The sequence below is a fragment of the Rhinoraja longicauda genome, chromosome 9, assembly GCF_053455715.1.
Source record: "Rhinoraja longicauda isolate Sanriku21f chromosome 9, sRhiLon1.1, whole genome shotgun sequence".
Lineage (NCBI taxonomy): Eukaryota > Metazoa > Chordata > Chondrichthyes > Rajiformes > Arhynchobatidae > Rhinoraja > Rhinoraja longicauda.
Genome location: NC_135961.1, coordinates 18,503,229 through 18,647,407, shown reverse-complemented (window position 1 = coordinate 18,647,407; position 144,179 = coordinate 18,503,229). Strand labels below are relative to the sequence as shown.

Sequence of the window (144,179 nt, the reverse complement as noted above, 5' to 3'; positions counted from 1 at the left end):
TCCCTCCCCAGGTACTTTCCCCTGCAACCGTTGGACATGGAACACCTGTCACTATACATCCCCCCTCGACTCCATCCATGGACCCCAACAGTCTTTACACGTGAGGCAGAGGTTTACGTACCTCCCCCAACCTTAACTACTGTATCCGCTGTTCCAGGTGTGGACTCCTGTAGATCGGCGAGACCAAGCGCAGGCTCGGCGATCGTTTCGCTGAACACGTCCGCTTAGTCCGCCTAAACCTACCTGATCCCCCAGTTGCTCAACACTTTAACTCCTCCAGCCATTCCCAATCTGTCCTTTCTGCCCTGGACCTCCTCCATTGTCAGAGTGAGGCCCAGCGTAAATTGGAGATACAGCACCTCATATTTCCCTTGGGTAGCTTATACACCAGCGGCATGAACATTGACTTCTCTAACTTCAAATAGACCTTGCTTTCCCTCTCTCTCCATCCCCTCCCCTCCCCTTCCCAGTTCTCCCACCAGTCCTACTGTCTCCGACTACTTTTTATCTCTGTCCCACCCATCCCCCTGACATCAGTCTGAAGAAGGGTCTCGACCCGAAACGTCACCCATTCCTTCTCTCCAGAGATGCTGCCTGTCCCGTTGAGTTACTCCAGCCTTTGTGTCTATCTTTGAATTAAACCAGCATCTGCAGTTCTTTCCTGCACGAGTTACTGCAGCACTTGTGTTTCACTCAAGATTCCAGTATCTGTTGTTTTTTATGTCTCCGCTGAGTCTGTATACTTTATTAGAGTTTCTTTTTCCAGAATACATTACCAAAGTGTGTGAGGGATAAATTGAGAAATCTCCACATAAAATGGATAGAAGAATTATTATTTACAATTAACCCATGTCCATGCGATAAAACACATTAACCTTGTGCTGACTATTCACGAGAATGATTGCTGTCAACAGCCCACACTACATTTAATATTCATTGTCTGTGCACATCAGATGGGAATCTACAATCATTCTTGCCTTGTAGTAAGTGAAGATAATCTCTACAGTTTACAGTTAGCCTGCTGCTTTCGAGGGGAGGTGCACCATGTGCCGGCAAATGCAAACAAAAATATACTAACCTGCACAATAGTGAGGAAATGCACAATGCTCCGAGATATTTGGGGTGCTGCACTGGGGGTTATGTTGTAGTAGGTGGTAAGAAGTGGAAGATGCCTTGTATCTGGGGAGATGGGGGTGTAGAATGCACACGTGAAAGACAGTGACAACTGTTGAGCATAGTTTAATCATCATACACATTGTCTGAATCAGCAAATTCATCACCAATTGCAATATCATTTGTAAAGTCATACCGATGGCTGGAAAAAAAATGAACATTCACCTAATCTGTGAAAAGTTTATGATCCCATTAAGTGCTGCAGGTTGGAGTCATGCCTGCTTTCTACAATTTACCCAACCCTTTGAAGTTTTAGTTTCGTTTTAGTTTTAGAGATACAGTGTGGAAGCAGGCCCTTCGGCCCAACGAGTCTGCACTGACCAACGATCACCTGTACACTAGTTCTAACCTACATACTAGGGTCAATTTATAGAGGCCAATTAACAGCCTGCAACCTGCAGGTTGGAATGGGAAAGGAAACTGGAGCACCAAGCAGGCCTCGGCTCGCCTATGCTGCAGGCCGATGATGGAGAACCGGCCTTCCGTGGACCGAGGATTGCTCGGCACAGATCGAAGATGGTGGACCTACTAGTAGGACCTACTAGTATCCAAACTCGGGCCCAAGCCACAGGCATCGACGAGAACCACACTGCCAAGAGCGAGGAGGGACGTGGAACATCGAGGTCAGAATCCCTGGGAGCAGAGGTGGACGGCCAATCAACATCTTAATTGGTGAATTGAAAACTTTCAAGTTAATATTGCGAGTCAGAGACGCTTTCTTGACTACAGTTTAATAACTGCGAAAAAATTAATACTTAATACTTTAATACTTAAATTTTGGAAAAAAACAGTACCCAGTATGTGGATTACGGAAATGACCGAGACCTTGCATTTGGAAAAAAAAAGGTTTGCCTTAATTGACAAACCAGATCTATTTTTTTAAATATGGTCTCCATTTATTGAATTTTTAAAAAAGTAAATGGGTTTGTCACAAAACTAAAATTTAAAACTAAAGTTAAAACTTGAGTTCAGGGTTGGATGTACAACTATACTCATTAACTCCCGGATCTATCCCCATAATCTTTATATTTGTAATTTCCTATTTTCTTTGCTTCCTCTCTATTAGTTTATAGTCTTTTTTTTCAGTCTCTTTTCATCTTTATTTTTTCTTTAAAAATTTAAAAATTGAAGCTATGTAAGAATTCTATAACCAGTTTGTCATTTATTATTATTTGTACATATGCCTTAAAAAAAAATTTTTTTTAATAAAAAATAAAAAAAATATTGTGAATCTATCAACTTGATGTAGACCACAATAAGATGCTAACTCTGAATGTATTGACTTTCGACAAGTTATGCCTAAGTTTGTTCAATGAACCTTTGTAACTTTGTCGGCACCAGAAGCATAGCGTCTCTTTGTATACTGCCAAGGTGAGGTCTTCTGCATGATTTTACCAGATTGTTTGCAAAAACAAAGAATTTCACTGTACATGTGATGATGAAGTATCATTGAATCATTGAATTGTTGATGCTATAGAGAAAATTGATACTAAAGGAACACATAAAAGATTTTAACACCAGAATTGTGAGCTATGAATTATTTTTCAGTTTTTGTACATTTTCCCCTCCCAATCATTTAAGACGCTTAAATAACAGCCCATGAAATAATTTCCACTTCCTTGATTATTTGTTACATTGAGTGGATGAGTTTAGAATAAGTGTCTTGTTACATTTATTGCAATGATTTCATCTGGGAAATACTAGCTGTCCCTTTACCTTATGACTGTCAGCTTAATTGACCTCTTGAACGTCAAGCTGCTGAATACTGCTGCTCAATGTTTTGGTTGGAATATTCATAAATCACAAGAACAAGAATGATTCTGCAGGTTCAAAATGTTATCCTAATAATGGGTTTGATGAGGTGTAATAACTACCATAGCACTTCCTTTTTTTAAATATTCCACGCGATGGATTGTTTCATGTATTATGGAAGGCAACATAACCTTCGAGTGCTCTTGTTACAATAAGCTGTACTTGAAGAGCCTGTTTTCAAAAGGCTACCCCAATACTGCTTGTTGTGAATCCCTCTGCCATTCTGATAAGTCTAAATGTTAATAGATGTTAATTACTTTTATGTGTAGGAAAGAACTGCAGATGTTGGTTTAAATCGAAGGTAGACACAAAAACCTAGAGTAACTCAATGGGACAGGCAGCATCTCTGGTGAGAAGGAATGGGTGACGTTTTGGGTCGAGACCCTTCTTAACATAGAAACATAGAAAATCGGTGCAGGAGGAGGCCATTCGGACCTTCGAGCCAGCACCGCCATTCATTGTGATCATGGCTGATCATCCACAATCAGTAACCTGTGCCCAACTTCTCCCCATATCCCTTGATTCCACTAGCCCCCAGAGCTCTATCTAACTCTCTCTTAAATTCATCCAGTGATTTGGCCTCCACTGCCCTCTGTGGCAGAGAATTCCACAAATTCACAACTCTCTGAGTGAAAAAGTTTCTTCTCACCTCAGTTTTAAATGGCCTCCTATTTATCCTATTTACTGTGGCCCCTGGTTCTGGATTCCCCCAACATTGGGAACATGTTTCCTGCATCTAGCTTGTCCAGTCCTTTTATAATTTTATATGTCTCTATAAGATCCCCTCTCATCCTTCTAAACTCCAGTGAATACAAGCCTAGTCTTTTCAATCTTTCCTCATATGACAGTCCTGCCGTCCCAGGGATCAATCTCGTGAACCTACGCTGCACTGCCTCAATTACAAGGATGTCCTTCCTCAAATTAGGAGACCAAAAATCTACACAATACTCCAGATGTGGTCTTACCAGGGCCCTATACAACTGCAGAAGAACCTCTTTACTCCTATACTGAAATCCTCTCGTTATGAAGGCCAACATACCCATTAGCTTTCTTCACTGCCTGCTGTACCTGCACGCCAACTTTCAGTGACTGTACAAGGACACCCAGGTCTCGCTGCACTTCCCTCTTAACTAACATGACACTATTGAGATAATAATTTGCCTCCTTGTTTTTGCCGCCAAAGTGGATAACCTCACATTTATCTACATTATACTGCATCTGCCACGCATCTGCTCACTCATTCAACCTGTCCAGGTCACCCTGCAACCTCCTAACATCCTCTTCGCAGTTCACACCGCAGTTCACAATTCTTCAGACTCCTCATTACTTTTATCTTCAATGCTCTGTGTTCATCTATCCCACCAACTTTCTTTGTGATCATGGCTGATCATTCTCAATCAGTACCCCGTTCCTGCCTTCTCCCCATACCCCCTGACTCCGCTATCCTTAAGAGTTCTATCTAGCTCTCTCTTGAATGCATTCAGAGAATTGGCCTCCACTGCCTTCTGAGGCAGAGAATTCCACAGATTCACAACTCTCTGACTAAAAAAGTTTTTCCTCATCTCAGTTCTAAATGGCCTACTTCTATTCTTAAACTGTGGCCCCTTGTTCTGGACTCCCCCAACTTTGGGAACATGTTTCCTGCCTCTAACGTGTCCAACCCCTTAATAATCTTATACGTTTCGATAAGATCTCCTCTCATCCTTCTAAATTCCAGTGTAAACAAGCCTAGTCGCTCCAGTCTTTCAACATATGATAGTCCCGCCATTCCGGGAATTAACCTAGTAAACCTACGTTGCACGCCCTCAATAGCAAAAGTTTACGAGCTTTTGCTGTAGATCATGCTGACGTGTTCAAATGCAGCTGTCAAGAGAAGTGTTATTGCACGGGATGCATCCAAAAACAGAAGGACATAAACAAACTGTCCAACAAAGTTGAAATGTTGGAATGCAAGGTTGAAGAATTGAAACTAAAACTGAAGAATGCTGCAGCTAAAAAGCGTTTTTGTAGGAATATCAAGACCGCCAAAAATGTGAGAAGATTGACAGAGTTTTCTTCGAAGGAAGACTTAGACAACCTATGCGAGTATGTGAAGCATAAAGCAATGAAAATGCGATATTCAGAAGGGAAGAAAAAAGTCGTCAGTACTAATGTACCAAGAATATTTAAATTATTTTCCAACGCAGAAAATCATCCAGTGTCATATCATCGTAATTTGGGTCAGCCATAACCAATATATGATTCAAAGAAGACGAAAACTCAGACTGAAAATGTACTCACAGTTTATACAGCGAGTTCGCTTTTTTAAATCCCGAATGACCTTTGACAAATCCCATGATTCCTTGCATTTATCGATATAGCGAACTCGCTTATTGCCATTTCTGCATCTAAACATACATTGACCTCTTTATGTTGAACTTCATCTGCTGTCATAGTCATAGAATCATACAGCATACAAGTAGGCCCTTCAGCCCCAGTCGTCCACGCCCACCATAATGTCTCATCTAAACTTGTCCTATTTGCCCACATTTGGCTTATTGCCCTCTCTATCCTTCACTCTACCATGACTGTCAGCACAGGGGATCAACACTTGTTTAATGAGGAAGGAAAAGGAACATGCTGGGAGCAGTACAATGAGCCGACTTGGTAAAGTTACAACACATATGTTGGGCGACAAAAATAGCATGAAGGCAACCCACACATTAGAGAGGGACTGTGCTCTAAGAAAACGGAGATGATTTTCTAAACTTTCCCCTGAGATTCTAACCATTACACAAAACAACCTACAGCCAACTTGGTTAACTCCAGATGACATTAAGAAACTGCCGAGATTACTGGATATGTCAAAGGGTATGGAAACAGCCGACATCCCAGTTATAATATCGAAAAACTTCAGAGTTAGCTGTAACTCTAGCTCAATAATAGACAATAGACAATAGGTGCAGGGGGCCATTCGGCCTTTCGAGCCAGCACCGCCATTCACCGTGATCATGGCTGATCATCCACAATCAGTACCCCGTTCCTGCCTTCTCCCATATCCCTTGAATCCACTATCATTAAGAGCTCTATCTAACTCTCTCTTGAAAGCATCCAGGGAATTAGCCTCCACTGCCTTCTGAGGCAGAAAGTTCCACACCTTCACCACCCTCTGACTGAAAAAGTTCTTCCTCATCTCCTTTCTAAATGGCCTACCCCTTATTCTTAGACTGTTGCCCCTGGTTCGGGACAAGGAACAACATGATAATAAAGAAAAATGGCATGGCTGCATCTACAGCGTACTGTTGATCATCAAGCACTATTTATTAACCATTAACTTGCTCACCAGTGTCCACTTTGGCTTTTACCAGGTCCACTCCAGTTCCCGGGCTCATCACAGTTTTGGTCTTGACACAATTCCAGATGTGAGGTAAAAGTGACTGGCCTTAAAATGGCAAGGCAAAATCTGGTGAAAAGGAGCTCTAGTAAGATTGAAATCATTTGGCAACCATGTTAGACCTGGCACCAAGGAAAATGGTTGTGATTGTTGGAGGCCAATCTCCCAAGCCTAAGACGTTGCTGCAGGAGTTCTTCAGGGCAGTGGTGTAGACCCAACTACCTTCAGTGTGGTAGACCCAACAACCTTCAGTGTTGTGGACCCAACAATCTTCAGTGTTGTAGACCCAACCATCTTCAGTGTTGTAAACCCAACAATCTTCAGTGTTGTAGGCCCAACAATCTTCAGTGTGGTAGACCCAACAATCTTCAGTGTTGTAGGCCCAACAATCTTCAGTGTGGTAGACCCAACAATCTTCAGTGTTGTAGGCCCAACAATCTTCAGTGTTGTGGACCCAGACATCTTCAGTGTTGTAGGCCCAACAATCTTCAGCGTGGTAGACCCAACAATCTTCAGTGTTGTAGGCCCAACAATCTTCAGTGTGGTAGACCCAACAATCTTCAGTGTTGTAGGCCCAACAATCTTCAGTGTTGTAGACCCAGACATCTTCAGCTGCTTCATAAATCCCACAATTTTCAATTCCATCTGTGACACTTCAGAAAAAGAAGAAATTGATGCAGTTCCTGCATGCAAGCAGCAAGGTCTGAACAAAATTCAGGTATACATCAAGAGTGAAGAGTTTTTGGCTGTTATACGTAGCCAAACGTATAATGAAATTCTTAATTGCAGCATAATAACAGGCCAGTAAGCACAATACATACAGATAACCAAAGACAGTGCATAAAAGTTCATAATTGAGATTAGTGTTGGGTAGTGTGTAGGAGTGACTCAGCGGGTCAGACAGCATCAGATAGCATCTCTGGAGAAAAGGGTGATCACTAGTCGGTGCAGACTCAGTGGTCTGAAGGGCCTGTTTCCCTAAAGTCTGAAGTGGCAGAGGGTGCTGACATCGGTTCTTTCATCCAGTGAATTTGGGGATTTGACGGACACTGTATTAATGGTATTTGTCCAGTGTCATGAGATACCCGCGGTTGGAAAGTAGTCCAGGTCTCAGAAGGGTGTAAGTTGGCAGAATGCAATCGCTCTGGAAGACTATGAATCTTCTACCAGGTCCTGAGGTGTGGATCTTTAAGTACCCTGATACGTTTTACTCAGTATCATTCTCTAAAGCACGCATTGAGTGGGAGACCAAAACAACACGCGTCTGGACACAAGATCGCCATTTTAGCTCTCTGTGTATTTTAGCAGCTACGCAGGCACAGCTTTACCATATTGTTGCATGTATACATCGCATAGCAGTTTTACCATATTGTTGCATGTATACATCACATACCCTTTTCCTTCATATTGATTTGGTAAAAGCAGGTCATGTGTGAGGTACATTGATGTGGATCACTCATCTCCACACGCACTTAGTCCACCAGTCAGGAGTGTGATGGAATATTCTACTTTTGTCTAATACTTAAATTTGACAAAATCACAGACAAAGCAAGGTGCACCATAACTGCAGAATGCACAGCATATTAAATGCACTGCAATTACTGACTGCAGTTATTTAAGGTTACTCTGACAAAACTTTCCAAACCCACAACTTTTATCACCAAAGGGGATGAGGACATCAGTCACAAAATGATCACATAACAATTTTTACAAGTGCTTAAAATTCGGTTGAAGGATTTTAATTAATTTAAACTACAGTTATGTTTTTCATTATTTTTGAATATCACATTTAAAAAAAACAAAAGCATTGTCTGAAAATTTAAGACCTCAACTGTTTTGAGTTCAACATTTGGCTAATTCCACACCCACTCTATCTGGGTGTGAAATAAGCCAAATGTCTATTTTCACTTTGTGCTCAGTGCTGGTTTCAACTGCATGACGTGATGCTCCTTACGATGCCAAAGGCATTGCAGTAGAAAATTCCCCCAATCTTTTATACGGATTCACACTAGGAGAATTGCAGAAAGTAAGATCTTATTTTAACCAAGATCAGCAATGAGTTCTGCTGGTTCATTACTAACCGCAAGGCCTACCCTGATCCAGTGGGCATCAAACAGCAACCTAGGTTTAGTTTGCAAGCACATTGAAAAATGCTAATGAAGCCACGTAATGAAGATGGAAAAAAGAAGTCATAAAACATAAGCCTTATAATTACTGTCTGTACTATCGTCATATAAATACTTAATCTGCACAGATCAAATTCCTCTCATCGCTATTTCAATAATGCCATAACCTATTTAATTCCTGATGAGTCCAACAGTGATTTTCATGCTTTTACTTTATAAGATTTCCAATATGGATACCAACGCATGGATGCCATCATGTTAAAACATTTCACATGCTGGCCGTGATTTGTTGTTTGCATACTGTTCATTAATTTGTTCTTTGTACCTTTTCATAACTCTAGTTTTTCTCTCCCATGACTCTCAGTCTGAAGGAGGGGTTTCGACCTGAAACACCACCTATTTCTTTTCTCCAGAGATGCTACCTGACCCACTGAGTTACTCCAGCATTTTGTGTCTACCTTCACATCAAAATAAACTAATTTCATCAGAATCCTTCTCAGTTTAATGGTGGCAGCCAATTTCTTAAATGGCCCTTTCATCTGAACGTTAAACTTTCACTGCCCTATGTCGTGAAGAGGAAAAAAATAGTCAAGGCAAATGTGGGTCCCTTGAAGACAGAAGCAGGGGAATTTATTATGGGGAGCAAAGAAATGGCAGACGAGTTAAACCGTTACTTTGGATCTGTCTTCACTGAGGAAGATACACACAATCTCCCAAATGTTCTAGGGGCCGGAGAACCTAGGGTGATGGAGGAACTGAAGGAAATCCACATTAGGCAGGAAATGGTTTTGGGTAGACTGATGGGACTGAAGGCCGATAAATCCCCAGGGCCTGATGGTCTGCATCCCAGGGTACTTAAGGAGGTGGAAGCATTGGGGATCATTTTTCAATGTTCTATAGATTCAGGATCAGTTCCTGTGGATTGGAGGATAGCAAATGTTATCCCACTTTTTAAGAAAGGAGGGAGAGAGAAAACGGGTAAATTGTAAATTGTAAAAAACCTTTATTGTCACTACACAAAGTACAGCGAAATTAAAGCAGTCCAGATGATGCAATCACACACAGCAGACAGTACAAAGGATAAACCTTTATCCATAACAAGCTAAACCTAATCTACTGAATTAAACAAACTGACCTCTAATACAATATAGACAAAACAATTACAATACGGTCGAGGCAGTGTACAGTGCAATCAAGACAGCAAGTTATTGCACAGCAATGAGAGCTAACATATTGCAAGTGCCGTTTAAAAAAAATAAAATAAAAAAAATAAATAATAATAAATAATGTAATTAAATATAAGGTGCGGTCGGTTGTAACATGTAATAAGTTTAGCAAATGTTAACAATATAAGTGCAGTAGAATGCAAACTTGTATTAAATTGAGGCTTATGTTTTCTGACAAGTAACTGACAGTGTTCCGATCAGTTCGGTTCCTTCCCTTCAGTTTTATGTGAGTGTCTGGCAGTGTTCAGCTCACGTATGACACTGGGGTAGAAACTGTTCTTGAGTCTATTAGTCCGTGATGTAATGGACCTGAACCGTCTACCAGAGGGCAGCAGTTGGAGCAGCTGATGACCAGGGTGGGAAGGATCCCTCAGGATGTTGGCAGCTCTGCTGAGGCAGCAGAGGGAGTAAAGTTCCTCTAGAGAGGGCAGTGGGCAACCAATGATTTTCTTTGCAGAGTTGATGACCCTCTGAAGGGCTTTCTTGTTTGCCTCTGAGCTGCTGGTGTACCACATAGAAATACAGTACGTCAGCACACTCTCGATGGTGCAACGGTAGAAAGTCACTAGCAGCTGCTCTTGCAGGTTGTTCTTCCTGAGGATCCTCAGAAAGTAGAGCCGCTGCTGTGCCTTTTTGACTGCCGCTATGGTGTTTGTGGTCCAGGAGAGATCCTCAGCAATATGTGTGCCCAGGAACTTGAAGGCAGGGACCCTTTCCACACAAACCCCGCTGATATGCAGTGGTGTGTAGCCCATATTGTGTCTTCGGAAGTCTATTATGAGTTCTTTTGTCTTGGAAGGATTCAGAGCCAGATTGTTTTCCGCACACCATCCTATCAGTTTTTGGACTTCATCTCTGTAGGCTGTCTCGTCATCTCCTGAGACGAGTCCAACCACAGTCGTGTCATCCGCAAACTTGATGATGGCGTTGGTAGGATGAGTGGGGGTGCAGTCATGGGTGTAAAGGGCATAGAGAAGAGGGCTCAACACGCATCCTTGTGGGCAGCCGGTGCTGATTGTGAGAGTGGAGGATGTGTGAGGGCCTAATCTGACCATCTGGGGCCGATTGGTCAGGAAGTCCTTAATCCAGTTACAGATAGATTGGGAGAGTCCTAAATCAGTTAGTTTAGAAACCAGTCTGTCCGTGATGACCGTGTTAAATGCTGAACTATAATCTATGAAGAGCATCCTCACGTAACTGCCCTGCCGCTCAAGATGGGTCAGTGCGGTGTGTAGGGCAGTAGTAATGGCGTCCTCTGTAGACCTGTTTGATCTGTAAGCGAATTGGTGTGGGTCGATAGTGGCTGAGAGGCTGGCTTTGATGTGCTGCTGGACCAGCTTCTCAAAGCACTTCATAATGACTGGGGTTAGTGCAACAGGACGGTAGTCGTTGAGATCACGGATGACTGGTTTCTTTGGCAGTGGGATTATTGTTGCGGATTTCAGGCAGGATGGGATGATGGCTTTGGACAGGGACAGGTTGAAGATCTTCGTGAAGACCACTGAGAGCTGGTCTGCACATTCTTTCAACACCCTTCCTGTCACTCCATCCGGGCCTGCAGCCTTCCTTGTGTTGACAGCCCTGAGCACACGCCTCACCTCATGCTCCTGTACCGTGAGCGTGTGGCTGTTGAAGGCAGGTGTAGATGGTGTAACTAACTTTGCCGCTCTCACCTCAAAGCGGGCAAAGAAGCCATTAAGTTCCTCTGCCATCGAGGCGTTTGCATCACCGATCTTGTAGTTGCTGGTTTTGTAATTTGTGAGGTGCTGGATTCCCTGCCAAAGTCGTCGTGGGTCCTTGTGGGTGAAGTGGTCCTCAATCTCCTTTTTGTGTTTTCCTTTTGCTCTTTTGATGGCTCTCTTAAGGTTGGCTCTAGCCACGCTGTAGAGGGCTTTGTCCTTGGACCTAAAGGCAGCATTACGATCCTTTAAGATAGTTCTGACCTCCTTTGTCATCCAGGGTTTCTGGTTTGAGTGCACCCGGATGCATTTGTCGACAGTGACAATGTCAACACAGTTCTTAATGTAACAGAGTACTGTTGATGTGTACTTCTCCAAATCCTGGTCCTCAAAAATGTCCCAATTAGTCCTTTCAAAGCAATCCTGAAGCTGCGAGGATGCTCCTTCAGGCCATATTTTAACCATTTTGATGGCAGGGGGGGCTTTCCTTCTTAAGGGGGTGTATGCTGGGGTTAGAAGTATGGATAGGTGGTCTGATTGTCCCAAGTGAGGTAGCGATGTTGTCCTGTAGCCACTCTTGATGTTTGAATAGGCTTTGTCCAAAGTATTTTTCCCCCTGGTTGCACATTTAATGTGTTGATGAAATTTCGGGAGAACTGCTTTTAAGTCTGCGTGGTTGAAATCACCGGCTATAATATGGACAGCCTCGGGATAAGTCTTCTGTTGAGAGTTTATGGCGTTTAGTAGGTAGCCTTGAGCTGTGCTAGCATTAGCGTCCGGTGGAATGTAAACAGCTGTAACAGTTATAGCGGTAAACTCCCGAGGAAGGTAAAAGGGCCTGCATTTGACCGTTAGGTATTCCAGATCAGGAGAACAATGGCTGTCTACGATGTTGGTATTAGTACACCAGTCGTTGTGTACGTAGATGCAATCCCCACCGCCCTTGGTCTTACCGGAGTCTTTGTTTCTGTCCCAACGGAACGCTGTGCGGTCTGCTAGCTCCATGGCAGAATCGGGTGTGAGCGCGTTTAACCATGTCTCTGTTATTAGTAGGATACAGCAGTCTTTTATGAGGTTGTTCGTGGAAATCTGTAGATGTAATTCGTCCATTTTGTTGATGATGGATCTGGCGTTAGTAAGAAATACGCTGGGAAGAGATGGTTTATGCGGTTGTTTCTTTAGTCTAGCAAGTAGACCCGACCGGCATCCCCGCTTTTGTTTCCTGTATCTCCTCCTCCTCCTCCTCCTTCGACGTTCGCCAAGGTCGAAAACAATCCACGGAGAGCCCGGTGTTCTGGCAATCTCCTCCGGTATGTTGTGTGATTGCAGAAATTCGCTTGTAATTCCTTGGTTGCTTCGTTGTCCTTTATTTAAAATATTTAAAATATTAAAAATATCTGGTCGACTATAGCTGTAGCTGTAATTACAGCTGTAACTGTTATTCGCCCAACAGAACTCAACATTAACAAGTAGACAAAACAAACAAAACAAATAGCACCGAGCTGGAGAGCTTAAAGCCGCTGCATCTGAGCGCGCCGCCATCTGTAATTATAGACCAGTTAGTCTGACATCAGTGGTGGGGAAGATGCTGGAGTCAATTATAAAAGACGAAATTGCTGAGCATTTGGATAGCAGTAACAGGATCATTCCGAGTCAGCATGGATTTACGAAGGGGAAATCTTGCTTGACAAATCTGCTGGAATTTTTTGAGGATGTAACTAGGAAAATTGACAGGGGAGAGTCAGTGGATGTGGTGTACCTCGACTTTCAGAAAGCCTTCGACAAGGTCCCACATAGGAGATTAGTGGGCAAAATTAGAGCACATGGTATTGGGGGTAGGGTACTGACATGGATAGAAAATTGGTTGACAGACAGAAAGCAAAGAGTGGGGATAAATGGGTCCCTTTCGGAATGGCAGGCAGTGACCATTGGGGTACCGCAAGGTTCAGTGCTGGGACCCCAGCTATTTACGATATACATTAATGACTTAGATGAAGGGATTAAAAGTACCATTAGCAAATTTGCAGATGATACTAAGCTGGGGGGTAGTGTGAATTGTGAGGAAGATGCAATAAGGCTGCAGGGTGACTTGGACAGATTGTGTGAGTGGGCGGATACATGGCAGATGCAGTTTAGTGTAGATAAGTGTGAGGTTATTCACTTTGGAAGCAAGAATAGAAAGGCAGATTATTATCTGAATGGTGTCAAGTTAGGAAGAGGGGATGTTCAACGAGATCTGGGTGTCCTAGTGCATCAGTCACTGAAAGGAAGCATGCAGGTACAGCAGGCAGTGAAGAAAGCCAATGGAATGTTGGCCTTCATAACAAGAGGAGTTGAGTATAGGAGCAAAGAGGTCCTTCTACAGTTGTACCGGGCCCTGGTGAGACCGCACCTGGAGTACTGTGTGCAGTTTTGGTCTCCAAATTTGAGGAAGGATATTCTTGCTATTGAGGGCGTGCAGCGTAGGTTCACTAGGTTAATTCCCGGAACGGCGGGACTGTCGTATGTTGAAAGGCTGGAGCAATTAGGCTTGTATACACTGGAATTTAGAAGGATGAGGGGGGATCTTATTGAAACATAAGATAATTAGGGGATTGGACACATTAGAGGCAGGAAACATGTTCCCAATGTTGGGGGAGTCCAGAACAAGGGGCCACAGTTTAAGAATAGGGGGTAGGCCATTTAGAACGGAGATGAGGAAGAACTTTTTCAGTCAGAGAGTGGTGAAGGTGTGGAATTCTCTGCTTCAGAAGGCAGTGGAGGCCAGTTCGTTGGATGCTTTCAAGAGAGAGCTGGATAGAGCTCTTAAGGATAGCGGAGTGAGGGGGTATGGGGAGAAGGCAGGAACGGGGTACTGATTGAGAGTGATCAGCCATGATCGCATTGAATGGCGGTGCTGGCTCGAAGGGCTGAATGGCCTACTCCTGCACCTATTGTCTATTGTCTATTGTCTGCTTGAACAATGGACTGAACAGGGGCGGTAATGGCAAATCTCTGTTTGACTTAAAACAGACAAATCTATCTTTCAGACACAAGGAACTGCAGATGCCAGTTTACAAAATAAGACACAGATTGTGGTGGAGTAGCTCAATGGGTCAGGCAGCATTTCCGGGTAGCCCCTGAGATGCTGCCTGATCAGCTGAGCTACTCTAGCATTCTGTGTCTTCAAATGTATCTTTCATACTTGCATTCCCTCAATCATTCAGAAGGTAGACAAACAAATGCTTGAAGTGAGACATGGCACAGATTGTCACCCAGCTTTATTCACAATATTTACCAAGCAAAGAAATTATAGGATGTCCCTGTTTTGGTCAGAACAAGTGGCTTTCAAATAACAAACACACAATGCTTCCCTCTCCAAAATGGTTCATCGCAACTAAATTGAACATAATAATTAAAGATAGACACAAAAAGTTGGAGTAACTCAGCAGCTTGGACAGCATCTCTGGAGAAAAGGATTAGGTTATGGCGAGTCTGGAAACTTGTTCTTTGTTGAAGAAGTTTATTGCGACAGCAATATTCGATTACAAAGTTTTCTTAACAAGATTACAGACAACCATTGAAACTAACTGTTCTCTTCGAAGACGTCTCCCAACTGACTCTTTTTGGGCGCCAAAAGCGCACATGACCACGCTGTCCAATCAGCGGTGTCGCTCTCTGGACCAATCCCTACGGTTGCACCCAGACGTGACCTTGCTGGCCAATCTGAGGGATCGACAACTAGGACCACTTTCTATGGTCGCTACATGACCCCCCCCAGAACCCGAGGTACGGAACCTAGCAGGGAGCCGGATTTCGCGACCAGAACGAGTAAGGAGAGGGGCAGCCTGAACCACAGGAGCAGGGGATTCCGGACCTGGTGGAACTACCGGAGCGGGGGGTCCTGGACTGAGCGGAACTGCAGGAGGCCGACCTCGCCGAGGCGGTTGGCCGACCTGGACCGGGCGGTCCGGATCCAAGTGCGCAGGTTTAAGCCTGGACACCGAGACGAGCTCACTCCTGCCGCCCACGTCTAAGGTGAAGGTAACCGTCCCCTTACGCAAAACCCGGAACGGCCCTTCATAGACCCTCTGCAACGGGGAACGATGGACATCCTTACGCAGAAATACAAACTCGCAGTCCGGCAGGGCAGGCGGTTCGTGTACCATGGGACACCAATGACGTGAAGTCGGAACCGGGGCCAGGGAACCCACACGTGCCCGGAGAGATGCTAAGACTGACTGAACTGGAGGCAGCTGGCCGGAGGAGTCCGGAAGCAAATCCCCGGGTACTCTAAGGGGCGAGCCATATACAAGCTCCACGGACGAAGCTCCGAGATCCTGCTTAGGAGCGGTCCGGATGCCCAGAAGGACCCAGGGAAGTTGGTCTACCCAGTCCGGGCCTTCCAGCCTCGCACTGAGGGCCGCTTTGAGTTGTCGGTGGAACCTCTCCACAAGCCCATTAGCCTGGGGGTGGTACGCTGTGGTGTGTTGCAACCGGGAGCCGTACAGCTCTGCTAGCGTGGTCCAGAGGGTCGAAGTGAACTGTGGCCCCCTGTCGGTGGTAATAACAGCCGGAACCCCGAAACATGCCACCCAATGGAGGGCCAAGGTCCTGGCACAAGAGGCAGCGGAGGTATCTGACAATGGGAAAGCCTCCGGCCACCGGGTGAACCGATCCACCACCGTGAGCAGATGGGTGTAGCCCCGGGAGGAAGGTAAGGGTCCTACTAAATCCACGTGAATATGGAAAAAACGGACCGCTGGGACCTCAAACTCCTGTACCGGGGGCTGGACATGGCGTTGGACTTTAGCGGTCTGGCAGGGAACGCAGGAACGGGCCCAAACAGCTACCTGTTTACGCAGGCCATGCCACACAAACCGAGCGGCTACTAAGGCAGAGGTGGAGCGGATGGACGGGTGCGCCAGCTGCTGCCTTACAGAACCAGAGAATCGGCTTTGATCCTGACTATGGGTGCTATCTGTATGGAGTTTGTACGTTATCCCTGTGACTGCATGGGTTTTCTCTGGATGCCTTGGTTTCCTTCCACATTAAAAAGACGTGCAGGTTTGTAGATTAATTGCCTTCATCAAAGTGTCCCTAGTACCTATGGGTGAGTGCTGGTCGGTGCACTCAGTGGGACGAATGGCCAGTTTCCACGCTGTATCCCTAAACTAAACTAAACTAGACAAAAAAAATCTTACATGAGCTCTCTGTTGGTGAGAATGCCCGTGTGTTTTTGGAGGCTGTGAATACTGAAATAGGCTAAACCATACTGGATCAGTCTGAAGAAGGGTCTCAACCTGAAACATCACCCATTCCTTCAATCCAGATTTGCTGCCTGTTCCACTAAGTTACTTCAGCATTTTGTGTCTATCTTCGGTGTAAACCAGCATCTGCAGTTCCTTCCTACACTGAATCATACAGGATCTAGACTACCACTTGAACTTACCTTGAACTTGGCCTTTGGTCTCATCACATCTATATTAACTCTAGGAGAGGTCCTGCATTCTCTCTGGATCTGGAAGCATTCAATGATCTGTAGAAAGGCCTCAACAAGTGTAGGTTTCAGCAGTGAGTAGACCTGAGATCTCTCTCATGGAAAATATGTCATCAGTAGCAGAACATTGTCTGTGTCAAAACCATAAAGGAATTCAGGTTTTTAAATGTCTTTGACACAGCCAATTAAACATAGAAACATAGAAACATAGAAAATAGGTGCAGGAGTAAGCCATTCGGCCCTTCGAGCCTGCACTGCCATTCAATATGATCATGGCTGATCATCCAGCTCAGTAACCTGTACCTGCCTTCTCTCCATACCCCCTGATCCCTTTAGCAAAAAGGGCCACATCTAACTCCCTCTTAAATATAGCCAATGAACTGGCCTCAACTACCTTCTGTGGCAGAGAATTCCACAGACTCACCACTCTCTGTGTGAAGAAATGTTTTCTCATCTTGGTCCTAAAAGACTTCCCCCTTATCCTTAAGCTGTGACCCCTGGTTCTGGACTCCCCCAACATCGGGAACAATCTTCCCGCATCTAGCCTCTCCAACTCCTTAAGAATTTTATATGTTTCTATAAGATCCCCCCTCAGTCTTCTAAATTCCAGCGAGCACAAGCCTAGTCTATCCAGTCTTTCTTCATATGAAAGTCCCGCCATCCCAGGGATCAATCTAGTGAACCTTCTCTGTACTCCCTCTAAGGCAAGAATGTCTTTCCTCAGATTAGGAGACCAAAACTGCACACAATACTCCAGGCACGGTCTCACCAAGGCCCTGTACAACTGCAGTAGAACCTCCCTGCTCCTAAACTCAAATCCTCTTGCTTTGAATGCCAACATACCATTCGCTTTCTTCACTGCCTGCTGCACCTGCACGCTTGCTTTCAATGACTGGTGCACCATGACACCCAGGTCACGTTGCATCTCCCCTTCTCCTAATCGTTCACCATTCAGGTAATACTCTGCTTTCCTGTTCTTGCCGCCAAAGTGGATAACCTCACATTTATCCACATTATATTGCATCTGCCATGCATTTGCCCACTCCTAATCTATCCAAGTCACTCTGCAGCCTCCTAGCATCCTCCTCGCAGCTAACACTGCCACCCAGCTTCGTGTCATCCGCAAACTTAGAGATGTTGCATTCAATACCCTCGTCCAAATCATTAATATACACTGTAAATAACTGGGGTCCCAGCACTGAGCCTTGCGGTACCCCACTAGTCACTGCCTGCCATTCCGAAAAGGACCCGTTTATTTCTACTCTTTGCTTCCTGTCCGCCAACCAATTTTCTATCCACCTCAACACTGAACCCTCAATACCGTGTGCTTTAAGTTTGTACACCAATCTCCTATGTGGGACCTTGTCGAAGGCCTTCTGAAAGTCCAGATATAACACATCGACTGGTTCTCCCTTATCCACTCTACTAGTTACATCCTCGAAAAATTCTATAAGATTCGTCAGACATGATTTGCCTTTTGTAAATCCATGCTGACTTTGTCCGATGATTTCACTACTTTCCAAATGTGATGCTATCACATCTTTAATAACTGACTCTAGCATTTTCCCCACTACCGATGTTAGGCTAACTGGTCTATAATTCCCCGTTTTCTCTCTCCCTCCCTTTTTAAAAAGTGGGGTTACATTAGCTACCCTCCAGTCCTCAGGAACTACTCCAGAATCTAGGGAGTTTTGAAAAATTATCACTAATGCATCCACTATTTCTGAGGCTACTTCCTTAAGCACTCTGGGATGCTTAAAGATTATTAAAACTGACTTAAATAATTTAAAATAATATTTAAACATTTTTAAAAAGGAATATGGTTTATTAACACTGTGCATAAAATCATAACTTATTGAACCGCTAAACTAAAGTAAGAAATTTTTCAAAAATCACTTACTTTTCCAAATCCGAAGCTTCATTTAAAAGAAAGAGTTCTGAGATCCTGTGCCGGCAATAGATACAAGAAGCAAGTCCATCCCTCCATGCTTTACAATAAAATTATTAATTAATTACTTACACAGTCATTGCATCTGACATTAGAATTCAAACAAAATGGTTCCAACATAATTTAATGGTTTAAAAATCTGCACTTTTTTATGCAATCATGAAGACGAAGAGTGATCCTCTCATTCCCACCGTCAACACTATCATCTCATGGAGCTTATCCTGGAAGATAATATTGATGTGGAGGCAATGAGACTCGAGGGCCAGACTCTCTTATCATACGTGCTGCTTGTTGTGTGCGGAAAGGTGAGGGCTGTACATTGGTGCAACTGGTAGAGCTGTGTCTCACACCCCCAGTGATCCGGGTTCAATCCCCTCCACTAGTGCTTTCTGTGTGGAATTTGCTTGCTCACCCTGGGTTTGAGTATTTATCCTCTGACTAGTTTGGCTTCTTCCAACATCTCAAAGACATGTTGGTTGGCAGGTTGGTTAATTACCCACTGCGAATTAGAGGGGATTAGAGGGTTATGGTCTGAGTGCAGGTAGATGAGACTAGGTCAGGGAGAGTGGTCGGCGTGGACTGGTAGGGCCGAACGGGCCTGTTTCCGTGCTGTAGTTGTTATATGGTTATATGGTTATATGAATTGCCCCAGTGTGCAGGTGAGTGGAGAATCTAGGTACGAGTGTGGGTAAAATAAACAATTATGTGACTAATATAGGATGATGGTTGATAAATAATGGTGAAAGGTGGTTGATAGCTGACATGGCTTTGATAGGCCAAAGGGCCTCTTTCCATGCTTTATGACTCAATGACTCTAATGGAAATAAAGTCAAGCCTATAATTAAAACCCTGTAATATTCAGCCTTTGTGTTATAATAATATCATTGCCCCTAGTATTAGTGTGATCAACAGCCTAGTAAAAGAGTTGTTTACATTGCACAGGTACATAGTATATTTCATGGACTGACTTTCAAGGTGAGAAAGCCAACAGCGATGGAATAATTCTGGTAAGAGTGAGACCAATGAGCAGAATTAGAGAGGCACTTTAGTAGATTACAGAAAGGCAACAAGTAAATAGGATGTTTTGTGAATTAGCATGAAGTTGCTAAGTCAACAGTGAAAAATAATCATTCCTTATGGTACTCAATCTGCTTCTCACTCGAGTTATTCACCTGACATCATGTATCATAGGAGATGTTTAATCATTTTCTCTATTTCTTTTGTTATCAGAGAGTTCTCCTCTGGTTATGCATATCTCTGATGTACATCGCTCTGACCCCCCCCCCCCCCCCCCCCCTCCCTTTGGAATATATCTTGCCTGAGACATCTGTAGGAGCCATTTATGCTTAATTCAGTTATTGTCATTGTGTTATGGCTATGTTTTAATATTTCTAGTTTATGTCTTTTTTGCCTGCTTGTGGGTGTGACTTAATGCGTAATTGGGAGTGTCTGGATTGGAGGAGGCTAGTGTGTCGACAGAGGTTGTGGGTCAGTTTAGACTGGGAGGATGGTGAGCATACAGTTCTTTACCACGCGCTCGTACCATGCGCTCACACCGGTTATATTTGTAAGAACCATACGGTAATAGCTGCAAGAATTTCTAGATATTGTTTGAAGAAGAAACAGTTGAGAAAGTACGGAAACTGATGAATTATTCTATGATTTGTGCTACTTTAATAAAACCAATTAATGAAGAAAAGGAGTTTGGAAGATTCGTTTTGTCATATCAGGGTGCGACGTGTGCGTAAGCTATAACTACATTTCATCCCCGAGAAGTAATGGCTATCGAAGTGGGATTTCGAGATGGTATAGAAACTGCCATTACAACATCTATTCTCTTAAGGTCGCCATTACAGGCAGCAGAGTTTACCTTCAGTTGCTGGGGAAAGAATAAACAAGGGTAATATTAATACACTCAGTGAAGATTAAAGTCGGAGAGCCAACATGGATTTGTTAAAGGCAAATCTTATTTGGTGCACCTGATTATTTTGTTTTGGTGAGGAGACCAAGAAGATTGATAGAAGAGATGCAATTGTTATTGGTTGGATTATGGATGTTTCAGGAGGTGTTTGATGAAGTCTCAAAGAAGGTTATTTAAAAAATCTAAAGTTATTGGAATTAAAGGATCAGCACCACGGACTGAAAATTAGTTTAAAGACAGGAAGAAATGTTGTTCGAAATAGTTGGTTTTTTTATACTTCTCAAACCATAATGTCTCTTGGAGGTCAGTCCAGGGAATACTGCTTCAGTAATGTAGAAACAAAGAACTGCAGATGCTGGTTGATACAGAAAAGGACACAGTGCTGGAGTAACTCCACAAGCCAGGTCACATCTCTGGAGAGCATAGATAGGTGACGTTTCAGGTCAAGACTCTTCTTCAGACTGTCTGAAGTAGGGTGTCGACCTGAAATGTCGCCTATCTTTGTCACCAGAGATGCTGCCTAACCTGCTGAGTTACTCCACCACTTTGTGTATTCCTCTTTTTTGTATGGTTGAATTCTGAGGATAAAATTTCAAAATTTGAGGTTGACAAAGACCATGTGCTGCACTTGGAAAAGATAGCGATTAAACTGCAAAAGGTCATGTCGATGCTGGATGAATGGATAAACAAGTGGCAGATGAACTATGCAGTGATACATTTTGGATGAAAAAATCAGGAGAAAAATAAAGACTAAATGGCAGACCTAGTGTGCAGGAACAGGGTACATTAAAGGAGTATTAATGAGACAAATGTGTGGGATTTCTAAAACGATGAATAGGTTTCCAAAACAAATGATGTTGTATGAAATACTAGTTTGACCACCATGGAGTACTCTGTGTCTAATTCTGATCACTTCACTTTAGAACAGTTGTTGAGGTTCTTGAGACTGTGCAGAAAAATAATGCTGGATTTCTTCCAGGAATGAGGAATTTCAGAGACAAGATTTTATGGGAGAAGCTGGGCGAAGTTAAGGGATGTGTGCAAGATTGCAATGTCTGTCCTGTTGTACTTTTATAATAGGATGCTTGCATTTCTTCTATCCCTTCTGCTGGCTGCTTTATCCAATTGACATTTTATGCATCATCCACCTTGCAGCTGTTGGCAGTGTTGATTTGGTTCAGCGGTTCATCACTTACTGACTGGCCAAGATCCTGAGATTTGCAAACGTGTGTATTTACTTGCCTTTCTCTGAGTTACTAGTGTCCTTTTACAGTATCTCTGCCTTTCCATTGGATAATGAAAAGCACGGTGACGATATATGGGTGAATCCAAACATCCTTATCTGCAAATTCATCTGCAGCAAAATTGTGGGCCAGAGTCTCCTACTATCTAGTGTGGAGTAACTCTTATGGCAAACTGAGTCTTTATCTTGTGAATGGCAGCTCAAGGTGGTGTTAAATTGAGGGAGTCTATTTCAAGGAAGTTGGAATACAACTTCTCTGTCATTAGTTATTTTTAAGCCTCAACCTGGAAGCTATCTATTTCTATCTTCACACAAGTCCTAGTCACTTTTATTGGCTTAAATCTCTATCTTTTCTGCATTTGTTCTTGGTCAAAACAATGATTCGCAAGTTCTCCTCATCGAGCTGCACTTTTCTAATAGATTTTGATGTCATTTTATTTGTTTGTTTGTGTGTTCTCCCCGTGAGTTTGTACGTTCTCCCCTTGTCCTGTGTGGGTTTTCTCTGGGTGCTCCGGTTTCCTCCCACACTCCAAAGTCATACAGGTTTGTAGGTTAATTGGCTTCGGTAAAAAAATCTCCCTAGTGTGTGGGATAGTGTTAGTGTACGGGGATTGCTGGTCGGCGTGGACTCGGTGGGCCAAAGGGCCTGTTTCCGCGCTGTATCGCTAAACTAAACTAAACACATCCAGTGCAACCAGATCAGACTTTCATACTTCGAATAATGATTGGGAGTGAAGGAAACAAAAGAAAACAGCTTAACCAGTCATTGCCTGTTGGTTCAAAGTGATTTTTTTAATCCTAAAGAGCAGAGAATGAACACATTTTGAGATTAAATCTGAACAGCCATTGATCATTCAGGTATACTACACCAAAGCAAAGTCATACATAATGAAAATAGTTCAATTACCAGAAACTTAAAAGCTTGAGGTTGAAAGACAGTCAACTATTAACAATGCATCTTTAAAAAGTTGAAAATGAAAGTATCCCTATTTTTTCATTATCAATATACCAAAACAATATAACACACCATGTGCGTCTACAATTTATAATAATGTTAATGCTGATTAAACATTAAATGTTGGATCATTTTGACTCAAAAACGAAATGGAATCCTCCCTTGATGAAAGAATGAACTATAATTCTCAGAAAATTAATTTAATATTTTATTTCATGCTTATATTTAATCAATTTTTCAAATGAAAGGCTAGTGTTTAAATATACTAGCTCAACGGTTTATAATTACAATACAAATCACTTAAGATAAATATTGATTGTGTTACATACATTTAAGTTCACTGTAAAATGAATTACATAATTAACCTTTAGATCGTAAAATCAAACCTAGTCTGCAAAAAATATGCTGCACCACAATATATTTGTTCATTGATGACATTGGGCTTTATCAATTTCACACCAATTAATGTAATCCATTGGGATTAATTTTACAGATTAGATCAGGCTGTTGGTTGAAAGACCATCAAATGATAGCCCATTTAAGCAGAATAGTCCAATTTGTTGGATACAATTTACCAAAAATACATTGAAATTTAAATAAATTCCAATAAAGTCATACATAATGAAAATAGTTCAATTACCAGAAACTTGGCAGGCAAAGTTGATACTGATGAGGTCCTGAATGTCTGCATGTCCCCTCCCTTGAATTAATGACGTGTTATACTTATTTGCAGAGAGAAGGTATACAATTGCCCAATTAAGAGCAAAACAGAATAAGAAGTGTCAATGGAGGATTCCTAAGATCTCCATGATCTCTCATTTACAATTTTAGCTCCCCACATTGATTGCATCTATGAAAACCTTTTCTTTTAAATGTGTTACATAAATGTGTTTATTCTTCTTGTTCCTGTGGTTGGGATACATTTGTGAGCACAATGGTCACAACTGTACTTCCAAGTTTATCACCTCTGAGCCATTGGTTTCAACCATCAAAAGAAATATTTTTTCAAACTCCTTTTACCTTTCATGAGTAAAGTTGTTGCTGAAAACTAGACAACAGCACAAATACCATGTTAAATATTATTTCTGTCTCTGCCATTTGCAGAAATCTGAGTGAATAGTAGGCTAAAAAACATGTTTTTTTATTTCCCTGAATCCCAATCTCCATAAATATTGAGCTCGAGATTTGTCCTGTATGTGCATTATAGAAACTGCCTGTCGTGCTTCATTTTATGAAATTCAATTATATGACTTCAATGTGATTTATCTAGGAAACAGATCATTATCATCTTTAGTGTTTAGCAGGTGAGGATGAGCTTCGATCCTAACATAAAGAAAAATATTTCAGTTATTTTGGAACACAATGTCCCAATGTTTTCCCACCTGAAGAAATGAGAAAATAGTTTAACATTAAATGAAAGTAAGGTAAAAGATATGCACAACTATCCAGACTATTGGTACTCTATGTTCAGTACTTGAAGAACTTTATTTTAAACGTTTATGTATTAAGCAATTCACTTTTAAATGATATATCCTGCAAACTGATATATTTCGGGCGGTTTTAGGTTTTAGGTTTATTGTTGTCAAGTGTACCAAAGTGCAATGAAAAGCTTTGTTTTGTATGCTATCCAATCGGATCAGGTAATACTATAGATAAATACAATCAAACTCAAGTAAAATAGATAGGGCAAAGAGGAAGATAGAGTGCAAAATATAGTTCCCAGCATTGAAGGACATCAGTTTAATAGAGAAAGTCCGATGGCTACAATATAGAGGTGAATCAGCCTACCTTATGGAAGGACCATTCATAAGCCTCATAACAAAGGGGAAGAAGCGGTTCCCGAGTCTGGTGGTGTGCGCTTTGAAACTTCTGTACTTTCTGCCATTAGGAGCAGACAGAAGAACGAATGAATGGGTCTTTGATTATGTTGGCTGCTTTGTGAGGCAGCATGAAGTGGAGTCTGGTCTGTGGGATGGTCTGGGCTACATTTACAGCTTTCTACAATTTCTCGTGGTCTTGGGCAGAGCTGTTCCCCAACCAAGCTGTGCAGCAACCCTACAGTATCTCTTCCATGGTTCTATCGAACTTCATTACTCATTCTTTGGTTGTGAATGTGACTTTTAATTGCATTTACTTTTGTTACCTTCTATGCATTATTCCTCATGCAAGGGGCTGAGAACCATATGGATGTAAACTTATCTTCAGTGCCTCCCATATGCCTACATTGAAAACTAGATACAGATCTCCAAAATTCATGATCCTTAAAAATCGGTAGAAGGTCAAAGAAATTGGAATTTCATTGCACCGTGGTTCAAGGTTGGATATTAAGGGTTCTAACAAGTTTCACAATAAGGTGTTGAATGTGATTACTAGGAAATTATTATTAAATTTGAGGGATAAAGAGAAAATGGAACTGGAACATTTTACAGAACAAAGAAAACCTGTGGGTTATTGTAGCCTGAAAATGAGGCATATCATAATTCTAAGTGGCATGGGTTCACCTACCACTCTGGGACTTGAGCACAAAAGTCTAGATTGCCGTTCTTGTGCAGTACCAGGGGCTGCTACACAGTCTGGGTCACTATCTTTCAGATGGAATGTTAAATTAAGTCCACACCTATTTTCTTTGATGGATGCAAGTGAAGCAATAAAACTACATGTAAAAAGCAATAAAATTATCTCTTCGTTCCGGACCATTACTATCATTCAACACCAATCAACAGCACTAAAACAGAATGTCTGGAGATTGTTCAACTGCTGTTTGTGCACTAGATGTTAACTGTATTTCAAACAGTGATTGCACACCAATAGGTATTTTTCACTAGTTGTTAACTGTTTCAGGACATCTTAGTTAGTCTGACATCAGTGGTGGGGAAGATGCTGGAGTCAATTATAAAAGACAAAATTGCGGGGCATTTGGATAGCAATAACAGGATCGTTCCGAGTCAGCATGGATTTACGAAGGGGAAATCGTGCTTGACTAATCTTCTGGAATTTTTTGAGGATGTAACTAGGAAAATTGATAGGGGAGAGCCAGTGGATGTGGTGTACCTCGACTTTCAGAAAGCCTTCGACAAGGTCCCACATAGGAGATTAGTGGGCAAAATTAGAGCACATGGTATTGGGGGTAGGGTACTGACAGAAAATTGGTTGGCAGACAGAAAGCAAAGAGTGGGGATAAATGGGTCCCTTTCAGAATGGCAGGCAGTGACTAGTGGGGTACGGCAAGGATCAGTGCTGGGACCGAAGCTATTTACAATATGCATTAGAGACTTGGATGAAGGGATTAAAAGTACCATTAGCAAATTTGCAGATGATACAAAACTGGGTGGTAGTGTGAACTGTGAGGAAGATGCTATGAGGTTGCAGGGTGACTTGGACAGGTTGTGTGAGTGGGCGGATGCATGGCAGATGCAGTTTAATGTGGATAAGTGTGAGGTTATCCACTTTGGTGGTAAGAATAGGAAGGCAGATTATTATCTGAATGGTGTCAAGTTAGGAAAAGGGGACGTACAACGAGATCTGGGTGTCCTAGTGCATCAGTCACTGAAAGGAAGCATGCAGGTACAGCAGGCAGTGAAGAAAACCAATGGAATGTTGGCCTTCATAACAAGAGGAGTTGAGTATAGGAGCAAAGAGGTCCTTCTGCAGTTGTACAGGGCCCTAGTGAGACCGCACCTGGAGTACTGTGTGCAGTTTTGGTCTCCAAATTTGAGGAAGGATATTCTTGCTATTGAGGGCGTGCAGCGTAGGTTTACTAGGTTAATTCCCGGAATGGCTGGACTGTCATATGTTGAAAGACTGGAGCGACTAGGCTTGTATGCACTGGAATTTAGAAGGATGAGAGGGGATCTTATCGAAACATATAAGATTATTAAGGGGTTGGACACGTTAGAGGCAGGAAACATGTTCCCAATGTTGGGGGAGTCCAGAACCAGGGGACACAGTTTAAGAATAAGGGGTAGGCCATTTAGAACGGAGACAAGGAAAAACTTTTTCAGTCAGAGAGTTGTAAATCTGTGGAATTCTCTGCCTCAGAAGGCAGTGGAGGCCAATTCTCTGAATGCATTCAAGAGAGAGCTAGATAGAGCTCTTAAGGATAGCGGAGTCAGGGGGTATGGGGAGAAGGCAGGAATGGGGTACTGATTGAGAATGATCAGCCATGATCACATTGAATGGTTGTGCTGGCTCGAAGGGCCGAATGGCCTACTTCTGCACCTATTGTCTATTGTCTATCTTGAAATTTTCTATTAAAATGCAATTTATTTCCTTAGTTGTATCTAAGGTTTCTATTCTGGGCACTTCTGAAAACAATTAGATTCCGAGCCAATCATGAGTTATTATGCTCTCATGTGAAATGATTTTCAGCTTTGCACAAACTCTAAACTTACGCAGTAAAAATCAATAATGCAGAGCCAAATGAACTCATAAATAGAGCAGCATAAAAATCCCTCTTTCAAGCAACCTCAATAATTTCAATTGTGTGGGTCGACCTTGACCATGACTCCAAATTCAATTTGGATTTACGTTATAACTTCAATGGCTGTTTAAATTGAACAAAAAAACTTCACATTAACACAAATGGTTAACACAAATGGACTAAGAGTGTGTGTAAATAGACATTTGCATTCTCTGTAACAGAAGCATTTGATCAATGAATGTAAACATAGAAACATAGAAAATAGGTACAGGTGGAGGCCATTCGGACCTTCGAGCCAGCACCGTCATTCATTGTGATCATGTGCTGATCATCCACAATCAATAACCCGTGCCTGCCTTCTCCCCATATCCCTTGATTCCACTAGCCCCTAGAGCTCTATCTAACTCTCTTAAATCCATCCAGTGATTTGGTTCTCTGTGCCAGAGAATTCAACAAATTCACAACTCTCTGGGTGAAAAAGTTCCTTCTCACCTCAGTTTTAAATGTCCTCCTCTTTATTCTAAGACTGTGGCCCCTGGTTCTGGACTCGCCCAACATTGGTAACATTTTTCCTGTATCTAGCTACCCCAGTCCTATTATAATTTTATATGTCTCTATAAGATGTGTCTAACTGTAATTTTCTTTTTAGGTAAAAAGTGAACATTGTTATTCAAACATTCAGAAGACTGGTAGTGTGTGTAACAATCGATTGATGTTGGATTTGTGGATTCTGGCTCAATTGAAATTCAGAGATTTCCTGTGATTCACTATGATTCTTAATTTTAACGTTCATCAAGAATAGCAAGGGACATGGATTGATGATGAGTAGAAATTATCTGATCAGGCATGATCTAATGGAATCTCCAAAATCCAGACACATTTTTTCTTGTTTCCTCAACAAAACTTGACCAACTGTATATTTCTGAGAAAATAAATCGATTAAATTCTATCAGAAGGTAAACAGCAGATATGGACGCTCCAACATTAATAGGAAGCATCACAATGTGAGAAAATAGTGTAGTCTATTTCCCTGCTCCTCTTTTCAGTATGACAGATCTTTCAGTTCAGCTGAGCATTCTTATACTAATCCCATATCTGTTCATTCTAATATTCAAAAATCTATTGATCTCTCTATTTCTCTTGAATATATTAACAATTCAACCTACCCACCCTGCATCTACCCTATCGAGCGCCATGTGAATTTCAATGCAATCACCCCCCTCTCATCTAAACTGCAGAAGATACAGGCTCAGTTTACTTAATGTCCCCTTAAATGACAAGGCCCCCACCCCCAAAATCCATTTGCACTCATTTTATCAAATGTATATCCTTCCTGAAAACAAATCTGTATAAAATATTTCAGGATAGACACAAAATGCTGGAGTAACTCAGCGGAACTAAAGACTGAAGAAGGGTCTCTACCCAAAACATCACCCATTCCTTCTATCCAGAGATGCTGCCTGTCCCGCTGAGGCGGCATTTTGCCTCTTTCTTCAGTGTAAACCAGGATCTGCAGTTCCTTCCAACATAAAATATTTCAGGTGTAATCTCTTTGGGGGTTTATACAATCTCAGTATCTTTGATCTTGTATCACTCTCCCTTGTATTAAAGGTCAACATGCAAGCTGCTTTTTTAATTGCTTGATGCACATTGACTAATGGCACCCCAGTCATTCTGAATACCAAAACCGTACACTTTCTTGATTGAGGTTGTAGGGAGAGGAGGAGAAGGGGGGTGGCAATACTCTTTTCTGAGACAGATATTGAAATTGAAAGATGTTTGCGAAATTGTACAGTCAACTCGCAATCTGTAGGACAGACTTTCTACTTGTTGGGGAAGATTGTTTATGCCACAGCCAAGGAGCAGTAAGGAAGGAAACATAATCAGTCAGCAGGACTTGGGAGATGAAATATTTTGATCTTTGGAGAAGAATAGAGGTAATGGTTTATTTGAAGAGACCATGGTTGAGGGTTGGGGCAATTGGGCAATTAAGGATTGGAGTAGAGGTGAGATATTATAGTAGAAGAGGAGATGAGAGAAAGCACGGGACAGAGATAATGGAGAATGATGGATAGTTGAGAATGAGGTGGAATTTGTGGCATGGAAAAAATATATTGACACGAGGTTTGGTGGTTGTTTGCAATTCAGATTAATAGCTTCCAGTGTGCAAACTGGTTATCTGCCCTCTTGTGAATATATTGGCTCCCCATCCATGACCTACATGATTGGTTGTCCAACTTGTCTTGACAACAGGAAGCCATTTGGTTGTCTGCCCCAAGACCATCTTACATTATCATCAAAGGTAGACACAAAATGCTGGAGTAACTCAGAGACCAAGGCAGCATCTCTGGAGAGAAGGAATGGGTGATGTTTCGGGTCGAGACCGTTCTTCAGACCAAAGTTCTTTCCTTTACATTACAATCAGTTTGCTTCGGACTGTGGGTGGATTGGAAATGTTACTTTTCATCCAATTTGTGCTTATCCAGTCCTGGAGATTAGAAGGAACATGTTCTCCTTTCAACTTTTTCTCCACTATGAAGCTATTCACCTTTCTAACAAAATATTAACTTTGTGTTGGAGTTGAACTTCCTCATGGAAGACAATTCATGACAAGATAATATATATAACACCGGATGAATTTTCTCTCCAATGAACTATGTGAGCATTATTAAAAAATGCAACTTGCTCCCAAACAATATAAATTTTGTCAAGTGAATTAAAATATATATATAGAACAGTGAATAGTCTTAATGTAAGTTTTTTCTATATCTATTGTTTTATGGAATGCATTTCAGGAACATTTTTATCATCCATAACCAACAATTCTTATAGTACAAGATCTGTGAAAATAATACCTTGATATGTAAGACAACTAAGAAATTATGTGAGAAAAAACTATCTGGTGAGATATAATAGCATACCATAGATGTTATTAAATATTAAATTCATTCTTTATAGTAAATTCAATTAAGCCTTAAGCATAATTATATTTTAAATGTTAAAATATTGTGAAATAATACATTTTCTAATTTAACTTTTCTTAGCAAAACCAATAATCCATTATAAAATGAATTCTGAAAATGCTGAACTTCACCCTGGATTTTTTAGTAAACATCAATACTTTGCTGAAAGTTCCCTTGTAAATATGCAATGTGCAAATCTTAAAGGGTATCCATATGATTTACTCTATCACTCTGTGAAACTCTTGTAACTGCAGTCTGCCTAAACGTAGGTTACGGATGTTGTTTTGATGTTCTTGAAGCTCAGGTTCAACCCAGAATCTTCAGATGTTTCCTCTACAATCTATTGTGAATAGAGAACAACAATAAACCAGATAAACTGTACAGACATTGAAAGCACATAAATGCCAAGGTCTGCATCTGCCAAAAGTTAAGGCACTGATTAGAATATCCGTTGGTATAAAGCAATTTACAGATCAAAATTGAAGTTGGATCAAATATACATTGAAGTGAATGAACTCCAAACTACATTCTTTCACAGCACCGTTAACTTTCAACCTAATGATTTTAATAAAGGCTTTATCTGATGATGATTTCTCTGAAGGAAATTGTCTTTTGAGCTTCACAAAAATTGTTTTTATTTGGTTTTGAATACTGTTGATTTGTTAATTAATGTTTGATGTCTTCAATAACTGAGATATGTTCATTAGAAAACTGTGAACTCAACCCATTAAGATAAAGACCACCATTTTTGGACAAAGTAGGCAATGTATCCTTTCCATCAGTTAGATTGACAGACAATGTTCTCTTGCTTGGAGTTAATTCTTGCATTTGTTGTCCCCCCAGCTCCGAGGACAGTTTTCTTTTGGTGGATGCAGCTCTTTGAAACTTGTCATAAATGTCCACACTCAATCTTCTGCGTGTCTCCTTTAAATCTGCAGTGACAGTGGCTGTCCATTCAGCAGCATGAGCTCTCATCTCTCCAACCTAGAATCAAAGTAAACATATATTGCCTTAACAAAGTTTCTTTTCTACTCACAAAGAGTCTATAAATTCAATTTTGCGCAAATTCAAAATGGGGCCTGCACCTATTTGACTCAATGTTGTTAGTTGAAGGAATTGAGTGCTTATGGGGTGGTAAACATTCTCCTCCCACACTGCACTTAATTACAAGCTCTTTCAAGAATCCTTTGCAATAGTTGAAACATTCCTGCAAATACTTAGATGGAGAAGGTCCAATTAATCTAACCAAGGCTGGAAATTATGGCATATCTTGTGGGACATTGTTGCACCAACAGTGAGATATGTACAGACCAGAAATTCTGCTAAACATTCATGGGGAAAGATCGTCATTGGAGTCATAGTCACACAGTGTGGAAACAGGTCCATCACAACTTGCCCACAATGACCAACATGTCCCATCTGCACTAGTCCCACTGGCCTGCATTTGGCCCACATCACTCTAAACCTATCCTATCCATGCACCTGTCCAAATGTTTCCTAAACGTTGCAATACTACCTGCCTCAACTACCTCCTCCTGCAGCTTGTTCCATATACCCACCACCCTCTGTGTGAAAATTCAATAGAGTAATTCCATTACAGAATAGCCTTAAATAATCCACTTACACAAGCTTACATCACCTACTTCTACAGCCTTACATTACCTATTCCTACAGCCTTAGCAGCACCACTGGGGTGCAGCGGTAGAGTTCCTGCCTTACAGCACCAGAGACCCAAATTTAATTCTGACTGCAGATGCTGCCTGTTAGGAGTGATCTCTAAAGTCTCCCAAGGACAGGTGAAGGAAAAATACTGTTCAAATCTCTGGAGAACATGATAAGGCAGGAACAACACTATATAAACAGGCTCTCCTGACTAGTTGCTCTCTTCCACTCCTCCATTATATTTCCACCCTTTTGGCTGGGGTCACGTCTGCAGACCAACAGGTTCATGATCAAGAAAGCAAGAAATCTCCAGAGACATTGAAGCTCCTAGGGTGACTCAAGTGAGCTCCGCAGAGGAGGGCTTGCTCCGAGTATTCAGACATGATTATCAGTGTGTGACCTGCACTGTACATTAGTAGATAGACACAAGATGCTGGAATAAATCAGCGGGTCAGGCAGTATCTCTGGAGAAAAGGAATAGGTGATGTTTCGGGTCGAGACCCTTCTTCAGACTGAGACTTGGGGAGAGGGAAAATAGAGATATAAAAAGGTGCAAAGAACAGACGAATGAAAAGTATGAACATGACATATTAAAACCAGCAAAGATGATCAATTGTTGGCTGTAAAAGGTGATACCGAGTAGATATAAAAGTGAAACTAAGCAGGAAGACAGGGAAACTAGTGGGACAACAAGGTTGTGGCAGGGAAGGAGAGAGAGGGAATGCAAGGGTATCTTGAAGTTAAACAAATCACATTGATGCCACTGGATTGTAAACTGCCCATGCGAAATATGAGGTGCTCATGAGTGCCATACAGAGACTGTCACCACTTTACTGTGCTTACACAGAACCACAAAGATTGAATCCCAGCCACATTTCATTCTCAATTATACACCACAGTTCAATCCCAGAACACTATTTTAAAAATCTGCAATTCCATTATAGTTATACCTGAAAGTGGAGATCAAAACAAATATTTCCATAAAAGAATTACTGAAGTATGAAGAACTTTGAGCACAGTTATTAAGGCTGAGAAATAAAATGTCTGAAAAAATCCAAATTAATATGATAAAACTATTATGAAATGGGAAATTGAAGGTTTTACTCCAGGCATAAGGGGTGGGAGTGAATGGGGACAAGGGGCTTGATTCTGCAAAGTGATTTTAATGATTTGACATGCAAATGCACTGAAGAACTGACCGAGGAATTCAGTTTAATTACAAAAATATCTTAACAGACTGATGCAAAATGTTAAAGAGCATCTAATGAAGATTTATGCTGCAATCTAATTTATTCATTGTATGCCATTTCACAATATATGAGCAAAATTTTTGTCATCAATATTTTGAACCATACGTTATAATTCCATTGTTTTGTTTCTGCCCAGAAACTCCGATAATTAATTCAAATTTATCACTATGCAATACAAGATGAATACTAATATTTTGCATAACATTTAAATAATTGGCGCTCCACTGACACTGAAGAGAAGTAGATTAACTGTCTTGTTCTTATTCCTCCTTAGCAACTGATAGGCAAATCAACAATATCCTATAACTTGATGTAATATGGACACACAGAAATAGTTTGTGAAAGAATAAGAAGTGGACAACCTATCATGATAAAATGAAAGGCGAAGATGACAAAATGCCCTAGGCAATTATTGCACCACTTAGCAGAGAGAGATGCCAGATTGATTGAAGACCACTTTTAAATGTCATGTTATGTTTTGTATGACAAACACCAAAAATAGTAACAGAAATACACTGTACTTGAGGAATAAATGCAATTAAAATTAAAATGACTGCTCTTGTCAGAAATCATGTGGGAATTTGTGGAAATGCTGATGTTACTTTAAAGTCAAGTGACATTTAAAGTCAAGATGCCATTTATAAACATGAAAAAATTAAAGAATAGGCATTAGGTCAAGTGTGAAATCCATTAGCTCATTTAAGATCCTGGCTTCGATTTCCCTGGTGCACTGGTTAATGAGACGATCAGGGTTCTGAAATGGCCATTGGCCAAGAAATTAAGGATAGCATTTGATCTCCACCAACTTTCAGGAGGAAATATATAGGAGAAACCAGGAATGCCATGAAATTCACTGTTAAGCTACAGATGGGGATCCTAAAGAAATGTTCCTTAATACTGTACAGTCAGAGTGGAGGGGTGCAGCAATTGGGGGGGGGGGGGGGGGAAGTGAAAATGGTAATTGATGATGGAGTGGCGAGAAAAGGATGTTGGGCAGGCTATGCTGAGGATGAAACGATTCTTGAGGCACCGCTGAAGCACACTTGCTCCTCCCAGGCCCTGTGGTATTCTGAAGTAAGTATTTACCCCATGGAACCTCTCTGTGTGTCTTGAGATTCCAGACATGAAGGAAACCCTCCCACAAATTGGAGACACAAGAATCTGCAGATGCTGGAATCTTGAGCAAAACAAAAATTGCTGGAAGAACTCAGCGAGTCAGATAACATTTGTGGGGGGAATGGACAGGTGACATTTCAGATTGGGACCCTTCTTCAGACTTGGCGTCTGTGTTTTCTTTCAAACAAATGCCAGTTTTCTAGATGCACTGACAGAGGTGAATTTAAGCAGTCAGTATCTCCACAGTGGGATACATGGAGATTTCCAATACTAACTCCATAAAAAATGAACTTCAAGGTATGTTCTGCATGTTTCACTTTTCAACACCTTCTTTTTTCCCTATTCTCTTCACAGCTTGTTGGGAAATAATATCAAAGTTAATGATTCCTCTAAAACATAATGAAGAAAGTCATATGGCATTCTATAAAGCAAAGGTTCATGTCAACCAATACCAAAAGTAACAAAACAGGGTAGGGGGGGGGGGTGGACAGGAAAGAGAGGGGTTATGGGGTATTACTTAATATTGGAGAATTCAATAATCATACCGTTGGATTGTAAGTTACCCAAGCGGAATATGAGGTGGAATCAAGGAACTGCTGATGCTCATTTACAAAAACAGACAGAGTGCTGGAGTAACTCAGAGGGTCAGGCAGCATCTCTGATGAATATGGATAGGTGACGCTTTGGGCCAGGATAGTTCTTTAGACTGATTGTGGTGAGGGGAGAAAGAAAGCTGGAAGAGAGGAGGGGCAGGACAAAGTGATAGGTGGATACAGGTGAGGGTGGGGTTCAGATCCAATGTCCCACTCATCTGGATCCACCTATCACTTGCCAGACATCCAGCTTCCTAACCCCCCCCATCACCACCACCACAATTAGTCTGAGGAAGGGTCCCAATCCAAAAAGTCACCTATTGGAATATGAGCTGCTGTTCCTCCAGTTTGCATGTGGCCTCACTCTGGCAATGGAGGAGGCCAAGGACAGAATGGTCAGTATGGGAATGGGAAGAGGTGTTAAAATGGTTAGCAACTGAGAGATCCAATAGGTCTTGGCAGAACAGAGCACATAGGTTTGGTGAAATGGTTGTCTAGTCTACACTTGGTCTCACCGATATAAAGGAGGCCGAACAAGTAGCACCAAATGCACCAGGTGAGGTTTCAACGGTGCATTTGAATCTCTGTTATTGCTTTTTTATTAAAGGAAAAGAATATATATCTTAGTGCCACAGCCATCCTTTGAAAGTTTACTTCCTAGTCTGAATTGTACTTTTCAAACCCCACATTAACATAAGCAGCTATTTTACTGCAATACTACTCTGTTGTAACAGCTCAATTTCAGAGGAAATATGACACTGACCCACTTTGGACAGAATTAGAGGCCTTGAGGAGCACTATTGAAAGAGCACAATTATCCCTTTAATTATTGACAATGTCTGGCTCTCTTTCACGGTTGCCATATGTGAATCATGCCTTGTGCAATTAAACTATGATTTTCATCCATAATTAGGCGGGCGTGGACCCGTTGGGTGCAAACCTCTCCTGCGGGCCCGGCAGCCCCCGTTGGGTGCAAACCTCTCCTGCAGGCCCGGCAGCCCTCCATCCAAACGTCCACTGTGGGCTCGGCAACCCTCCCCCAACTGACGACCCGTAGACCCGTTGCCGGCCGGGGAGTGTCCCCCGGGGCCGGGGGCAGGCGAGGGGGAGAGGAAAGGGGAGAGGGAGCCAGTCACCCTGGCCCCGGGCGGCCATCGCGGTGTCCAGAGCGACCCGTGGACCCGTTGGGTGCAAACCTCCCCTGCAGCGGCAGCTCGACGGTGACGGCCGTTGCTTTGATCAGGAAGGAGACCCGGCGGACAACCAGTGCGCTTTGAGCGAACGCGCGGATCCGGCGGCCATCTTGCATAAGTATCAACGGACCCCAACTGCGCAGGCGCGGACCCGTTGGGTTCCCATTGTGACGTCGAACATGGAGGTATTACTGCGCAGGCATGGCTGACAGGCACGGCAAGTGGAAAAGGGATTTATTAAAGTTTATAAAGTGATTTTTAAAGTTTAAAAAGTGATTTATAAAGTTTAAAAAGTGAAAAACTTAAAAACTATAACAACCATTTGAACCGCAGGCCAATGGTGAGTAAGGTGGGCCTAAAATTGATGCACTATTGTGTACAATTTTGGCTGTATTTCGGGAACAAATATATCCACAAACCCACAAATATACAAGATGTGGGTTTTAGTAATATACAGATACAACATAGCATTTTTTTTTTAAATCATTATTTGGAGGCATCTTAATGCTGTATGTAGAAACTTAGAAACAGGAAATAGGTGCAGAAGTAGGCCATTCGGCCCTTCGAGCCAGCACTGCCATTGAATATGATCATGGCTGATCATCCAGAATCAGCACCCTGTTCCTGCTTTATCCCCATATCCCTTGATGCCGTTAGCCCTAACAGCTATATCTACCTCTCTCTTGAATACATCCAGTGAATTTGCCTCCACTGTCTTCTGTGGGAGAGAATTACACAGATTCACAACTCTCTGGCTGAAAAAGATTTTTCTCATTTCAGTCCCAAATGGCCAACCCTTTATTCTGAAACTGTGACCCCTGGTTCTGGACTCCTCCAACATCAGGAACAATTTTCCTGCAACCTATGTCACCTATCCATATTCTCCAGAGATACTGCCTGACCCACTGAGTTACTGTAGTACTTTGTGCCTACATTTGTGCTGCATTGATTATGATTGTATGAATCTGTTTAGAAACAAATGACTATCGTACTAACCGACCTATGCTAAAAATTGAAGTTTACGACTGAACATTCAAAAAGTCGACTGGGCTTATATTCACTGGAATTTAGAAGGGTGAGAGGAGATCTCACTGAAACATATAAAATTCTTAAAAGGATTGGACAGACTAGATGCAGGAAAAATGTTCCCGATGTTGGGGGAGTCCAGAACCAGGGGTCACAGTTTAAGAATAAAGGGTAGGCCATTTAGGACTGAGATGAGAAAAAACATTTTCACCCAGAGAGTTGTGAATCTGTGGAATTCTTTTTAGATGATCTGCCATGAAGTTGCTCAATACATCTCACAATGTAAAAGGTGCCAAATCAATGAATCTTCAGATGCACACTTACCTCAGAAATGTACTCTGGCATTTATAAAAATAAAGCTTTAAAAAGTCTAGACTTTACATCTCAAGGGCATTAAACAATAAAATTAAACTTTAATTCAGCAATTAAGCCATGAACAAGTTCTTCCTCTGTAATTCTTTCATTTTTTCCGAATCGTGACATAACACTTATTTCACAAGCTAAGGATAGCAGTCTAAATTTTGTTTATAATTTATTCATTAAATTCACTAAGCTAATCTTAAACATTAAGCAAGAATTTCCATTCTGCAGTTATATTATTACAAAAATAATATGTTACATTTCCCTCAATCTAGGGAACATTAAGACATTTTGATTCCAGCAACCAATAGAAAAGCAAGTCAATAAAAACTCTCATCTTAATAGCCAAATAATAGTAATATATATGTTAAATATTTAATTCCTTCTTTTCACCACTCAGAAAGTAAAAGACTTTCCTTCTACATCTGACAGATATATTAGTAGGTTAATTGACTACTGTAATGTGAGAGTCATGAGTCACGAGAATCAAAAGGGGTACGGATGGGCATCTAAAAGACAATAAGTTGCAGGCGCAAGAAAACAAAAGACAGGGAATAGAACAGGTGGCATTATTCTGTTAGGAGCTTGCATGCATCTGTTGGAGCGAATGGTCACCGATGTTGGACAAGCTGCTCAATGTCCCGTAACCTCAAATTCCAACTAAGCACTGCACAGGGTTCAGTGTAATAGAAACACAAAGTGAAATTATCCAACAAAGTTCTGATGAGCAGCTGCTTAAGTCAATAATAAGCAAATCAAAGGACTGTTCCGAGAATAGTGAGAATCAATTCATAGGTGTTCGAAACACTTGCAGCATGGGGTTTTCATGAGATACAATTAAAAGATCAAGGCTGTATTTCTAATGAAACATTGAATTGCAAACACGCTACAAGGTGGGAATAACCTCTATGAACCAAATAATCTACAATGTTATCTCTGCTCCACATGAGCATGCGTCGATTCTAATTATTTCTTCTCACCAATACTGTTATACTTTATTTCCTTTGCACTGTGCCCCAAACTGCTTCAAATACTGCACACAGCAGAAAATTCCACATGATAACAATTTTTCTGTGTGCATTAAAAGAAGCACTTCCATATTGTTTGAATTTCTTAGTGTTCAGCTTTTGTGTATCTGGACTCAGCCACAGAAGAAACAAAACCGATGACACACAACCCTATACAGTTCCCTCTTTCTAACATGCTCGTGCTATAAATGGATTAGTTTAATAAGAAGAACTTAAAATTAATAAGATGTCTTTTGCAATTTCCATCTGAATGAAGTGAACACGATTTAGGTAACTCCCACCACATATTTCAACAAAGGAAAGATAGAAATATTTGTATGTTTTGTTATTGCTGCTGCAGGGGATTTTTAAAAACTTAAAAGTCATAAGTGACAAGATAATTGAATGGATTTGTATAAAATAATATTGCTTTCAAATCAGCATTATGTGATTCTATTGAAATTGAAGTTTTTACTTCTGCCTTAATAATGATATGGCATTAGAAGTATAGGGTAGAGCATTTCAAATAACCCACCTCTTCCTGTGTCTTTTTTGATATGACATGAAGCCAATCTCCAATCATACTTAGCACTGCGGCAAAGTAGGCAAGTCCTACCAGGATCCAGAACCACACGGCAGGTTTGTACCAGTCGAGGTATTCTTTATCTGGACTCTCTCCTAAACATTATTAAAAGAATCAACGTCATTCAAGTTCAAATAGAACTGTAGCCTACAAATGTTATTCAGAATGCAACAAAACAACAGAAAAGAGAACATTGGCTCAAAAATACTTTTGCAAATGAGAGTCTAACTATAGGGGTCCTTTTATGCAGGCTGGGTGAGTGATAGCTGCAATAACACTTCAATTGTTGGTCTGAGGATAATTGCAGCATTGTATTGACCTCAAAGGTTTATAGTAATGGTTGTTAAGAGCACTGAGACGTATATATTTAACCAGCGCAAATTCAATGCCTAGTCCAAGACCTAACATGATGCTAATTGGCACTAAATTAATTGGCTTTCTCAGAGAGGCCTTTAAAAATATCACATTGCTAATATTTATTCTGCTTTTCACGGTACCCCAATTGATTATGGATTGGGGATGGAAAGAGTTTTCAACTTCACAAGATTAAAAGAAAATATAATACCATGTTATGTAAAACTGTAAATAAAGGGAATATTCACAGGATTTTTATTAAGGATTTTAACAATATCTGAAAGAAGTAATTGTGCAACTTGAGAGCCAAGGGGTGTGATGGGATTTATTTTGTGTAGTTGGGGGCAAGCAACAGCACTGAGGATGCATGTTAATTAAAGATGTATGCTGAGAATTGGCAGCGAGTTCACCTACATTTATTGAGGGAAGCAACTGAAAATGTAAACGCCAGACCAACACTATCTTTCTAATCAGGCAGATGACTGAATATCTAATTATAAAAATAGATGGTGCAGGTCCTGAAGAGAACAGAGGAGTATAAAATACCTCAGCTCAGATAGCCCAAGAATAGAGAAAAAGGGTAAGTGGCTGAGGATAGCACAGAGGAAGAACTGAACAAGACCACACCTTGGTTTGGATGGGTGTGCACATCTATCTTTAATATTATGGGCAAACACGCGGATGCACTTATAGACGCTATCCGGAGGGCCGCTGCAGCAGAGGGCGGAGCCTCATGGGACGTAGAGCCTCGCGGGTCGGAGCCTCGGGACATGGAGTCTCATGGGTCGACGAAGTCCGTGGCCAACTGCCCCTGGGTCTACTGAACCCCTGGTTGGAGCCTGATCCGGCACCACAGAGGCGTCTGGAGAGGACCCAGCAGCGGTAGTGGAGAGGTCGGTGGGGCAATGACGGCGCCGACCGAGGAACAAGGACAGACCACGTGGGAGTGAGGATGCCACTGCCGAGGGAAGGAACAAAGGAGGACCCGGCGTGGGGAGACCACCATGAAGGAGGGGGAGGAGGGGAAGAACAAAGGGGGACCCAGTTACTTTGTAACTTTGTATGCGCCCTTTATGGGCGACTATTTGCATACCTTGGCTATGCAAGTAAAGAATTTCACTGTGACTTCTCACATGTGACAATAAAGTATTCATTCATTCATTCATTCATGTTATATATTTTATTTACAGAACATATGGAGAGTCTAGTAAGATGATATTGAGAGAACCTTAAAATAGTGATAAGATAAATTTAAAAGCAATTAAGAAAGATTAAAAAGCTATGTTACATGATGATTGAATGGGTATGTATAAAATACTCATGGCTGTTTTTAAATCTAGATTTAAAACCAACACAGATGATAATAATAATAATAATACATTTTATTTATATAGCGCTTTTCATATACTCAAAGACGCTTTACAGAGATTTTGAGAACATAGGGAAATTAATAAATAGATAAATAAGTAAATAAATAAATGAACAGAGAAAGGAGACAGTAGGTGAGGTGACCTTCAGTGGTTGAAGGCAGTACTGAACAGGTGAGACTTCAGCGATGTTTTGAATGTGGTGAGTGTGGGGGAGTCTCTAACGGTTTGGGGTAGTGAGTTCCATAGGGTGGGAGCAGCGATGGAGAAAGCCCTGTCCCCCCAGGATCTGAGTTTAGTCCGGATGTGGGGGGATAGGAGATTGGCAGCGGCAGAGCGGAGGGTGCAGGTGGGAGTGTGCCTGTGGAGGAGGTCGGTCAGGTAGGATGGGGCCAGGTTATGGAGGGCTTTGTAGGTTATGAGGAGGATTTTGTACTGGATTCTCTGGGGGATGGGGAGCCAGTGGAGTTTATAAAGGACGGGGGTGATATGGTCACGGATCGAGGTGTGTGTGAGTAGACGGGCAGCGGAGTTTTGAATCTATTGAAGTTTATTGATGATTTTTGAGGGTGCACCATAGAGGAGGCTGTTGCAGTAGTCCAGACGGGAGGTGATGAAGGCGTGGATGAGGGTTTCTGCAGCTGTGGAGGAGAGGGATGGACGGAGACGGGCAATGTTTTTGAGGTGGAAGAAGGCTGCCTTTGTGATGTGTTTGATGTGTTTGTCGAAGGAGAGGGTTTGATCAAGGATGATTCCAAGATTCCGGATGTGAGGTGAGGTGGATACTGGGAGACCATCAATGTTGAGGATGAAGTTTTGGGTGGATTTGGTGAGCATTTTTGGACCAATGATGATGATTTCAGATTTGTTGCAATTGAGTTTGAGGAAGTTTGATTGAAGCCAAGATTTTATTTCAGTAATGCAGTTTGTCAGTGTAGAGTGTGTGGTGGAGGAGATTGACTTGGTGGAGATGAGGAGCTGGATATCATCGGCGAAGCAGTGGAAGTTGAGACCATGACGGCGGATTAATTGACCAAGGGGGAACAGGTAGAGGATGAAGAGGAGGGGGCCAAGGACTGAGCCTTGGGGGACACCTTGGGGGAGGGGAGCGGTGGGGGATTTACAGTTGTTAATGGAGATGAACTGGTGTCTGTCAGAGAGGTAAGATTTAAACCAGGATAGGGCTGTGCCGGTGATGTTAAGGGAGGTTTCAAGTCGGGTGAGGAGAATGGAGTGATTTATGGTGTCAAAGGCGGCGCTGAGGTCAAGTAGGATGAGGATGTTGAGGTTGCCAGCGTCGGAGGAGAGGAGAATGTCGTTTGTGATTTTGAGGAGCGCAGTTTCAGTACAGTGGTTTGAGCGGAATCCAGATTGGAAAGTTTCATACAGGTTATTGGTAGAGAGGTGGTATTTTAGTTGGGAAGCTACAGCACGTTCCAAAACTTTGGACAGAAAGGGTAGGTTGGAGATTGGTCTGAAGTTGTTTGGGGTGTCAGGGTTGAGACCAGGTTTTTTCAGAATGGGGGTGACAGCAGCGATTTTGAGGGATGGCGGGACGATGCCAGTGGACAGGGAGGAGTTTATTGTTGCAGTGATAAGTGGAGAGAGAGCAGGAAGGCAGGCCTTGACAAAGCTGGAGGGGATGGGGTCCAGAGAGCAGGTGGCAGTTTTTATTCCTGTGAAGAGGTCAGAGAGGTCGGTGGTGGAGATTGGGGAGAACTGAGGCAGGGGTTGACAGGATAAGGGGGAGCAGGTGGTTTGAGGGGGAGCAGGTGCGTTGGTGGTTAAGGTGCTGTAGATGTTGTCTATTTTGCTTTGGAAGAATGAAAGGAAAGTGGTGCATTTGTCAACTGTGAATGATTGGGAGATGGTGTCCAGGGGGCTGAGGTGTTTGTTTATTGTAGAGAAGAGTGTTTTGGGGTTTCCGGAGCCAGAGTGAATTATTTGAGAGTAGTAGGTGGAGTGGGCATGGGAGAGGGCATCTTTATAGTGCTGTATGTGGTCTTTGTAGGCTTGGGATGATGGAAGTGAAAGCAAATTAGAAGAATTGTCAAGCTAGTATTGGTATTGATGTTGGTGTGTTATTGTCAGGTGTACTGAGATACAGTGCAAAAAGCAACCTGGAGTATTTTATACATATCAATTCAATCATCATGTAACATAGCTTTTTAATCTATCTTAATTGCTTTTAAATTTATTTTATCGCTATTTAATGGTTCTCTCGCCTAAATGGACAATTACAATTTTTTACAAAATATCAGTGTGGAGATATAATACCAATACTGTTGTAAAAGGGCACTGTTTTCTTTGTAGGAGAATGCAATGACTTATTTTATAGCTACCTACACATCTGCCTTCCAACTCACAGACCATGGCGCTATAAACATCTCTGTACGGATACAAACTATGTGACCTACCTAGACTTTGTTGATGTTTACCTTCATCACTATCATTTGGATAGTAGTAACAGGATTGTTCTGAGTCAGCATGGATTTACGAAGGGGAAATCATGCTTGACTAATCTTCTGGAATTCTTTGAGGATATAACCAGGAAAATTGACAGGGGAGAGCCGGTGGATGTGGTGTACCTTGACTTTCAGAAAGCCTTTGACAAGGTTCCACATAGGAGATTAGTGGGCAAAATTAGAGCACATGGTATTGGAGGTAAGGTACTGACATGGATAGAAAATTGGTTGACAGACAGAAAGCAAAGAGTGGGGATAAATGGGTCCCTTTCAGAATGGCAGGCAGTAACTAGTGGGGTACCGCAAGGCTCGGTGCTGGGACCACAGCTATTTACAATATACATTAATGACTTGGATGAAGGGATTAAAAGTACCATTAGCAAATTTGCAGATGATACAAAGCTGGGTGGTATTGTGAACTGTGAGGAAGATGCTATGAGGTTGCAGGGTGACTTGGACAGGTTGTGTGAGTGGGCGGATGCATGGCAGATGCAGTTTAATGTGCATAAGTGTGCACCTATTGTCTATTGTCTATCACCGTAGGATGAGGGCAGATCAGTGTTCACCCATTAAAAAATGGAATGAATAACTGCAATTGGCTGATATCCCTCTAAACGCTTCCTCTGCCTGTACCTGCCCAAATTTCTTTTAAATGTTATTATTGTACCTGTCTCAACTACTACTTCTGGAGGCTCATTCCAAATATCCACTACCCTCCGTGCGAAAAAGTTGCCCTTCTGTTGGAGTCATCGAGTCATACAGCGTGGAAACAGGCCCTTCAGCCCAACTTGCCCACACCGACTAATTTGACATCACTTCCATTCAAATCCTAATTTTTAAAAGTATTTTATACACGTGCATTCAATCGCCTTGTCAGGTTGGCTTTTAATCTTTTTTACTTTCCCTTTAAGAGTTCACCACGTAATTTCCATCCTAAATTGCCGCCCTTCATTCTTTCACTTGGTCCTCAATTCCTCAGGCAGATGAACTATCTTCCCTGCATCTAGCTCACCAATTCCTTTAAGAATCCTGTACAGTTTGATGAGATAACTGGTTTAGCTGGTGGTTGAAACTTTCTAAAACTATGAATGTTTCTGAATAATTATCACAAAAACTTTGAAAACTTATTCAACAATAATAAAGCAGAAATATTTTGTTAAATTGTTACACATTTCAAAAATGTCACCTATTCCTTTTCTCCAGAGATGCTGTCTGACCCGCTGAGTTACTCCAGCTTTTTGTGTCTATCTTCGGTTTAAACAAGCATCTGCAGTTCCTTCCTACACATACATTATCGATTACTTCATTGCTAAACAGCCATTGCTCTTCAATTAAATGCATAGAGTTGGGACTCCTTATACTATGTTAGAACTGGCCCAGTGCTTTTAGTAGGTTCATTGGGGGGCTGGCACTTTGCACCTTAAAGGAATCCAGTGGAGCAGCAGAGTTACAGAAGTAATGGCAAGTTGTTGACAGAATGGCTAGACCTGCAGTAACACCATGCGTTATTCTAGATTTGCTAGCATAGATTTAGTTTAGTTAATTATTATTGTCATGTGTGACAATAAGGTACAATGAAAAGCTTCTGTTGTTGCGTACTATCCAGTCAGTGAAAATACAATACTTGATTACAATCAAGTGTCCACAGTGTACAGATACAGGATAAACGTAATAATGTTTAATGTGTAGCGACCATAGGGATTGGTCCTGAGAGTCGAACCCTCGGATTGGCCAGCAAGGTCACATGGTGGTGCGACCATAAGGATTGGTCCTGAGAGTCGAACCCGCTGATTGGCCAGCTAGGTCAGGTGGTGGTTTTGGGGCTAAAAACCAGGCAGTGGGAAGAGAACTTCGATGTGAACAGTTTGAGTTAATGGTTGTCTGTAATCTCGTTTGTTATCCTTTGTAATTGAATATTGCTGCCGCAATAAACTTCTTTAACAAAGTACAAGCCTCCAGACTCGCCATAAATGCAAGATTATGTCCAGTGAAGTCGGAGTAAAGATAGTCTGAGGGTCTCCAATGAGGTAGATGGCAGGTCAGGACTGCTTTCTAATTGGTAATAGGATGGTACAATTGCCTGATAACAGCTGGGATGAAACTGTGGAGCAACAAGTAGTATGAAGATAACTGCCGATGCTGGTACAAATCGAAGGTTTTTATTCACAAAATGCTGGAGTAACTCAGCAGGTCAGGCAGCATCTCAGGAGAGAAGGAATGGGTGACGTTTTGGGTCGAGACCCTTCTTCAGACTGATGTCAGGGGGGCGGGACAAAGGAAGGATATAGGTGGAGACAGGAAGATAGAGGGAGATCTGGGAAGGAGGAGGGGACGGGAGGGACAGAGGAACTATCTAAAGTTGGAGAAGTCGATGTTCATACCACTGGGCTGCAAACTGCCCAGGCGAAATATGAGGTGCTGCTCCTCCAATTTCCCTGTCCCTGAATCTGGAGGTGCGTGTTTTCACACCTCCTTACCTCTGCAGGGAAATGCAGGGATTGGCAGCGAATCCATAGAGTGACAATTCTCCAAAAAAATCCAGGCCAAAACATACTTCTAAATTGCTTAAAATGCAGACAACCAGGAGTAATTATTAGAAGTAAAATGTTATTGGCTGTACAAAGAATAGAATACGAAATTTGAATTTGATTTTACTGACGGGGGACTGCCGTGAGGACGAGAGGGGAAGAACAATGGAAGACCCTGAGTGGAGGAAACACTGTGGGGGAGGGGGATAACAAAGGAGGAGCCTTTGTAACTTTGTCAGTGCTGTAGGTGGCAGCTATTTGTAAACATTGGGTATGCAAGCAAAGAATTGCTACAAAATAAGTAATTGCATCTAAATCCTTCTTTACCTTTAGTGTCATGCTCAATTATTACAAATAATTGAACTGTGCCTCATCACATGTGACAATAAAGAATCCTATTCCATTCCATTTCTTCCCATGGCACAGTCTTAAAGCATTGGAGATCAATGAAAATAACTACAGCTTAATGTTAAATTCATCCTGTGCTGGAAATGCATCCCCATGTATTCAGAGGGGACAGCCACTGATTGAAATCCTACCAAATTATTAGAAAGAGATAATGACTAAGATTTGGTAGTCTTTGGCCGTGAGATATATTGCCAGGGTAACACTGAGGCAAGCTGCATACATCCATCTGACAATCTCTGTCGCTTTGACTTTCCCTTATTGGGTGATATTGATTCTCGACCAGAGTCAGTTCTGGGAAATCCCTGGTGTCTGGAACCAGTGATGTCAGTAGCTTGCTGAGCAGCCAACCACATTGAAGGACCCTTACAACAAACAAGAGAGGGAAAAAAAACCTCAATTTAAAAAAAAATGTTTGCACTTTGACGATTAGAGCACATGTGTAGTTTTAACATCGAAAACAAACAAAAATTAAAATAAAACCTTAGATTTTGAGACATTTACCCAATGGAAGTAAACATACATATATAGCTTTGGGTGGATATAGTTCTAGAGGTAATAGAGAGGTAGAGAGTAGAGGTAGAGAGTTATGAACAGTAATTAAGGCTGGGTAAGCCATTAAAGGCTTACCCATAGTGTGCCGATTTTAAGGGTATTTTACATTTTAAAAATAGTTGATAAATAGGTATCTGTAATTCTATCCACGTATTGATTGCTGGGGAAGGCTTCAAAATCATATATACACTGGCAGTGGGGAGGGGGGCACAATTTCTGGATTTCCTTCTTTGATTGCAGGCACATATTCCAAAACATTTTTGACATTTTCATGGCACGTTGAATGACAAGTAGAGGATTGCAGTTTTCCAATAAAATGGATACAATTCCTGAAGATTTATAGGTGCTTAGAAAAGGGCTACCTGATTCTAACATTTATTTTTAAATAGATGGCAAAGTAATAATTGAGCTTGCCATGGCAAAGGTGAAAAGATGTAAACTTTCCTTGTTTTCTTAAGGGGATTAATTCTGGAATCATGGCATTTACATGCTTTAAAAATATCACATCGTGTTTTGGGACAGGTGACATTTGCCAGACCGTTAGATTCCCTTTGGCACTTAGTTACTTGAAATAATTCTTACCTGCTACATAATCACCAAATCCAATTGTTGTCAAAGTGATCACTGCAAAATAGATGGACTCCATAGCTGTCCAACCTTCTATGTGTTTAAATATCATAGCAGGGATAACCACAAACAATACACATCCAAACAGTATGAACAGGCAAGTGGAGATTACACGGATTTTTGTTTGACTGATCTTCCATTTCTGCAAAATAAAAATAAATAAAATTGAAAATATTTAATTGCGTCCAGCCCTCTTGATCATTCCTTTAAATTGTTATCTCGACTGGAATAACAGATAGTATTCCTAAAAATCAAAATGGCATCATAAATGAGTATACATACGCATGAATGCGATGGCCAAAGGATCTGTTTCTGTGATGTACAACTCTGTGTATATATGCGTATATAACTCTATACGTGCTGGATAACACGCAACAGAAATTTTTTCACTGTGACAATAAATAAACTAAATAAATAACTAAATGTCTCTACATCCACTAGTTTTGATGTCAAGTGTAGGAAAGAACTGCAGATGCTGGTTTAAATTGAAGATAGACACAAAATGCTGGAGTAACTCAGTGGGATAGGCACCATCTCTGGACAGAAGGAATGGGTGACGTTTTGGGTCGAGACCCTTCTTCAGACTGATCTCATATGTCATATTTGATGTTATATTTGCCTCAGACATACATCAGTAAGAGAATGAATGCAAGATTCTCCATTGTATCACTTAAACAATGACAAGTAAATGACACACAGGGATAAAGCAAATTCACTTTTGCATAGGTGGAAAGTTAGCTTTTGCAGTTCCACTGTGCTGCTCTTAAGCATAAGGATCTGCTGGATGTTCAGTTATCTTCAGCTTGGATTTAATGCATTTGTAAACAGAATATCAACATTTCACAGACATTATAATTCCAGGGTTTACTGACTGCTGTGCAATGCTGAGGACTGTATCTGCACTCTGTATCTCCCCCTTTTCCTGATCCATTGCACTTGAATTTGTCATTATTGTGTTCATGTATAGTAATATCTGATCTGTACCTCGGTACATATGGCAATAATAAAACTAAACTTAAACTTAAGCATGCTAAAAAGAAATAATTCCATCAATACGATGCTGAAGTTTCTTATTGGAGTTTGTACAATTCCCAAGGGCACTTAGAGGTGATCATCCGATTGAGGATGGCACGCCTGTGCAATCCACTTACCATGAGGAAATGTAACAAAAAGTTAACATTGAAAATGGTGTGAGAATGAACAGTGTGAAGGGGAAAAAAAAGGCAAGTCTTAGTTAGATTGCAACCATACTATATCAGGTTTAGTTTAATTTAGTTTAGTTTAGTTTAATTTAGTTTAGTTTAGTTTAGAGATACAGCGCGGAAACAAGCCCTTCGGCCCACCAAGTCCGTGCTGACAAGCGATCCCTGCACATTAGTACTATCGTATACATACTAAGGACAATTTACGCTTATACCAAGTATACAAACCCAAGCCAATTAACCTACAAACCCGCACGTCTTTGGAGTGTGGGAGGAAACCGAAGATCTCGGAGAAAACCCACAAGTCACGGGGAGAGTGTACAAACTACGTACAGACAGCACCCGTAGTCGGGATTGAACCCAGGTCACTGGCACTGCAAACGCTGTAAGGCAACTCTAAGGCCTCCTGGTAGATTTGTTAACGACTGACAGCCACAGAATGGTTACAGCCTGTGATGGTGTTATTTTGCCTATTGACCGCTTGCTGCCTCAAAATCCAGACAGTCCCACTCCTTTGTGCAATCCCTATAGCCACGTTTTTATTTTCCATTTAAAATTTCATTCAGTTCCTTTTTTTGAACAATAACTTTGAATCTACCCCCACTAGTCTCAGCAGTGCATTACCTGACAGATCAGAGGTTTTGTCCTCATGTCTCTTCTGGTTCTGTTTGAATTTCCTATAGTCTAACTCTTCTTGTTCTTTGTTTATTATTGAGTTTTCACAGAGATATAGACAGAACAGTACAACAACATCAACATAAATAAAATAAGAAAAATAATAAATAAATAAATATATAATAAAACAAGGAGGTACACTTACCAAATAAAAAATAAAAAAGTGACAATGATTTGTTGTCCGGAAATTTTTCAATATTCATACAAACATGTTATCTAGTTCTATATAATATAATCTTCTAATATCTAGTTAAGCATTCATTTAGTTGGTGTCGTGTCTCAAATAAATGATACATTTTTTCCAGTTCTTTTCAAATGTATTCTCTTTGACTCTTATTAAAGATTATTAAGGGGTTGGACACGTTAGAGGCAGGAAACATGTTCCCAATGTTGGGGGAGTCCAGAACAAGGGGCCACAGTTTAAGAATAAGGGGAAGGCCATTTAGAACTGAGATGAGGAAAAAAAAATTCAGTCAGAGAGTTGTGAATCTGTGGAATTCTCTGCCTCAGAAGGCAGTGGAAGCCAATTCTCTGAATGCATTCAAGAGAGAGCTGGATAGAGCTCTTAAGGATAGTGGAGTCAGGGGGTATGGGGAGAAGGCAGCAACGGGGTATTGATTGAGAATGATCAGCCATGATCACATTGAATGGCGGTGCTGGCTCGAAGGGCCGAATGGCCTCCTCCTGCACCTATTGTCTATTGTCTATTGGTATGTCAACTTTTCCATAGCAAGGATGTCTTGAACAATTTCCGGCCACTCTTCCTGTTTTGGACTGTTTTCATTAAGCCAATGTCATTAACACATCCACTTTCCAACTCCTGTGTTTCAACCACAACAACCAGTCTATCCACTAAAATTGTGGTTTAATAGTAGAAAATAGTAGAACTATTCTAGTAATTCTCCTCTGCCTCGTCTCTAAAGTCTTCACATCTTTGTTTCAGGTGATGTGTAGAACTGAAGACGACAGTCTAGTGCAGGGATCTCCAAACTATGGCCCGTGGGCCACATCTGGCCCGCCACGAGATTTTATCCGGGCGACCCAGCCGGGGTTGATCAGGCCCCGACTTGCTTCCCACCAGCAACCGCCCACAGATCAGCCCTCTTAATCCAAAGCCATCTCGTGGCTTTCTCTGCGGTTTCCCTTGCGGATTGAATGGCCCTCTTCTTTGCCAGCCCCGTAATGCCCAATTGGTTGAGGACTTTGCAGAGTGAGCGTCCTGCAAAGCCTCTACCCCCCACCTCTATGGGTTCATAGCGTGTCTTCCAGCCTCCGTCCCGGCACATCTCCACCAGTCCCTAGCACTTTGTGCGTTTCCTCTCATTTGCTTCTTCAATACCTAGGGACTATTCTTATACCTATTCTTCAATTCTTCAGGACCCTAGAGAAGACAGGGGTACAGAGGAACCTTGGAGTACAGGTACACAAGTCCTTGAAGGCAGCAGGACAGGTGGACAGGGTGGTCAAAAAGGCATATGGGTTACTGGCCTTCATTAGCCGGGGCATCGAATATAAAAGTTGGGGATAATGATGGAATTGTACAGAACACTGGTGAGGCCACAGCTGGAGTATTGTGTACAGTTCTGGTCACCACATTATAGAAAGGATGTGATAGCTTTGGAGAGGGTGCAGAGGAGATTCACCAGGATGCTGCCAGGGATGAAGGGCCTCGGCTATGAGGAGAAACTGAGCAAACTGGGGTTGTTTTCCCTGGAGCAGAGAAGGCTGAGAGGGGACATGATCGAGGTGTACAAGATCATGAGGGGCATAGATAAGGTAGATGGCGGGGAACTTCTTCCACTGGTGGAAGGTTCAACAACGAGGGGACATAGATACAGGGTAAGGGGAGGGAGGTTTTGGGGGGATGTGAGAAAGTACTTTTTCACCCAGAGGGTGGTTGGAGTCTGGAACTCACTGCCTGGGGTGGTGGTGGAGGCGGGAACACTCACAACGTTTAAGAGGCATTTGGATGGGCACTTGAAATGCTACAACATTCAGGGCTACGGTCCAAATGCGGGAAAATGGGATTAAAATTAGACTGTGTTTGGTAACGGGCGGCGCGGACACGATGGGCCGAAGGGCCTCTTTCTGTGCTGTAGGACTCTATGACTATGATTCTATTAAGCTCTTCCCAGGGCACTGTCTGGTACCAAATATCAAATACTTGGTACCTGAAATAAATCCAGTGAAATTTGTCTGTGTTACCTATAATGCAAGTCGATCCTTTCTTAAACACAGAGATCAAACTGTATTCCAAGTCAGGAGTCAATAATCAGGAGACTCAAGTGTCTAATTGTCAAAAATAAAAACAGTAACATTCTTAGTTGCAGCAGCATAACAGGTCTGTCAATGCAATACACGTAGAAAAACTCTCATCGGGCGCTATTTCACCAGTACAGTACAGTTGCTTCAAAATACCCCTTCTTTTATACCTACAGCCCTTGTAATAAAGCTTGACATTCCATCAGCTTTTGTAATTAATTGCTGTAAAAGTAATGTTCACTTATCCCAATCAAGTACATGGAAGAATAATTGATAAGGGAGAGCAATTACAGAAAGCAAAGGTTAAATAAACATTTTGCCGCACAGAACAAAGAAAGTTGTGGGTTTAGAAAACTGCTACAGTTTAAAAAGACTTGATATCTGTAACAGGCACGCATGCATATTCAATGGGAAAAGATTATGCATGGATGTGAAAAAACTAACCGAGCCGGGACTTGGGAAAATATAAAAGGTCACTCCACGTTAAAATGGCAGTCAATGAAAAGGTTACAAGGGGATGACGGCTAAGTGATCGACGTAAACATAGTAAAAGAGCACAAAGATATTTATCAAATGCATCATGGATGATGAAGACATGAACAAATAATACATCACACTGACTCAGCAAAGCAGCCAACATAAGCAAAGACATCCCACCCCAGTCATTCCTTCTCTCCCTGCTCCCATCCAGCAGAAGGTGCAGAAGTTTGAAAGTGTGCACCACCAGATTCAAGGACAGCTTCTTCCCCTCCATTGTCAGGCTTCTGAATGGTCCTTCCATAAGCTTAGGCTCTGTCCAATTCACCTCTACCCCATGTGAAAAATGGACTTTGATTATGGAATGATCCACTGCAATGCTAAAAACTGCACTCTGTATCATTGTCTCCACTCTATCTATTGTACTTGATTTTGAGTTGATTATATTTCTGTATAGCATATCTGATCTGTTTGGACAGTGTGCTAAACAAAGACTTTCACTGAACCTTGGTACATGTGACAAACAATAAATCTGAATAAAGCTAAACCTAAGTATAAAGATGTATTACATTAAGGGGAATCAATAGCACAGATGGGCATTTCTGTCATTTGGGACACCGTGAAGGGAGTGAGAGTTAATGACTAAAGGTCAAAGCTCCAGAGCTGAAGGTAGGAAACAATTCCACATGGAAACAATTACATTAATTTTCAACTCTCTTCCACAAGTGACAAATGGTACAATCTGATAATTATAAATCTGGTAGTTATTCAACCAATTGTTTCAACAGATAAGAGTACATTGATTTATGTTACAGATTACCCGTGATCTCAGTGGAACAGACACAAGAAGCTAAATAGTTTATTCCTGTTCTTATAGAAATTAGGACCACCTATATTGTGATTCTTCGACTAATATTAAATTTTCTTCCATTGTTCCATTGCAGAAGACATTAATCAACCATGTGTTTACATGCTCAAAATCAGGTGGAAGAAAACAGGAAAAAGGTTTATTTATTGCAGTCACAAGTTTTTTCATACCAAGAGTGCTGGGTGTATGGAACAATGCTGCCAGAGGAGGTAGTTGAGGCTGGGACTATCCCAATGTTTAAGAAACAGTTAGACAGGTACATGAAAAGGACATGTTTGGAGGGATGTGGACCAAGCACAGGCAGGTGGGACTAGTGTAACTGGTGTAACTAGTGCAGTTGGCAGGTGTGGGCAAATTGGGCTGAAGGGCCTGTTTCCACACTGTTTCACTCTATGACTCTAAGTCATTTTTTACATGGAAATAAAAAAATTAAAGTTGACGTTCTGATTGAACAAGATATATTTTAATAATATTTTATTTTGTAAAACAAATCTTGTTTCAGGCTGAAATTAAATACAAACTATAATTGCAAACCATTTACTTCAATAATTTAAAATGTCCGAAGTGTTCCAACCTGAAACATCACTTATCCATGCTCTCCAGGGATCTGCCTGACCCGCTGAGTTATTCCAGCACTTTGTGTCATTAGTCAATAATTTAACCTAACCAGCTCTTGGAACGAGAGGAAAATAGTCACACGAGCTTTGAGTTCAGGAAGCCACTTTGTGTATGTGAAATATTATACTAACTAACAATCTACGTGGTTTGTTTACATCTCGTGGAAAATATTCCTGAATAACACAACTGTATCAACAGGACATCAAGCATACTTTAGAAATGATTTGGAAATCTTTAGAGTTCATCAATTCAGTGTGTGCCCAATGTGGAGCCCAAATATTAAGTTACATGTTTGCATTCAGGCATGGAGTTTAAATACACTCATAGCTTACCAAACTTAAAATTAAGTGGAGTGTGCACGCTGATGCGCAAAAGTGGAAAGGGAATTATTTATTAAATTGTGGATGGCATAGTGACTCTAGCAGGAATCACAGAATTCCCAATCAGGGGATGTATATTTAAACAGGAAATGTATTGTTAAACAGAAAGTGTAAGAAAATAACTGCAGATGCTGGTACAAATCGAAGGTATTTATTCACAAAATGCTGGAGTAACTCAGCAGGTCAGGCAACATCTCAGGAGATATCAAAATGTGGTCGTAGAGCAGGAGGGCAGGAGAAATCACAGAGAGGGAGAAGCGAGAGAGCATGATGCTGAACTCTCGTCGAAGAGAGGAGGAGTATCAAAATGTGGTCGTAGAGCAGGAGGGCAGGAGAAATTATCAAAATGTGGGCGTAGATGCTCCTGAGATCTCCTGAGATGCTGCCTGGCCTGTTTTTAAACAGAAAGATAACTAGAAAGCATTGAAAATTATAATGGTACAGGGAAGAAATATGTTACTATATAAAATCAGATGCAGGAGAATTAAGAATTAATACCTAGAAATTAAACTGCTATGAAAAATATGGAGTGCAAGACCAAAGCAGAAAGGAACTGTGCTCATTTGTCTCAATTTCACTTCAACCCTAAACATCACCCTGTTCTCCAAAGATGTTGCCTGAACTGCTGAGTTACTCCAGCACTTTGTCTTCTTAAGTTTGTTAATGAACATCTGGACTTTCTTGTTTCTTCACTTTTAGCTGAATTTTGTGTATGCAACTCATGCAATAATTTAATATTTAAACAGTTCCAATTGTTACATGAGCGCATAAGAACAGGGAACAATTTTGTGACGAAGTGCACCAGCCTGACGACACTAGCACTGGTTGAAGTTCTGCCTCGAGCTTTTGGTGAAGCATTTATTATTGACTGTAACCTCTGCTGTAGATCAATAAAAGATCGGGGGCATTTGTTACCAAGATCATCGGCAGCCAGCTATTTACCTGACAGTGTTCTGGAGATCTTAAAATATCCAGGAAGCTCTCCAGTCTGGAGAAGGAATGTTACTGGAAAGAGATTCTTAGGTGATAACTTCAAGGACCCAGTCCCTATGCTGGAAGAACTTTAAAATCTCAGGGATATGCAACACAACTGATGCACCAGCAACTGCACAACCATACATTGTGCTCAATGCATCCTCGATGAGTGACTTGATAACATTTTCTATCAATCATCACTTCTGCCTGATGGTTCACCACATCCTCACATGCTTTTCACCATTTCAATATTCACATCCTCATCTATAGCAGACACAAATGATGTGGACAGAGGGACCAAGTGTACTGCAGCCAACTCTGCTGATAATGCCAAGGTGGGTGATTTAACACGTTGTAGGGACATACAATGGTTCTTATTTTCTTATGTACATTATAGAACATAGAACATAGAACAGTACAGCGCATGAAAGAGCCCTTCAGCCCACAATGTTGTGTAAGCCTAGTTAAACTGATTTCATCTGGCTGTACATGATCCATATCCCTCCATTCCCTGCATTTCCATATGCCTATCTAAAAGCCTCTCAAATGCCACAATAGTATCTGCCTCCACCACCGCTCCTGGCCATCCGTTCCAGGCCTCCACCTCTCTCTGTGTAAAAACTTCCCATTAAACATTTCCACCCTGGGGAAATGGTTCTGACTGTCTATCCTATTTATGCCTCTCACAATGTTATATACTTCTATCAAGTCTCCCTTCAACCGCTGACATTCCAGAGAAATGACACTCTCTTCTCTTTTCTTTGGCAGTGGAAGGAGGCATTTCTCCAGTTTTGTTTTGCATTTATGTTTCAGATTTCCAGCCACTGCATTTTTTTTTCAATTTACTGGCTTTGAGATTTCTCTTCATTCAAGATCATGGCTGGAAGGTGGATGCTGCTAGGAGGTCAAAAATATCTCCATCCTCTCCTGAAGATGGTGTGGACAAGTATCTTGGACCTGCTCTAAAGCGTCCGATGAATAAATTTGCTCAGTGTGGCTAATTGGCCAGAACTGGATTAGAAGGCTATTGAGGGCGTGCAGCGTAGGTTTACTAGGTTAATTCCCGGAATGGCGGGACTATCAAATGTTGAAAGACTGGAGCGACTAGGCTTGTATACACTGGAATTTAGAAGGATGAGAGGAGATCTTATCGAAACGTATAAGATTATTAAGGGGTTGGACACGTTAGAGGCAGGAAACATGTTCCCAATGTTGGGGGAGTCCAGAACAAGGGGCCACAGTTTAAGAATAAGGGGTAGGCCATTTAGAATTGAGATGAGGAAAAACTTTTTCAGTCAGAGAGTTGTGAATCTGTGGAATTCTCTGCCTCAGAAGGCAGTGGAGGCCAATTCTCTGAATGCATTCAAGAGAGAGCTGGATAGAGCTCTTAAGGATAGCGGAGTCAGGGGGTATGGGGAGAAGGCAGGAACGGGGTACTGATTTAGAATGATCAGCCATGATCACATTGAATGACGGTGCTGGCTCGAAGGGCCGAATGGCCTCCTCCTGCACCTATTGTCTATTGTCTATTGAAATCACAATGGATTGGCAATATGTTACGTAATCGGGATGACCGGTAATTTGGAGGCCATCCTGTGGCTATGAATACCTCCAGAGCCTTGTCCCTCTAGCTCAAAGGGTCTCAATATGAGGAAGCCTCTGAGTTGCTGATATCATTTTAGCCGGTGCATTAAGGACATACTGTGTTGACGGCAGGCAATCTTAATGCTGAAGTTTGGAGAGGACAATTAAGGATGGATGTGACTTTGATCAAAGTCACCTCAAGCCTTTTCAGAGTTTTGGAACTTGACACAACCAGAAAATTGGAGAACTTTTACTGCGACACTTGTTTATGTTGAACTGGAAAATGCTTCATGAAGTAAAGAGCTCCCTCCTTCCCTGCAGAGGACACAGTAACTGACATATTCTTGCACACCAGCAATCAGGTATCGGATGCAAGTCAGTTTCTGATTAATAATCACCCCCAGGATGCTGGTGAAGGGAACTTGGGCAGTAATAATACTCACGAGTGTCAAAAGGTATTTGTTAAATTTCTTCTTGTTGGAACTAATCACAGCTGGGCAGTTGGAATGAGATGGAGTAAGTTGTTATCACGCCACACATGTTCAACTGCTGACAGGAACTGAATGCCTGATGGCTCAGACCATGTCTTGGACTGAAATCTTATTCCATGGTGTGTACCTCTCATCTGAACTGCAGGAGAATTATCCTCAAATAAGCTGCTTTTTAAGAATAATTGAATTTTGTGAACCTTGTTGACAAGGTTGTGAATTTTGTAGACCAATTATGTTGGTAGATGACTGCTGGCAATGATCACACACATATTGAATATTCAGGGAGTGTGATAACATTTACTTTTGATAAAAGCTCAGAGTTCACACCAGAAGCACCTATCTATGCTGCCTGCTGTTGTCCACTCATGGAGAAAAAAAATGGATTTCCCTCTACTTGAATATACTCTGTTATACTGTAAGTGTTACAGTGTGCAGCAAATTATAATATGTAGCTAACCCCCCCCCCCCCCCCCCTTTGTTTTGAATTATACAGAAAATAATGGATATCAGAATTATTCTAACCTTTCAGCCCACAGGCTGTTGCACACTGTTTTAGATGCCCATATGCAACATGTGTTTCAGCACAGTTAACAAATGAGTGCTCCATAAGAATCAACATTGCTGTTGTCCAAATTGCACACTTCAGTCTTGGATCCTCACCCAATTCAATCTTTCAGGTAGTTGAAGACCTCCTATAATATTGCAATTATGGATTGCAAATGAAATTCCTCACAAATTGAGGCATGGTGGGCAAATGTATGTGTTCTGGGCCTTTGTGTTCCAGGACTATCTTTCAATTAAAGTCTGAAAAAGGGGTCCGACCCGAAACGTTACCCTTCCCTTTTCTCCAGAGATGCTGCCTGACCTGCTGAGTTACTCCCGCACTTTGTATCTATTTTCAGCATAAACCAGCATCTGCAGTTCCTTCCTATATATCTTTCCATTAAGCCATCTTTACTTCACAAAAACATGTTTAAAATTAGTTATATAATTATATTCTATGTCTTTCAATAAGTTAAAGTATTTGTTGGAAGGTTGATTTGTCTTAATGAACTTATTCAAATAGTAAAGATGTTTTAAAATTATCATCTAATGTATCGTATTTTCAAACATAAAAATGAAAATTGTACTTATCCTTGGCTGAATTAAGTTTAAAGAAATAAAATGTAAATATTGTTCTTTCCATATAGATAAGAAATCTTATCTTTAACACTGCATTTTGAATGTTCTTGCATACAGACCTATCAAGCTGTATCCTCCCACATTATTTTGGTTGATACAAATGGAAGAATTGGTGGAAAATATTTCATGTGGAAGATTAAATCTTTGAGAAGAGGTTAGGGTAGAAATAAATCTCATGTGGTGTAGATTTCTTATCCATAGCACTCGGCTGCTCATTGCTGTATGTTTCCCATATGTTTTATCTATACCTTTGCTATTGCGAAAGATATGCAAACATTTCACTTGAAATATCTGCCTATCAGTTGCACTATTTGCCACGGAATTCTCACAATGGTTTCCAGTTTTGTCTCATGGACACAAACCTCAAAATATATTCAAAATAAAGTTTTAATCAAACTGTAATCGTTACTTTTATATATTACACTAAAACATGACTAATGTCTAATGTTAAGTACACATTTTATATTGAATGTCTTCCAATAATTTAATATCTCTACTGGAAGGTCTTAACCATTTTCAGAAGACCGGGCCTGCACGATATTTTTGCTTTGAGTGAAGGTGCTTTGAGCCACATTGCAATGGTGCATAGTTGGCACATTCAGTGGAGCCAGCAGCATTATTCATTCAGTTACCCTGAGAGGTAATTCCTCTTCTGCTTCAAGTGCTCCTGCTTGGAGCTGTTTAATTTTATTTTTAGAAAAGCTGCCTGTCAAATTTTAATAAAATCATATGTTTTAAAAGAGCCGCGAGTTTGAGGAGAAATGGCAGCGGGTTGGTTTAGATTCTGTCACTTTCTTCGGTGTTCAACAATGCTAGAGCATTAGAGAAGGAGAACAGGAAGATGGAAAGTATAAAATTCTAGAAACCAAGGGGGCAAGGAAAAGCCACTGTGAGAAACTGAGATTATTGGGTGAATAATCTCAGGGGCAGCACATTGGTGCAGCAGCAGAGTTGCTGCCTTAAACCTCTAGAGACCAGGGTTTGATCCTGCCTGCAGGTGTTGTCTGCACATTCTCCCTCTGACCTGCATGGGTTTTCTCCAGGTGTTCCGGTTTCCTCCCACACTCCAAAGATCTAAAGGCTTGAAGGCTAATTGGCTTGGTAAAACTGTAAATTGTCCCGAGTGTGTGTACGACAGCGTTCGTGTGTGGGTGTTCGTCGGTCGATGCTGCCTCAGTGGGCCGAAGGGCCTGTTTCCATTCTGTATCTCTAAATTATCTGAGGGTTCATGACTGGCCAGAAGTGTAACTATACCAGCCACATGATACATTCCTACAAGAGCAGATCAGAAGCTTGTTCTCTATAAAAAAGTGACTCATCTCCTGAAAACTCAAAACAGTTCCACCATTCACTCTGGCTTCGATAGAACATTTTTCATGTGCCTGGATGAGTACTGTTCTCACCATATTCAACTGCTAATAACATTCATGATCAAGCAGCCTATTTGATTGGGATCCGTCCTCTATCATAAATATTCATTTCTTCCACCAGTGAACTGCATTAGTGCAGAATGGATCATCTATAACATAATTTGCAATGGTTTGCCAACCCTGCTTTGACCACACCTTGTAAACCCACATTCTCCACCACTGGAAGAATGAGGCAACATCTGCGTGGAAACACCTTTACATATAAGTTCCACTCCAGGTTTTCCACCTTCCTGAATTGGAAAGACAATGCTAGTCCTTCATCACTGGATCTAAATCCTGAAACTCCCTGCTAACAATACTTCCAAAGCATGGCAGAAAACTGTAGATAAGTCCCTTGACTGTGGATATTGAGTATCCAGCAAAATTTAGAAAGGTTCATTCCTTCTTGCAACATGTGGCAGTTTTGTGGACCCAGCCCATCACAACAGAGACTCTAATGGCTCTGATTGACTGCTGATTGGCCTTCATGGCATCATAGAACTATACACTTCAGATAATATCACTGAGTCCATTGTATCCATGCCAGCTGAAAAATGGCAAATGCAGACTGACTCCCATTCCCAGCACCTAATCTGTAACTGTATAGGTTAAAGTCACTTTGAAAATCAACATCACACAATCTCTCACTTTTTAGCAAATATTACACTATTACAAATATGTGTACCAAAGTTGGTATCCCTGCATGTTTTCCACGTTCTATTCCATTTGCTATGTCCAAGTCCATTCACCCCAATTATCCATAATCCCTTGAACCTCTTCTTGCATTTTCTTCTGAAATCATAATCCCATCTAGTTTGGTCTCTTCAGTAACCTTGGTCTCCCCAGAAAATCTGTTGATATTAATAGTGAAAAGCTGGGCCAAGGCAGCGACTCCTGCCATACCCACTGGTCACAGCCTGTTTATTCCAAAATGAATGCGTAACAGGTTGTGATTCTTCTGAATAATTTCCATGTCATACTCTTTCTCTACAACTCCACTGGCATTTTTTGGTTCCTTCTACCTGCTATCTGTTAAACTTTTTTTTTTTTTAATTCCAGTTACCTACTTGCTATTCACTCCACAATTTTAATAGATTTATCTCTCTTCATTCCCAGTGAAACTATCAGATTTTTCATGTTCAATTTATTTGTGGATTAATTTGAGAACAAACATAAACATATATGGAAACAAACATTATGGAATCAAATGAAAATATCAAAACTGAAAAGTTTAGAATTGAGAAGACTTTTAAAAAAATTAAGTTATTATATTACAGTACAAAAGCTTGAAATGTCTCTGTGAATTAATTTGTTTTCATTGAAAGATTACTTAATTCTTTTCAACAGTACATGTAAAATAAAATATGCACTCGATTATCATGACACCCGCAAAATTGGACACTGAAAGACTTAGTAGCGTTTCTAAAATTTTGAAGATTTATATTACTTACAAGAAATATGTCTTCTACTTTCGTGATTCCTTTTCCAAATATTGTTCCCAATTGATCACCAACACCAGCAAGCAAAAACCCAAACAGAGGAATTCCTAATAAGGCATAAATAATGCAGAATATTTTGCCACCTACAGTATTTGGAGAAATCTTTCCAAAACCTAGGAGAAAATAGAATCAAACTGTTTTAGGCACATGGTGATTTTTAAAATAAATACAATAAATCTAGCAGAAGAACGGGCTCCAGTACAAACATTTATTAAATGGATCTCTCGGTATGAAGATCATGCAATATATTTTAAAGTAATTCATTTTATATTTCAATGCATTGTGACTGATTGAGGTAAATTCTATGGCAGAAGTTCACCTGCCCTTCATCCAACCTCATGTATTGTATCTGCTGCTCCAGATATCAACTTCTCTACATCGGCGAGACCAAGCACAGGCTCGGCGATCGTTTCGCTCAATACCTTCGCTCAGTCTGCCTTAACCAACCTGATATCCCGGTGGCTCAGCACTTCAACTCCCCCTCCTATTCCCAATCTGACATTTCTGGCCTGGGCCTCCTCCATTGTCATAGTGAGGCCCAGCGCAAATTGGAGGAACAGCATCTCATATTTCGCCTGGGCAGTTTACACCCCAGTGGTATGAACATTAACTTCTCTAACTTCAGATAGTTCCTCTGTCCCTCTCTTTCCCCTCCCTCTTCTCCCACTAATCTTCCTGTCTCCTACTACATCCTATCTTTGTCCCGCCCCCTCCCCTGACATCAGTCTGAAGGTTCTTGACCCAAGACGTCACCCATTCTTTCTCTCTGAGATGCTGCCTGACCCGCTGAGTTACTCCAGCATTTTGTGTCTACCTTCGAGGTAAATGGTGTGATTATATTTTATTTATCGGTCATCTATTTTAAATCCTCTACGTATAAAATTGCTGGTTCAACATCTTCCTGTTGCTAGATTGCTTTATCATTGCACTTCTTCTCTCCTGGCATCAAATTAATATACTTGCTCAAAAGCTTCCAATAGCTCTCCAAAGGTTAACTATTCTTTATGTGCGTGCTAAACAGAATTTGTACAGGCAATTTAAATATTATTTCAAGGACATTCAACAGTGGTCACAGTATAATTTGCCCTCACTAAAATTAAGTCATTTTGTATTACATAGAAAAAATAGGTGCAGGAGTAGGCCATTCGGCCCTTTGAGTCAGCACCGCCATTCAATATGATCATGGCTGATCATCCAAAATCAGTCCCCCTTTCTGGCTTTTTCCCCATATCACTCGATTCCCTTAGCCCTAAGAGCTAAATCTAACTCACTCTTGAAAACATCCAGTGAATTGGCCTCCACTGTCTTCTGTGTCAGAGAATTCCACAGATTCACAACTCTCTGGGTGAAAAAGTTTTTCCTCATCTCAGACCTCAATGGCCTACCGCTTATTCTTAAACTGTGACCCCTGGTTCTGGACCCCCCCCAAAATCAGGAACATTTTTCCCTGTCCAATCCTCTAAGAATTTTATATATTTCTATAAGATCCACTCTCATCGAAATTCCAGTGAATACAAGTCCAGTCAACCCATTCTTTCATCATATGTCAGTCCCACCATCCTGGGAATTAACCTGGTGAACCTACACTGCACTCCCTCAAGAGCCATAATGTCCTTCCTCAAATTAGGAGACCAAAATTACACACAATACTACAGGCGCGGTCTCACCAGGGCCCTGTACAACTGCAGTAGGACCTCCGTTGTCCTAAACTCAAATCCTCTTGCAATGAAGGCCTACATGTTATTAGCTTTCTTCATTGCCTGCTGTACCTGCATCCTTACTTTCAGTGACTGATGTACAAGTACACCCAGGTTTCGTTGCACCTCTGGCACCATTCAGATAATAATCTGCCTTCCTGATCTTGCCACCAAAATGTATAACCTCACAGTGCTATGCTTCTGCCCAGTCACCCAACCTGTTCAAGTCACCCTGCGGCCTCATAGCATCCTCCTCACAGCTCACACTGCTACCCAGCTTTGTGACATCTGCAAATTAGAGATGTTACATTTAATTCCCTCGTCTAAATCGTTAATATATATTGTAAACAACTGGGATCCTAGCACTGAGCCTTGCGGCACCTCACTAGTCACTGCCTGCTATTCTGAAAAGGACCCGTTAATTCCTACTCTTTGCTTCCTGTCTGCCAACCAGTTCTCTATCCAGTCAATACCCTCCCCCCAATATCATGTGCTCTCATTTTGCACAATCTCCTGTGTGAGACCGTGTCAAAGGCTTTTTGAAAGTCCAGATACACCACATCCACTGGCTCTCCCTTGTCCGTTCTACTTGTTACATCCTCAAAAAATTCCATTTGATGGAGGATTAAATCTTCTTAACTTTGCACAGAAGACACAAAGTTTGTAGCTACTTACTGTGAAGTCACATTTCTTTGATATCTTGTGAACTCTACACTATCTCTTCCCATTTCTCTTACTTGCATGCATTTTTATCAAGTTTTCATCTCGTTTACAGGTTTGTTCTGGTTAGGCACAGCCACTCAAGAAAGCTTAGTGACTGAATATAAATGAGACTCCTATATGAAAATATATTAGGTCTCCTTCCTCAATTAGCAGACATGGCCATTTCATCTTCCATCAATCTGCTACACACAATTGTTGAAAATCACCCATTCCTTTACAATTCTTCATTAAATTAAACAATGTCACAGATGATAATTAATATGCCATTTAACTAACTTCTGCAATCACTATCTAAAATTCAAAATGAATATTAATTTCCACAGGGTTTATTCATACACCTGTTCAAGTTTTGCATAATTATCTATTAGCAATATTTACTGATATTAGAACCATTCTACATCAAAATATTTGATTCTGTTTGTTGCCATTTTTACATCCTGATAAGGGAATGAATACTATGTTTGGCACTACTGTGCTTGACAAGAAAACCAAGTGTCATTTAAAAAGTGGTCTGTAACAATGAAGGGTTCCTCAGATAAAAAAAAAATTAAAAGCCCAGGAAGCACAAAGACACCACTTTCCCTGTGGAAGACTCCAGTGATTACATCCATAGATCCAGCAACATCTTACAGAGATAGTTACTCTTTTCATGAATAGAATAGGCTTGACGAGTAAGAAGGTCTATTGCTGTTTTTCTGTCCCAGTCTAAATCATTCTAATAAAGCCATGGTGAATAAATCATTCTAATAAAGCCTAACTTTAAACCACTTATGGGAATAAATATGATTTGGCGAATTAAACTAAAATTAGATAAAGAACATTTACCTTCAATGCTGAAATAATGAGATTTTCAATAAATTCACAAGCACAAAAGTGGTTTTCAATGGGAATAGTTTATTCGAAAATAAACATGAGATGACAAAAAGTTTGGGCAAGGAAATTTAAAAGAACTTTTATATATAAATAAACTTAATTATTAACAGACAAGTGTCAACCTTACCCGAATTCATTGTAAGGATAATTCAATTACATTGGTGTTTGACGGATTGAAAAGCTATAACTCTTAATTATTGCACTCAGAAGGTTAGTAAACTTTTTACTTTACTGAAATATGAAAAAAATTGCATGTACGAATTTCATGAGAGGAATCTCTATCTTAGATTTAGTAAAATATTTTTCAGATACAAAGGATAATAATGATAGGCAGATAAAGTATTTGTACTGGTCAAGTTTCCTTGGGGATATAAAACCACAAACAGTAACGCAAGGGAAACATTGGATATGGCATAAAATGTGTGACCAAAGCAATATTAGTTGGGGAGAGGGGATCTATGGGTGGGCTGCAAAATGCTAAAGTGCAAAATGTGTAACGCGTTCTGCACATTAAATCCCTCATCCCAGCCTTGTGCATACTCCCGTCTGTGCATTAGACCCAAAGACATGCAAACCTTACCATCATACTATGAGCTGTTAACGTGGCAAATAAAATTGGGGTATCATTTTTCGGGAAAACTTGGTGAATAAAATTTTGGAGAAATGGGAATTTTTTAGATGTAATTTGGGATTGAAAGAAGATGCGAGGAAAGTGGAGAAGGTGAGGAATTAAAATCAGGGTGATGAAAGGTGGGCAGGAAGAAGAGAGGAGTGGTGAGAGCAGTGGAGAGGAAAAGAGATGGGAGGTGTGGTGGAACATAGAGAGGGAGGTGATGAGTAGAGCAGTGGTGAAGAGGAGGAGTGGATGAGAGGAGCGGTGAGGATGGTACAGAAGGAATGAGAGAAGGTGCAGGAAGGAGAATGGAAGGCAGTGTGGAGATTGGAGAGGAAAGAGGAGAAGGTGAGAGCAGAGGACTCAAATGAATTCTGGTCATTGTTTGTGTACTTATTTCTACGGGGATAGTATATTGCTAAAGATGAGGGAGGGTCCATTATCTTTAGGCCACGTGGGTTTTGAGATGAGCCATTCGGTTCTATCAAAGAAAACCGACAGGCTGATGAGCAGAAATGCTATTAGGTCATAAGGTCATAAGGTCATTAACCCCATTCTCCTGCCTTCTCCCCATAACCTCTGACACCTGTACTAATCAAAAATCTAACTCTGCCTTAAAAATATCCATTATTCGGGGTGTAAGCATAGCCCGACAAGCAGCAAAATGACCAGAGATGGCTCTAGAAGTAAAAGAGGCAGGAGGACTGAGGTAATACGGCAGGGGATAAGGTGGTGCATGGAGCGGAAGTTTGGCCATTCATAAATAAAGTTTTAAAATCAGAGCACAAGATATCAAGAACAGAGGCAAAGCAATCAGCAACAGTCCGTTGTAAACAAGACTAATAGGGCTAGATTCAGAAGTGCCTGCTTTTGAGTAGAATGTGGAATCGCTTCAGCAGAACTAATAGCTCAATGTGTGGCAGCAACGGAGATGTGCCTGTGTCAGTGGGCAGATGCACACGAGGACCAAGAGGCCCAGGTTACAGAGTCAAAGTAGCAAAGTCCCAAAGATGTGTGCGATTAGTAGGCTGGCCAAATGATGTAGTCAACACTAATCAGCTATGTCTACTGATAAAATCAGGAAAGAGCGAGGCTCATAAAATATTTTTATGGGTTAGATTTTCAGCAGAGTCAAGAAAAAAGTTTTTTTTAAATCCTAGCATTACTCATCACAGATGTGTGCTTCATTTAGCATTCTGGAACATCCTAATCTGTTGTGCAAGTCAAGATTTGCCCAAGTTCAAATAACAGCAGCAACTCCTACGTGGAGTACAACTTCTTATCATGTTTTCCACCTCCACAGGCCTAGATCAATCATTCTAGATCAATCATTCCTTTGGGCAGAAATGCCTCTTCCCCCATCGCTTGCTTGTTCATACTAAAACACTGCTCAGAACCCACATCTTCCAATTAGTTTTAGTCCACTCTTGGAAAGTTACCCTGGCAGCCTTCCCTACAGACCTGCTGCCTCTGTCTGCTGACTACAGTGCATTCAGAAAGTATTCAGACCCCTTCACGTTTTCCACATTTTGCTACATTACAGCCTTATTTTAAAATGGATTAAATTCATTTTTTATATCACCAATCTACACACAATACCCCATAATAAAAAAAGCAAAAACAGGTGTTTAGAAATTTTTGCAAAGTAATTAAAAATAAATTATTGAAATATCACATTTAAATAAGTATTCAGACCCTTTACTCAGTACTTTGTTGAGGCACCTTTGGCAGCGATTACAGCCTCAAGTCTTCTTGGGTATGACGCTACAAGCTTGGCATATCTGTATTAGGGTAATTTCTCCCACTCTTCTCTGCAGATCCTTTCAAGCTCTGTCAAGTTGCATGGGGAGCGTCGATGCACAGCATTCAGGCCAAAGAGTTCAATCTTGGTTTCATCAGACCCGAGAATCTTGTTTCTCATGGTCTGAGAGTTCTTTAGGTGCCTTTTGGCAAACTCCAAGCGGGCTGTCATGCGCCTTTTACTGAGGAGTGGCTTCCGTCTGGCCACTCTACCATCAAGGCCTGATTGGTGGAGTGCTGCAGATATAGTTGTCCTTCTGGAAGGTTCTCCCATCTTCAAAGAGAAACTCTGGAGCTCTGTCAGAGTGACCATCGGGTTCTTGGTCACCTCCTGACCAAGGCCCTTCTCCCCCGGTTTGGGCGGCCAGCTCTATGAAGAGTCCTGGTGGTTCCAAATTTCTTCCATTGAAGAATGACAAAGACCACTGTGCTCTTCAGGACCTGCAATGCTGCAGAAATTGTTTTATACCCTTCCCCAGATCTGTGTATCGATGCAATCCTGTCTCGGCGGTCTACGGACAATTCCTTCATCTTTGTGGCTTGGTTTTTGCTCTGACATGCACTGTCAACTGTTGGACCTTATATAGGCAGGTGTGTGCCTTTCCAAATCATGTCCAATCAACTTAATTTACCACTAGTGGACTCCAATCAAGTTATAGAAACATCTCAAGGATAATCAATGGAAACAGGATGAACTCGATTTTGAGTGTCATAGCCAAGGGTCTGAATACTTATGTAAATGTGATATTTCAGTTATTTCTTTTTAATTACTTTGCAAAAAATTCTAAACACCTGTTTTCACTTTTTTATTATGGGGTAATGTGTGTAGATTGCTGATTAAATTTTTTTTTTTAATCCATTTTAAAATAAGGCTGTAACATAGCAAAATGTGGAAAAAGTGAAGGGGTCTGAATACTTTCTGAATGCACTGTCTGTTGGAAATATAAATTATAAGATATAATAACTATTTTGATATTGATCACTTTAAACTAATGCCAATATCAAAATTCCATTTGCAGTAACTAAAAGATTGAGAGATTATCGCATGAAGACAAATAGTTTTATACTGAATTGAGATAATGTAGAATCTCCATTATTGAAAACAATTTAGTGTGGAGTGCACAAAATGTAATTGAAAATCCGAGATTACCTTTCTCGTTAACATACCTGAATTTATTGCATGGAGAACACACGCAAATCATGTAACAGTAAATGACAACACGTACAACTTAATTTTGTGAAGAACATGCACTTGCTGTCAAATAGCACATTGGGCAAAGTTTGATGATTTTGGCACAGCTGAAATGTACGAGACGTGATGATGCTCAGAGTTCACTTCCTTCAAATTAATGAGGCTAACATTAATTATGAATGATGGATGCAAGATTTATTAGAAATGTCTTACCTATGGTAGTTATAATGGTGCCAGCAAAGAAGAAGGAGCTGCCTAAATCCCAGTGGCTGCTTTGATTGGTGGAGTTCCCTGCAGGATTAACACCTGCATTTACAGCTTCCATCACATGCTGTCAGTTTGAAAAGTATACATCAGTGAACCTCCAAAATTTTCATCATGCAACAGTAAGACATATTTAATAAATCACTGGTTCATTGAAACACCACATTTGATAGAATACTTTTATAGTCGTGGAGATTCTCCGGACAGAAATGGGCTTTTCAGAGCATTATGTCCATGCTGTCCTGTTTGCTCATCTACATTAATTCCACTTGTCTGCATTATGTCCATATCCTTCAATGTCTTGTAGAAACAGCGAGCTGCAGATACTGTTTTTTACAAAAAAAGACACAAAGTGCTGGAGTAACTCAGCGGATGAGGCAGCACCTCTGGAGCACTTGGATAGGTGACGTTTCCAGTCTAGATAGAGCTCTTAAGGATAGCGGATTCAGGGGGTATGGGGAGAAGGCAGGAACGGGGTACTGATTGAGAATGATCAGCCATGAATCTCGGAGCTGGCTCGATGGGCCGAATGGCCTCCTCCTGCACCTATTGTCTATTGTCTATTGGGACCCTTCTTCGGACTAAAGAAGCCTGAAGAATGCTCCAGACCAAAAACGGTACCCATCCGTGTGCGCCAGAAATGTTGCCTGGCCCACTGAGTTACTCCAGCGCTTTGTGTCTCATTCACTGTCTTGCCTATTCAAATTCCAGCCTAACTGTCTCTTAAACATAGTAATTTTATCTGATTCCACTATCTGCTCTGGCAGTGAGTTCCAGATATCAATCACACTCTGTGTGACAACTTTCCCCTCAAATCCTTTTTAAATTCTTTCCTCTCACTTTAATCTTACACCTCCTTGTTTTTTGATGCCACTACCATGGGAAAGATATTCTTACTATAGTTTATTATTGTCATGACTACTGAGGTACAGTGAAAAGCTTTTGTTTGCGTGTTACCCAGTCAGAGCAAACACTGCACTTGATTACAATCAAGCCATTCGCAGTGCACAGATACCATGGGAAAGAAATTCTGACTATAGTTTATTATTGTCACGAGTAGTGTGGTACAGTGAAAAGTAATATCTTTGCCTCTCATTATGTTACATGGCTCTGTTAGGTCACCCATCAGTCCCTTATGCTCCAGGAAGAATAAGCCCTGCCTATATAATCTCTCCCCATTACTAAAGTCCTCCAATCCAGGCAACATCCAGACGAATTTAATCTGCTCTCCCACCTGTGCAACACACTGCAACCCTCTCAACCTGGCCACAAAATCTTTGAAGCACTTAGACAACAATAGACAATAGACAATAGACAATAGACAATAGACAACAGATGCAGGAGTAGGCCATTCGGCCCTTCGAGCCAGCACCGCCATTCAATGTGATCATGGCTGATCATTCTCAATCAGTACCCCGTTCCTGCCTTCTCCCCATACCCCCTGACTCCGCTATCCTTAAGAGAATTGGCCTCCACTGCCTTCTGAGGCAGAGAATTCCACAGATTCACAACTCTCTGACTGAAAAAGTTTTTCCTCATCTCCAATCTAAATGGCCTTCCCCTTATTCTTAAACTGTGGCCCCTGGTTCTGGACTCCCCCAACATTGGGAACATGTTTCCTGCCTCTAACGTGTCCAACCCCTTAATAATCTTAAACGTTTCGATAAGATCCCCTCTCATCCTTCTAAATTCCACTTCCCTCTGCAAGGCGACTCCGGACTGTCAAAGCCGTCACAGCCAGACATAAAAACAGCTTTTTTTCCACAGGTAGTACTTCTACTCAATAACCAAAGTCTGTTGTCTCTTTTTTGCTCTGGTTTATTTTCACCCACATGTTTAGACTGTAATGTTGTATCCTTATTGTTTTGATGTGTTTATGCTTTATTCTTTATTGTTAACTGTATGTTTGTGTTGTCATTTGTGAGCGGAGCACCAAGGCACATTCCTTGTATATGCACATACTTGGCCAATAAACTTATTCATTCATTCATCCATTCATTGGCGGCACGGGGGCACAGCGGTAGTTGCTGCCCAACAGCGCCATAGACCCAGGTTTGATCTTGACTACGGGTGCTGTCTGTAAGGAGTTTGCACGCTCTCCCCGTGGGTTTTCTCCAGGAACTGCAGTTTCATCCCACACTCCAAAGACATACAGGTTTGTAGGCCAATTGGCTTGGTAAAATTGTAAATTTTCCCTAGTGTGTATAGGGTACATTAGTGTACGGGGATCGCTGGTCAGCACGGACTCGGTGGGCCGAAGGAACTGTTTCCGTGCTGTATCTCTAAACAAAACATCCTTCCTAGACTGTGGTAAGCTAAACTAACCACACAATATTCCGGTCAAGTGCTGTCTAAGCAGTGTTTTGCAAAATTACAACGTAACCTCCCAACTTTTATATTCTGTACCCCATTCTATGAAACCAGGCATACCATGTGCCTATTTCACTTTCTTATCTACCTTTACTGCTGCTTCCAAGATCCTTCTGATTATCGACATTCCTTAGTGCAGTACCATTTACTTAATTTGTCCTAATCCCCACATGACTTCCCAAACTGCCCAGCTCAAATTGGAGGAACAGCACCTCATATTTCGCTTTGGTAGCTTACACCCCTGCGGTATGAATATTGACTTGTCTCACTTCAAGTAGCCCTTGCTTTCCCTCTCTCTCCATCCCTTCCCCCGTCCCAATACTCCGACCAGTCTCACTGTTTCCGACTACATTTTATCTCTGTACCGCCCTCTCCCCTGACATCAGTCTGAGGGAGGGTCTCGACCCGAAACGTCACCCATTCCTTCTCTCCAGGGATGTCGCCTGTCCCGCTGAGTTACTCCAGCATTTTGTGACTAATTCAGTTTAAATCAGCATCTGCAGTTCCTTCCTAAACTTCTTCCCATCTGTTGGGGAGAACAATCTGGACACGTAAATTATTCACTAGAAATGCCACCTGGGCAGATTTTCCTGTCTAGGTCGAGCACTGGTAGGGATTTACAATTGGAGTATGTAGACCTTTCCACTTTGAAGTTAGTCTTGTGCTTTTTGGTAGAGAGTACAAATGCATAAACCTCAGGTACCACTCAATGCTGAAAAAATAAAGATTATGAGAAATAATAGGGGGCAAAGAGATAAAAATAATGAAAGCAAATTATGTACAAACAGTTAAGTACAGCTTATATGTGGGTCAGATGAAAGGTTAGGTGGAACATCAGCAGATGGGATTTAGTCTGGTTTAGTTTATTATTGTCAGGAGTACTGAGGGACAGTGAGGTACTGAGGTACAATACATCCTTATTGGCAGCAGTCACACTCATTTCAGTGGAGTATTGGAACATAAATTCACAAGGAATAGGAGTAGAATTAGGCCATTCGGCCCATCATGTCTACTCCACCATTCAATCATGGCTGATCTATTTCTCCCTCCTAACCCCATTCTTCTGCCTTCCCATAACCTCTGACACCTGTACTATTCAAGAATCTATCTATCTCTGCCTTAAAAATCTCCACTAACTTGCCCTCCACAGCCTTCTGTGGCAAAGAAATTCACAAATTCACCACCGTCTAACTAAAGAAATATCTCCTCATCTCCTTCCTAAAAGAATATCCTTTAATTCTGAGGCTACCTCTAGTCCTAGACTCTCCCACTAATGGAAACATCCTCTCCACATACACTCTATCCAAACCTTTCACTATTCTGTATGTTTCAATGAGGTCCCCCCTCATTCTTCTAAACTCCAGCGAGTACAGGCCCAGTGCTGACAAACGCTCATCACAGGTTAACCCACTCATTCCTGGGATGAGGAATGGGAACATAGGGAACCCAATCTCTCGGTCAACTGATGTGAAGTGAGGTTTCACTCTTTGGTTGCTGGAGCTGGATTGATATAGTGGAAGGTAGGACTCAGGCCCACTGACTGAACTTTCTGAGATCCTACTGGAGGTTCCCAGATGATCAAGGCATTCTCTTTCCAGTGAGATTTCCCAGACTGTAAAGGAAGGAACTGCAGATGCCTGTTTAAACTGAAGATAAAGACAAAAAGCTGGAGTAACTCAGCGGGTCAGGCAGCAACCCTGGAGAAAAGGAATGGGTGACATTTCGGGTCGAGACACTTCTTCAGACACAATTTTCCAGAACCTGGATGTGCTGAAGGATGTTCAGGAACAACGTCTTCCCTACAGCCATCAGCTATTAAACACTACAACCTCCAAATAAGCCTTGAACTACATAGACTGTGATGTCTTGAGAGGTTGGGAGCTATTCTCTTGAAGGTTGGGAGGTGTGGGTGCTGGAAATGAAGACAGAAAAGTTCTTGTTTTCAAACTTAAATTCCATATATTTAGTCTTTTCCAAAAACAGGTAAACTTAATTGTTTGCAGACAGGTACACAAAACCAAAACAGGTAGTTAAATCAAAACTGTAGCTTGCTGCCTTCTTACAAAATATAACTCAAACACTGCTTCTGCTTCTCTCCCTCTCCCTCTCTCCCTCTCCCTCTCCCTCTCCCTCTCCCTCTCCCTCTCCCTCTCCCTCTCCCTCTCCCTCTCCCTCTCCCTCTCCCTCTCCCTCTCCCTCTCCCTCTCCCTCTCCCTCTCCCTCTCCCTCTCCCTCTCCCTCTCCCTCTCCCTCTCCCTCTCCCTCTCCCTCTCCCTCTCCCTCTCCCTCTCCCTCTCCTGCTCCAGTCGTTGTCTCTCTTTTTAAATACACTACTTCCCTTCCCTTTTAGCTCTCTCACTGAGGCAATCAGCTCATCTGGTTCAGCTGGGCAGCAACCAGTGTCAGCAGCAATCAGTGTCAGCAGCCCTGCTGACTATGGGTTTTGTAGTCTTTTGCTGGCCGCCATGATGGTTTGTAGTCCTTGTTGCATCCACCGGGAGGAAATGTATCTCCCCTCTATGACTCTACCTCTCATGATATCACAAGACGGAGGCATTGGTTTTGTCTTTTTGCACTTTTGTATATACAGTATGTATGTATGTAAGTATATAAGTATGTATGTATATATGTATGTATAGGAAGGAACTGCAGATGCTGATTTAAACCAAAGATAGACCTCTCGATCCAAAATGTCACCATTCCTTCTCTCCAGAATGCTACCTGTCCCGCTGAGTTACTCCTACATTTTGTGTCTATCTTATGTATGTATGTATGTGTGTATGTATACATGTATGTATGTATGTGGAACTTTTTGTTTATTAGATTGTTTACAGAGTACCATGTTTACATATTCTGTTACTTGCTGCTGCAAGTAAGAATTTCATTGTTCTGTTTGGAACATATGACAATAAAACACTCTTGACTCTTGACCCATTTCATTGACTTCACAAGAATAATAAGTTTCTTCTTTTCCTCAAAAATACATTGTACAGAAAGGGAAAAGCCACGTTCAATGTCCAACAATTCCCATATCTGACACCCAACCATTAGAAAACACTACACCTGATTTTTCTTTTGGAAACTCTGCTTATTTCCCAGCACCATGTACAACTACTACTAACAGCATACACATCTCACTTGGTACATGTGCAACATCTTCAGCTTCCCACATGGCTCCTTCCTCATCACTCTTCTGCCTTTCCATTTAACATCTCCCCCATCTGTTTCATCTCATTCTAAGCATGAAACCAACAAACAGAAACCCTCCACACATTGATTTTCCTTTGTAGTTGCACCCACTCTGTACTTCTCTTTCTAAAGGAAAACACAAGGATACATAAGGAAGGCCATAAGTGATAGGAGTAGAATCGTGCGATTAGGCCCATCAAGTCTACTCTGCCATTCAATCATGGCTGATCTATCTCTCTTTCCTAACCCCATTATCCTGCCTTCTCCCCATAACCTCACACACCTGTACCAATCAAGATGAACGGAGGCACAGTAAAATGGCTAGCGAATACCACCCATCTTCACACACCTCCTTGAACCTGAAGAACAGGCACAGAGAATAATTAGTGGCTGCTGCAGAGCAGTCAAAAGTGAAACCTAAGTGAAAGGTTAAAATCAGTGGCAACCTAGAAAGCTGAATGATGTTGTGTGTGATTCCTGCAAGCAAGAAATTGATCAGTGTTCGCCTGGTGAGAAGTTTGAACGTGTGCAAGTAGAGAGCAGAAGAATGTGATCAGTGTGTTACAGTGTGAAACGGATGTTCCACCTCCCCTCTAAAACAACATTCTGATGCAAACCTTCAGAACTAATGGGAAATTGTTCAGCTCTCAATGACTGCGGTTCAGAACCAAGATCGCCTGATGTAGACAACTCCAATATGCAGATGAATCTTGCATTTGTGCTTATTCGTACACTCTCCAAGCCACGATCAACTATATCACTGAAACATGTGAATGTACGAGCCTTACATTCAACACAAATAGGAAAGGTTTACTGGATATGGATCAAATGCAGGCAAATGGGACTAGCTTAGATGGGACATCTTAGTTGGCATAGAGGCATAGATCTGAAGGGCCTGGTTCTGTGCTCTATTATTCTATGACTATCTACAAGACAAAAGTCCTCCACTCCTCACTGTGTCACCAAGTATCTTCCAACAATAAATGTTGAAGACAAAATCCTGAAAGAGTGGACTATCTGCCCTATATCAGTATTCATCCCTCAGCAAAGGATAGACATCAATCAACACTTCCTTCAATACTCTAGCACAACTTTAATTGAGTTAGGAAAAGGATAAAACATAAGCCACGGCAGAAAACACATATTCCTGGAAAGATACCACCAACAATGTCTTCGTCCATTCCTCCAAATTTGCCATTCAAACCAATAATGGCATTCAAACCTACAAACCAAACAAATAAGCCAATAGGGTGGCACAGCGGTAAAGTTGCTGTCTTACAGCACTTATAGCGCCAGAGACCCGGGTTCGATCCCGACTAAGGGTGCTGTCTGTACGGTGTTTGTATGTTCTCCCCGTGACTGCATGGGTTTTCTCCAAGATCTTCAGTTTACTCCCACATTCCAAAGGCTTACAGGTTTGTAGGTTACTTGGCTTGGTATAAAAAAATGTAAAATTGCCCCAAGCGTGTGTAGGATAGTATTAATGTGCGGGGATCGCTGGTCCGTGCGGACTCAGTGAGCCAAAGGGCTCTAAACTAAACTAAACTAATGGTGTCTCTCCCAGGCCAACATCCCCAGCATCGGAGGCCATGGTTACACTTAGTCAGTTCTACGGGACAGGCCACATTTCCAAGCCAAAACCAGATCCCAATACAGTCAGAAGATAGACACAAAAAGCTAGAGTAACTCAGCCGCTCAGACAGCATCTCTGGAAAAACAGAATAGATCACGTTTTGGGTCGAGACCCTTCTTCAGACTGAGAGTCAGGGGAAAGGGTAACGAGAGATGTAGATGGTGATATAGAGAGATATAGAACAAAAGAATGCAAAAACCATGATAAAGGAAACAGGTCATTATTGTCTGTGGGCAAGATGAAAATTAGTTAAGGCCCTGTCCCAGTTAGGTGTTTCTTAAGGCGACTGCCGGTGACTGTCATAGTCATAGCAGATTGCCGATAAAACGGCGACTGGATCTCCCTACGACAATGTCTACGACAAGCTACAACCACCTACCACCTAGTCGACGTCAAGCTATGGCAAGCTACCGACAACTGGCGACCTAATCGTCACAAGTAGAACGTCCACCTACGACCGCACCTACGGCAACCTACCACCACAGAGGCGACAACCTACAACAACCGAAGTCAACCTACGTCCACCCGCGACAAGCTACGACAAGCTATGACCCTGAAGACAACTGAAGACAATTCATGTTTCACCCACTTTCCCTATAAAAGGGGGTGTATGGTAGGGTTTCCAATCATTCTGCATCATGACCATTTGAAAGTGATGCCATGAGAAACTACTCTGAAATACAATAACTTCATACATCAATTTTCCGTCAAAATGTCAAGAATTTCCTTTATTGATATTCAAACAAAAAAATTTAAAAGATTAATAAGAACATATAATGTCTGCATACAAAAATATTGTAATAAACATCAATACATTTCAATATACTTCAAACTTCAAACTTTAAAATTCAAACTTTAAATAGAATACAAATGCAAAAACATACAAAACGTAACATCATTTATGGACACATTACACTGATGGATGATCAGATCAAGTCCACACTTGGAATTCACCGAAGTCAGTACCGGCGACAACCTACATCACCTGGCGACAACCTACGACAGTGCCTACATTAGGAGACGTCAAGCTAAGCTCATTGGCGTCAAAATAACAGTCACCGAATTTTTTTTAACATTTTCAAAATCCAGTGGCGACCAGAAAAACGCTACGACTCTTTGGAGACTACTCACGACCTTACAGGCGACACCCTGGCGACCGTGTGGCGACAGCCTAGTCACCTGTAGTCGTCTAAAAAATCGCCGAAATGGGACAGTGGCTTTACAGACAATGGGTTCAGTTAGCCTGTTTCATTCAACCTCTGACACGAACAGACATTACCAGGCCATCAGAAGACAAAATTCAGAAGTGTACTCAAAGTTTATTTGAAGAAATGCAGCATCTCCAATGGCTCCAATGTCTGAAGAAGGGTCCTGATCCGAAACACGGTCCATCCATGTTCTCCAGACATGCTGCCTGCCCCACCGAGTTACTCCAGCACTTTGTGCTTTTTGTAATGAAATACTCTCCACTAAAGGATTGCAATTAAATATTCAGCCCGACAGGAGGGTCCATTAGCTTATAGTCTGCGACAGCTGCACAGAGCAGCGGTGGAAGGAGCGCGCAGCATCGTGCTGGACTAGGCCAACCCCTTCATCATTGATCCAGTGCCGCCAGGTCTGAGCAAAGGTGAGATATGTAGGAGTTTTCAGGAATATGTTGAAGAACCTCCAGACTCCAGCTCACAGAAGCCCAGCAGAAGCAGCAGAAAGAGCACATCGAGTCTCACATAATCTACCCAAAGTCTGCCCTGTCCCATCTATGGAAGAGTCTTTGGTTTCCACATCGGTCTCATTGCCCGCCTCAGAACATACAAAAGTGGAGAGGAAACAAGCTATACTCAATCCCAAGGAGCTGTTGAATTTACACCTTGTAACTGGACTGGTGTCACTTACAACGTTTCTGTCTCACAACTCTAGCAATTCAGCTTCTATCTGAGCCTTTGGGATGGTCTGAGTGAAATGTGTATGTTCTTCCCATGACTGAATGGATTTCCTGAGTGTTCACTGATTCTAGTTTAGTTTATTTAGAGATACAGCGCAGAAACAGGCCCTTCAGCCCACTGAGTCCGCGCCGACCATCGATTCAAAGTAGTTTTTTTTCCAATTAATTTAATTATTTTAATTTATATTTTGCATTTTAATTCAACAGAGCCATGCTTAATAAAGATTTGGTTTGAAAAGAAAAGTGAATACGATAATCAAAGCTTTATGCTATTCTTTCTATGGGCCAAAACTTTAGAAATTCCCCTAAGTCTGCTGAATATCATTACATCTGTGGCTGGCACAGGATGAAACTCCTTGGCTGCCATCTCTTTGGAAAATGCATCCTACTCACCAGATCAAACGTTAGGCTGTTTGTTCATAAAGGCTTTAATGGGGTCCTTTTGTTTGTCAGACCGCCTGTGAAGTTGTCTCTGATTACACAATATAAAAACCCTCCAAAGTTACCATTTTTTAATATATAATTGCATGTTTACTTAACTTTCATCTGAATATTTGCATAATTCCTAAATAAAAAGATGACAATCCTTGTCCAGGTCTGTAGAGAGCTAGTAGACACCGCAAAAGAAACTAAACTAAATTAGGTATCATTGTTCAATGCCACGGAAGGCCATCCTTCAATAGGCTGGTGTACAGACTGTATCACGGTTTGTTCCAAAATATTTGAACGATAGGACTGCATCACCATTTCTCTCTCAGGCGACAATGCTATCCATTATTTATCAGTACAAAGAACTACATATTTTGTGGCCTAGAGTATCATAATTTCTCTACCAGGAAACAATTTCATATTTTCTATATGAGGTCACGCTGTTACACTTCTATATCTGTGAACAGTGCTATGCTTTGTGTCTCAGTGTTGATCTCCACACATTTTCCTAACTGGATATCATGTCACACACCATTTCCTTCACTAGACTACCACAGTGCCACTCTCTTTCTGTTTACGGTTTGATTGTGCCCCCTGTCTGCATCATGTTTTATTCCATGTCAGCCTACAGGCCCACCACGCTCTACGTCTTCCGGTATCAGTTTACATAAACTCCCTCTTTGTACCAGCCTTATTGCTGTACTTTTAGCAGCAAGTCATACTATAATACTGTCTGTTTCAGATTACATTGTCACAGAGTCGCAGAGTCATAGAATCATAGAGTCATAGAGGCATAGAGTCAAATGACTCGAAGGTACCCTAGGACCTCTGTCCACTAGAACATCTGGGAGATTGTTTGTGTCTTTTTTTATAAAGTGCCCATTTACCATTGTGAATTCACCATGCTGCAATTTCTGAATTAGGCTACAGGTTCACACTTTCTATACCAATGTAAAACAAGTGACGCAGCGGTAGAGTTGCTGCCTTACAATGCAAGAGACTCGGGGTCGATCCTGACTACGGGTACTGTGTGTGGAGAGTTTGTGCATTCTCCATGTGACCGGGTGGCGCTGTGCAGCAGGCGGCAGCCTCGCCGACAGCCTGTCTCATCCCTTTCTTCTTTTGCTTTTAGTCGGTGTTTACTTATATGTTTTAGTGTATCTTTAGTTTTTGTTTTATGTGGGGGCGGTGGGGGGGGGGGGGGGGAAACTGTTTTATCTCTTCCCTCAACGAAGATGCGACTTTTTCCTTATGGTATCTCTCTTTTGCACTGCGGCCTGACATCGTGGAGCTGGTGGTCCCTTTGTTAGGGATCGACTTCGGGAGCTCCAATGGCAGGAGCTTCGACCACCCCGATCGCAGGAGCCTCGATCGCCCGATGCAGAGGCTTTGATCGCTGACTGCAGGACTTCGATCGCCCCGATGCGGGGTCTTCGATCATCCTGACTGTGGATGTTTCGATCGCCCCGACCGCGGGAGAAAAGGAGGAAAGAAGTTACAAGTTATTTGCTTTCCATCACAGTGGGAAATGTGAGGTCGCCAAAAAACAAGATGGACGTGCTGCCTGCGCTGGTGAGGACTTGTAGGGATTGCCGTGAGTGCAGTGATCTCGGTGTTTGCGGGAACTTTGCACCATGAGGACATCCCTGAGCCTCGTGTGAGTGCGAACGGTTTTCTGACTGTTCGGGCGGACAGGGACTGCAGGAATAGTGACAGCGGTCGGTACAACTCTGGTCACATCACGGTGAATGAGCGAGTGTGTGGCCCGGACATTGAACAGATGGCTGTGGGTCTCTGCTTGTGCTGTGTGCCCTGGGGATTCTCAAACGCCACTGTGGTGGCTGTTTATGTTTAATCTTTTTGTAGTTTTGTATCTTGTTGCTTTTTTCTATGTATGACTGTACGGCAAATCAAATTTCACTGTACCTCGGTACACATGACAATAAAAGACCATCGAACAATTGAACCAATGACGACATGGGTTTTCTCCGGATTCCTCCCACATTCCAAAGACATACAGGTTTGTAGGTTAGTTGGCATCTATAAATTGTAAATAGTCCCTAGGGTGTAGTACAGTGTTAGTGCACGGGTTTATTGCTGGTCGGCGCATATTCAGGGGGCTGAAGAGCCTGATTCCATGACATTTCTCTAAAGTCTAAAGTCTAAAATCTGAAAAACAATTTTTGCATTAGATTACAGTGTCACAATTTCTGCATTATTCTACAGTCCCACACTTGCACTTGCAGCCCAGTATTGTACGTTTTTATATAAAGGCTACAGTATCACGACTTCCATGCAGGTGAACAGCCACATTGTATATACAAGCTCACAGTGCTACACATTCTATGTTAATATACAACACAACGCTTTCCTGAATGTGTCTGAAGAAGGGTCTCAACCCAAAACCTCACCCATTCCTTCTCTCCAGAGATGGTGCCTGTCCCGCTAAGTTACTCCAGCTTTTTGTGTCTATCTTCGGTTTAAACCAGTATCTGCAGTTCCGTCCTACACAACGCTCTCCACAACAGGCTTTGTCAGATCATAGTGTCTTGCTTTTATATTAGGGTATGTAGTAGCTGCAGTTTCTGAACCAGAGTACTATGTTGTCAGCCCGAGTACTGTGCCATGGTTTCTGAAGCAGGCTCCAGTGCCACTCACTCTCTGGCAGATCAGTGACCCACACTTCTCATATCAGGCAGTAGTGTCATGATTCATTGGCATGTATAAAACAGGCAATGGTGTCACCATTTCCAAACTCAGCATTAGCAGCAGACTTCAGGTATCAGTCCACTGCACCACGATTACTTGCTCGGGGTTCACTGCAATTCTGCATCAGACTACATTGCCACACATTCTGTGTCAGGCTGCAGGCTCAATACAACATACTGTGCACTAAGATGACCTTGGCACATTAATCATTTTCAGCAACTTTAATCCTTAACTGTAACTCTATTTTCTACTTACATGTGCTTTTCTCTTACGCTGACTATGAATCCAACTCGCCTGAAGGAGGCCATTTCCATCCTGATCATCTCTGTTCATGGCTCGCTTGCACTTCCCCTTTATTTCACCCTTTAATTCTACATGGTGTTTAATATACGTCACCACCAATCTCACAGGCCTATTCGCTGCTTATTGTAAGTTGCCCTGAACCTTCCTTACTTTGAAAAGCAGAAGTCACACCTGTGATTATTTAACTGGGCAGCTCCCCTCCAAACACCATTCTCAACCCCCTCCCCTTCTCCCTCCCCCTCCCCCCTCCCCCTTCCCCTCCCCCTCCCCCCTTCCCCTCCTCCTCCCCCGCTCCCTCTCCTCCCCAACACCAGCAGCAGTATCAACACCACCAATGTTGATTCCACCATCTCCATCTTGTTTGTTTACTGTAAATCCATGAACTAGTTGATAGGAATTGTCAGTTGTTTGCTGTTCATCCATTAACACAACAAAAGTTGGTATTAAGATGAGAAGTCTGAGCTTATCAGCATTCTGTAAAGTTTAGTGAAGTTGGGGAAGGGGTTTCACTCCAGCAATGATGCTGAGGCCATGGTGCTTCTCTCTCTCTGTATCAAATTACATTGTCACACTCTCTGTGTTAGGCTTCAGTGACACACTTTCAACATCAGGCTACGGTGCCACATATTGGTATCAAAAAACAATGTCACATGCTCTATACCAGGCTACTGAGATGGATTTCTGCCTGTGGCAGCACGGTGGTAGAGTCGCTGCCTTACAACGCCAAAGACCCGGGTTCGATCCGGACTACAGGTGCAGTCTGTACGGAGTTTGTAGGTTCTCCCCATGACGTGCGTGGGTTTTCTCCAGGTACTCTGGTTTCCTCCCGTGCTCCAAAGACGTGCAAGTTTGAAGGTTAATTGTCTTCAGTAAAATTGTAAATTGTTTCGAATGTGTGTAGGATAGTGTTAGAGTGTGGGGATTGCTGGGCGGCGCGGACTCAACGGACCAAAGGGCCTGTTTCTGTGCTGTATCACTAAATTGAGCTGAACTAGTGTAGTAATTTCTATAGTAGACTGCAGTGCCACCCTTCTTTAGCATGCTTATGATCCATACAGTGTACCCCAAGTTAAATAGCATAATGTCTACACGAGGCTGCAGTTTGCATAGCAGACTCCAATGACACAATTTCCTTCTTAGGTGACAGCGCCATGTTTTCTCTAACGCTCTTTATTGTCACACGTTCCAGAGCAGACTGCTAAATGACATTTCCTCCGTCAATGTACAGAAACACCTGTATCATTTTCCCATTATGTATTATGGTTCATTAGTACATTTTTTTACATCAGGTGCTTGTGTCACAATTTCTCTGTCGAGTCACACCAACTGTATCAAGCACGGTGCCACATATTCTGTTTCAGGCCACCATTCCACTCTTGCTCCAACAGGCTCCGGTGCCATACCACTTCCATCAGTGTTTTACATTCTGCGCCAGGTTGCAATGCTCTAACTTCTGTGTCATGCTTTTTTGTATCATGCCACTGTGCCATACGATCTCCATCAGGCCAATGTCCAGTATCGGCCATTTGCTTTGCATTGCTGCTGCAGGTTGTAGTGTTACACTTTTTGCAGTGCCAGGTGGGTGTGTTACCGAAGATAGGCACAACGTTCTGGAGTAACTCAGCCAGTCAAGGCAGCATCCCTGGAGTAAAAAGGTGAGTCACATTTCGGGTCGGAACCCTTCTTCAGACCCAACCCGAAACATCACTCATCCTTTTTCTCCAGAGATGCTGCCTGACCCACTGAGTTACTCCAGCACTTTGTCTCTGTCTTTGGTATAAACCAGCTTCTGCAGTTCCTTCCTAAATCCAGGTTGTATTACGTCAGGCCACAATGCCTCATTTCCTGTAACTATTCAGAGTGTTTCAATTCCTGAATCAGAGTACTGTGGCATGTGTTCTATATTAGATACCAGTGAGAGAATAAGTGCGATATTTCCCATTAGAGGCTAGAGTGTCATGATTCTGAAAGACTTTTGCCATCTTTCCACTTAAAAGCAAATGTATTTTATTGTAAACTGCCTTTCTCCCAGCATAAATGAAATTTCTATTGTCTACAACATGGGCAGTGTTATTACATATTTTACAGTAACAATGAAACTTACCAATAAAACTGAAAATACTGGAAATGCACTGCAAGTTACTCAGCATCTGTAAAAAGAAGACAGGTTAGAATTGGAGGTAGAACCCTTTTCGTAGATGGTGAATAACCTAATGCACTATATATTTCCAAATGGTTCAGCTTTTTTTTCAGACTTCCAACATCAATTGATTGTTTTTTAAAGTTTCCCCTTTTCCTATAAATGTCTTTATTTTCCATCCTTATTTACTGTCATTAGCATTTAGTTTGAATAACATAGCCTCTCTTTTCAAAGCCTGGGGTTTGGCAGTACAATTTTCTTACAGCTACCATTCCTTAAATTGAAGAGAGTTGCAACCAAGTCTGTGGCTGTAACTCCCAGAAAGCAATTCAGAGACCATCTCAGCATGCAACAACTGACAGATTGATTCTTTCAATCCAATTGCTCGCCACACCATTCTGAATGAATTGACACTCCGCAGGGAAATTTTCCAAAAAGGATTCAATACAGAAGTTTCACTTGATTACCCCGTACACCATCACTATCTGACACACTAGGCACAATTTGCCAATTAACCTACAAACCTGAACGTTTTTAGAGTGTGGGAGGAAATCGGAGCACCCAGGGAAAACCCAGGCAGTCACAGGAAGAACATACAAACTCCGTGTGGACAGCACCCATAGTCAGGATCGAACCTGGGTCTCTGGTGCTGTAAGGCAGCAAATCTGCTGCTGTACCGCTGTGCCGCCCATAATTAAATACGAAATCATCCCCTACTTCAGTTCCCTTTTCCTCTGTCGTCTAGAAAGTTGGGTAATAAGCATTGCATAGATTGATGATGGAAAATCCATGGGACATGCAATGCGGTTCATGGAACATAAAACAATACAACACAGGCCCACAATGTCCAAGGTTCATTCTTACTCTACCAAGCAGGCGTGGATACTTGAATTTAATTTAGATGGTTATAAATGGAACTTAGGAAAAAAAGGATGAAATTTATTTAGCATGTGTGATGGCTTCAAGACTCTCCAAAATATACTCCTGTCATTAGGTCCTAAATAGTAGTTTCCGCTGTAACATGCGAAATACAGTAGCAAACTTTCAAACATCAAGCTTCATGAATAGCGATGAGATGATTTGCTTTCTTTGATATGTTGAGCGCACAATAATTATTGTCTAGGATACCAAGGCTACTGCTGGTCTTCTTAGGAACTGGCTCTGGTCTCAAGATTGTATTTGCTAGGAGATTTAACAGATAGAGTCCTTTGTTGCATTATGCACATGCAAACGAATGTCACCCTGCAGAACAGAAGATCTTCTAAACTGCAAACAATGGATTATGACAACAATTTTTAGCTTTTTTTGCCCACACAAAATCAACAATGACTCTCCTATCAAAACTTAAGTCAGAACCCAAGGCAGAAAGTCTGAACAAATATATTTGTTCTACTAGAGCTTCCCATCAGCTTGCAAAATAGCTAGCTGGCTAATTAACATTAAACCAAAATGTTGATAGTTTTGTGAAGAGAATTATAGATAACATGGAACCATGTTATATATAACATGGAAAAGGAATAAGCCCTTTGAGCACAATGTCCCTGCAGAACATGATACCAAGTTAAACGTATCCCCTGTCCCTGCACATGATGATCTAAATCCCTTCAATCACTGCATGTAAAATGCGAAGGTGGGGCCTCGGTGACAGTAGAGCCTCGGCGGCAAAGATGGAGCCTTCCCGGCCACGAGGGAACCGCCGTGAGGTGAGGAGAGGGAAGAACAATGGAGGACCCAGCATATGGGAGGGGGGGGAGAGAACAAAGGGGGACCTGGCAAAGTTACTTTGTAACTTTGTCAGCGCTGTTTATGTGGCAACTATCTGCAAACCTTGGGTACGCAAGCAAAGAATTTTACTGTGCCTTGTCACATGGGACAATAAAGTTTCCCATTCCATTCCATTACGTTGGTCCTGAAAAGTTGGTTATCCTACAGTGCTTGCCCAAGTAGCTATTTGGGCAAATATGTTGTTCCTACTTCTAGAATTTTGTTTTCTGTGCCTTAAAAGAAGCCATTGCCTGAAGACCACAATGATTTGTTGACCACTTTTGACCCAGAACACTGACGGTAATGCAAGTGAAGATGCATTTCTTAGAGATGTCATAGGACAAGTTGGCTGGAGTTAGCTTTTGTCTCAGCTTGCAATACAGTGTCAGTCCTTCAGAGAATAGACAACTGACAGAAGGTAATCTAAATATAGTCGCTGCTAAGAGAGTGGGCACAGATCTGGATGACCTGGTGTTGATTGTTGTGAACAAATTGTATATGAATGGAGTGAAAGGTCTTGCACTGTGTTAATGACACCCTGAAAATGGGAAAGACTGCTATTTGCAGCAACACCACATTCTGACCCTGCGCTTTTCCAGATATCAATGTAGAAAGTCGTGAGCATACTTGCTTTAGCAAACATGACATCTGTCACTGCATAATACCAAATCAACTCATATTCTGGAGAGCAGTCTGAATAAAAGCTGGAGGCAAAGTAAGCTCACGATCACAATTCACTAGCTGCAGCAGTCAGTTACACATCTTGTGGAAGATTGTGCCACAACTCTCTCACTATCTCCTGTTCTTTAAATAATTGCAAACAGGCTGTTTTGAGTCTGTGGATTCTGTTAGGGCTGCAAGCTGAGCTCCCTTCAATTAAAGTCATCCTCCCTAGTGTTTCAGTCTTCATTTTCTCCAGCTCCTCAAGTCACACTGGCAACTTACCTTTCTGAAATTGGGAGAAATTTCAGGGCAGCAGCTTTTGCTCTTGTTATTCAGGCATTTTCAAATATGTACCACTTTGAGCATTGGTTCATCTACTGCCGGCAGACAGTTTGACCAGTTGAAAATACATTTTAGAATTGACGTTGGTGTTTAAAAGCTGTACTGCTGTACACAAGCTGTACATTTTACAACCACATTGTAGGTATTATAGTTATGCCACTTACGCCCTAAGTGCTTTAACTACCTAATTGGGAAAGCAGAATACTTCCAGGCTTGCTGAGGTTGGACATCATTGCATCAGCGGAAGCCAAAATTGATGGTTAAGTGCTCCTTGGACAGCCCTAATGCATGGATCTTTTAGTTTCCAATCATAGAGCAACAATGCCAGTGTTCATAACTGATTTTCTCTCCACATCTTGAGGTGAATTATGGCAAATGATAAAAAAAGATGGAAGGTAATTAAAAAAAAGAGGATTACATTTTTTTTTTAAAGTTATAGAAAACCATAATCCAAGTGCAAGAAGCAGAATTTGGAAGTTCAACCAAAAATGCACTGAAATGAAAATGCGACAGCCATTAAACTCATTGCAAGATGGATAGAAAATTTGTGTTGCCAAATCATTATCTTGATTGTGACATTGAGCTAACAAACAATAACATTGTTTGTTGCATTAGCTCATAACAATAGGTTTAATTTTACGAAAGGCTGATTAGCATTCACTGAAGCCATATTGACAGAAAATTGAAAATGATTGAAAGATTGGAATCAGTCTCTTTGGCCCATAGAATCCAGGCTGACCATCGATAACCTGTTCCTGCTTGTTCTATGTTACCCCACTTTCTCATCCACTCCCCACACTCTAGGGGCAATTTGCAGCGACCTCTGAATCAACAAATGCACACGCCTTTTGCTTGCGCATTCACCTTATCTATTCCCCTCACGATATTATACACCTCCATACGATCACCCCTCAGCCTCCTGCAGTACAAGGTATAAAATCCTAGCGTGCCCAACTGCCCCCAATACCTCAGGCCCTCAAGTCCTGGCAAAATCTTCAGTAATCTTCTCTGCACCCTTTCCATTAGATGGCTAATGACATTTTTCCTGTAGCATGGTGACCAAAACTAAATATAATACTCCAAATGTGGCCTCACAAACATTTTGTGCAACAATAAGGGTTCATATTTTCAGTTTTGTTTAGTTTAGAGATACAGCGCGGAAAGATGCCCTTCAGCCCACTGAGTCCACTCTGACCAGCAATCCCCATATACTAGCCCTCTCCAACACCGAGGGACAATTTACAATTTTTATCAAACCCAATTAACCTACAAACCTGCACGTCTTTGGAGTCTGGGAGGAAACCGGAGCACCCGGGGAAAACCCATGCAGTCACAGGGAGAATATGCAAACTCCATCCAGACAGCACCCATAGTCAGGATCGAACCTGGGTCTCTGGCGCTAAAAGGCAACAACTCGACCGCTGCGTCACTGCGCCAAACTGAAACTTCTGAGCAGAAAGAATAGATTGCAAAAAACAATGAAATGTCTCCATGGCCCTAACTACCACGCACAACATGGTCCAAGCAGGGCTGTTCCTGCACCAGGGGGGACAATGAAATGTCTCCATGGCCCTAACTACCACGCACAACATAGTCCAAGCAGGGCTGTTCCTGCACCAGGGGGGGCATCTCCATGACCAACTCCTTGGAGAACTTGAGTCTCTGCAGATATTGCTCCTCTGAAGGGTGGGTGTTAGAGCTTTGCTTTGAGGATAGGCATGTGCTGACCAGTGATCTCTCCAGATGAATAAGCAACAGGACTGGGTCATCCCTTCCCAGTGCTCGCTCTCCATTTGATGAGAGCATGGCTAAGTTTTTGGCTCAGCACCACGGTCCCCGCATTAAACCCATAGTCATCAAGCCATACAGCGTGGAAACAGGCCCTTCGGCACAACGTGCCCACACCAACCAACAAGCCCCATCTACACCAGTCCCACCTGCCTGCATTTGGCCCGTCCCTCGAAACCTATCCTATCCATGTACCTGTCTAAAGGTTTCTTAAATGTGATAGTATCCTTTTATTCCTTCAGTATCTAAAATCTTTCTATCTATCAATCTTTGCCTTCTTCCAATCTACCCCATTACAGACCTTGTAGACTGTTACACTACTATGCAAAAACATATATTTTACACTCTGATATTTTTCTCCTCTGTGTGTTGTAGTCATGTATGGCTTAATTGTATTTATGTATAGTATTATCTGATTTGATTGGATAGTATGCTAACAAAAACCTTTCACTGTATCTCAGTACACGTGACAATAATAAACCTTACCAATATCAATAATGACTGAGCCTCCTCTGCTTGGGCAGTGAATTACAAATATTAATTACTCTGTGGTTGAGGAAATTTCTTCTCATCTCCGTCCTGAATCAGAAAGTGATCACTGGTTGTGGATATCCCAGTTGAGGAAGTTTCAATTGTCACCTGTCAATTTTGTGCATTTCAATAAGATCACCTCCCATTCTTCTTTGTCCCAGAGAAAAGGGCCCAGTCTGCTTCATCGCTCTTCATTACCAAAAGAATCAACCTGGTGCAACTTTTGTGGCGTTTCTTCTTTTTTTGCTGTATAAACTCCCTTCGGCGAGAAGGATGAGGTGCACAATATTCTAGTTGGAGTATCATCAGGGTTCAGCATATTTGGAGCATGGCATCTCGACCCTTCTGCTCATATCCTCTTCCAATAAAAGCCAGCATACCATTTGCCTTTCTGATTGATTGCTGTACATTTATACCAAATTTTTGTGATTCACGAACGCCAACCCCCTTTAATCTCACTCCATTTAAACTGTATGCTGCCTTTCTCTCTTTTCTACCAAAATGGAAGAACTAACATTTTTCCACGTTTTTCAACCGGCATTTCTTTACCAATTCAATTAACCTGTCTACGACTCCATGAAGCCTCCCTGTATACCCCTCACAATCCACACTGCCACCCATCTTAATATCATCAGCAAAATCAGGCATCTAAATCATCGAATGCCCATGAACAGCAAGTGGTCCACAACAGATCCCTGCACCTTCTCACCGGTCACATTGCCTCAATTAAAACACTACTCATTTATTCCTACTCTGTTTTCTCATCTCTTAATCCATACCAATATATCACAGACAAATGTTCTGCGCTCTACTTTGTTTAACTATCTAATTTGTGCGTAAAATTGACAGATTATGACCATTTCCAGAACCATCGCACCATTACCATCGACATTCTGGGGATCGCCACGGATGATAATTTAAACTTGAGCACACACGCACTCACACGTACTCACGCGCACGCACTCACACACACTGGCTGCAAAAGCCGGTCGTTTATCAGAAATGCATTTTATTTATTTTTTAAAACATAGCACATATCTCTTGCATCAATGGATCCTCAGCTCAAACCCCAACAGGTGAAAGGTTAGTGAGGATTTATTTAAACAGCTCAGAGAGAGGAGGTTTTCCAGCAGCTAAATTCTGTGTTTTCTGCTTGTGGCTGACACATTGTGTTAGTCTGTCCTTCCTGGGCTGATTTGGCAAGACTGATAACAAATCAGTGTACATGAGTAATGGAGTCACCAACTATTTTGAATGTTTCTGATATATCCTTGTGATCCAAGAGAGGAGGCTGTGCAGGGATTGGATTGAAGCAAAGAAACGTGTGAGGGACATAGACAGGGTAGATCATAGGAAACATTTCCTGATCAGACAGGTGTCAAAAGCTGGAGGACATAGGTTTAGAACATAGGACAGTACAGCACAGGAACAGGCCCTTCAGCCCATAATGTTTGTGCAGGACATGATGCCTATTTAAACTGAACTCATTTGCCTGTACAAGATCCATGTCCCTCTATTCCTTGCACTTTAATGTGCCAATTTCAAAGCCTTAATTTCACTATCGTATCTGCCTCCATTACCTCTGGCCATGCATTCCAGTCCCCCACTATGCTCAAAAAAACTTCTCCACACATCTCCATTAAAAAACAGGGGTCTAAACTGTTGACATTTTTTTTTTTTTTGCAGCCCAGATTCTGTTTTGTTTTGGGGTTTTTTTGTTTGTTTGCTTATTTTAGTTTAGGGGGGGTAAAACTTTTTTTTTTTTTTTCTTATTATCTTTTTTTTACAATATATATACAAGTTCTCTTTTAACCTTTTATCTATAATTACATAGAGACTGGGAGGTCTATACCCTATATGTATTTTGAAACTGGATTTATATTAAGGCTACATTTGTTGTTAATGTAATCCTGATCCCTATGTATCAATATTACTGTTATGCTTTTTTTTTGGAAATTTAATAAAAAGATTTGAAAAGAAAGAAAGAAATTTACCCCCTCTCACCTTATAGCTATGCCCTCCAGTGTTGAACATTTCCACCCTGGGGAAAAAGGTTGTGACTGTCTACCTTATCTATACGTCTCATATGGGGCAAGAGGTTTAGATAGGATTTGAAGATTTTTTTTTTTCAAACAGTGGCTATTGGAATCGGGAATACACTGCCAGTGTGGGTGCAGAAAGCAGGGACTCTCAACATGTTAGTAAGTAATTAGAAAGCAATTGAACCACCAATGCATAGAAGACTTCAGACCAAATGCTTGCAAATGGGATTAGTATAAACATAGAAACATAGAAAATAGGTGCAGGAGGAGGGCATTTGGCCCCTCGAGCCAGCACCGGCATTCTTTGGGATCATGGCTGATCATCCAAAATCAGTAACCTGTGCCTGCCTTCTCCCCATACCCCTGGATTCCACTAGCCCCTAGAACTCTATCTAACTCTCTTTTAAATTCATCCAGTGAATTGGCCTCCACTGCCTTCCATGGCAGAGAATTCCACAAATTCACAACTCTGAGTGAAAACGTTTCTTCTCACCTCACTTTTAAATGGCCTCCCCTTTATACTTAGACTGTGGCCCCTGGATCTGGACTCCCCCAACATTTTTCCTGCATCTAGTTTGTCCAATTCTTTTATAATTTTATACGTCTCTATAAGATCCCCTCTCATCCTTCTAAACTCCAGTGAATACAAGCCCAGTCTTTTCAATCTTTCTTCATATGACAGTCCCACCATCCCAGGGATTAACCTCATGAACCTGTGCTGCACAGCCTCAATAGCAAGGACGTCCTTCCTCAAATTAGGAGTCCAAAACTGCACACAATACTCCAGATGTGGTCTAACCAGGGCCCTATACAATTACAGAAGGACCTCTTTGTTCCTATACTCAAATCCTCTCGTTATGAAGGCCAACATGCCATTAGCTTCCTTGCCTGCTGTACCTGCACGCTTACTTTCAGTGACTGGTGTACAAGGACACCAAGGTCTTGTTGCACTTCCCCTTTACCTAATCTAGCACCATTGAAATAATAATCTGCCTTTTGTTTTTGCCACCAAAGTGGATAACCTCACATTTATCTACATTATACTGCATCTGCCATGCATCTGCCCACTCACTCAACCTGTCCAAGTCACCCTGCAGCCTCCTAACAACCTTTTTGCAGCTTTGTGTCATCTGCAAACTTGCGAGTGTTACTTCTAATTCCATCATCCATATCATTAATATATACTGTAAATAGTTGCGGCCCCAGCACCGAGCCTTGCGGCACTCCACTCGCCACTGCCTGCCATTCTGAAAAGGACCTGTTTATTCCTACTCTTTGCTTCCTGTCTGCCAACCAATTCTCTATCCATGTCAATACCTTACCCCCAATACCATGTGCTCTAATTTTGCTCACCAATCTCCCGTGTGGGACCTTATCAAAGACTTTCTGAAAGTTTAAATACACTACATCCACTGGCTCTCCTTCATCCATTTTACTTGTCACATCCTCAAAAAATTCCAGAAGATTAGTCAAGCAGGATTTCCCCTTGATAAATCCCTGCTGACTTGGACCAATCCTTTTACTGCTATTCAAATGCGCCGTTATTACCTCTTTAATAATTGACTCCAGCATCAACCCCATCACCGATGTCAGGCTAACTGGCCTATAATTCCCCATTTTCTCTCTCGCTCCTTTCTTGAAAAGTATAAATGGGTAATTGTTGGTCAGCATGGACACGATGGGCTGATAGGCCTTTTTTCTGTGATGTATGACTATGAGTTATTGCTCTGCTGGGAAACCCTGGGTCCGGCCATTCATGTGGACATCAATTTGACACGGTTCACCTACCTAAACATTGTTGCAGACCAGGTACACTCCTTCATGGCAATGGTATTCCCTGATGGCAGTGGCCTCTCTCAGTAGGATAATGCGCCCTGCCACACTGCACACATTGTTCGGGAATGGTTTGAGGAACATGATGAAGTGTTCACGGTGTTGCCCAGGCCTCCAAATTCTCCAGATCTCAATCCGATTGAGCATCTGTGGGATGTGCCGGATCGACAAGTCTGATCCGCGGTGGCTCCACCTCGCAACTTACAGGACTTAAAGGATCTGCTACTAATGTTTTGGTGCCAGATACCACAGGACACCTTCAGGGGTCTTGTAGAGTCCATGCCTCGGCGGGTCGGCACTGTTTTGGCGGCACACGGAGGACCAACAGCATATTAGCCAGGTGGTCATAATGTTTTGGCTGATATACACTTGATGACATGACCACATTATGTAACCATGTTTGCATACTATACATAAATACACCACATTCAGAAACACATGCAATTTGAAAGTATCGTTTTATATCAACATCCACTGAGAAACCGGATTATGTTCACAACAGGTGGTATTTATAAAAATGTTTCAACAGGAAAGACTGATTAGTTCCTACCTATGTGTGAAAATAGAAATGTCCTCCAGATTTTTCCTGTTTTGTAACAGCCATTGTTACACGTTTAAATTTTCCGTTCGCTGTACCCAGAAACGCATTGGTTTTTCAGCTGTGGAATTGGCAAAGTCAACTGCTTACAGAGTGCGTGACCTCTGACCATTTGGAATTTTTCTAGAGAACGTGTTGCATCCTATTTTCTTTTCAACTTAGAATTAATTATTTTAATGATGGTAATTAATTAAAAAATCACTAAGCTAACTAATGAGTCAAAACCATTATTTGGTTGCAATTGGTTGTATTATTAGCAATTATTCCATCCCCCATTTCCAGTTTCCATTGCTGGGAAAAAGCAAAGAATTTGTGCAGCACACAACAAGATCACCGTTTATTCCTCTAAATTCCAAAGAATATAGATCTAATTTATTTAGCCTTCACGATAAGGCAACCCTATCTTCCCAGGAATTAGCCAAGTGAATCTCCTTTGGACTGCCATAATTGCTCATATATCCTCACTTAAGTAAAAGGACCAAAACTGTACACCATACTATAGGTGTGGCCTCACCCTTTACACTTGTAACAATATACCATTTGCTTTTCCAACTACTTGTTGTACCTTCCTGATAACGTTTGCAATTCATGTATAAGAACATCTGACTCTCTCTCCAATACAATCCAATTCTGCAGTCTTTCTCCATTTAGATAATAGTCTGCCTTTGGCTTCCTCTTCCTGAATTGCATCAAACCATATGAATTTTTAAAAATGTGCTGCTATCTTCTAATGAGTGGAATTACAATAGTATAGTTTAGTTTTGTTTAGAGATACAGTGCAGAAACATGCCCATCGGCCCACCGAGTCTGCGCCAGCCAGCCATCCCACAAACTAACACTAACCTATACACACTAGGGACAATTTACAATTATATCAAGCCAAATAACCAACAAAACCTGTACGTCTTTGGCGCGTGGGAGGAAACCAGAGCACCTGGAGAAAATCCACGTTGGTCACGAGGAGAACTTACAAACTCCTTATAGACAGCACCCGCAGTCATGATCGATCCCGGGACTCTGCTGCTGTAAGGCAGCGACTCTACCGCTACACCACCGTGCCACACCCACACTGCTTTGTGCTTGCTTGATATGAGAATCTCTTTGTGCAAATAACAAATTGAATGTGTTGAAAAAAGCAAAGGGAAGAAATGAAGAGGAAATATGTACTTTAAAGTTTAGATTAATTAAAGGTTGATTGTTTGTCAAAGTGGATGCGTTTTGCATTAGACCCAAGCTCTATGTGACAAAGAGCAGAATGATAGATCCTTACATGTACCATTAAGCATCAATAATGCCAAGTATCTTCTGTAGAGATAATTTATTTTAGTTTAGTTTAGTTTATTGTCACATGTACTGAGGTACAGTGAAAAGCTTTTGTCACATGCTAACCAGTCAACAGAAAGACAATACATGATTACAATCATACTAAAATATATTAAAAAATAAGGTAAGCATTTGCAAGAAATTAATATCTCTCTCAAACATACTCATAAACACTGATAGTACCAGTAATGACTCAAATCTTGCTTGACTTAAATAACAGTTAATCACTACCATTAATACGTCAAGACTGAACCAACATTATATGCAGATCATTTAAAATGCCCAGAATATTAAACAGGAGGATATTACAAGTTAAAATAAAACAGCTTCCAATTTACAAAAAGTTTCCTCTTTTATGAGGAGTGAGTAATGTACCAAATATATCCACTGGAAAGCTCAGAAACCTTACATGAATGACTGCTGAAATATCACAAGGTTCAGAAATAGATCAAGCTATTTTTTAAATGAAAAAGCCATGTGGTCATTCTTGGTGTTTGATTACATAATCTGCTCTGTTCAGTGTCTCAAGAGGTGGAAATGCTTTCAATATATTTTTGCATGGGGTAGATTTGTTGAGTCATTTCCTGCAAAACGTCAACATTTAATGGAAAGTTGTTCCACAGCAGGAAATGCTCTGTAAATTTGCCAAGTGTTTCCTATAGTTCTCATTCCTGTAATTATTTCCCAAAATAACAGTAAACAATTGTGTGTTTATACTTGCCAGCATCAAAATCTCCGTAATACATAATAGAGAGAGCCTGGCTTTCTCCACACATTCATTCACACAGATATTTTTCATATTTTTAACGTATGTTAACAATTAATATGGGAAGAAATTTAGTAAATTTCACTTCAGAAATGAGGATTAGAATATACTAAATACTAGAAGCAGATGTAAAAATGCAAGCCCTGCTGGATATTTAGGTCAATTAAAGTACATTGCATCAATATAAGACACTGGAGATTAGTTAGAATTTTACCAGTGCATATATTTACAAATTATGGTTAATATCCCACTTTCATAAAATTAGGTCATTTTCTTGGATATTCCTTCTTTCACATCCTTAATTGTCCTTAAAAATATGGTATATGCCCGCTTAGAGTCATAAAGTCATGCATTGTGGAAACAGGTCCTTCGGCATAACTTGCCCACACCCACCAACATGCCCCATCCCCCCTCACCTTAAACCTAGGTCCTCTGGTTTTTGATTCCCCGACTCTGGGAAAGAGACTCTGTGCATCTACCCAATCTATTCTTCTCATGATTTTGTACACCTCTTTTAGATCCCCCCTCATCCACCTGTGCTCCAAGGAATAGAGTCAACCTCTCCCTATAGCTCAGGCCCTCGATTTACATCCTTGTCAATCTTCTCTGCACTCTTTCCAGCTTGACAATATCTTTCCTCACCAATTGTGCCCAGCACTGAACACAAATAGAGCTGAGCTTCTTGAAACATTGCTGTTACTGTGGCAAAAAAATCTCCACAGCATTGTTGAGCAGGGTGTTCCAGGCTTTTGACCCAATCATGACGAAGAAATGGCAATATTTTTCCTAGTGACAATAGTGTATGAAATGGGAAGAAATTAGAGATGGCATTCCCTATCAAAAATAGTCTCACAGTATCAATGCTAATGAACCACATGGAAGAACTGAGCATCTTTTACATTCAAATTGTTCAGTATCTAACAATGTAATAATACAACCCAAAGATGTGAACAAAAGCTTAATTTTGCTCAACTGAACCTGTTTTCCAATAGGAACAATCATAGAGAGGTTCAGCATGGAAACAGGCTCTTCAGCTCACCGAGTCCACACTGACCACCAACCACCCATTTACACTAATCCTACACTCATCTAATCTAATTTTATTCTCTCCATATTGTCATGAATTCTCCCCATGTCTACCACTTATTTACACACACGGGGCAATTTACTGCAGCTAATTAGACTACCAACCCATTCATCTTAGGGACACTGGGGGATACGAGAGCATGCGGAGGAAACCCACGTGGTCACAGGGTGAACGAGCAATCTCCACACGGACAGCATTTGAAGTCATGATTGAACCCGCGTCTCTGGCGCTGTGAGGCAGCATCTCTACAAGCTGTGCCACTGTGTCACCACCGTGTGCATCTCCCCAAATAATTAAAAGTATGATGAGACACATGTAACCACTTCTGAAAACAGGATAAAGACAATTATTTCCCCTTATCGTCCTACATTGCTCAGTCTGGCAAATGATTTTCCATGCAACTTTTGTTTTAAAAATTTACTGCAAAATTTAGATTTTCCTTTGCCATTTCAAAATGCCTGCGACTGTTTGATATTCGAAACTGATCTCATTAGCTCAGCCTAAGCCAAATTACATTCAATTATCTCCATTCATATTTATTACTGAAAGTACTTTATTTTGAATGGTCCTGATTCTCTAAATCCCAGGGAAGTATATATCAGTTACACAATTTCCAACAGTATTTTCTCCACTTTTGAAAACTTTAATTTGCTTTAAAAAATCCTTGAAAATATTTAGTTTCTAATAATACTGGTGTTATAGTTTGATAATTCTGCAAATTTGATTCCTGGCACAAAATTATTACCCATTCCTCTTAGAAGTTTCAAATAAAATAAAGGAAACAGCTGGACATATTCGTGATCAGATCATAATTAATGTTCCTGTTTATTGGCACAAGAAGGCCAGTATATTGGCTAGCTTTAACACATTCCAAGGCTATTTATTGAACAAATTTTACAGGTGAAGATCATTATTTCTAAAGCACTGGGACGGTAAATGGCTGGTATTGACTACTTTGGAACAGGTAATATATTTATTTTATACAGATCACAAATAATGAATAAGTAGAACATAATCAAAGTTGTCTGGGGTTTGGAGTGACAACTTTCTGAATTGAAAATTGATCACTATAAATTTACATGGTACAACCCACATTAGAAGGAAGTGTACCAAGATGTGAATTCTGTCATTACAAAGTCATAAATTCAAATAAGGCAAACTAACAAGTACAAGTGTATTTGTGCAACGCATAAACTATCATCGAATGTGATACTTAACTGATGCAGTATCAGTTCTGACGATTTCTGTGATCAATTAGGTGTGAACTAAGAATTAGAAGTTTAAAGCAATAACTAGATTGTACTAACAAGAATGTGAGTGCGATCCAAAGTTGTCATTGTTAAACGAGAACGAATATTTAAGAAATACAAGTAAAATTTAAGCTAAACTAAATGTTAAATGCTCTACGCAAAATCTGAAAACTACTATAATCCTGAGAGCAAACACCTGCTTTTTGGAAATCATTAGTACAGCTATCAAAGAATATCATGGTATGTGAAATTATCTAACTTTAATTGGTCTGTAGCAATGCTAATACTCATCAGTATCAATTATCTCTAAAGAAAAGTGTGTCTTTGTAAACATCAAATTCATTTGTGATATTGACGATAACTGAATATGTTGCTAAGCTTTTCTGACTCATCCATGAAGTACGTGATTTTTCTGGCAATAATGGGGAGAGGGGTAAGGGAAGGGGAAACACTATCCCTGTTCAAGAAAGTAGCTGGTAAAATCTGTACATCAAGACAACAAATAAGTTTATATCTATCACTGAGCCAGTCAAGAAGCATGCAAGCAATTCAAAAACTAAAAAACGAAGTTTTCCCAATTCAAAGGTGAAATAAGACTTATCTTTAGGTAAGTACAACATCACCAATGACAATATCACTGTAGCATCCAAAGTGCATCAATAAAACTCTGTAGGAAGGAATTGCAGATGCTGGTTTATACTGAAGATAGACACAAAATGCTGGAGTAACTGGAGTAACAAGGGGCCACAGTTTAAGAATAAGGGGTAGGTCATTTAGAATGGAGATGAGGAAAAACTTTTTCAGTCAGAGAGTTGTGAATCTGTGGAATTCTCTGCCTCAGAAGGCAGTGGAGGCCAATTCTCTGAATGCATTCAAGAGAGAGCTAGATAGAGCTCTTAAGGATAGCGGAGTCAGGGGGTATGGGGAGAAGGCAGGAACGGGGTACTGATTGAGAATGATCAGCCATGATCACATTGAATGGCGGTGCTGGCTCAAAGGGCCGAATGGCCTACTCCTGCACCTATTGTCTATTGTCTATTGTCTATTGTCTATTGTCTAACTCAGCAGGTCAGGCAGTATCTCTGAAGAAAAGGAATAGGTGACATTTCTGGTCAAGACCCAAATGATTTAGCTCCAGAGATGCTTCCTGATCCATCAATAAAATCTTCTCTGGTTGGATGATCAGCTTAGTCCAATGTTTGACAGTTTACATGAACACATTCCTAAGATGTAGCATTTTATAAAAAATATTTAAATGGTACAGCCAAGATGGGCAGAGAAAAGGCACAGAGACTAATGTCAAAGGTGACAATATAACTATGACAAGCGCTCGAGTAAAAACTGGCAGTAAATTGGTGATCAATATTTAGCAGTAAAAATCATGTTTTCTTTGATGACAAAAATTGGGAAGCATTTATTGATAGCACTACATTTGGGAGAGTACATTCACTGAGAAATTCACACACAGAAAGTTGTTAATGTAATATTTGGATTTGAAAATTGGCATTACCAGCAGTGAAACTCAATTATATGTTTGTTCCATTTTAGTCCTGAAATTTGACTTGGCCTGGATGATTCTTGTACACCTGACAAAATTTCCACATCAGGTTTAGTTTAGTTTAGAAATACAGCATGAAAACCGACCCTTCGGTCCACCGAGTCCACGTCGACCCTCAATCATCCGTTTACACTATTTCTAGGTTAACCAACTTTCACATCTACTCCCTGCACACTAGGGGCAATTTACAGAGGCCGATTAACCTACAAACCCACATATCCTTGGGATGTGGAAGGAAAATGGAGCACCCGGAGAAAACCCACACGGTCACGGGGAGAACATGCAAATAACATACTGACAGCACCAAGGTCAGGATCGAACGTCTCTGGCGTCTCTGGAGCTGAGAGGCAGTAGCTACCAGCTGTGCCACCTTGCCCCATGGGATGATGTCATTCCCCACAAAGAACAGATTTTGGAGCATTGCAGGGAAATTAAACCAAGAGTCCCGGGGGCAGCCATCAACTCCTGCCTCAGAAATGACTTGCCTCAGATTGTCTATCACCACCAGAGGTCAACAGCAAACGCTACCTCACTGCCCCTCCGCTCTGATCTGGACCATCTGCATAACCGAAACACTGACGTCAGGCTGTGCCCATCGACTACAGCTCAGTTTTCAAAACAATCATCCTCTCCAAATGAATCACCAAGTGCTATACCCATCTTTGCACCTGGATTAGTTTGTATACTTTGTGTATGGCCTGCGAAACAAAGAAATTCACTGTGGCATACTATATGTGATAATAAAGTATCATGCATTCATTGATTCTTTCACCACGTCCACAACAAGCAGCGATCCCCACACACAAACACTATCCTACACACTAGGCACAATTTATAATTATTTCAAGCCAATAGGCCTACAAACCTGTTCGGCTTTGGAGTGTGGGAGGTAACCGGAGATCCCGAAGAAAACCCACGCAGGTCACGGGGGGAACGTACAAACTCCATTCGGACAAGCACCCTTATTCAGGATCGAACCAGGGTCTCTGCTGCTGTAAGGCAGCAACTCAACCGCTGTGCCACAGTGCCGCCCATCTTTGACCTCCTCATTGGCAGACCTCAATCAGTACAGATTGTTGACAACATCTCATCCTCACTGACTACCAACACAGGTCACATCACATTCCACCTCAAACGGTACAGCCAACACATCCACATTCTTATGGAGATTGACAAGACAGATGCAGAGCTAATGCTATCCCTGGCTGGAGTATCGAAAGGCAGTTTCAGAGTAAAAGGAAGGCTATTCAGCACAGTGGGGAGAAGAAACTACTTCACTCTCTGCGTAGGGAATCTGCAGGATTCCCTATCCAAGAGTGATGTAGGTGCTAAATTGCTGAGTTTGCGGAAGACTGTGGGTCGGCACCATCTCCTTCGGATGCCGCTCTGACCCCTACCTCTGACTGACTGACCAGGAGAGGCCAATGCCCAGCATTATTGGTAACTGCTGGGACAAATTAACTGGTATTGGTTGACCACTTGAAACATGTCAGCCTACTCCCTGTAAAAACCCAGGCATTCTAGCCAGAAGGAGGAGATTGAGGAATGGGGGACAAAGTGGAGCGCCTCCCTGCTAGCTGTGTTCCTCTGTCACAAGTTTGAGGAAGACAAGCTTGAGACCACCAGCACTGGGCTGCCGCAAAAGAAGCCCTAGACAGCCAGTGCCTCTACCTCAGGCTAAGGTTGAGGGCTGGGGGAAGCCTCATTTCCCAGAACCTCTTCCTACCCACAGAAAACGAGGGACCGTATGCACACGCATAATAATCCAGAGACCACCAGCGTCGTCTCAAGCCCAAAGCTGAGCTGCCAGGAAAAAAACCTGTTCCGTCACGCCACTTCTCAAGACAAGGATGAACTGCAGGAGGAAGCCTGAGATCACCACACCTCCTCCTTCAAAGACCAGGACTAAGCTGCAGGTGCAAGCTAGAGATCACCAGCGTCGTCACACATGCACTCTGACGGAGAGGGACAGCGCCCAGGCAGTCCTGGACTTCCCTACCACTGTAACTAGTATTAATCAAGCGCAATACTAGCATTTATTTTGAGAGGACTAGAATACAAAAACAGGGATGTAATGCTGAGGCTTTATAAGGCGCTGGTCAGACCGCATTTGGAGTAATGTGAGCAATATTGGACCCCATATCTGAGGAAAGATGTGCTGGCACTGGAGAGGGTCCATAGGAGGCTTATGAAATGATTCCAGGAATGAGTGGGTTAACAATTGATGAGCGTTTGACAGCACTGGGACAATAATTGCTGGAGTTTAGAAGGATGCGGGGAGACCTCATTAAAACTTACTGAATAGTGAAAGGCCTGGATAGAGTGGATGTGGAGAGGATGTTTCCACCAGTGGGAGAGTCTAGGACCAGAGGTCATTGCCTCAGAATTAAAAGATGTTCCTTTAGGAAGGAGAGAAGGATACATTTCTTTAGTCTGAGGGTGGTGAACCCGAGGAATTAATTGCCACAGAACGCTGTGGAGGCCAAGTCAATAGATATTTTTAAGGCAGGAATAGATAGATTCTTGATTAGTACGGGTATCAGGGGTTACGGGAAGAAGGCAGGAGATTGGGGTTAAGAGGGAGAGATAGATCTGTCATGATTGAGTGACATAGACGTGATGGGCCGAATGGCCTAATTCTGCTCCTATCACTTATGGACGTATAAATCATGCGAGTTTGCCCTGCTTCGAGTGTTGGTGCGGTCACTGCCGAACCCAGCATCGTGACGGACACCACAATGAGTATTATTTAGATATTTTAAAGATTGACTGTTATGGGGTTTGTGCAGAAAAGTGGCACTGAGATTAAAGATTAACAATGATCTTTTTGAATGGCAGAGCACACAAGAGGCTGAGTGGCTTACCACTGCCTCTATTTCTTTTATGATGTAATTCTTTTTTTCCATTAATTCAAGCATCTTGCCAAACAGTGGAGTGTGATAATGTTACTATGCCAAGCGCTCGAGTAAAAACTGGCAGTAAATTACAGTAGATTTTCTGGAGGTGTACTGTGATCACTGGTAAACAGCACAGAGCACATCTTTTGAAATAGAGTTGGGTAATTTTTGTCCGTTGGAGGATGATTTTGATGCTGTTGCAGACATGGAAATGAAGCTGATCCATTGCATATTTTGAAGCATTGAGGTCAGGCATGGTGGCCATTAATCAGGCAATAAACATCACAGCAATTTCACAGTGGGAAGATCTGTGCTTAATCTGTCCAAGCATTGGTCCCATCACTAAATTCATGGAGGAAACGTTCTGGCGTCCCAGACAAGTGTCAATGCCCCTGAATATGTTAATGCCTGTCAAAGACTTCTCCGATACATTTAATTTTAATGTAGAATCCATGCCCATTTCTTCAGCAACCTCTACCAATTCCAAAGCAGCATTTTAATTTCTTGGAAAAGAGCACCTACTTGCAGAGTCGAGAGGAGCTGGTGTTTTCCCTCAGCTATAACAAAAAAACAATACAGTAAACCCTTATTTCAACAGACCTCTTTATAACATATTTTGGTTATAGTGGCCGGTAAGACTGATGGTTGCTCGTGCCACCCCCAGCTCGGGACTGATGGCTGCCCGTGCCACCCCCAGCTCGCATCCACCTCCCCGGCCACCTCCAGGCCAGACCTACTGCTGCCACCACTGATCCACACAGCTTCCTCGGCCGCTTCCAGACCACGCTTGCCACCGCTACCGCCAACCCTTACCTGCACTCCGGCCCCCCCACGGACCGCGACCATCGACTCCGCCGATCCTCACCTCACCCCTAGCTGCCAGCAGGCCAGAGCCGTCAACTCACCTGGATTCCAGCCCCAGTTTCGGACAGAGAGTTTAAAGAAGGGTCTCTGCCTGAAACGTCACATCCATGTTCTCCAGAGATACTGCCCGAGTTACTCCAGCACTTTGTATCCTTTTGCGTATTAACAAGCAACTGTAGGTGTTTGTTTCTCCTACTTATACAATGATAATACCTTCCTCAGATATAGCAGACACCAGCAATAGCAGACACTGTTACCCCCCCCCCCCCCCCCCCCCCCGGTCCGTTATAATGAGGGTTTACTGTACAATCCTTCCCTCTCCCACCAGACCACTCCTCTCAGGACATGGAGAGTAACTTCTAAATAGTAAAATTGGTCAAAATTAACATTTCCCAACACATTGCACATGCAATGCCAGTAGGACAACCCAATTATAGTCATAGAGTGGTACAGTGTGGAAACAGGCCCTTCAGCCCAACTTGCCCACACCACACAACATGTCCCAGCTACACTAGTCCCACTTGTCTGCGTTTGGTCCATATCCCTTCAAACCTGTCCTATCCATGTACCTGTCTGTTTCTCAAACGATGGGATCGTTCCTGCCTCAACTACCTCCTCTAGCAGCTTGTTCCCTACACCCACCACCCTTTGTGTGTGAGATAGACCCCAAGAAAATCAGTTTCTAGGACTCTTGCATCAAGTACATTCTGCCTCCAGGGTAGCATGCTGGGCACAGGTGAAGCAAGATTTTCATGTTGTATGCAACGTAAGTTTTTATAATATTCATAGAACCTGTATTTGCATCATTGAGATATTGTCGCCATGTGTGTAGAATGGATATTAAAAATTAAGCTTCAAGAAATCACCCCCTTGAGTTTCACCTGTTTCCATGTTAACAACATGGGAGGCATTTTGTTTCCAGTTATGACATACACCTGTGGATATTGCAGCAAATGCCTTTCGTTTAGTTTAGACACAAAATGCTGGATGTAAACCAACATCTGCAGCTCCTTCTGACACTTCCAGTTTAGTTTGATTTGGAAATACTGCACAGGAACAGGCCCTTCGGCTCACTGTCGGTGCCGACCAATGATCCTCGTATACATGCACCATCCTACACACAAGGGACAATTAACAATCTTTACCAAAGCCAATTAACCAACTACATCTTTGGAGTGTGGGAGGAAACCAGAGCACTTGGGGATAACCTACACAATCACAGGGAGAACGTACAAACTCCGTACAGATAACACCTGTAGTTATGATCGAACCAGGGTCTCTGCCACTGTACGGCAGCAACTCTACCACTGCGCCACCGTACCACCCATGTTTCTGCATTTATACTTCCCGAAATGGAGATCACCCAGGCTACTCTACTACTTTGGCTGTGCCAATTAATTCTCATCATAAACAGAGGATCAAGCTGGGATGTCCTCGTATGGAAAGCCTCATCTTGGGCGAAATTACAGTGGAGGGGGAAGAATTGTGAGTAGACGGGAGCATCTTTGCTGGAGGCAGAGTGGGAGGAAGAGTAGGCCAGTTATAGCCGAAGTGAAATCACACTCAAACAAGGAAATCATACGAGGAGCAGCACCTAGTATTCCGGTTGGGTAGCTTACAACCCAATGGTGTGAACATTGAATTTGCATGGCAGATTTCAGGATGTTGAAAAAATTAAAATAAAGGTGAAAGAAACCTACTTTTATTTTTAAACATCATCATCACCTTCTAGGGCCGAATGCTGATATCTGTGGACAGGGGGGATGGTAACAAGTTAAAATTAGCAATTGATTTACATTTCTCAAATACCCACCATGTGAAGCTCTTTGCAATGTTTATTGTTACATGTGCCCAGGGACAGTGAAAAGCTTTTGTTGCGTGCTAACCAGTCAGCAAAAAGACTGTACATGATTACAATCGAGTCATCCACAGTTCACAGATACATGATAAAGGGAATAAGGAAATAACGTTTCGTGCAAGCCTGACCCGCTGAGTTCTTCCAGCACTTTGTATTTTACTCAGGATTCCAGCATCTACAGTTCCTTGTGTCTCCCATGAACTTTAATGTTGCTCTATTCTGAAATTCCTTGTCACCATTTTTTTTTGTCACTGCACAAAACACAAGAAATACTCCAAATACAGCAAATCTATATACTAATGCTCCTGTTTGTTCGCTTGTTCCTGAACTACAGCCAAAACGGTACACGATAGCATGACAGTTTTAGGCCCACCTTACTCACCGTCGTCCCTTGGTCCAATGGAAGAGGTTTCATTGAAATCGGTGTTATATTTTTTAAGTTATTCATTTTTTAAAGTTTAAAAAAACGTGCAGGAGAGGGAAGGGGAGGAGTGGTGGAGGAGGGAGTGGGGGAGGAGAGGGTGCTGCACCAATGCAGGAGAGGCAAGCCGAGGGGGGGAGAGGGAGAGGGGGAGAGGGGGAAGGGAGGGAGGGAGGGTGGAGGGGGAGGGGGAGGGTGGTGAGGGGGAAGGAATAGGAGGGGAGGGGGGTGAGGGGGAAGGGAGGGAGGGGGGGAGGGGAGGGGGGAGGGGGAGGGAGAGGGGGGAGGGGGAGGGGAGGGGAGGGGGTGCTGCACCAATGCAGGAGTGGTTTGGGCCCATCGGGTCCACTTGGTCTAGTATGAAATAAATCTTTAAATACTGAAAACATGCAGAATGTCAGCTAACATCAGTGCAGAGTAAAATTGCTAGTTTCACTGTCATCTCGCTTAGTTTCACTGTTTGTATACATTCGTTATTACCTTTTCCCCAGCCAATAATGGATCATTGTGGGCTCCACCTTTCTTTGATCATTGTTGCTGTCTTTGATTTATTCTTTTCATACCTTTCATTCATTTGGCCGTTGTACCTTTTCATACATCTATTTTCCCTCTCCCCTGATTCTGGCTGAAGAAGGGTCTCGACTTGAAACGTCACCTATTCCTTTTCTCCAGAGATGCTGTCTGACCCGCTGAGTTACTCCAGCATTTTGAGTCCATCTTTTAAGCAAAACAGAGTTAATGTTTCAGGTCAATGGGATTTCACCAGATCTCTGCTGAAGGATCAGCAACTTGAAACATTCAATTTAATAAGCTTCCAACATGAATGAGCTGCTGAGTTTGCTGATGTACATTGCTTGGCTGCTTTGAAATGGTCATGTTTCCAGCACGGCAGAATGACAATCAGCAGAGGAAAAGAGTGAATGCCTGAAGGGAAAGGGTTTCTGGGAGGGTTTTTTTTTGTATGAGAGAAGGAGATGGTCTATGGGGAATAAATAAAGCTTCAAGCTTGATACAAGAAACTTTCTATAGACTGACTACCTTCAAATCTGAAGATAGGCATAAAAAGTTGGAGTAACTCAGCGGGTCAGACACCATCTCTGGAGAAATGGTATAGGTGATGTTTGGGTCGAAACATCACCTATTCCTTTGCTCCAGAGATGCAGTCTGTCCCGCTGAATTACTCCAGCTTTTTGTGTCTATCTTCAGTTTAAACCAGCATCTGCAGTTCCTTCCAACACAAACCTTCAGATCTGGTTCTGTCTGGCAGGAAAGTTGACAAATTCTCTGCTCAAAACCTGGAATCCAACTGTCTCCATCCCTCCCCCAACCAAGTCGCACCAGCTTCTCATTTTCACCCAACAAAGGGCTAACAATGGCCTGTTTCCTTTATCATCGTTACTTTTTGCATATCTTGCATTCATTGATCTATATCTCTCGACATCATCGTCTACCCAAAATGTCACCCATTCCTTCTCTCCAGAGATGCTGCCTGTCCCGCTGAGTTACTCCAGCTTTTTGTGTCTCTCTTCGAGGTAATAAGAACCTGATTTGCGTAAAGCTATGCAAATCCCACTAGATACCTACCAAGGGCGGGTATCTGAGAAAAGTAAATAATTTGCTCATTTTAACTTTGGAGAGAGGGAATCGGTGATGTTTCGGGTCGAGACCCTTCTTCAGACTCAAGTCTGAAGAAGGGTCTCGACCCGAAACATCACCGATAGGTGATCTAGTAGGTATCTAGTGGGACACAAAATGCTGGAGTAATTCAGCAGAACAGGCAGCATCTCTGGAGAGAAAGAATGGGTGGTGTTTTGGGTCGAGACCCTTCTTCAGACTCAAGTCTGAAGAAGGGTCTCAACCCAAAACACCACCCATTCTTTCTCTCCAGAGATGCTGCCTGTTCCGCTGAATTACTCCAGCATTTTGTGTCAAACTTTGGTTTAAACCAGCATCAGCAGGTCCTTCCTGCTCATTTTAACTTGTTACCTTCTTCCCTACCCACAGAGATCATATCAACATTAAGCCTTAGAGTGCATCACAAGACTCCAAGGGAATGGTGATGTTTAAAAAAAATAGGTTTCTTTCATCCTTATTTTTAGGTTTTCAACATCCTGACATCTGCCATGCTAATTCAAATAATTGATTCATTAAATGATAGTCTTATAAACCCTAATACTAAAATGGAAATAATGATGTTATGCATGTCTGGATTTATCAACGTTATAAATAAGAAAGCATCAATGCTAACAAAAATGATAAATTATGTAAGAGCAGAGTTTTTAACTTGTACAAATGCTGCCACGATATCCATGGTTGAATTGAGCTCCACTGAACAGGTTAGAGAGATTGAAGGTGCTTGCTCAAGTTTTATGAACTTTGGAGAGAAGCGCTAGGACTTTGAAACGTCTGCCATCTCTCAGACTAACAGCGTGCCTACACCCACAGTACCCAGCCACCAATGTCCTCATCCAGGCCCTTCATCCACCACAACACAGTGGTTTACAGCAGAACTCTCTGGGCTGGGAGACATTCAAAGCAACTGAAGTGCCTTCAACAGAAGCTCAAGGGCTTTCAGTTTCCAAGTTGCGGAAATATACTTTGTAGTTGCTGAGGTACGTAAACAACCACACCTGAAATGGAAGACACAGGGTGCTGGAGTAGCTCAGTGGGTCAGGCAGCATCTCAGGAGAATGCAGAGATTGTTCTAGACACAAAATGCTGGACTAACTCAGCGGGACAGGCAGCATCTCTGGAAATGATCCAGAGATGCTGCCTGTCCCGCTGAGATACTCCAGTATTTTGTGTCTATCTTCGGTGTAAACCAGCATCTGCAGTTCCTTCCTACACATGGAGATTGTTTTATTTTAAATGGCTGCCTTTTATCTTTTCTAGCAACTTCTGTAAGGTTAAGGACCTCGTGTCAGTGCTAGTAACTAAATGCTTGCTTACCCTAATGTTGCGATGTACAGCTTTAAGATATGAACGTTGTTACTCCAAAACATATTTGACCATTCTCAAGACGTCCACCAGAATATCAATAATTTATATGCTTGTTTCAGCAAAACTTTAACAAATAATAAATTAAATCCAACACCAATGGTTCGAGGGGGTTGTGCAACAAACCATGTATACTGCAACATGAAGGATAAACTACTATATACGCTTTGAAGAAACAAATCAAAACAGGGACATTTGTATTACATTTTGAAGTTAATGTCATCAGTTTTTGTTAATCTTTTTTTTAAAGTTGCTCATTTATTGATTGTCAAAAAATTAATGCTAAAAAGCAAAATGTCAATGAATAAACAAGAAGCATGGTGCATTTTAGTGGCAATGTAACAGTGGAGGATTTTGAATGATAGATCTATTTTGATAAAGTCCATGAGATCATATCAAATAAGTCTACAATAATAGACACAAAATGCTGGAATAACTGCAGGACAGGCAGCATCTTCTCTCCAGAAATGCTGCCTGTCTCGCTGAGTTATAGAGTTATAGATTCATAGAGTAATACGGTGTGGAAACAGGCCCTTCGGCCCAACTTGCCTGCACCGGCCAACATGTCTCAGCTACACTGGTCCCACCTCCCTGCACTTGGTCCTTATCCTTCCAAACTTGCCCTATCCATGTACCCAAGTTACTCCAGCATTTCATGTCGATCTTTGGTGTAAACCAGCATCTGAAGTTCTTTCCTACACATTAAATCTGCAGTAATGTCTGATCTGTATTAGATACTCAAATTCTCTAATTCCAAAATAACTTTGATAACAGAGAATTACCCATGAAATTGACTGACTGCCCTCCATCTATAAAAAGCAATCTATTAAAAATGTTAGATAATATTCATAAAAGATATTCAGGAGCAAGATTTATGCCATAATGATTATGTTTTTTGGTACATTTATTTTAATCTGCATTTATTTTTATTTTTTTCACAAGCTGCCCACATATCAATAAATCATATGTGCACATAAATTTACAAAGTATTTCCCCGGGACAGAAACACATATAAATAAATAACTGATTTTCATTCATTTTCCAAAATCTACATGTGTGTCTCTAAGTACTATCACTCAAAGTGTTTAATTGTATAGAGCTCAGTTTATGAATGTGTCAGAAGGAACTGCAGATGCTGGTTTAAACCGAAGATAGACACAAAATGCTAGAGTAACTCAATGGAGAGAAGGAATGGGTGACATTTTGGGAAGAAGGGTCTCAACCTTCGTCACCCTTTCTCTCCAGATGTGCTGCCTGTCCCACTCAGTTCATTAAAATCTGTTGTATCAATCAAATGATCAAATAACACAAAATGCAACTAACTACTGTTGCAATCTTACAACAGAACCAGAGTATTCTAATGACGTTGATGGCTAGATTTTATATCAACAGATTTACTCAATGCTGTTTTTGAAACCAAACAAGTTGTGAAGAGCAAGAATCTACTGAACTTTGGGAGCTATGGTTGATAGACCCTGGGAAATGCTGTGGGACACATGCTACTAACTCACACCTACTGACTGCTCTGCCAACTCAGAACTGCTTCTACCTTTCAAATATTTCAGCACACGCCAGTGCTAACTAAAATGTTGAGCATCTGGATAATTCAGCTGGAGGCCAATGTTGTGCCTGGGTTAGTTCCAGGTCAAACGGACTGTACAGATTCCATTTATTCACAAAATGCTGGAGTAACTCAGCAGGTCAGGCAGCATCTTGGGAGAGAAGGAATGGGTGACGTTTCGGGTCGAGACCCTTCTTCAGACCCGAATGTGTCTCGACCCAAAACGTCACCCATTCCTTCTCTCCCGAGATGCTGCCTGACCTGCTGAGTTACTCCAGCATTTTGTGAATAAATCGATTTGTACCAGCATCTGCAGTTATTTTCTTATACTGTACAGATTCCAATTGGTCTACTCCTCTGACAGTGGAAGTCCTTTGTGATTGTACTAGGTACAGGCATATGTGCAAGTGGTGTCTCAGAGCTGGGACATTAATACAATGTGGGACAGAACAGACTCCAAGGCCTTTGGAAAGTCCATTGGTTGCCGTGATGGGGAAGCTGTAAATTAAGGGGTGTCATCCAACATCTACAGAGGTCCAGAAGGCCTACAACATACACACGGAGGAGACAATGGAAGCACATAGCCAGGTGTCAAGTCGCAAAGCCTTGTTGCAGTGTTGGAGCTGGCTTCATAATCTCACATAAGTGGTCATGGTAAGTGAGCAGTCTGAAGAAGGGTCCCGACCCGAAACGTCACCTATCCATGTTCTCCAGAGTCGCTGCCTGACCAGCATTTGGTGCCCTTTCATGGTTAGTGAGAGTTGTTTGAGATAATATAAACCAGTTCTTGCACTGCAACAAGAGCCACACTTGCCTCGAACTCTGCGGATCCCCGACATTAATATCCCTTATCAATAATATCCATCGGTCAAGAATACCCTATTGTGTTAATGATCGCAACACCCTCACACACTTCCCATTGCAGCATGTCCCACACACACAAATCCATGCCGGCAGTGATAATTTGAAACAGCTACAGGAAGCATCAATTGTGGAATACTTGGCCACAGGAGGCTGTGGAGGCCTTCAATGGGTACGTTTAAGGCAGAGATTGACAGATTCTTGATTAGTATGGGTGTCAGGAGTTATGGGGAGAAGGCAGGAGAATGGGGTTGAGAGGGAAAGATAGATCAGCCATGATTGAATGGCAGAGTAGGCTTGATGGGGCCAAATGGCCTGATTCTGCTCCAATAACTTATGAACCGCTTATCAAAGCATACCACAGGCAAATGAAATGAACCAGCAACTGATTTGCTAGTAGTTGAGTAACCCCCTTAGGAGTACTGGTTTGGGGTTCTTCCTGATGAATGTGTGCTTTTCTGCATATGGTTACAAGGCCAAGAACTGGAGAGTTGAGCTTCAAAAGAGTTGTGCTGGAGTCAAATCAACATTGATGCTGATTGGCACCATCGATCACGTGCACGGGCAGCACACATCTACCCAGACATTGACTCCACCTTTCTAACATGTGCATCTACATGCTGCGCACCAATTATTCATCTTGTGGTGCTCAATTCCTTGCTAATTCCTTCTAGCTCACAATTTTGTACTCAACAAAATTTCAAATGAATCAACATAACATTTACGTGGAATTTAGGATGAGAGGGGATCTTATAGAAACATATAAAATTCTTAAGGAATTGGTCAGGCGAAATGCAGGAAAAATGATTCCCATGTTGGGGGAGTCCAGAACCAGGGGTCACGGTTTAAGAATAAGGGGTTGGCCATTTAGGATTGAGATGAGGAAAAACATTTTCACCCACAGGGTTGTAAATCTGTGGAAGGTAGACACAAAATGCTGGAGTAACTCAGTGGGTCAGGCAGCATCCCAAGAGCGAAGGAATGGGTGACGTTTTGGGTCAATTCAAACATTCCGACTGATGTCAGGGGAGGGGGAGGAACAAAGATAGAATGGAGTCAGAGACAGGAAGACTAATGGGAGAACTGGGAAGAGGGAGGGTATAGAGAGGGAAAGCAGGGACTATCTGAAGTTAGAGAAGTCAATGTTCATACTACTGGGGTGTAAACTACCCAAGCGAAATATGAGGTGCTGTTCCTCCAATTTACGCTGGGCTTTATTCTGACAATGGAGGAGGCCCAGGACAGAAAGGTCAGATTGGGAATGGGAGGGAGAGTTGAAGTGCTGAGCCACCGGGAGATCAGGTTGGTTAAGATGGACTGAGCGGAGGTGTTCAGCGAAATGATCGCCGAGCCTGTGCTTGGTCTCGCCGATGTAGAGAAGTTGACACCTGGAACAGCGGATACAGTAGATGAGGTTGGAGGAGGTGCAGGTGAACCTCTGCCTCGCCTGGAAAGACTGTTTGGGTCCTTGGACTGTTTGGGTCCTCGAGGGGGGAGGTAAAGGGACAGGTGTTGCATCTCCTGCGGTTGCAGAGGAAAGTACCTGGGGAGGGGGTGGTTTGGGTGGCAAGGGACGAGTTGACCATGGAGTTTTGGAGGGAACGGTCTCTGCGGAAAGCAGAAAGTGGTGGAGATGGGAAGATGTGGCCAGTAGTGGAATCCCTTTGGAAGTGGCAAAAACGTTGGAGGATTATATGCTGTATGCGACTGCTGATGGGGTGGAAGGTGAGGACAAGGGGGACTCTGTCCTTGTTACGAATGGGGGGAGGGGGAGCAAGAGCAGAGCTGTGGGATATGGAGGAGACTGTAGTGAGAGCCTCATCTATAATGGAGGAGGGGAACCCCCGTTTCCTAAAGAATGAGGACATCTCCGATGCCCTGGTATGGAAAATCTGTGGAATTCTCCGCCACAGAAGGCAGTGGAGGACAATTCACTGGATGTTTTCAAGAGAGAGTTAGATTTAGCTTTTAAGGCTAAAGGAATCAAGGGATATGGGGGAAAAGCAGGAATGGGGTACCGATTCTGGATGATTAGCCATGATCATATTGGATGGCAGTGCTGGCTCAAAGGGCCGAATGGCCTTCTATGTTTCTATATTTCTATGAATGAAAGAGAATAAATAGAAAAAACAACATTTGATAACAGTTTGGATTCCATTCAAAGTATCCACAAAAAGAATAATGTTAATTTGTACAATAATAAAACTATTCATTGTGCAAACTGCAGTTCAACTCTTTACGTCAGACAGAAATTCTTCAATATATCCCCCTGTCAATATTAAATTCTGAGTTCTCCTTTCCCCCGACGATATAAATATTTTATTGCACAAGCTGCAAATAGGATTATCCTGTGCATAGTTACACATACCAGCAGAATATAGACATTGGTTTTCGGATCATAACGCCAATTAGAACTCATCCATTTTAAATGATTGTCAATGTAATGAGTGGAAATAGTGGCTGAACAGGCATTCTTTGTGGATGAACTGCATCAGCAGCATTTAATTTTAGGAACCCCATAATCATTGAGCCAAACTGAAAATGTAACTGAAATTTTACATAGCAACATGTCTTTTATCTTTTTATTCACAAAATGCTGGAGTAACTCAGCAGGTCAGGCAGCATCTCGGGAGAGAAGGAATGGGTGACGTTTCGGGTCGAGACCCTTCTTTCTTGATCTAAAGTGGATGTTATTCATCTTGTCAATGGAGTGTTATACTCTCAACAGGAGTGTATCAGTCAATGTAATGCCATGAAGAGAGCAAGTGTTACTCATTCAACATAACTCAAAGCGCATACCATTCTTTTATTACAAACAAGGTTTCTCTGGCTTACAAAATACGTGGTGCTATCACTGAGATTATGTTTGTATTGGTAGCAATGATGAAATAAGACTGAGTCATGACTCACTGTAATTATGTTTCTTTGAGATTCTCAGAGGATATCTTCTTCACTTCAACAATGGAAGGATGTTTGGATAGTTTTAAAAAGTACAATAGCCAGAAAAGCAAAATGCTCTCCAGGTAATTGACATGTGGACCAATAGTTAAGTGCAAGCGAGATTATTATTGAAGCCAAATGTGCAGGAAATTAATACAATTGGTAGCCAATGCTCTCAAGCAATTGGCACTAGTGACTTAAGGCACATAACTTCTGCATAGGTTATGATGGCCAGTTTATTTTTAGATTTTAAATATTTCATAGACTTAGTTAACTTGAAGCATAGTAATCCTAGTTCATGCCAACAACAATTATTTGTAGACACGTGCATGTTTTTGAATAGAAAACAATGAAAAATAGGATAACAAATACACATTTGGAAACTTAAATATTTGCCTCATAAATGTTGGGAAAATAAAGTTTTAATGTTTTTTAAAAGCTTCAATATCTAAAATATGAAAAGAGCAGTAAGCTTTTCATTAAGGCAGCAATTTGTAAACACAATTATTACTGATAACTTCCTGAATTTAAAGAAAGCAGATTCTCTATTTATTTTATGTCAAAATATACTCATCAATAGCTGATAATTCTTTGGCAATTTTGAGATTCTCAAGGCAATACCCGTAAAACACTATAACATTTCATATATGTACATATTAGAATGCTGTTCATTTAGGATTGAATACAAATCCCTTTGTGCTATTATGTTCAGGTATACGGTTTCCCTATAAAAACTGTTAATGAGTCTTTCATGAGATTAACTAATTTATAAGCATTAAACTCACACAAGAATCATGCTTGCAATTATATTTCCATGCCAATTTGGTTAAGTTTAACATTTCCACATGTGTTAACAAAGAAATCATACATCTCATAGTTCATTACTTTAGCCCTAAGAGCTAAATCGAACTCTCTCCTGAATACATCCAGTGAATTGGCCTCCACTGCCTTCTGTGGCAGAGAATTCCACAGATTCACAACTCTCTGGCTGAAAAAGTTTTTTCTCATCTCAGTCCCAAATGGCCCACCCTTTATTCAGAAACTGTGACCCCTGGTTCTGAACTCCTCCAACATCAGGAACATTTTTCCTGCAACCTATGTCACCTATCCATATTCTCCAGAGATACTGCCTGACCCACTGAGTTACTGTAGTACTTTGTGCCTACATTTGTGCTGCATCGGTTATGATTGTATGGATCTGTTTAGAAACAAATTACTATCGTACTGACTTTTTCTAAAAATTGACGGTTTACAACTCAACATTCAAAAAGTCGACTGGGCTTATATTCACTGGAATTTAGAAGGATGAGAGGAGATCTCACTGAAACAGAAAAAAATCTTAAAGGATTGTACAGGCTAGATGCAGGAAAAATGTTCCTGATGTTGGGGGAGTCCAGAACCAGGGGTCACAGTTTAAGAAAACGGGGTAGGCCATTTAGGACTGAGATGAGGAAATATTTTCCACCCGGAAAGTTGTGAATCTGTGGAATTCTTTGCCACAGAAGGCAGTGGAGGCCAGTTCACTGGATGTTTCAAGAGAGAGTTAGATTTAGCTCTTAGGGCTAAAGGAATCAAGGGATATGGGGAAAAAGCAGGAACGGGGTACTGATTTTGGATGATCAGCCATGATCATATTGAATGGCGGTGCTGGCTCGAAGGGCCGAATGACCTACTCCTGCACCTATTTTTCTATGTTCTATGTTTCTAAGTCCCTTAATGTATCTGTTTCCAACTCAGCAACACCTCAGGTATAAAATTCTCATCTGCAAGTTCACTCCATCACTTCACTTCTCCCTCATCTCTGTGATCTCCTCAACTACACTATATCTCCAAGCTTTTCACCTTCACTGTACATTTCCTGCACATTCACAACTCCTTTAATCCTCTTCAAAGCTGTGCTTTCCCTGATGCAAGCCTTACGCACCAACTCCATCCCTAAATCCTGCCTGCACCTGAGGCATTCCTTCAGATCCACATCTTTGATCAATAGACAGATGCCTAAATAAGGGCCTTGATCTTCCACTTAAAAGCTGATAAAGTTGCTTGGATCTATCTAATTTCTCAGAAAAGTGGAACAACCAAATGCGGACTTAAGGAGGCACAAAAGACCGGAGATGCTGGAAAGTGGAGCAAAGTGAGGAGAGCTGCTGGAGGCCGGTGCAGTTGTGGTGGTCGCGGGTCGTTGTGTTGGTGAAGGCGGCTGTTGGAGGCCCTCCAGCAGCCACGTGAGCGAGCAGATCGACTGTAGCCTGCCCACAGTCTGGAGGGGGAGGGAAGGGTGGAGGTAGGTATGGGCCGGGAGTTTACAACCCAGCAGCATGAACATCGAATTCTCCTCTTTCAGGTAACATGTATCACCTCTGTCTTTTTCTCTCTGCTACCATCTACTCAGGTCCTCTCACACACACCCTTCTTCCCATGACACTTCCCAATCTTTCCCCTCCCTCTTCCTACTCCATCCACCCATCACCGACACACACCTCCCATAGGATTCCTACCCCACCCCCCAACCTCTGCTCACCCCCTCCACTCCCTCTGTTGATCTCAGCTGTCACCACCGCTACTCAGTTAAATAAAGATCACTGGAGGAACTCAGGGGGACAGGGGGGAGGATGCCCTTGATGTGGCTTCCTTTCCAGTAGTGAGACCAAGTATGGACTAGGCAACTGTTTCAGTGAACACTTGCACTCTATCCGCCAAAGCTTGCAGGAACTCCCAGTGGCTCAGCATTTTAACGTTCCTTCCCATTCCTACATTGAACTTTAGGTCCATGCAAAATGTAAGAACAGTACCTCGCATTCCGCTAGAGTTGCTGACAACCCAACAGTATGGACACTGAATTCTCCAATTTCAAGGAATACCCCCCCCCCCCCACCACCACCACCAGTCCCCTCTCTTTACCCTGCCCCAGCCCCCACACCAGTGTGCATACATTTTACTCACCATCTCCCACCACCACAGTCACCTTACACGTTTCTCCTCCTCCCCTATGCTCATCTGTCATCCCCAGATCCCATATTTCACTTCTATCCTTTGTACCCCAATTCCCAATGTTTTAGAGTTCTTCTTATCACCTAAGAACTTATTCCAAAGATGTAAAGTTTTGTAGATTATTTGGCTTTGGTAAAGATTGTAAATTCTCCCTAGTGTATGGGATAGTGCTATTGTACGGCATAATTGCTGGTCAGGGTGGACTCGGTGGGTAGTTGATTTAGTGTCAATGTACTTGTCGGGCAACAATCCAGTGAAGTTCCTTATGACATTTCACAATGTAAAAGGTGTCAAATCAATGAATCCTCAGATGCACACTTACCTCAGAAATATACTCTGGCATTTATAAAAATAAAGCTTTAAAAAGTCTAGACTTTACATCTCAAGGCCATCAAACCATAAAATTTAAACTTTAATTCAGCCATTAAGCCATGAACAAGTTATTCCTCTGTAATTCATTCATTTTCTCTGAATCGTGGCATAACACTTATTTCACAAGCTAAGGTTAGCAGTCTAGATTTGTTTATCATTTATTCACAGTCTAGATTTGTTTATCATTTATCACAAATCTTTCTGGTCTTTGCCACAGATAAGACCCTTGCACAGATTCTCCTCCTACTAGGGACCAAAGAGCAGTTTCTAGAGTTCGAGTGCAGATTCCACGAATGGAGGAGCAACAGATATGATCTTCGCTGCACAAACTAACTCGACAAATGTATGAACCACCTTGCATGGTCCTTTTCAACATCACCAAATCCTTTAATACTTGTAAAGGCCCTGTCCCACTTAGTCGATTTTTTAGGCGACTGCCGGCGACTGTCAAAGTCGTAGCAGATCACCAAATTTTTCTTTTAACCGACGACAATGACCACGACAATGCCGAGTCAGGTCGAGATTACAGCGTCTTCGGAAACATCCGAAATTCCCACGCTGTCAATGCTTCTCCGGCGTCCTAATGTTCGCTGAAATCACTGACAAGTCGGTAAGTACTTGAGAGTTTTGAAATATAACATCTTGCCCGGGTTACTTGAAAACCAAGCTTCACGGTAACAAGGCATTAAACTGGATTGACTCCCAGTTTACTAATAGCAGTATTAAGAAATTTAATTTTTAAAGTGGTTAAATGGATTTCTGTGAAAAGTGTGTGGGCATTCTTTGAAAATGTAAGGGAGATGCATATCTGGTTTCTGGGTTGCATATCTGGGTTGGGAGCCTACTTTAAATGTGATTGCTGATGGCCATAAACATCGTGAAAATTCCCACGCTTACCTGACCGTCAAACTGTCGCCTCCAATCTACCTGTCAAATGTCCTGACGGTAAATAAATTGGTTAAACACAAGTATTTTATGGTATCTTGAAATGACTTTACTTATTTTAATATTATGTGCTTCTAAATGCATCTAAGAGAACCTAGCAAACCTGGGGACAGCAGGCGACAGCGCCCGCAATAAGCAACGATACCTGGCGACAAGCCCTCTGTCGCCGAGAAATTTCACTCCGGTTGATTTCTCAGCGACGCGCTGAGATCCACTACGATTCTTTGAAGACTCCTCACGATCATGCCCACGACACCCCGGCGAACTGTTGGCAACAGCCTAGTCGCCGGCAGTCGCCTTAAAATCGCCTAAACTGGGACAGGCCCTTAACCAAAAAGGATTTTGTAGAATCATTCTTAATTTCAGCTTTAGACTTTAGAGACAAAGCTCAGAAACAGGCCCTTTGGCCCTCAGAGTCCACACAAACCAGTGATCATCACATACACTTGCACTATCCTACAAACCAGGGACAATTCACAATTTTACCAAAGCCAGTTAACCTACACACCTATACATCTTTGGAGTGTGGGAGGAAACAGGAGCACCCGGAGAAAACCCAAGCGGCCACAGGGAGAATATTCAAACTCCTTACAGACAGCACCCATTGTCAGGGTCGAACCAGGGTCTCTGGTGCTGTAAGGCAGGAACTCTACCGCTGAACCATTGCCGCCCCTTTCTATAAAAGTTCACAATATTTCCTAATGTGTTTCACAATGGCATACAAACTATGATCGCCGCCTCAGTGCAGACTGGGACCATACAAACTATGATTGCCGCCTCAGTGCAGACTGGGACCATACAAACTATGATTGCCGCCTCAGTGCAGACTGGGACCAAACAAATTGGATCATTAGTTCAGCCCTCCTCTTGATCATTTTTGCCTCTAACATACTTCCCACAGCAGGGGGCAAAACATAGATGTCCAGGTTCAACCGGTACCATTTCCATTTCATAACCAAGTTCACTCTAATTTCATCAATTTACTGGGCACTAACAATGCTCCAAATCATCGGGGCTCCTCCATTGAAGCAAACAGAAATGCTCTTAAAACTAAATTAACCAGAAGATATGGGATCTTACCAACCTGCAGCCACATGTCACCACCCCCTGATAATGAAAATTCACAACAGATGGAAAATATGAATCACTTTCCATTTCTCAGGAGTTAAATCTTAATAAAGGCAGACACCAATGAGCAGCCACCTCCAGGACACCAGCACAGCTTTCAGCTGGCTGAGGAAAATACTATTTGGAAAACACGACTGCAAACCTGGCACCTAGCTCATGGTCTGCTGAACAGCAGTGATTCACTCCCCACTTATGCTTCAGAGTTACAAGCTCACAAGTTCACGTTATAGGAGTAGAATTAGGCCATTCTGCCCATCGAGTCCACTCTGCCATTCAATCATGGCTGATCTCTGCCTCCTCATCCCATTTTCCTGTCTTCTCCCCAAAACCCTTGACACCTGTTCTAATCAAGAATTTGTCTATCTCTGCCTTAAAAATATCCACTGACTTGGCTTCCACAGCCCTCTGTCGCAATGTTCCACAAATTAACTACCCTCTGACTAAAGAAGTTCCTCTTCACCTTCTTTCTAAAAGAGCGCCCTTTAATTCTGAGGTTATGACCTCTGGTCCTAGACTCTCCCACCAGTGGAAACATAATTTCCACATCTACTCTCTCTATGCCTTTCATTATCCTGTAAGTTTCAATGAGGTCCCCCCTCAACCTTCTAAACTCCAGCGAGTAGAGGCCCAGTGCTGTCAAACGCTCATCATATGCTAACCAGTCATTGAGAACATAGTCACCTCAACACATTCAGGTGCAATGCAGTCCTGGGAAGAACAAGGCACATTCTGAATCACAAAGCGCTGTACATTGTTTATTGTTCACTTGTATTGCCATATCTAAATTACTGTGTGAAGCTATGGGGGAACACTTACAAAAGCACCAACACTGGCCCTGCAAAATCCTCCAAATTGGTTCACCCGATTGTCAATCCAATGTCTGTGTCAACAGCCTAGGTCCAATGAATACGACACTGAGTCTTTGATTACAACATCTAGCTATAAGGGACGGGCCATGTTATCTGCACACCCAACTCCAGGCTGCCTAAGTTGGCCCTCTACATGAGCTCCAACACAAGAAGTGATTTCCACAAGATCACTGGGGAAAGTGTAACATTTTATGTAACTGGGGTACCTGGCCCACAGATAGACACAAAGCGCTGGAGTAACTCAGCGGGACAGGCAGCATCTCTGGAGAGAAGGAATGGGTGACGTTTTGGGTCGAGACCCTTCTTCAGACTCGAAACATCACCCATTCCTTCTCTCCAGAGATGCTGCCTGACCTGTGGAGTTATTCCAACACTTTGTGTCTATCTTCAGTTCAAACCTGCATCTGCAGTTCCTTCCTACATGATACCTGGCCCACACAGCTGTTCACGGTGGAGAAGGAGATTCATAAAATGACAGGATTTTTATATGAGGAGAGCATTCACAAGCAGCAGGAGTACCTCCAAACTTCTCAGCCAGCTGACCCAGACTACAAGCCCCACCTGAGGCAGTTTGTGAATTCCCTACAGGATTCTTCAGCTGCCTCAGAACCCACAGAACTGGAGAAAAGACAGTACATCCTCAATCTCCAGAGACCTCCCAAGAAGACAATAGGAAGCAATAGGAATGCACAATGGGGAAACTCAAGCGCTCCCTCACGACTATTTCAATTACTACAAGTCCTGTTTACATTTAGTGATGCTTATACAACCTTTATTGCAAACCATTAATCAATGAGTTAGTAACGAACAAAGTTTTTTTTTTTTTTTTACCTGAATCAATGATTCTAGCTCGTGGGAATTGACACAAATGTGCTTTTCCAGAAATTCCAATTTCTGCATAATAATCGCAGTCTTCTGAGAGCTTTCTGTGGGTTGTTCAAGCGCTCGGAACACAGTGGCGCCGATTATCAAGTAAAGCACCACGACCAGAAAATAAACTGAGGCAGTCTTCCATTTCATAACACTTGCGTTCAGGTCGCTGTCTTCTCCTGAAGTTAGAACCGTCGGTTTTGCAGAAAAGGACAACCTCGGCTTAGCATTCTGAGTTGCTGATTTCGGATCGAGTAAATCAGGCGCTGCCACTAAGAGAAAGCAGACAAATGAATACATCTACAGGATGCTTTTCGCTTGTCAACCAGATGAAATAGGGTTTACAGATTTATGTTGCAACCTCAATTTACCTCGTGATAGTATTGTTTTAATATTAAACAAATATCTGCAATACGACAAACGTCATAATTCACAACTGACTGTGCACTGACTCTAACTGAATTAGCTAGAAACATAATGAATGGACAGGACTCGTGAATGCTGTATGGAGCCTTTATCATTATCGATGGACTTCATCTCAACAATTGTTCTGGGTGCATTTTTCCTTGCTTTTCAAAAAAAAAAAGGGCTTTATTGCATGCCTCCTCGCCCCAGTCTTTACAAGTCCCTGCTCTAGAAAACACAGGGACTGTATACATGGATTTGCCCGAAAATAAACGGCGTGCTCGCTGAAATAAGTTATTGAAATCGATGTAAAATATATGCATTTTAAGATCATTTCTGAATCAATTACGCTGAGCTCGCTGAGAGAATCCTTGGTCAGGTATTGTTTATTTTAAAGATCGCGAACATTTACCAGAGCATTCAACTGCGTACAAATTCACCTTCCAATAATGTTTCATGTCCAGGCAGTGGCTTTGCATTGAAGCCGACTCAAGTATAGCCTTAATAAAATATGCATCCCTGCAGAACCTTGCTCAGCATTAATTTCAGGCTAACAATGGAAAAAGACCCATTCAAAATGCATTTAATAACCTGGAGTGATATCCATGGAGGCGACTAGTACTTACTTCTCGTACGAACAATTCACCCTATTTTCTTACATTAGCAATCTTATTTTTTGTTCATTGTCAAGAGGAGAGTCGAACATTTAGGAGTGGATATTGTGCCACATGGTCATGCGTGTTCATCCCAGTCGAAATGCACAGCGCACTCTCGCGCTCTCTCTCTCTCGTTGAAAATCTCACATGCACACGCTCATATATACTCACACCTCGCTTCATTTAAAGGATCCACGCCCGTTAAAATCATTGTCCCATATCCAGAAGATGGTCGTGCTTTCCACCGTGCGATGAATCCAAAAATAAATCATGCAATGATGATTACAAGGAGAGAAGGGAAAAAAAACCGCAACTGAGAAAGCAATTAGTCACATCCACAATCGACAAGCAATAAACATGATTCGCTATTGAACTTTCCGGCTTCCAAACACCAATTGCGAAAACAGCCATCGTTATTTTTCCAGCCAATCCACATGAATCTTTAATAACCTATTGGCTGTTCGAGTGTTTCCACGCTTTTGCATGCGTTTTGTGTTCAACGACGGTTTCACTATATGAGTGCACAGTTCAGAACTGGCGATAAATTCATTTGGATCAATTGGGAATGTCTAGATCTTCAAGAATTTACAAATAGGCATCGTATACACGTGCCTTTTCAATGCAAATACGTTTGTTTTTATTTTTTTACACTTTAATCTTTATTGCTTTTATACATACACAAATAAAACACACATATAACCAACGAAACTTACAACAGTGCAGCAGGGGGTTCAGTTTACAATTAATGATGCAGTTTACAGAACTATTTTCTTATTAAAACATTTTCCAATAACTTACATTATTATCAATAAAATTATACAGTGTTTATGTTTTTATTTCTATACCTTCTAATCCATTTTTCCCATTTTCTGTTAAACTCGTCTTCTTTCACTCTTAGAGAAGATGTCATTTTCTCGATCACAAATATTTCCTGTATTATGTCTAACCAGTGTCTAAGTCTGGGTGTGTCCACTACAAGCCAGTTTCTTGTAATGGCCTTTCTGCCAGCTGTGAGTAGGATTTTAACCAAGTAATGATCTCCCTTCAGCACCACTGTAGTTATGTTACCCAAGTATAAAATGGAACACTTCTTAGAGACTACATATCCTAATACCTCCTTTAAAACTGCATTCACTCTGTCCCAAAATGGTTCTATTTTTGGTCAACTCCAGAAGATATGTGCATGATTTGTGCATTGCCTCCAGCATGTTTGTTGCCTTAGAATTTGCTTGTTTTTTATGTTAGGCATAATAAAGAAACGAATCAAATTTTCCAATTCTCTCCATTTTTGTGAATTAGTGGATGTCTGCAGTGTTACACACATATGATGCCATTCTTCTTCTGAGATTGTGATGTTCAATTCCTTTTCCCACTTAAATTTTACATAAAATGTAGTTTTAGCTAAACCATGATAAAGTTTAGAAATAATCCTTGATGTTTTTTGATGATACGCATTGACTATCACTTCTACCACTGGATTCTTTTCTTCTGGTGCCTCCCTTTTTACTTTTTTGTTGTAATATTCTCTCAGTTGGAGGTATCTAAACAAGTCTTGGTTCCGAAGTGCAAATCTGTCCTTCAAATCTTGAAAACTTCTTAGGTCTCCATTTTCAGTAACAGTACAAAATGCAGTCATTCCTTTTCTCATCCACTCTTTAAATGTTGAATCATACATTCCTGGTTTAAATTCACTATCCAAAGCTATCCATCTTAACACTTTTTGTCCTTTATTCAATTTAAGTTGTCTGGTAAGAGTGAACCAGGTTTCTAAAGTAAATATCGTTCTTGGATCGATTGTACTCCTGATATGTCCAGGAAGCGCTTTTTCTCCCAAGAGTGTTTGGATGTGGAAGTCAGGGATATATGTCTCAATCTCTTTCCACCTAGCTATGTAGCTATCCTCACACCAATTAATTAGTGGTCGAAGTTGGGCTGCATAGAAATATATCCTAAAATTTGGAAGTGCCATTCCACCTTTGTCCTTTGGCAACTGGAGTGTAGTGTATCGAACTCTAGCCTTCTTTCCTCCCCAAATAAATCTAGATATTAATTTATCCCATTCTGTGAATTGTTTTAGTGGTACCTCTATTGGCAGAGATTGAAACAAGTACAATAGCCTTGGCAAAATATTCTTTTCACCACATTTATCTTACTACTAAAATCCATTGAGTAGGTAGGTGGACCATCTTTCTATATCCTTTCTTATGTTTTGGTTGATGTGATTATAATTGGCCCCATACAACATTGATATATATTTCGTTATATATACCCCTAGGTATTTGATTGATTTTGAATCCCATTTAATATTATACTTTTGCTTGATTTCTTCTGAAATTGAAATATTCAATTTATATCCTGCATAGAAATTAAATTTCTCTATGATCCCCATCATCCTTGGAAAGGAGGTGTTTACATCCATGAGATACATCATTACGTTATCTGCAAAAAGGCCAATTTTATGTTCTCTGTCTCTTATACTTACTCCCCTCAGTTCCCTATCTTGACGAACTGCTTGAGCCAATGGTTCAATATATATAGCAAACAGGGTAGGGCTAAGACAACATCCCTGTCTCGTTCCTCTTCCTAACATAAATCTCTCAGTTAAGGACCCATTCACCTTTACTCTTGCAGTAGGTTGCTGGTAAATTGCTTTAATAACTTGAATTGAATCTTCGGTAAAGCCAAATCGTTCTAGTGTTTGATATAAGAATTCCCAATTAACCCTATCGAAAGTCTTTTCCGCATCTAGGCTTATCAGGACAGCGTGCGTACTTTCCTTTTGAATCTTGTGTATTATACGTGGGGTTCTTCTAATACTGTCCTGTGTTTGTCTGCCTATTATAAAACCAGTCTGGTCTTCATCAATTAAATCTGGCATGAACTTTTCAAATCATTTGGCGATAATTGAAGAATATATTTTATAGTCCACATTTAGAATTGATATCAGTCTGTAGCTGTTACAATTTTCCTTGTCTTTGCTCTCTTTGGGGATTAATGTTGTATTTGCCTCTTTCCATGATGGGGGTGTCTTGCCTTCTTTGACGATCCAGTTAAAGGTTCTCAGAAGAAGTGGGTTCAGCTCATTCCAAAATATTTTATACCATTCTATAGGGAAACTGTTGCTGCCTGGGGCCTTGTTTGTTTTCATCCTACCAATTGTCTTTTCTATCTCCTCCAGTGATATTTCTGCTGTGATTGTTTTATTTTGTGTCTCTCCAATACAGGGCAGATCTATTGTACTTAAAAAAGTCCTCATTGATTCCCCATCTACTGTAGAGGTTTGTGTATATAATTATTTATAATAATCCTGGAAGATATGTTCTATTTCTTTTGGATCACTCTTCAATTTCTGTGTACAGGGGTCCTTAATTTTGTGTATGGTGTTGTCACCCTGTTGTTTGCGTAGCCTCCGGGCAAGTAATTTAGTGGATTTAGGGCCTAGCTCATAATGTGCCTGTTTTACAAATCTTGCTTTTTTCTCCACCTCTTGACCCAATATTCCATCCATTTGACCCCTCAAATCTTCTACTTGTTTATAAGTTCTCTGGTCCTTATTATTTTTGTACTTCTGTTCTAAATCCTTCAGGTCTAACATCAACTTATTTTATTTCATTCTGGCCTTTTTAATATGTGATGCCCTCGCTATTAACCTACCTCGTATTACAGCCTTCAATGAGTCCCATAGTATGGATGGGTCCACCTCCACATTGTCATTCTCCTCTAGATATCTTTTGATTTCCAATTTAATGTCATTAACAGTTGTTTTATCATTCAGTATTCCAACATTTAATCGCCACTCTGTGTTTCTCCTTCTACTGTCCATTTGAATTGTTAGGTTTATGGCATTATGGTCTGATACATCTGCCATGCCAATTCTGCAATCTGTTACCCTATAGCAGTCTTCTTTCTGCATTAAAAAATAGTCTATTCTGGAGTAAACTGAGTGCGGTATTGAGTAATGCGTACAGTCTCTTTCTAGAGGGTGAAAATTCCTCCAGACATCAAGAAAACCAATTTCTTCACAGGTAGTGTTTAGTAGTTTTGTTAACTGGTTCTTATTCTTCTTTTTGCTTGTCGTATCAAGACTATGATTCAATACAACATTCAGATCCCCCCCACATATACAAACTCCTTCTGCTTCCATTGCAATAATATCAAATAGGGATTTGATTTTTTTTTATCACTGTCGGGGGGAGCATAGATATTCACCAGTGTCAGGATATTATTATCAACTTTGCCCTTTACTATGATATACCTCCCTTCTTTGTCTTTTATTTCTTTTAAAATTTCTAATTTAACTGAGTTTGATATCAAGTTTGCCTCTCCTCTTTTATGACTACAAGTATGTGAGCTGTAATATGTGTTTTTATATCCAAATCTTTTCAGCTTCTCGTGCTCTTGTCGCGATAAATGGGTTTCTTGTAAAAAAAGTAATATGCATCTTCTCTTTTTTCAATTTAGTCATGACTTTGGCCCTCTTAGTTGGATTACCCAAACCATTAACATTTAAAGACATCAGCTTAAGTCCTTGACATTGCATCATTACACTTAGTATGATTGATTTCACTGTATCCCCCCAACTCAACACCAGAACCATTCTGAACAGCAAACCAGAACATATCAACAAACAAAGGTGTTTGCCTGGCAAATCAAAACAAAACATCAAAACATAGATGGACTCCCAGAAAAGGGTATTCTCTCTCCACCATAGATCCCGAATCCCTTTGTAAATTGAGGGGGGAGCCTAACACTAAGAAAGGGCCCTCTCCTGGAGGGGGGGAATAACCCTCTATGGGTCCCTCCACTCATTCTCGCTCTAATATTTCGCTAATCTCCCTAACAGTCGGATTTATCTAGTACAGGAAGTTGTATTAAATCAACATTAATTACACTCACATGAGATCTGTGATGCTTGGTGATATTCTTAGAACCAGGCTTATAAACAGATTTGTCTATGAATATGCATATCTATGCACTTATTTGTAAACCTAAGATTCCATGAGAACTCAGTATCTACCATATTGTGGCGGAGACCTCTGTATTATCCATGTCTATGCGTACCTTCATAATCATATCTCAGTTCAAGCATGAGTTTTTCGTTGGAATTCTTGGAGGCGCTCCCGTGCCCGTCTGACTGTCTGTGATTCTCCGTGTCTCCTGACGAGCTGTTCAAACAGTGGCGGCATGTCCGTGTCTCCCTGCGGCTCTTCCACTTTGTAGCCTCTCCGTTGTAGCTCTCGCACGACTTCCCTTGCGTTGTTGTAGGTTTATTTGTCCGACTACGGAGCTCTCTGTCTAATCAGCCACCATGCTCTGCTGCCTACTGGAAGTGCAAATATGTTTGTTTTTAAAGGCCTATAAGAATTATATGGACAGTTTTAGTTTGCAAATTAACAAGAGTTGAAAAAATTGCTATTCACTTTGCAACTTAATAAGAAATCAATTAAATGTTCTGTGCCCCTCTATTGTACAATCTACATCTGTTTTTTTATGTTGGCATGGTGGTATGTTCTTCTGCTCAATTAAGACCGATCGCATGTATTAAGGAGATCGTGTTCAAAACATTCGTCAGGCCCATTAACATTAATTGGCCGTGGTGCATCACAAACATAAAGTGGCAGAAGAAAAATAAACTTCCTATTCCTCATTTCTCAAGAGTTGATATTTATATTTTTAATAGTTTTAAATGGTTTACTCGAAAGTCTTTTCACTTGGATAGCAATCTGCTGAAACTAATTCTAGACATCTCTGAAGTTTGCAATTTGCTGGTTTATTACGAAAATAAACAGATTACGAAAATCTGTTTTGAAGTATTTTCAGATATTATTTATTTAAAACAAACCTTTTACTAAAATGTGTACTCATAGATTGATTAATAAAAATCAGACTTTAAAATTGTTTAGCTAATAATGCTAGTTAATAAATACACTGGCTGAATCATAAAGATGATTTTGTTTGCAATGTTATGTTTGCCTTTCACCTTATGATCAATCCCAAATGGATTTTAATTTTAGAAATTTTGGAATAATAGAAATTGTGACTCAAAATGATGGTTGGAGTTTGTATACAAGACCCCAATATATATTCAGAGCTCTACGTGCACTTCTTTGCACTTTCCAAAATCTTTCTTGATCTTCCCATTCACTTTTGAACTTGTCTGAAATTATTCTGTAATAGCCGCAACATCAGACAGATTTATTAAAATCCCCCATCGCTAATACCCCTCAATTGAAGTAATTTTGAACCTTGGATCAAATTGGGCAACCCATTGTTCACCTTGCCTCATTGATCCTTCCATGTGGAAAGGAAAATCTGATGAGTTGGATATATGTGTATATTTGTTATGGCATTAAATTGTCTCTAAATAATCCTAACTTCTTTCAATAGACAATAGACAATAGACAATAGGTGCAGGAGTAGGCCATTCAGCCCTTCGAGCCAGCACCGCCATTCAATGCGATCATGGCTGATCACTATCAATCAGTACCCCGTTCCTGCCTTCTCCCCATACCCCCTCACTCCGCTATCCTTAAGAGCTCTATCCAGCTCTCTCTTGAAAGCATCCAACGAACTGGCCTCCACTGCCTTCTGAGGCAGAGAATTCCACACCTTCACCACCCTCTGACTGAAAAAGTTCTTCCTCATCTCCGTTCTAAATGGCCTACCCCTTATTCTCAAACTGTGGCCCCTTGTTCTGGACTCCCCCAACATTGGGAACATGTTATCTGCCTCTAATGTGTCCAATCCCCTAATTATCTTATATGTTTCAATAAGATCCCCCCTCATCCTTCTAAATTCCAGTGTATACAAGCCCAATCGCTCCAGCCTTTCATAATTCCTCTTGCAATAACAATTCTGAGCCCGTGCTGCTCTTACCAGTTTGTAATTTTTACAAACTTCTCTTCTCCCTTCAACTTCTCTCCTTCCCTTTCATTGTGTGGAAACCAACCACAAATTTTCAATCTTTCTTCATGGTTATTCAGGTCCTCCCTAGATTGTGACAGTATTCTGTTCTTCAGAACTGTTCGTAACCTGAACTGTTCAACCTGAACTGTTGAATTGAAAATGCATCTGCCCGGCAATATATTTAAATATGACCGAGGACAATGTGTACTTCAACCACTCAGATTTCTTTGCAATATACATGGGATTCACGGTGACTTTGTCGCATGGATTCAGAACTGGCTTATTCATCGAAGACAGAGTTGTGATTTTAGGAAGATATTCTGTCTGGAGGTCTGTGACCAGCGGAGTTCTGCATGAATCTGTGCTGGGTCCTCTGCTTTTTTGTAATATAATGATTTGGATATAATGTGGCGACTCCTGAGAGTTAGGCCACTCCTTGGCCGAACCCTACAATACACAAATAATGATATAATGTCTATGTCTATGATAGACACAAAATGCTGGAGTCATTCAGTGGCACAGGCAGAGAAGGAATGGGTGATGTTTCGGGTCGAGACCCTTCTCCAGACTTCTGGATATAAATGTAGATGAGTTGGTGAATAAGCTTGTTGACAACACCAACGTTGGAGGAGCTGCAAACAGTGAGGAAGGCTGTTAGAAGATAAAGCAGGATATAGGTCAGCTGCAGGAATGGGCAGAGATATGGCAGGTGGAGTTTAATCTATGCAAGTGTGAGTTGTTGTACTTTGGGAGGTTGAATGTAAGGTGAGAGCATATAGTTGATGGCAAGACCCTGAATAGCATTGATGTGCAGAGGGATCTAGGAGTTCAAGTTCATAGCTCACTGAAGGTGGCAGCACAAATGGATAGGGTGGTAAAGAAGACATAAGGTAGCTTGCCTTCATTGCTTGGGGCATTATGTAGAGTCTGGAAGTCATTATGCAGCTCTATAAGACTTTGGTTTGGCCACACTTGGAGTATTGCATGCAGTTCTGGTTGCCCCATTACAGAAGGATGTTGAGGCTATGGAGAGGGTGCAGAGGAGGTTTACCAGAATGCTGCCTGGATTAGAAGGTTTCAGTTATAAGGAGACATTGGATAAATATGGATTGTTTTCTCTGGAATGTCAGAGGTTAACGGCGAACTTTTTAGGTATGGCTTCCAGTGTTGGACATTTCCACCTTTGCAGAAAGGTGGATAAAGGCAAAAGGGAAAAAGGTTCTGACTGTCGACACTATCTATGCCTCTCATAATTTCATTGAAATCTTCTTTCTGTGAAACAATTAGGAGCTTTCTTCACATGTCTCCCCAGCTTTTACATCCAGACCACTGGCAGATGTTAGCAAGTGAGACTTCAAACCTGCATATGCTGGAAGTCCGAAATAAACACAAAAAATGCTGGAAACATCGGCAGGCAAGGCAGCATTTGTGGAAAGGAAACAGAACATTTCAGGCTGAAGGGTCGGTTTCTTAATTATTTTGGTTTAGTTTAAAATATTTATATTTTTATGCATTTTTTTGTTTGATTTCGTTTAATTTGACCGTTTTAAATATAATAAATGTTAATTAATGTGTAGTTTTGGAATTAGTTTGTTACTATTTTAAAATACCTCTGAATATTGTGTTTTTGAAGTCTGTCAGCCAAAAGAGCAGGTTTGATCCCTGTCTAAGGGCTTCAGGAGTATTTCAGAGCAGTGCCTGTGGAGGCCTTGCAAACTGCTGATGGAAGCCATGTTGTTTTGGGCCAGCAGAAGAAGACTTCAATCCAAGTCAAATAAATCCAAGCATGGAATCACCGTGGGAAACAACTGTAAGCATCAGGCTTGTGCAAGGAACATCTGAACCCTTGTATCTAGGGTCAGCTTGTCCTGTTCTCAATTTCAGGGCAAACTTACCATTTGGAGTACATTTGTTTTTCTTTTACTGCAATGTATAATCTTACACTTGCCACCCATCCTCACACGCCATGCCTTCCTGGGCCTCTATCCCACAGTTTACCCTCAATTCTTACCTAGCATTATCAAACCTTCAGTTTGTTGCAAGTCATTTACATGTGTGGAAAGCAGAAGAGATATCAATGATCATCCCTGCGGATCACCAGTATTTACATCTGTTCATCAAATATATAGGTGGGTGACAACATAGACAATGAAGTGTTCCCAAGAGGTAAGTTGGTATTTGAAGTGATGTGCTGCAGTGGAGTACACATAGTGCACAGATATCGCACACATCAGGATGTAGGTGAATATGAAACTGTCCTCATCTTTTTAGAAACAAATAACTGCAGATGTTGGTTAATACACAAAAAGACACAAAGTGCTAGAGCAGCTCAGCAGGTCAGGCAGCATCCCTGAGGAACATAGGTAGGTGACGTTTCGGGTTGAGACCCTTCCTCAGACTGATTGTAGAAGATGGGGGAGATGAAAAGGCAGGACAAACCGTGGAAGATAGTAGGCCAGCATGGGTGAGAACGGGAAGGGGCGGCTTTTGATAGGCAGATGGTTTAAAACAAAAGGGAGAGATAGGAAATGAAGGAAGATGTGAGACAAATTGAAGAGTTGGGGATTGTAAACCCAAACTGAGGAGGGATTTACAGAGGGGGAAAAGTGTGGGGAGTGATGAGAGTGGAGAAGAGAAATAGGTGGGAGTCCAGGTGGGGCACAGGTGAGGAAGTGGGAGGGGAAAGAGAAGGGGGGTTGGGGAGACAGGAGAGGGCTTGTGAGGGGGTTACCTACATTTGGAGAATTTAAATTTCATAAATGTTCATACCATTAGGTTTTTAAGCTACCCAAGTGGAATATGAAGTGCTGTTCCTTCAGTCTGCGTGCGACCTCACTGTAGCATTGGTGGAGGCCCAGGAAATAAGGTTGGTGTGGGAATGGGAAGGAGAATTAAAAGAGTTAGCAACCGGGAGATCCAGTAGGCCATGGTGGACTGAGCGCAAGCATTCAGCGAAACGATTGCCGAGTCTACGCTGCAAAAGTTTCTGGGGAGGGGGTGGTTTGGGGGGGCGAGGGGAATGAGTGAACCAAGGAGTTGGATTGGTCACTGTGGAAGCAGAAAATGAGTGGAGAAGGGAAGAAATTTCCCAGATCGTTGTGAATCTGGAATTTTTTGAGGATGTAACTAGGAAAATGGACAAGGGAGAGCCAGTGGATATAGTGTACCTGGACTTTCAGAAAGCCTTTGATAAGGTCCCACATAGGCGATTAATGGGTAAAATTAGAGCACATGGTATTGGGGTAGGGTACTGACATGGTTGGCAGACAGGAAACAAAGAGTAGGAATTAGCCGACTTAAATTTCTCAGCCATAACCTTTGTTGCAATGTTTGCCGAACCCAACTCAATGTTTTCAGGAATTACATCAGACAGTGAAAGGCAAAGAATTAAGCCATAGGTAACTGAACCTTCCTCTGAATTGAGGTATGGTTTGGGTTGGATTTCAAAAGTAAATGAAGCAAACTGAAATATGAAGCCATATTGTATCAAAAATGCATTGAAACAAAATTAACCCTGCAAAATAGGCAGCCCGAGAACTCAATCCATCAAATTCACCTCTGTTGTTACAAACACACCTCAACTTACTATCATTGCCCTGTTCAATGATGTGGAAAGAATTTTCTCTGCTGCAGCCGAAGATTATTAGTTATCTCCATATCGGTTCAATGAATTCTTAGGAGGGTCTGTCAGGGTTTAAAAATATGAATTTAGTCAGTTCTGCATGAAATAAACTGAAGTTGCTGATACAGTATATCCCCATTCCTTTGTAAAACATAGGAGTGAGAATTTACTCCTTGACGGCACCTCGAGTAGAATTTGTTCACTACAAGCACAAAGTAATTCACCAGGGTCCACAGAGCTCCTTTCATACCCGTGGTGCATCATGAAGGCTTTCTTCCCTCACCTGACAGTATGGAGGAGATTGGAAAATAGTCTGCAGCCTTTTTTAAAAACATACAATTTCTACATTATTAATTATTTCTATAGCCTGGAATTTCTTTACATCTTTATAGCAGTCCACTCCTTCCACAGGTGCTACCTGGCTTGTTGACTCCTTCAAGCAGTTTGTTTTGTCTTGCTCCAGATTCCATCCTCTTATGTCTCTATGAATATTGACACATTAATCAAACTTCTGATTACCATGGATTCAAGAGGCTGCTTTGACATCAACGCTCTTTTTTGAATCGTCAAAGCTCTAAGCTTCTGACCTCCCACAGCTAAGCATATTTGCCTAGCACTATTTACAGAAATCAAAATGACTTACTGATTGTTTTTATGAATTATTTCCTTTGGCTGTTGCTGAAATTGTGAACAGTGTGGGTGATTTTTTCCATTCTTGTTAATAATTACAGTGATCTATAGGAAATAACCTTGCAGGTGCTGATCCATTTCCACTGAAGCCTGGTGCTTGTAGACTTGTTAATCAAAAGGGACTACTCTTAGCGTTTGAGTGTAATTCCTCATACAGACCAGAACAAATTGATACAAGAATGAGTTGAAGGAAGGGAGAATAAGATACTCCAGAGCAGATCTGTAGGGAAATTGATTGTACACATTCTCTCATATACACAAGAAACTCATTAGTATGGGTGAAGTTATGGGTCAGGACCCTTCCTCAGACTCTGAGTCAAACTTTCAAGTCTGAAGAAAGGTCCTGACTCGAATCATCACCCATCCTTTTTTTCAGAGATGCTGCCTGACCCGCTGAATTACTTGGTGCACTTAGCACTTTGTGTCTATCTTTGGTATAAAGCAGGATGTGCATTTCCTTGTTTCTAAACTCATTAGCATGCTGGTTTCCTGAGTCATCCTGTGTGGACAAGAGAAATTGTGTTACAAGGGAAATTGAGACAGCGACTATCAAAAGCTGCATTTTGGTTGGTTCCACAAGTGAGTTGAAGGAAGGAGCCAGGCTGGAAAACATGAACACTATGCACAGCACCATGTCCCAGCTTGCTGCCAACTTCCTGCACTCTTCTTGACATTGAACAAAAACTTTCTGGCAAGCTTTCCACCAGGATGTGTTCACTTTTGATCTTCTTCAATCGTCTGGTCAATCACAGTCATTCTATGAGTCTTCTGCAGTAGAGATGGTGTGTGTCCTTTCCTTCAAGTGTGCTTGAAATTAAGTTAACCATTCTGCCTGCCTTGGGAATGTTTCGTAATGTGGCTGAACAGCTCTTGACCAGAATGTAATTGGCATCTCAGCACATGTAGATCTTGTCTCCATCTAGACCACTTAATTACACACAAGTTGATATCTGAGCTGCTATGACTGTGCAATTGAGTGTTGGTGCATCTTTAACCCCATAGACTATGCGATGAAGGGGAAGTAGAATGAAAGAAGGAAGACTGAGTTAATACATGCCCTCACTTTCAATGGCGTCTGTCTCACCAGTGGCCATGGACCTTCCCACATAGGTCAGCATTGTCATGTCTAAGGGATTATAACAAGTTGGTCTCTGACTTCCATTCAAGTGCTACCATCTCGATGCAAAATAACACAAAGATTTCCAGTGAATGTCTTCTAATCTGTTTAGGTGATGAGGTGATTAGAGCTGTATAGTTAGCAATGTGTGCCTGCTGTAAGGGATTGGAACAATATTAAGTGTGTGAGGGTGGGGTGAAGAATATCAATGATGGATGTGAGATATATATGATGGAGATTGTCGGTAGAAGACTGATGATTGTGTGTTGAAAATGCTACCTGAGAATTGTGGTGCACTTAGTTTTTTGTGGCTTTCGAAGATCATTCAGAAACCTTAAACACACACGTGGGATCATCAAACTCCTTCCAGCACTTCCTTGATGCTAAACTCCTGGCATTAATTGACCTGGATGGCTATTTGTTCCCACTGTCTTCTCAACATGTGGTCCTCCTGCACCTACTGAAAGAAAAAAAAGGCATTGGCTTACTTTTAGATATAGCATTGAAAAATGTTGGGCCTGTTTTCTCTTTCTTTCTCTTTCTTTCTCTCTCTTTCTCTCTCTCTCTCTTTCTCTCTTTCTCTCTCTCTTTCTCTCTCTTTCTCTCTCTCTTTCTCTCTCTCTCTCTCTCTCTCTCTCTCTCTCTCTCTCTCTCTCTCTCTCTCTCTCTCTCTCTCTCTCTCTCTCTCTCTCTCTCTCTCTCTCTCTCTTCTTTTTTCCGTTGGATTCACTTGCAGAGTGATTTCTTGCATCTGTTGCAACCACAGGGGAGGGCTGTTGTTAAAAGCCAAAAGCTAGCGCTAATTAAATGACAGCAGAACCCTGCTGTTGAGTGCAGCCAGTGAACAGCACAAAAATCATCGCACTGAATACTCAGAACTCAGTGCTGTAATGTGTCCAGTGAGTTACTCAGTGATGTGGGCTATTCGTTCATTGTCATCCTACATTCATCTATCAGTTTCAGGAGACAGAACATTCATAGGCATGAACTTTATATGTCAGCCAAATGGATGAAAATGTAAATGGAATGAAAGAGGCAGAAACCAAACACTGATTTCCAAACACCAAACACTGCAATTGTAGGAGATACTGGAGGGATTCAATTGGCATTCAATTGGCATTCAATCTTCCTCAGCTTTATGAAAAGTGGGACTTTTCATTTGATTAGAGTGCAGCCATGGGAGATGTCAACTATCTTATCCAACATGGGAGTGCCTGATACTTGGAAGCTGTAATGATGTTTTCACCTTGCGATAATCTACTGGATCAACCTTAGCGACTGAGAAGTGTATATCAGGAGGTATAGCGACATGTTTAAATTCCCAGTGGGAGCAAGATAATATTCAACTGTAAGAAATGGCATGGTGCAGAATTTAGGCATTTTCAGGTCTAATTTTGGATAAAACCGCTGGTGTGTGTAATAAAGCAGTCGAAGTCTGCAGAGTCACAGTGTGCCGTGCACTTTGTAATATCACAATATAGAAAGAGATACTGTTTCTAGGAGTTGAAGCAAATATTGATAAGGATGTTGGGGATGACGTGCCCCCTTTCTCCCATCATGTGGAAGATGTAGAAGAATGGAAGATGTCCAGTGCAAAAACATACAAGGTCTTCAATGGGGGGGGGGGGGGGGGGGGGTGGTAGGTGGAAGAAATGTGGCATATAGAATTCAAATAGTGTTGGGAGCTAATGCATTTGAAGAGAGAAAACACCCATTGGTGCCCGTCTAGAGGTGAAAACTTCATTGGAGCTTCTGGCTTAGAATTTTTCAAGCCATATTAGGACATTTAGTCTTTTAAAATGTAACATTTTAATACCATAACAAAACTTTTGTATGAACTGATGATTGATGATTTTTCTTCAAATCCTCAGGAACAATAATTCGATTTTTCATAACTAGCAAATATTGTGGAACCAGTAGTTTAATCCAGTGCATATAGACAGGCAGCCTCCTGTTGCATTTATAGGATGTTAATAGTCTAACACAGGCAAGCATTGATCCCAATATTTATTCTGAAACTTTTTTTTACAAACAAAATGTAAAGCAATGTTTATAAAATTGCAGTGCAGGAAGCACAATTAGTTCATTTGCATTGAGTAACATTTAATTAATAAAATTACAGCAACCATAAAGTACCAATATAAATAACGTTTAAAGTTGATTGCTCTTAATTAATGATAGAAAAGGTTAACAGATGTTGTATGGCGGGCTCCAGATGTAAATATATTCAAGATGCTCATGAACAGTTTTCTGGTGAAACTGGGCTGCAGATCATCAGCCAACAATTGGCATATTTCCCCCATTATCTTTCAGAAGGAAACTGTCTTCTGAGACATTGGTAGTCAAAAGAATCCAAAGTAAATCCTTCATACTCTGAAGACCTGAGGATGGAAGAGATAACGGCAGCACGGTGGCGCGGCGGTAGAGTTGCTGCCTTACAGCGAATGCAGCGCCGGAGACTCAGGTTCGATCCTGACTACGGGTGCTGTCTGTACGGAGTTTGTACGTTCTCCCCGTGACCTGCGTGGGTTTTCTCCGAGATCTTCAGTTTCCTCCCACACTCCAAAGACGTACAGGTACGTAGGTTAATTGGCTGGGCAAATGTAAAAAAAATTGTCCCTAGTGTGTGTAGGATAGTGTTAATGTGCGGGGATCACTGGGCGGCGCGGACCCGGTGGGCCGAAGGGCCTGTTTCCGCGCTGTACCTCTAAAAAAAATAATAATAATAATTTCTCATTGCAAAAGAGCCAAAAAATATTTCTTGCTCTATCTAGACGTTTACTCAAGAGACAGAATGCAGGCAAAATAATACAAAATGATCCCCTCAAGGTATAAACTTGGAAATTGGTGGCGATTATTTGGTGTGGATTAAAGGTTGAAAATGGAGCTAAAGTAGTAAATTGATTAGCAAATTTACTTGCTCATTCATGTGACATGCAAGGAACCTCTGAAGATGTTAAAAGGGACTGATCATTTGTGGGAAGCTTAATTCAATTGATTTATTTATTTTATCAAAACATTGGGGCTGTCTCCTGCACCCTTGCAGAACTCGTTGATTGCATCAACTTTCACCCTGTCCTCAAATTCAAATAAAAACTTGACTACGCATCCTCCCACCTTGACTCTTGTAAGGACACCTTCCCTTACACTCAATTTCTCCTCTGCAGCAGCTGCTCCTAAAATGAGGCTTAGCACTCGAGACATCTAAGATGTCCCCTATCTTCAGTAAACATGGTTTCCACCCTGCTGTTGTGGATGGTGCCCTCATCTCTGTTTCCTGAAGTTCTGATCTCACTCCCAATCTCCCCAGGTAGAACAAGGATAGATGACCATCATCTTTCACACCACCAGCCACCGCATCCAACATATCATTCTCCAATATTTCTGCCACCTTCAACGTGAAACCGCCACCAGTTACACCTTCCCATCCCCACTCCTTTCTGCTTTCCATAGAAACCACTCTCTCCGCAACCTTGCTTCACTCATCCTTCTAAACCCAACCATCCCACTCCACAGGCACTTTCACCATGTACCACCTGTCCCTACACCACCTCTCTCACTTCAATCCAGGAATCCACACAGCTCTTCCAGGTGAGTCAGAGGATTTACTTCGAGAGGGCTAGAATACAACAACAGGGGTGTAATGCTGAGCTTTATCAGGCACTGGACAGACCGCATTTGGAGTACCATGAACAGTTTTGGGGCCCATATCTAAAGGAAGGATGTGCTGGCGTAGAGAGGGTCCAGAGGAGGCTTACGAGAATGATCCCAGGAATGATTGGGTTAACATATGATGAGTGTCTGATGGAACTGGGCCTCTACTCGCTGGACTTTAGAAGGATGAGGGGGGACCTCAATGAAACTTACTGAAGAGTGAAAGGCCTGGGGAGAATGAAAGTGGAGAGGATGTTTCCACTAGTGGGAGAGTTTAGGACCAGAGGTGAGCAGGCCAAATCAATGGATATTTTTAAGATGGAGATTGCCAGATTCCTGATTAGTATGGGTGTCAGGGATTAAGGGGAGAAGGCAGGAGAATGGGGTTAGGAGGGAGAGATAGATCAGCCATGATTGAACAGTGGAGTAGACATGATGGGCCGAATGCTCCTAGAACTTATGAACATATGAACCCTTTTGCACTCTTGCTGTTCAACTTGCTGCATAGTCAATTGGTACTTTATTTAGCAAAAACCAAAGTGCAGTGGGTCAGGCAGCATCTATCGAGGGAATCGACCGATGACATTTCAGGTTGGGACTTTTCTTCAGACTGAGGTATTTCAGTTAGTTTAGTTTACTCTTTCTTTCTGGATAAAAATAAATTGACTAATCAGCCGTTTCTGTTCCCTTTTTCAACTTATATTCCAGCTATCCATTGCCATTTTACTTTCCCTTTCAAGGTGCTTATAATATACATATTTAAAGATATGTTTAATGTTGATTGAGATTTTCACTTCAATGTTTTTTATTTCTCTTCCTTTTCATACTTTGATGTTTTCAATGTATCTGCAACTCCTGTTTACTGAATTCTTTTGTGTGTTTTGATGTTTATATGCCTAATTAATTGCAGTGAGCTCTCTTGCCCTTTAATCTTTTTCATTTGGTTGAAATGAAATACTAACAATTCTATAAATGACTCCTAATTTTCTTCCGTGGACCTTGCAACCATAATTGTTTTGCAATAAACTATTTGAATCTATTTTGTATTCCCACAAAGTTTATTCTCTTCAAGTCCATGCCTTTTATGGCATTATTTAAGAACCATCATAATCCTGATGAGCCTTAGACCAGTGTCATTACATTACATAAGATTTAATCCAGAAGAACTACCGACTGTTCCACAAAAGCAAACCGTAAAAACAAGAAAGTTAATGGATGGCATATTAATATATGAAAACAGTTGCTCAAAAGCCCTATTACTATTTTAGAGGAACAATCAAGCATTGTTTTTCAAAACTAGAATATTTGTATAGATAAAAATAGTAAGCATCTGCATATTTATATCCCATGGTGTAATTTTAGGGAGGTTTTCTTCTATTACTTAAGGATTAAAATATTCTATGACTGCCTTTCTACTATCCTTGCAGATTTTGTAAAGGCATTCCTATCTTTTCCTTCCCTTACTTAGTTGAATGGTACGTATTGGATGATATAGCGTGGCTTATAAACTGATTCAAACAGAATCCTTTTTTAAGATGCTGTACACAAAACAAAATATTTTTTTACCAGGAGTAGATTGCATTTACCAGGAGTAGATTGCATTTATTTCTGGGTGAATTTAAACAAATCACAAAATTGTACTGGAAACTTCAAGAGCAGACCACAATAGCACACCTGACATCTCCCAGTATCAGGCAGGCTCTTCCTGGTAGTGCTTTCAGTTAATATTCAAGTAATATTTGATTGATTCTGGCTGTAAATAGCACAATTCCACAGTACAATCAGAGTACGATCCACAGTAACAGTCTCAGTCAAGTGAGAACACAGCAATCCAGTTTATTGCGTTCCCAATATTTAAAGGAACACTCTGCCGACTTAATGGACCTGAACCTGGGTGTCTTCAGAAATTAGTGTAGTTTGCTTAAGCACCTATTAACAAATTGTCCACAGATTATGCTTAGGCTAACAGATTGTTTTCTCTAGCATTCAGCTATCCAAGAGTTTCACAGTGTTTATTTGTCATTTGCACTAGATATAATAATAATAATAATAATAATGCATTACATTTATATAGCACTTTTCATACACTCAAAGACGCTTTACAGGGATTTAGAGAACATAGGGAAATGAATAAATAGATAAATAAGTAAATAAGTAAACGAACAGGGAAAGGAGACAGAAGGTGAGGTGACCTTCAGTGGTTGAAGGCAGTACTGAACAGGTGAGACTTCAGTGATGTTTTGAATGTGGTGAGTGTGGAGGAGTCTCTGACGGTTTGGGGTAGTGAGTTCCATAGGGTGGGAGCAGCGATGGAGAAAGCCCTGTCCCCCCAGGATCTGAGTTTGGTCCGGATGTGGGGGGATAGGAGATTGGCAGCAGCAGAGCGGAGGGTGCAGGCAGGTGGGAGTGTGCCTGTGGAGGAGGTCGGTCAGGTAGGATGGGGCCAGGTTATGGAGGGCTTTGTAGGTCATGAGGAGGATTTTGTACTGGATTCTCTGGGGGATGGGGAGCCAATGGAGTTTGTAAAGGACGGGGGTGATATGGTCACGGATCGGGGTGTGGGTGAGTAGACGGGCAGCGGAGTTTTGAATGTATTGAAGTTTACTGATGATTTTTGAGGGTGCGCCATAGAGGAGGCTGTTGCAGTAGTCCAGACGGGAGGTGATGAAGGCGTGGATGAGGGTTTCTGCAGCTGTGGAGGAGAGGGATGGACGGAGACGGGCAATGTTTTTGAGGTGGAAGAAGGCTGTCTTTGTGATGTGTTTGATGTGTTTATCGAAGGAGAGGGTTTGATCAAAGATGATTCCAAGATTCCGGATGTGAGGGGAGGTGGATACTGGGAGACCATCAATATTGAGGATGAAGTTTTGGGTGGATTTGGTGAGCGTTTTTGGACCAATGATGATGATTTCAGATTTGTTGCAATTGAGTTTGAGGAAATTTGATTGAAGCCAAGATTTTATTTCAGTGATGCAGTTTGTCAGTGTAGAGTGTGTGGTGGGGGAGATTGACTTGGTGGAGATGAGGAGCTGGATATCATCGGCGAAGCAGTGGAAGTTGAGACCATGACGGCGGATTAATTGACCAAGGGGGAACAGGTAGAGGATGAAGAGGAGGGGGCCAAGGACTGAGCCTTGGGGGACACCTTGGGGGAGGGGAGCGGTGGGGGATTTACAGTTGTTAATGGAGATGAACTGGTGCCTGTCAGAGAGGTAAGATTTGAACCAGGATAGGGCTGTGCCGGTGATGTTAAAGGAGGTTTCAAGTCGGGTAAGGAGAATGGAGTGATTTATGGTGTCAAAGGCGGCGCTGAGGTCAAGTAGGATGAGGATGTTGAGGTTGCCAGCGTCGGAGGAGAGGAAAAGGTCGTTTGTGATTTTGAGGAGCGCAGTTTCAGTACAGTGGTTGGAGCGGAATCCGGATTGGAAAGTTTCATACAGGTTATTGGTAGAGAGGTGGTATTTGAGTTGGGAAGCTACAGCACGTTCCAAAACTTTGGACAGAAAGGGTAGGTTGGAGATTGGTCTGAAGTTGTTTGGGGTGTCAGGGTTGAGACCAGGTTTTTTCAGAATGGGGGTGACAGCAGCGATTTTGAGGGATGGCGGGACGATGCCAGTGGACAGGGAGGAGTTTATTGTTGCAGTGATAAGTGGAGAGAGAGCAGGAAGGCAGGCCTTGACAAAGCTGGAGGGGATGGGGTCCAGAGAGCAGGTGGCAGTTTTTATTCCTGTGAAGAGGTCAGAGAGGTCGGTGGTGGAGACTGGGGAGAACTGAGGCAGGGGTTGACAGGATAAGGGGGGGCAGGTGGTTTGAGGGGGAGCAGGTGCGTTGGTGGTTAAGGTGCTGTAGATGTTGTCTATTTTGCTTTGGAAGAATGAAAGGAAAGTGGTGCATTTGTCAACTGTGAATGATTGGGAGATGGTGTCCAGGGGGCTGAGGAGTTTGTTTATTGTTGAGAAGAGTGTTTTTGGGTTTCCGGAGCCAGAGTGAATTATTTGAGAGTAGTAGGTGGAGTGGGCACGGGAGAGGGCATCTTTGTAGTGCTGCAGGTGGTCTTTGTAGGCTTGGGAGTGAATTGTGAGACCTGTTTTGTTGCGGAGTCTTTCAAGTTGGCGGGCATGAGTTTTCATCATGCGGAGTTCAGGGGTAAACCAGGGAGCAGAGTGGGTGAAGGAAACTGTTTTGGTTTTTATAGGTGCAAGCTGGTCGAGGCAGGAGAGAGTGTGAGTTAGAACAATGAAATTCTTACTTGCTGCAGCTTTATAGTCATATATTAGACCCAGCAATAACAATAATAAATGTGTAATAAATTATCAGATATTCTAGGTAAACCAGACAATGATTGTATGAAAATTCCAAATGGTCGGGTTGACAGAGTGTGTGTGCAGAGTGTGTAGCAGTTCTGAAGTAGGGTTGTAGTGAGGGTTGTGAAGGGTTAATCAATAATCTGATAGTTGCTGATCTGCTCTGAAACCTGGAGGTAACAGTTCTCAGTATGCTGTATCTGCTTCCTGATGGTAGAAGTGCGGTGAGAGCATGGCCAGCATGGCGTAGGGCTTTGATGATATTAACTACCTTTTTGAGGAGGTGTTTCCTGGAGATCCCTTTAAAGGTGTGGATGTCAGTGCTAGTGATGGGTTGTTCACCACCTTCTGCTGATTCTTTCATTTTTGAGCATAACTGAACCAGGACATGATGCAACCAGACTGTAAGCTCTCCACCATACACACCTGTGGATGTTCAACAGCACATTTGCAACATGCAGATTCTCCACAAACCTCTGAGAAAGGAGAAACATTGGTGACTGCATCGATATGCTGGGTCCAGGACAGATCATCAATGATGTCTTTGCGCAGTTACCTGTTGACTCTCCATCACTGTCCTGGCAATGCGTTGCTGTCATTTGAGTTACTCAGTTTGACCTTGTAGTAAGTGTAGGAAGTGATGACATGCAAGGCCTTCCATAGTTGCAGAATGTCCACCTGACCCTCCAGTTTAGTCCAGGTGTCCTTTTGTGTTCACAATGGCCTTCTGGAGGTCGTACCTGGACATCTTGTATGACTTTGGATTGCCTAACTTAAATGACTCAGATTTAGTCCTCAGTAGATTGTGGATCTCCTAGTTCCTCCAAGGGTCTGATCAGTGAACAGTCAGATAGCCTCAGCAGGAATGCACTCGCCCACAATTTCCCTTATAAAGTCACTAACATGAATACGTGAAGTCACGTATTTGTTGTTCTGGTGCTGAGTCCTTGAACATTGGTCAGTCTATCGACTCCAAGCAGTCATGTAGTTGCTCCTCTGCCTCCCCTAACCAGCTCTGTATAATCCTCCACACTGAAGCTGCAATCTTCATGCAGGAAGAAAGAGCGATGCCAAATATTCACATATTCCAGAGTGAGAGTGAGGGAGGAGCAATAGACATTTTTAATGGTGGAGTCGCAGCGGTCACAGGTTTTGAATCTCTATCATTGCAGGGAATGTGCTGATGGTAGTTTGGGGGTGTCTTCTTCAAGCTGACCTGGTTGAAGGCCTTGTCAATTATGAAGAAAGCATAGGGATATGCAGACTGATGTCTGTTGACCGCGGCATGTATGATCCCTCAATTAACAGTGGGACATCTACCTGGTGGGGATGTAGACTGCACTCATGACGATGGAGGTCGTTCCCTTAAGAGGTAGAAAGGACAGCACTTCACTTGCAGGAGTTGGACAGGACCACCATATCCGAGTGCCACAAAACATTTTACCATCAGCCAGATGCCACTTACCTCTCTCTTTTCCCCATAGAGGAACTGGAGAATGGTCAAGAGGAGTGGGGAGGGTTCATAGATCCCTAAAACTTCCTTCTTCCTTGGAGAATAACTTGGCGACCATGCTTCTGTGGACAACGGAAGCCTCTCCGAAGCTACTGCATTTTGAGGTACTCGTTCTGTTTGTGTCATATTAGTAATCCCACTGGCAGTACTTCATTACTGAAGGAATTATTCTGGCCATTGGCAATATTTAGCGTGGGTCAGGATCCTCAGGGCAACAAACAAAACTATCTCCCAATGGGTTTACTCCCAACGGATTTTCACAGAAACGGCAGCATCCCTATACTTATCTGATATGCACCCATATGCAGGCTGCTTCGAGGGCTGCTTTCACTGAGCTGTGTGATTTTCTACAGGAAGACATTTGACCATGCTCTAGTAGCCAGACTTCCCTCACTGTGTTCAAGATCTTGTTGATGTGCAATTTTCTTGTCAGAGATCTTTCCAAACAGCCATTACAGATCTTTATCCTGCTTTCCAATCTATCAGCAAATAAATGATTTCATCTACTTTAAATTCAGTGAGGAACAGATAGCATCTTGGCCACTGGGATAAGTTGGTTTTCCATGAATGCAAAGAACGATCTTCCAAACAAGTGTGCATGTGGTGCTTCCATAAAGAATCTAGACCTCTTTCATCCAAGGAATAGGTTTTGAGTCCATCAAAATCCAGTGTTTAGATCTGCAGGTGTGCTGATGATGAAAATATTATAGCTTTCCCATTTTGTTCCTCTTCAAGCACTAAATTAGTCAAGTCTTTTACTGAGAGGACTGAAATCATCAAACTCTCTCCGTCAAGTCTCCATGCTTTGTAAACTATTCTTCCCTGTTCAAGGTTTCAAGGTCAGTTTATTGTCGAATGTACCAATTAAGGAACAGTGAAATTTGAGTTCCCATGCAGCCATACTAAGTGAAAACCAACAAGACACACAACCACATAAAAGTTAACATAAACATCCATCACAGTGGATTCCACATTCCTCACTGTGATGGAAGGCAATAAAGTTCAGCTTCTTCCTCTTTGTTCTCCCTCGGTTGGGGCACTCAAACCATTCACAGTCGGGGCGATTAAAGCTCCCGCAGCCGACAATCGAAGCCCCTGCATTGGGATGATCGAAACTCCTGCGTCGGGGCGGTTGAAACTCCCGCATCGGGGCGATTGAAACTCCCACGTCGGGGCGATTGAAACTCCCGCGTCGGGGCGATTGAAACTCCCACGTCGGGGCGATTGAAACTCCCGCGTCGGGGCGATTGAAACTCCCGCGTCGGGGCGATTGAAACTCCCGCGT

General features: G+C 41.8%; 1 protein-coding gene across 1 annotated transcript; it reads right to left on the bottom strand.

Annotated features, from left to right (window-relative positions):
• Positions 1–30,484: 30,484 nt before the first annotated feature.
• Positions 30,485–121,352, bottom strand: kcnk2a (potassium channel, subfamily K, member 2a). The gene is made up of 7 exons (XM_078405802.1): positions 121,262–121,352; positions 119,989–120,299; positions 68,143–68,260; positions 60,984–61,144; positions 47,365–47,551; positions 39,061–39,203; positions 30,485–31,302 (listed from the first exon to the last, which is right to left on the bottom strand). Exons 1-7 carry the CDS (start codon positions 121,269–121,271, stop codon positions 30,985–30,987), a joined length of 1,248 nt encoding a protein of 415 aa, XP_078261928.1. The 5' UTR covers positions 121,272–121,352; the 3' UTR covers positions 30,485–30,984.
• Positions 121,353–144,179: the final 22,827 nt, after the last annotated feature.

Coding starts and splice junctions, on each gene's coding strand:
- kcnk2a (XM_078405802.1), bottom strand. Junction 68,261..119,988: donor AGCTAGAATCATTGATTCAG/GTAAAAAAAAAA, acceptor TCAAACTGACAG/CATGTGATGGAAGCTGTAAA. Junction 31,303..39,060: donor CAAAAAAGACACAGGAAGAG/GTGGGTTATTTG, acceptor CTTTGATTCTAG/GTTGGAGAGATGAGAGCTCA.